The sequence below is a fragment of the Platalea leucorodia genome (genome assembly GCF_965183815.1).
Source record: "Platalea leucorodia genome assembly, chromosome: 1".
NCBI lineage: Eukaryota > Metazoa > Chordata > Aves > Pelecaniformes > Threskiornithidae > Platalea > Platalea leucorodia.
In genome coordinates this window covers 107,868,787-108,012,965 of record NC_138823.1, presented here as the reverse complement: position 1 = coordinate 108,012,965, position 144,179 = coordinate 107,868,787, and the positions used below count along the sequence as shown (strand labels likewise).

At 39.9% G+C, this 144,179-nt stretch overlaps 2 protein-coding genes across 4 annotated transcripts; one reads left to right on the top strand and one right to left on the bottom strand.

The window, feature by feature from the left end:
• The first annotated feature begins 38,027 nt into the window (after positions 1–38,027).
• On the top strand, positions 38,028–94,250 carry CUL1 (cullin 1). 2 transcript variants are annotated; one of them, XM_082314932.1, is made up of 22 exons: positions 38,028–38,092; positions 54,179–54,457; positions 66,764–66,938; positions 68,158–68,325; positions 69,410–69,460; positions 70,437–70,527; positions 71,221–71,384; positions 75,452–75,614; positions 79,288–79,418; positions 82,411–82,518; positions 82,611–82,717; positions 83,896–83,944; positions 84,496–84,627; positions 85,195–85,312; positions 86,315–86,391; positions 87,165–87,296; positions 88,580–88,672; positions 89,993–90,040; positions 90,134–90,216; positions 91,722–91,827; positions 92,692–92,805; positions 93,703–94,250. In XM_082314932.1, exons 2-22 carry the CDS (start codon positions 54,318–54,320, stop codon positions 93,781–93,783), a joined length of 2,331 nt encoding a protein of 776 aa, XP_082171058.1. In that variant the 5' UTR covers positions 38,028–38,092; positions 54,179–54,317; the 3' UTR covers positions 93,784–94,250. The 2 variants fall into 2 exon arrangements, with proteins under 2 accessions (XP_082171058.1, XP_082171059.1); XM_082314933.1 differs by lacking the exons at positions 54,179–54,457; positions 66,764–66,938 and having other exon boundaries at positions 38,036–38,092.
• A 2,454-nt stretch (positions 94,251–96,704) lies between these two features.
• EZH2 (enhancer of zeste 2 polycomb repressive complex 2 subunit) lies at positions 96,705–125,541 on the bottom strand. 2 transcript variants are annotated; one of them, XM_082332886.1, is made up of 19 exons: positions 125,422–125,541; positions 124,773–124,901; positions 121,781–121,897; positions 120,280–120,400; positions 117,869–118,012; positions 117,209–117,311; positions 116,445–116,608; positions 109,934–110,025; positions 108,687–108,927; positions 108,098–108,267; positions 107,624–107,718; positions 102,271–102,311; positions 101,020–101,145; positions 100,450–100,628; positions 99,495–99,590; positions 98,793–98,874; positions 97,882–97,962; positions 97,682–97,766; positions 96,705–96,890 (listed from the first exon to the last, which is right to left on the bottom strand). In XM_082332886.1, exons 1-19 carry the CDS (start codon positions 125,536–125,538, stop codon positions 96,830–96,832), a joined length of 2,244 nt encoding a protein of 747 aa, XP_082189012.1. In that variant the 5' UTR covers positions 125,539–125,541; the 3' UTR covers positions 96,705–96,829. The 2 variants fall into 2 exon arrangements, with proteins under 2 accessions (XP_082189012.1, XP_082189011.1); XM_082332885.1 differs by having other exon boundaries at positions 124,800–124,901; positions 125,422–125,540.
• Positions 125,542–144,179: the final 18,638 nt, after the last annotated feature.

Sequence of the window (144,179 nt, the reverse complement as noted above, 5' to 3'; positions counted from 1 at the left end):
TTCAAATCTAATTTGTGCTCTGCACAGTCCCAATTACATCTTGGTAAAGATCACTGCATTTTATAACGATACACTGCGGACAAACTGCATACTCCTGATATACCCAGATATAAATTTGCAGCCCTGTGCGAATGGACTTCTGACTGATACTTCCCGTCATCACCTAACAAGATTTGTAACTTGATCCCACGCTGCGTGTGCACTAAAGAATTATTTCTTATCTGTGACTTCCTCCTCTATCGGTGTCCATGGATAGTCATGTTTCTTGTATGTGAGACAGGCAGATGCTTTGCTTTTGGAGCTGACCGCTGTTACCCCTGTTTAAAAGCAGGCCCCCAGCAGCATGGCTGCTGGCAGCTTCAGTCTGAATGGCCATGGCTTTTGGGGGAGAGGGGCAGGTCCCCCTGCCCCGACAGCTGTGCAGCGTGAGCTGCCGGGGTGCCGGGTGGGTGCCAAGTGGGGGGAGGCAGCACAGATAGGGGCCGGGACACTTCCTAGAGGAAGAGCAAGACAATAGGCTTCAGGGATGGCAGAAAGAAAGATTTTTTCCTAAGGCCCTGAAAGAGGCTTTGTTAAGTTTGCTGCAGCCCAGGAGGGCCTGGGAAGTTGTTGAACTGAGGGCAAGGTGAAGGAAAGGGGCTGGCCTGGGAAGGCAATGCAGGCAAGGGAAAGATCTGCTTTACTTCTGTTCTGAATCACCCATCAAAGGTGAGAGGTTGTTTTGTTTTGCTGTGCTTGGCTTTCAGAGGTTCCCTTGTGCTAGTTTGGTTTTAAACGAAACCCAACTGTGTGGTTGAAAAGCACCTTTGCTATATTCACCTCGAGGCAGAACTATAGGCAGCGCTACCTCAGAGTCCTGGCTGACTATCGTCCTGCTCCTGTGTAAACCAAGAAAAGCCAGAGGTGCCTGATCTCTCCAAACCCCTCCATTCCTGTTTACCTTGAATTACCTCTGTGGTGTTTCATGATGTACTCCTGCAGAAATCTCGTCCCAGGAGAGGGCTGTACCTTGCTTTGATGACCGGTCTTGTCTGAATCCCGCAAGTGTGGCAGTATCCTACAGGGGTTCGTGCCTGGCAGAGCTCCTGGCAGAGCTGCTGTCCCCATAGACTCGAAAGCCACCAGAGGAGAGCAAAAGATAGCAACTCTTATGGCTTCAGTTCTCCCACCAGCCTTTGTGCTACTCCCCCACACCACACACGGCTTTTCGTACGTCTCCATTTTGTTAGTATCCTTAAGCGCACAGCAGATTAAACACTGGTTGTCCCCGAACTGTGGCCAACACACCTCCCCTTCTGTCTTCAGAGGACACGGTTGAAAACCCTCAAGGTCCTGAAGAGTTTTAGCTACTCCTCTCCCTTCCAACAGGTGTGAAGTTCATCGATGCTGAAAATGCATCCTTGTGGTGCCTGCTCATCTAATGAGGCCGGGTCTTTCGGACACCTTTTTCCCAGGAGTGCTAGGAGGGGAACCTTCACTAGCTGGAAAAAGGGTACCCGCACCCTCTCCTTACTGATGGTTGGGTCATTAAGATGAGGCAAAGAACCGCATAGATACAGCAGTTTCAAATTGTTAAGTATATTAGCAGGATACAGTGAAGGTAAGGGTAGAAGCCAGGGGTTTAGCTGCTTGGCCTGATTTATAGGGGCTATGGCAAAGTTGCATTTTAAATTCTATCAAACACTAAGCCTCAGAAGTCAATGAGACAGGATTTCCCTTTGCAGAGTAGTGCTGGGTAAGCCTGCTAATCTCCAAATCCTTCAGTTGTTTCATGACGGGATGCGGTAGGCAGGTTAGCGTTACTGGCGTTTCTCCATTTGCGGATGCCTGCGCATATTTAGCTGGATAAGAAATGACGTGAAAGTGCTACTTTTGTGTATAAGGGATTTGTGGGGGAATACTTACTACTGTTTGGATAGAGGGGTTAAAGGACAGGGATTCAAACTGTAAGGCTTATTTATTAAGTCAGATTTTTTTTGAAAGAGGGAGAGAGAAGTCCTTTAGACAGTTGAGGGAGGAAGGAGCAGGAGAGAGCATGGTTTCTGGAAGCCTCCTCACATGCCCTAGTCTGACTGCCAGCTTCCTTCGCCGGGCAAGCATTTCTCAGGTTAAGGCACACTCCTGGTTTGTTGGTGATTATTCAGGTGGTCCAAGACCAGCTGTAAGAAACTTCCCGCAGGTGCTTGCAGTGCTGTGGTTGGCCATCTGCCCTGTCCCAGCCACCAGTCTTCACGCCAAGCAACGTGGTGTGTGAGAGCTGCTCTGTGGTAGTCCCCTGTGTGCAGGGAGCTGTGAAAAAGGTGAAGCTGTGTGTCACGATGTAGAACCCTGGACGTGGGGAGTAAGGTGCCCTGAGAGTTACCATCAGGCATGAACTCACGGTTCCCACCGCGGCAGGAGCACCACGGCAACTTTAAACGGGGCTGTCCCTGCAGGCAGGCAACCAAATAGGAGCAAACAGGCCAAACCTTGCTGACACCTGCTGCCGCCCAGACGGAGGGTTTGCAGGTGTGCAGTGATAACGGTGACGAGCAAAAGGACCGTGAAGCAGGTGCGCTCAGGACCTGCAAGGCGTGCCCAGCCTGCAGACACACTCCCTCGTTCAGTCGATGCTGATTTTAACTCAGCCCTGGTGAGGCTGCCAGCTCTCTAGGACTGCTTTTCCACACAGCAGGTATGCCTCGGAGAACAGGATTGAAGTTTTAACTGCAAGCTTCCCACGACCCATTTGGTGATGGATGAACTACTGTGGCTGCAAACACGCCTCTGTGCAGCTGAGGGTGCAAAGAGATCCCCTCCCAGAGCAGCTAAGGCTAGAGCCGCTTTAGTGCTGGTTAACCAGGCACCAGCCCAGGCCACTGCCAGGGCACTGCACCCTCTCTGTAACAGGCAGAAGGGCAACGGGTTTCACAAGCCCCCAATAAAGCAAATTTTTTGACTGGTGTTAGGGCTTGCAGACCTAACAAGGTGCTTTGCTATAGCCCAGAACAAATTTCTAGACTGCTCTCCTTCCACCTTCCCAGTTTTCTCCCATTTGTAAAGTCCACAAGGACTCTTTCACGCTGGCAGAAAGAAGAATTACTCTGATGCATTGCAGTAATTTGCAATAAATTGCACAGATTTTTTTTTTCTCTTTTTTTCGCCCTTCTGCTTCTCGTACAATTGATTTCGGGACCAAGCATGCAATCACAATTCACTCACAGTGTCACAGCAGGGACCAAATTACCTAAGGGAAAAGGGTTGGGTAGAAAATTATGAATGATTTGATTGTACGCCAGGAGCACCCATCATTTTTCTGTCATCAGGGCTGCATCAGGCAAGAGTGAGTCTTGCCTGGGAACCATAAATCAGGTAGCACCATTTGGCTTTGGTCACGGGGGCATTCCAACCCTAGCTTCTTTCACACTTTCAGTCTGCTCTTCTGAAATTATTAAACGCTTACATTTGCCCATAATTTTGTATGGTTTTGTCCCTCACCCTAAGAGAGGATTCTGTGAAGGTCCATTACAGCTTCCTTCTTCCTCCAGACCTGAACTGCTTTTAGGGCCATTCAATCCTGGGTGCACCAAGGAGACACAGGCAGGAATTTGAGCTAAAAGAATGGGGAAAAGCATCGTGATGTTATCATGGCCTGTCACAAGTGTGACTAACGACGGCAGGCAGGCAGGCAGAGGCAGGGGAGAGAAGGGAAGGCAGCGCAGAGGACGGAAGAGTGGCACTCATCACGGGCAGCATGGCCGGCAGCTGATGGCCAGAGGTGGGACAGGGATGGAAGGCCAGGCAAGCCTGTGTACCACTCAAGATGTGAGCATCATTTCATTTTAAGGACAGTGAGGATGGGAGAACATAATGGCAACCGTTGTCCTGTGTAGAGGCCGCTGTGGATGGCAGTGTAAGGTATTCTCCAGTTTCAGGAGGAGCACTCAGTGCGATGCAACAAGCAATAAGAAAGGTTGAAAAAGGACAGGGAGGATAAAACAGAAATGCCAAAATTTCTGGAGTCAGTTTAGGAGCTTTTGGGTGTCACTGGAAACCACACACCCTCCCAACGGTAGCATTTCTAGTGCTAATGATAGATATTGTCACTAGGGACTCAGGCTCAATAAACATTATCAGCTTGCTCTCTCCATCTCACTTCTTCCATTAATACTTCCATTTGCTGCAGAGGATGCCCTTGAGATTTATGGCTGTACAGCAACGGCATTTTGGACTTCTGTCAGGAATTGCATTTCGTTACTGGAAGCTGAAGATATATTTTGGGATAAAAATAACTAATTAAAGCTGTTTTTTCAAAAAGTCTAAATTGAAAATAAATTTTAAAAGCTTCCGGTAACCAAACAACCATCAGAAATGAATATGCTAACAGCTACTATTACCTTTTGTGCACTGACTGACGATGATCTGGAGCAAAGTCCTCTTCCCCCCCCACCTCCTGCAAGAGTTGGTAAGGAGAAAAGAGGGAAATCTGGGTGTATAAAACCTACTGGCCAACTTCTGTTTTCAGTTGTTTTACCTCCTTGTAAATTCACACCGCAGCGTTAAAAGCAGTGGATTCAAACTGCCAGCAGAGCCTCGAAGCATACTCTCTGCTTCTAAACAAGCACCATGCATCATTTTCTTCCAGAATATTTCCTGCTATACAACAGAGCACCCGATTCTGAGAGTTTGCCACCGTAATCCCCAGTGCAGGTGTGAGTGAAACAAGATGCAGAGTTAGTTATTCTATGAACTCCTGTGACAGCCTTTGCCTCCCCAGCAAAGGCACGGTGTTGCTGGCATCCTGGTATCACCAACACCATCTGATGGGCATCAAGGATTTGCTGTAGCGTCAGATTATGGGATCAACAAGCTGTTGGTTTTCCTTAACCCTGACACACAAACATTCACTCGCTGTATTACTGTACAGCAGTTCCTAGAGAAGTTCCAGAGCTTCAACTACAGAAGAAAATTAATTGGGCTGGCCGTCTGCTCTCTGGATTTACTAGTAGCTGTCATAGCGCATCGACTAAGCATCCCAGCGTGGCAAGGACCTCAGCAGAGTCAAAAGGCAGGAGGTCCCACAGGTGGAGATGACAGCCCTTCCAGCTTGCTGTGAAGCCAGAAAAGCTCCTTGAAGAGAATTTCCCAAATGAAAACAAACAAACAAAAAACCCAACACAACAAAACCCAATAAAGCCAGGTGAAAGCAGCACATGCTTTACTTTCCCAGCCACGGTGTGAATTCTGACAAACACAGAGCTCCTGTATGAGTGCTGAGAGCAAGGACTGCATTTTGGAGTTTCCCTGGACCTGAGCAAAACAAAGCACAGCAGCAAGGCCTCCGTGGAGCTCATTGGAGAGGCCAGAGAAGGAAGATGGAACAGGAGATGGGAAAGCAGAGACCAAGCAGAAGGACAGGCTTGGTGCAGACAATCCTTGTGTGAGTTTGTGCTTTCTTACTTTAAAAAAAGATAGGAGAAAATTTATCATCCCATCCCATTATTATACTGGGAACATGTTAGGGAGAAGCTGTGAGAAAGGCTAGTTCTCGCATTGGCGCTGGATGTTCATCTGTGTAGGTCATTTAGCAGTCTTGAAAGGCGCTGTTGGAGGGCAAGATGGAGACAGCAGGCATCTATTTACACTAGAGAGTTAAAAAGAGGGATGGAAACATTGGAAATAAATAGTGCAGCGCAATCACAAAATCCTGGAAATTCTAGATTAGACTTTGTCTTCACTCTCTATTTCTTAGCTTTTTGGTTTTTTTTATGGTGCCTAAAGTAAAATTTCAGATAAAGAGATATTTCTGGTTTACATATTTTGCTGAGAACCAAATATTTGTCTGTGTATGTACGTGTGCCTGTTTCTATTAATGTAAAAATTACTTAGAGCAAGTTAATCTAAACAGTGCCATCTACTGCCCATAAGAACAAGTCGCATGTGTAAGCACAGCAAAGTTGGGTGCTGGATGTCGCTTCCTGCATGAAGCCGGTTTTATGATATGAGGCCTTCAAGTATCTCAGACCCTTCTGGTTCCTTCTTGGGACTAACCCGAAGCTGGGAGACCGGCTACAGGGGCCAGCAGTCCCTGCAGCACCACAGCTCTCCTCTCAACAACATGGAAAAGGATTTTTTTTTTATTCCCAGGTTAGTTCTGAGTTTATCACCTCAAGGCAAGCTTAAACTGGCACTGATGCATCTTGTACGACTGTACACCTAAACCATCCAACAGCTTGGCCGTCTGAAAGCATGGATGCACGAGGGAAGACTTCAGCATGGCTGTTTGGTATGCTGCTCGAAGAGCAGGCTGTAGTCAAGCAAAAAGACCATAAATTGCCTCTTGTGCCCCCATTATTCTTCCTTGGTCACTCACGGCTCTGAAGCTTGGCACAGGATCATTATGCCTCTTCTCAAATTCTCTTGGTTGGGAAAACAGCTACTGGGGTTTCCAGGGTGTTTCACTGAAGCTGGTGCTCCCTGCCTGCAAATAACAAATTGAAACATATATAAGTGCATCTTGTATAACATCAGTTTATATGTTAAAGCACTACAGGCTGAGTGGCTTTCTGTGGGCTTGGCTTTTTACAGAATAGTTCAAGCTGGGCCCTGAGTGACTTTTCAGCTGGCCCTAGGATGCTTTAAGTAGTTGTTAGACATCTCCTGTTGCAACTGTGATGGTACAACATCATGAGATACATGTGTGACATATTCTACATCCACATGTAAGCAGGGAGTTGCTGTCATACACCTCCAGCAAAGAAAAGGAAATCTTTGTATGCTGCCTGAGGAAAATACCCCAAAGTGGGATCTGAAAATGTTCACTATCCCCCTAACTGGAAAGCTTGGATCATCGTGTATTAAATCAGCACACGTGTCCTCTGTTCGATGAAATGGCTTCTTCTGCAGGCAAAATAGACTTCATATAGTTGCTCTTAGATTAGCAATTGTTGAAAACTAAACTAAATGCCAGTCATATTGGAAATGTCACATGGCGTTACTGAATCGTTATGACGCCAGCTTTATTAACCTACAGTTCCTGAAATATCATTGTCGAAACACTGATATTCAGATGTTGTCTTTCTTTCCATGATTTTGTAGAACATAAATAATGACCCTATCACAGTCCTGCCAGCCCAAAGAACATGGTACCGTAAGACAGATAGTATATTCATTCATGGTGGATAACTGGTCCATTCAGGCCCGAATACATTGTGTGTGCAGTGGGGCTGCTCCACTTTGGAAACTCATCGGCCTCTCTCCTACTCTTACACGTATCAACCCCTAGAAAACCTAGTGAGTATCCAGATCAAAGGTTATTGACTTGAGGAATAAACATGACATCGCGTGTGGCCCGGAGCCTCTTGTGTGTAGCAGCCTTCTCCAAAGCTGCTTTTCTGTGCAAGGAGTATCATCTGGTTTGGGAGCCAGAAAGAGCATAGGAAGCAGTACCTGAGTGGAGCTATTAGCCAGCGCTAGCGCTCACTAGCATGATTAGCTAGTAGCTAGAGCCGGCCTGATTTTTTTCACAGATCCTGAATAAATCAGATGAGATGCATGAACTGCCCCATCTACCTCAACAGATGTTAATTCAGGAGTTAATAGTATTTCAGATATTGATGTTAACTACATTCCTTACCAAAGAATGTCAGAAAGAAAACCTTTTTAGAGTTTGACGGACAGCATTTGGCATTCAAAATGTTTTCCAAGCAAACAGGCTTCATTCAAAACAGCATTTCCTTGAGAAGTCTCCATTTCCAAAAAATGTTTTGAGCTTTTGTCACTGAAAGTCCCTGGAAGAAAAATGTAACAAAAGACCACAGTCATCTGCACAGGAATACAAGCCCTCACCAGATTCAGCGTCATGCTAATGAAAACTTCATCAGGTGCTCAGCAGGGCAGGTCTCCCTGCACTTGTGACAACCAAGGCTGCTTCTCCGCTGGGAAGTGGCGCTTCTCCAACCCTAGGGACTCCAGCAGAGCAGCAGAACGCTGTGGGGAAGGCCCCTGAGACGGGCACAGAGACCACATGGGAAACAAGAGCATCTCTGCTGAGTGGCGGGCTCTCCTGGGGTACTGGAGGAAGGCATAGGAGGGGTGGCAGCAGGATGCAAGACCCTCCTTTCCCTTTCCTCTTGGTTTCTTGCATCAGTTCCCAGCATATATGTTCAGCTCCACGCCATGACAAGGTCACAGGCCATCACCCTGATGATTATCTGCTGCACACTGAGCGGACGTGGTCTATATTTTTTGAGCAATGTAATGGGCTTCAAGTTGTTTGCTTATTGCAGCTGCTGGCCGGCCAGCCAGCGGAGCATGCCAGGTTATCCTTTGGAGGAAATCAGTAACAGGCCCAGGAAGAGGATAAAAGGGAGCAAATGTAAAGTCAGGTAGGAAGGGGCATCCAAGCAGGTGAAATGGGTGGTTTTGGTCAAATGGTTGCCGCTAACTGAAGCGACATGCTAGCTAAAGAGACAAAAGACCTTTAGCCCCCTGCAAGTAGCCACCTGCAAGAAGTAGTAGTCAAGCCAGCAGATGGTGGGATGTAGGTGAGATAAGGACAGGAGGAGAGTGCAGCGAGGCTTGAACGTTGGCCTAAACAGAAGCTATTCCTGCAGCTTTTCCTGTAAAATAAAACACTTCAGCATTTCAGGAACACTAAAAATCCCTCTCTCGCCTGTTTTTTCAGGGACTAGGTGGCACTGTGTACCCAAAAAATGAGACTTTAGTGGGATGTTTCTCTATTGTTACAGGCTGAAGTGCATGGGAGAATGGGACGTCTGATGGAGTGGTCGTACATACAGAAGCCTTGTTTACGGGAAAAGAAGATGAAGGACCTGATTTCTGAGTCAAATATCCCCATCCCGGCTTCCAGACACGTTTGCAGTCCCTTGCCACCATGCCTGCCTGGTGTGTCGGGCTGGTTGTTGGTGTTGAGCGAGAGGACAGACAGACGCTTGCCCGCAGGGCCTTCCTGCTGAACCTACCCATAAGCTGCTTTCCTGCTAGAAGCACGTGGAAGCACCAACACAGCTTGTCCCCACCGACGAGCTGCCCTCCTCCCGCAGCACCTGCAGGGCTGCTGGACAAACCCTGGGGCTGGCAAGCAGCAGATTGCCCTGCTTCTTGTGGGGAAAGAAAATCTTTCACCGAAGCATGGGATAACTCATGATAAAACACAGCAAACTACACTAAACTCCAGGGGAATTGAAGACTTTGCTAGCAGGGAGAAGGTCTTTTTTTCCCTTCCTCATTAAAGCTGCCTGAGGAGGTCCTCTGAAGACAGACAATTCAGTTTTTCATAAAGCTACAAGAGCTTTTTGGGAAGTTGACAGTTTACAAAAACCTGGCATTTGTATACGCAGAAGTATGTGGAAGCTTCCGACAGTGGGTTCTTTGGGTTTTGGTTTTTTTCTGCTTGCACCCACAACACCCACAATTTGAAAAGGTGAAAACAGTTCCCCCAGGATTACCCCCGTGCTGATTTATTCTAGCAATTATCCCCTGCAGCACCAAGCATTGCCTTCTTGTTTATGGTACATTGGCACACAGTGGTGGGAAAGTAAGTGGCAGTTTAAGCGGTGAATTCTCTACAGGCTTGACTCTGAAGTCCTACAGCTGGTGGGAGCTGGCTTCAACAGGATGAAAAACAGCCTGGATAGGGAGAGGAATCCTGTGCCCCTCAGATATCTTCCGAGGGGATCATTTGGCATTTTGTATGCACTGTTTGCAGCAGCACAGAGCGGGCCAGGTGCCACCAGCATTTATGGATGAAGTTGCCACCATGTTATCTCCCAGTCCCAAAGGCATTGGATGTCTGAGTCACAGAAGGAAGCCTGCAATGCTTTCCTGCCAATTGCCATTTTAGATTTTTCTGAGAGACCAGGGAGTTAAGTTATGGTAAGCTTTAAGGGGATGAGTTCTGTTGCTCTAGAAAGCTAAATGAAAAGTGCATGAAAAGTAAAAATGTCCAAGGCAGTTGATATAAATTAGTGCAAGTGGAATATGAAGATTCAAGCCTTTTGGGAGCCTATGGGAAACAAAAATGCTCCCAGCAAGTGAGCAGGAGCAAACAGCAACAGCACAATGGGAAATATTCTCTCTCTCACATCATCAGCAAAGGTTTCTGAAACCACAAATCCACAAAAAGCCACCTCTTCTCAGTTGATTTTCTGCTACTTCCAGCTCTCCTCTCCTCTTCCAATCCCTATCCTTCCTATTCTCCTTTTTACCCTCAGGGCAGTATGTGCAGACACAGCCAAGTCAGCTATTAACATAGATAAACTGGTTAACAGCGGCAGTCAAGTCACAGGGCATATCTGCATGGTGTTTTGCAGGGAGTTATGAAATCACCCACTCTAAACTCCCAAGCTGTCCCGACACCAGCCGTCCCCAGCCTGGGCGATGTCCCCAGCACGACATGAAATATTTGCAGTCTTGAGTGTGCTTGTACAAACCACTGATGCCTGTGCTGCTGAGCCTTCATGTTCAAAGCATCAGCCACCATCAGGTCCAGCATGTGCCCAAGTTCCTTTCCTTTTTTTCCTTTTTTTTCATTCATCCCTACACCTTCTAAAATACTGCTATATTCAGAAGTTTTAAAGAAATACCAAGTTCAGCTTATCCTCCCCAGCCGTCACCTTCTCTTGCAGAAAGGAACGACATCAAGTATTTGCAGTGCTGCCTCAGCCCCCACCACGCCCTGCTCCCACCTCCGGCACAGGGAAGTTCGAGTTTCAAATCCGTCTCACCGAGCAGGTCACCAAACACAAAATATGCTTATTATCTCTTCTCTCCAATAATCAGAGAAACTTGGGCAAAATTAAACAGCAAGCAAGCAAATCCCCAAATATTCTGATGGCTGCAGAGAGGAGAGGTTATGTTTTATGTGCTTGGCTTGCATAGTACTACCAAGCGGCAGCCTAGGTTCAACTTTAAATGAACGTCATTTTAGCCTAGCAAGGTTGCAGAGCGAAGCAGCCGTGGTAGGTGAGCGCCATGGCAGGTGACTTGTGAGACTGACCGGAGCATTATTCAACTAAAAGTGATGTGGAAATGCACCGACAGCTCCTCGCTTCCGTATGTAAAGGGATTTCTCAGGGGACTGGTTGAACTGGTTGCAATGGCTGCTTTACATAAGCAGAGCGGTGAGAACCGATTATGGTAATGCCAAAAATTTATCTGAAAGTGTGGATTTATCCCGTGTTTGACCATGTAAAATGAGCCCCTTTCAGTAACTCTTCTGCTCCTAGAGCATATTCAAGCACATCTACTGCTTTTAATGGCAAAGTTAAGCCAAGCAGTAACTTTCTCCTGTGGCTCCTCAGAAAAATTGCAAGCAATTGCCCAAGTGCAGGTTCAGCCAGGGTGTGTGCAAACCTAACAAAGAGAGCAAAGGTGTCTGGGCGTAGCTGAGGGCTTATTTTGGTCCAGAGCATGACTATTAACAACAAAAAGCATGATAAGAATGCAGTCAGAGTTCAGCGTCCTTGGCTAAGTATACAGGACTGCAAGTTAATAAAAACACATCCTTACACATGGAGAAAGGTAACTACACATCAGCCTCCATACAAGCATTGTAATAATTTAATAACTATGATAATTTAATAAGAGTGTATCAAAGCTTTGCAGTCATCCCGAACTTACAGGTTGCGTTACAGGTAGCATCACCTCTGGTTAGCTGACCTGGGACTCAGGGGAACATACCTAGAAATGGGAAGGATTCAAGATTAAACTCAAAGCCTGCATCTGTACAGATACTTGTTGTTTTTTTTTTTAATCTGTAATGTAGTTATTCTGCAATACTAAATTTCCAAAGTCCATAAATTATTTCAAATTATGCAAGTTTAGACTGTATTTCTGCAAAGCTCATGAGATATTGTTGCCGTCTCATGAACTAAGTATTTTGCTGTGCTATGTGGATGGAGTCAAAGAGTGAGTTGTTGAGCAGTTATCATGGGTGAATGACCTTTTTGTGATTTACCACACATTAATTTAGGAACTGTAGCTCCTGTTAAATTCAATTCTTTCCCCTGCAGCCTTTAACTAAGAATGGCTTTTAAAGGTGCCGTGCTTCTCTTACATTCAAATGACTTTCCCTCTGCCCTGGAAGAATTAAGAGGATTTACAGGATGGAGGTTAAGTGCAAGATGGGGATAAAAATAAGCATTAAAAACATTGAAAGCAAGTAGCGTAAACTACAGACGAACAGCTAACAAGCTGAAGAAAAAATACCTGTTTTAGCTTTCACATATGCACCTGATCATCCCTGAATACTTCTGTCTTTGGGGTGGGTTTTCTTTTTCCAGTTATACCACTAATACAGACATGTGAGATTAGCATTAAAGTTTAATTAGAAATATTTTTTTATTATTACTGAAAGTATTAGCAACAGAATTTTTCCTGTTGTTCATTACAAATGCACAGCTGAATTCCTGCTTCTTGCTCCAAAAACTTTGAGCAGTCATTATGGAAACTTAGAAGCATTACTAGGAAAATATGGACTTGGACAGGGGTGATATGTCCACAGGGTAAATGAGGACCAATTCTGTCATTAAAAATTTTTTCAGATATATATAATAATATATATAGTATATGATATATATCAGGTATCATATATAGCATTTTATTATATACCATATATAATATATAACATATAGTACCATATATTATATGATATGATATGTATAATATGTGTATTATATAATATATATATTACATTCTATGCATTACATTACATTTGTAGATATATTTAATCTCTTTTAATATTTCCTTAACAGTTGCCTGTATTAGAAATGTTCAGAAATGTATAGAATCTACTTTTTTCATTGTGCTTCCTGCTAAACACCCCATCTTTTATGGGCCAGTCTTTCTAAGAACTCAAGTGCTTTTCTGTTCTGGCTGAATCGACTTCAGGAAAGGCACAGGAACCATAGGCACTGTCACAACAGACGCAGCGGGAGCCTTCGCACAAACCCCATCCCCTCAGTGCTTTCCTGTGGGAATGGGTTGTGAGTGAAAGGGAAATAAAAGATTTTGAAGACAAGATCTAAAGCACAAAAGTAACTTGCTTTCTGCCCTTCAGGAATTGCAAGGATATTGTGTCCTGATTGTATCAACTGGCTGGGAGCGCTTCTGCTCTATTCTGTAAAGATAACTTAAATGTAAATTGTTCCTTTGGGCCTGAAAACATGGGCTGGTGTAGAAGGAATCAGGCTGTTGTTACTGTTAAAACAATTCAAAGGAATTTCAGAAAAGGTTGTGAACAATGTGTATCTTCTCTGTGACTTTTATTTAAACTTCATAAACTTCATATGCCATGCATGAGAGAACCCCCGGAGCAAATACCACGGTATTTAAGCCATAATCTGATGGCTATTTGTCTAATGTGTGGTAGGCGTAACAAGTCACATTAGCCCATGGTTGACGATAAAGGGCTACTGAAAGCAAACAAGCAGTTGTGCAGTGTTTTTACAGAAGGGTTGCTAGTTTATACAGGAGGCACTCCTGGCACGTGGAAGACCTTGAGCTAATGTACAGCATGCCTAATCTCCATCAATGCCCAAGCTGCGACCCATGAGGTTCTCTCATCAGCTTGGCTTCTGCTCCTAAATTGTACAGCCGCTTATACTGTAACATCACGGAGTTGCTCGGCAGCATATTTGGGCCAAAATCCCACCAGAAGTCAAAGGGCCGTGCGTGCTGCTTGCAGGACTAGTTATGCTAGGCTTGCCTAGACACACCAAATCCTGCCAGCATAGAATAACTGAGAGAGGCATCGCACCATACGTATATTCCCTAGTTAATCCGTTAACCTGGGAAGCCAGGTAAGATGCTCTCTTGCTAGATGATGTCCTAACTACAGGGAGTTGAAGAGGGCAGGGTAGGGAGTGGGTGGAGATTATGCTAGGGATCTCAAAGAAAAAGTCACCATAACTCTGACATATGACCAAAGCAGAGGATTTCTCTCTATTTCCATTCTGTAAAATGTCTTAAATATTTCGGCTAAAATTAAAATTATCTCTCTCTCTAAATGCTTATGTATGTGTACATATTGTGTACTTGTGTGTGTCTGCATATATATGTATAGAACACACGTGTGTGTATACATGTGTGTGAACACGCATGCATGTGTGCCCATGCCTATATAAAAGTACACGTATACAAAACTTGGACAAAGAATGGACAATTTCAGCCAATTACTTATAAGAAGCTGATCTCCTACCCAAAAGCAATGCACCATCTTCACCAGCAATGCAAAAACCACTTTGTGGGACACCGTTCTGGAGACTGCAATAGTCCCATTACAGACCATCAAAACCAGTTTTTGCCCTGACAGAAGTTACAATGCAGGCAAGTCTTGCCCAGTTTAAAAAGATTACCCGTGGACTTTTGCTTTTTTTAGCACAGTCGAGTTTTATTTTTAAAGTTGTTAGGAATATCTTAAAAAAGTACTTTGCATTAGTCCTGTTGCTTCATTTACGCTACACTTGAACTGCTGCTGATCCAATCTGTTTCGCATTATACAGCCAGCTGTGTACTTAGCACGGCCCTGCGCTAAGGTAGCTGTAGGGATCATTGCTCTGTATGCAACTATAAACTACAGTTAAACCCCGTGTGGCGTGAAGAAGTGACAACGAGTTGCCAACACAAGCCAGAGACACTGGCAAAATGCCTCTGATGTCTCATCCAGCCCTGGATTCCTCCCAGAGAAGCTTCCTGTGGGTTTGGGAAAACCGTTTATTCCTTCCAGATGCCTGTAACACAAAAAGAGATCGCCTCGTATTTTGCAAGCAGGTATATTGGAAAGCCTCTAGCTCGTGTCAATGAAGACAGGAAAGGTGGAAGAGGGTTGTAGAATGGCCCGTGGGCTGGATTTTCTGCTTGTCCCCTGCAGCACACGATGAGCTGGAAATACCTGGCACTGATGCTGCTTCATTCCGAAGGCAAATATTTGCAGAGTACTTGCAGCAGGAGCAGGAGGTCTTGCTACCTGTTGCCAGACCAATGAATTAACCCAAGGAGAGGAAAAACTTCATTATTCCTTTTATTGCAGAAGAAGAAATTTGATAACATACTTCCAGGATATCCCCCTGCAATAAAATAGAATTTAAAAAAATTAAAATCTCATTTTACTCTGTACTTACCTAAGGTGGATTTAGGTGCACTGAGTAGATCTGCACGGAGATTATGCTCTGACGGACATAAGTCACAAAGTCTCCTACTTTCCTCTGTGGAAGTGTATATTGCAAAATACAGATACATTATTTCCATCTGATTGACAGCTTGCTATTAGAAGAAAGAGCTGGAAGTCAGCCCATGTTTGCTTTTCACTGCAGAGCATCTTTCTATTCATCTTCTGTTCTTCCGTGATATACAGACTGAAAAATACTCTGAAAAAATTTATAACAGATAAATACACATAGGCACACATCCATGTCTCTGTGTGAAAAATACCATAGTCTTGTCCTGCATCTAGAGTGGAAAAGAATTGTCCCATATGTAACTTTTAAATTTATTTTTTTAAATATTACTGATAATTTGTTTTTATCTTACACAGCATCCTCAGAAGTAATTTTTGTTTCAGGAGTGCTACTGAAAGTTACCTTTTTTTTTTTTTCCAACTTTACTTGAACGTATTGTTGAGAATTCATAATAACCAGGAAAAAAAGCCCACACCTTAGTTTGCACAAAATCAAAGATAGGTTTTTCCAGATAGGAAGGAACATGAACTTGGGGGGGGGGGGGGGGGGAAGACCTTTTATAGCTGCTTAACAGTTGTAGGGGACAGGTCTCCAGACAGAAGTGACTTCAGAAGAAGACGGTGAGGGGATATCTGCGGAGCCGGTCCTGCCCACAGCCAGCAGCTTTCAGAACAGAATATTCCCACCAAAGCAGCCAGTACCTTCTTCGTCCAGGGGCTGGCCGGACACATACCCGAACTAACTAGTTCCATTTCCTAGTGTTTGTATTTTAAATGATGACTGAAATGAAATGACAAGCAAACATGAAGTATGGAGACTGGAAATTATTCCTCCCCAAACTGTGCTGCTTTAATGGAGCACTGGCTCGTGATTTTTTAACGAGGTACACTTCTTGACAGCATTTTAAGTGTAGTGACTTTGATTCACTCCTATTTCCATGCCAACAGGAAGACTTTTAGTCTATTATTTTCACCAGAACATTTCTAGTTGCTTCCCTTCCTGCCTCAGTGTCTGGAAAGAGAGACAAAGAAAGAAGATTGCTGGTACCCGGTTGTGCACCACAGAGGATCTCCACCTGGTTTAAGTGTTGAACAGCTAACGATCTTCAGGTTGCACAAAAGCGTTCTCTTTAAAATAACGATACTGAGGATGACAGGTTTGGTTTTGTTTTAAAAGGTGTCAAAATTTTATGATGTTCCAAAATATTTCCCTAACAGTAAAATCAAGATATAAAAAGTGTTTGCATAGGTTTTTTAATTAATAACTGTGCAGGCACTCATGTTATATAAACTTAAGGAGCAGTGATTCTGGAACAAATTAACTGCACAAATTAAAACTAATAGTTTTGGTTTCTGTTCCCAAATGTAACTAAAATATGAACATAGCAATTTCTAGAGCACCTGGAAAGAAGCTTAAGGAGCTGGAGGCTCTGCAACACACAGTGTGACCAGCAAGAGATTTCATTGTACTCAAACTAGGCCATGTTCATTGCTTTTAGCACCTTTAGGCGCACTCACCATGTCAAGGACTGGACTTACCTGACTTGTGTAATAGATGGGATGAATAAGCTATATTATTTGCTAGGCAAATGTATTTCAAAGTCTTTGTGTGGTAAAGATAAAAATTTCTTTTTTTTATTGGAGAGCTTGGGAGTTGTGTAGGGTGGGTTTTTTTTTTTCTCTTTTTTGTTTTATTTCTTCTTTTTAGAAGTGTGGGGAGACATGCTTATGTCCAAAAGATTTTCTATACTGAGAAGAACAACTGAACTAAATTATTACTTGGTGAGATAACATTATAGTTTCATTGAATTCTTTAAAAAACATTTCTATGAAAACAATAGCTGAATTGCTTATTTAACCTGGCATTTATTTAAATTGTTTAAGCATTAATTTGTTCTCTGCTCTATGACTGTGTTTTCTTTTTTTTTTCTTCTTTAGGATCAGCTTCATAGCTAGTTATAACACACACCATTAGAATTGGGGAATTGGAAAGGCCAGTGTTAGATCTAGCAACAATGAGAATCATTTTGCCAAAAAATTTGGAATACCTCCCCTCTCCCTGGGCTCTTTCACTTGAGGAGCTCCCCAGATCTAATAAAATAGATGTGTATACCAGGTTGTTGCCTGTAATAGATCGCCACTCACCACGGATCACAGCGCAATCTCTTCGGCTTAGCTAGGCTTGAATTAGAAATACTACGTGCCTGAAAAAGCTGACACGTAGCTGGACCTAAGACACTGCCAATGTCTCAAGTACTGCTGCGGGGCACACAAGTTGGGAGATAGCCTAGGTTAATGCCTGTGGGTTGTTTCACCTCATTAAAAATGGTCACTTTGACTTCCCATTAGCAAGTGGGGACATCGCACCATGCCTGCTGTAAAGAGAAAGCAGCAGCCTGGCAGGGGAGGGCAGGGAAGGGGAGGGAAAAGGGTTGTTGGCAAACCTTTTAAAATGCGAGCTCATTGAAATGTTAGCATCTATGTGGAAACACCCAAGAACAGATCAGTCTGGGTTTGTGTCTTGAAGAAGCCAGCTGTGGCCTTCCCAGTAAGCGGTAGTGTGTCTTTGTGGGGACAAAAATGCTAATGAAAAATTGTATGAAACATGCATATATATATATATATACACACACAGACACACACATAAAATCTTTATGATCTTGGTATTTTTGTATGAACTTTTATTTGTATTTGTAACATTACTTTTATTTCTACTCGTAACATTCCAAAGAGAGGGAGCAAAACCAAACCCCCCGACGTCTAACACATGGACTAAATCCTACCAAGGCTTAGAGCAGCAATGAAATCGCTCTTCCCTGAGCTGGTCTTGCTGGAGCTGTAGTTCGCTGGAGCTGAGCACCAGCCGGAGGAGTTCAGGTTTGATTTATCCCTTGCCAGCACAGTATTTGTCGCTGCGGTGCAAGGCCGGCAATCACAGCCCGCCCCGCGCTGCCTAGGCATGATAGCATCCCTGGCATCTGCCCTGCTTGGGATACTTGGGTCATTACAAAACACTCCTGCCAGAAAAAACACGCACCCCATAACAGGTATCAGGTTTATCCTCATAGCTGATGGTTCACATATAGCTTATTCTAATAATTTTCCATTACTAAATCACAGCAAATCCAGCGATCACTGTAAAAGATAAAACCAGGCCAGTATCTTGCAAGTGAATAATTCAGTTTCTTTGAGCATCTTTTGTAGTACTTTCTAAGCATTACTTGAATTGATTTAAGGTAATCCCAAGCAGTAAATTTAAATTTGTTCTTCCTGCTCTACAGTGAGCCTGATTAGAAAGGTGGTTCAAATTAAGAGGGCGCTATTCTGACAGGTTAGTCTTTTTTTTTTTCACTCTCACCTCTTGCAGTCCCAATCCTCCCAAACAGCCTAATCAGCTCAGGTTGTACCTGCTTCTGCCGTCCACTCCATCTCTGCTACGGCCTAACAAACACGTCATCGCTGAGCAGCAAGACTGCAACCTTGGAGGTGAACTCCCCTGCCTCTCACCCTCCTCATCCTCCTCCTCCTCAGGTAGGCTTCACACAGGTCCCTGCTGAACCCTGGAAAGGCAACACCTCTTCTCCTGAGGCTGCAACATCAAAGGTAGGTAGGTCCTCAGTGAGCCTTCCTGCTTCCATACTGGTCTCTTTGCTGCTGCTGCCACTCGCCCTTATCCAGGCAGCCATCCTGCTGACGGCAGGCACCACGGCCCAAAGGGCTGCCCAGCAGCAGGAGAGAGAGAAGAGTCAGCATCTGCTTTTGGCTACAGCCCAAGCCAACCACCCCACTTCTCTGGACCTCGCTTCTGCCATTCATAAATAGACATAGTCTTTTCACTGTATTTTTGAGATCTGGAAAGGAATTCGAAGGAGTTACTGGTGCCAGTTACAGGCAACGCCAGAAGAAGTCATTGCATATGCATAGATTTAATCTAGCTTTCAGATGATACAGAGCTAAACTGAAAACAGGCCCAGCCACACCCTTACTGGCCTCTGCCATGTTACTTTAGCTTCTGTAATGATACCTCTGCAGGGGTGCAAGCTGAAACAGAACTTATAACGGAGACACCCCATGAAAATTTGGGCATGCCACATGCAAAATTATTTGCCTGTTTGTATTTTGTAAAGCTATCCATAGTGCCACTGCTCTAGATGGGATTAAAAAAACAAAGACTGACCCATGATTAATGAACAGAGTTGAAGGCTGGAAATCCCAGATTTGAACGACTGCTCTCCCAGGTTTTCTACGCAACTTGTAGCAAGCTCTTGCAGATGAACATTTCAAAATTGATTGCCCAACTTTAGCTACTCTAATAAAGTCGGCCTGTTTGCCAGAGCCATTGAGTCTGGTTGCTGCATTTAAGCTGTGCAAAGGCTGTGGGATTCTCTGTATCTCTGAAAATCAGCCTGCTGTTTTTCCTTTAGGTTACTAGATTGAGATATAGCTGAGTACAACAAGAAATTCAGCTTTGTAAACCTTGTTCTGTTTGTTTCTATGAAATTTGCTGTGAAAAATCTTATATAAGCATATAGAGCCTAAATGAATACCAAGTCTGAGTCCAGGAATAGGATTTTTTTGTGTGTGTTTAACTGTAAAATGCAGTTATGGGTATTACCCTGATTCACCAAAGGCATCAATAAGCACGTCCATTACATTTTGTATAATGCTTATCTTCTCTCTGAGGTTCTCCAAGATCAAAGAATTTTTGATCAATTGAAACGATCCCCTGAGCCTAGCCTAGAAAAAGATATTTTCTCTTTTTCATATTCCAAGGATTGTCTTTCAGTCTTTGAAGTTGACGTGGACATTTTCTGTCATGTTCTGAGTGGTATCATTCATGATTCTCAAAGGTAAAGCTCATGGGATAAAACAGACAGAAGACAGAGTTAGAGGAAGTTTGGGAGGATAAGAGGCAGTAAAAAGACAGACACTGATAACTGGAAAAGAGAAATACGAGTGAGCAAAAGTGCAAAAGACTAATACTAAATTCCGTAAGACATAGAAAATATCAGAGAGGAAATGTTTGGGAATGAACAATATCCAGAAAATCAATGAGAAATGTCCAGCAACAATTTTGCTGTTGTTTTGGGTTTTGTTGTTTTCTTGTTGTTTTTTTTTTTTTTTAATAGGAAATGTTATTTGACCCTTTAAAAAGTTTTGGATTAAAAACTGTGAACACAACCCAACATTGGAGGACATGAAAAAGAAAGATTATTAAAGAAAGACAAAAGAAAATGGAGAGAAGGGAAAAAGAAAATTTGTATGGTGACTTTCATTGCTTTTTAGTGATAGAAATGAAAGGGCTGAGGAAGTTACAAAGAAAGACATCAGGCTTTATTTAAAAAGGGCATGATGACTACACAACTTAGCTGTAATGGCTTTTGGACTCCCCAGGTTTTCATAGCTAAAATCCTCACTACTCAATACCTATGAAGATTACGACATTATAAAGTAATTGCAGCAGAATTTGTGATTACTGTGTAACAATAATCGAGCAAATTTTTTAGATGTCTTTTAAAATGCAGAAACATAATATTGATATTTATTACTATTAATGCAACACTATTAGTATCTATTTATAATATTAATATTTAACATAATATTAATGCAGAAACTTAGTATTTTTCTGAGGTAAGAATATAATTTTTCAGCTGTTTCTGTTTCAAACAAAATTCCTTCCCTGGGCATATTTAACAGCTGTGCAGATGTCACTGTTTTCTTGTCTGACTGTGCTAGACCCAGCACTAGAGACAGAGTTCATAACCAAGTGGAGAAGGCTTCAAGCTGCTCATGAAAAGGAAAAGCAGGCGTAGCTTCACAGGCCAACAGTATCTACCCTGTTCTGCAGAGGAACTGCTCTTTCCATTCCTGGCTCTGATCCCATCTCCCGGAGATGGAATAGGGTAGGAGAGCTGTGGGGCTTGAGCAGGTTCATTGCTGGGCAGGGGCGGTGGGATTCACACCACTTCATTTTAGCAGCATGAAGGTAAGGTGCCTTGTACATCTACATTCAACTTTTGCAGGCAGTTGTTTCCCTTAAACTCCCAGTAACCGCTGGCTAAAACGGGGGTCAGAAAACATGGCCAGCTCACTGACAGCTGCAGAACGGAGAACAACCTCAATTCACAAAGGAATTGAGTCCCCCCTGAAATGCATTTCTGCATCTAGTAATCTCTGCACAGCCTGTGGTGTTTAAGTTCATAAATATTTGCTTTGCATCAACATTTAAACATAGAGGTAGTGAGCAGATCTACTGCTATATTCGGTATTAAAAGGCCTGTAATTTTAAATACCAGCTCCCTGCCTGTCTCTGTCCGGCTGGGAGTGTGCTACGGTTCAGGCGAGGAGACAATTATGTGTTACTTCCACATGTACCGTTCTCCGCGCTGCCTCCATCTACCCGTACATCGCTTGTTAATGAACGTCATACATTTCTCCTCTGACTCACTGTATTTTCTGTACTGAAGGTTTCTCTATTTATTTTTTTTCCCAGAGCAAATCCTGTAGAGCTACTAAGGAAATGAGCCAGAGGGAGGGAATCAGCTCGTGCAGGCTTTTGAAAAGGAATTTATCTATTTCAACTTGCAAAATGAATTCGGCTAGTATTTTTAACAGCACGTCCATACCTAACTTCTGTTTAAAGCAAGAGGGGCTAGGAACCCCTGCATTTTGGGAAATCTCCCTGTGTACTTGCCTTCATCTGTAGATATAAAATATAGGATACTTAAACTTTCAGGGCCTCTTGCAGTTTCACTTACAAAAATAGTACGTCCCTACAACACAGATGCACTTTAAAGAGAATTGCACAAAATTGTCACTGAAAGGCTCTTAGATTCTCTCTTGTGAGGGTCTTATAAAATAAACAGAAGTGATAATGTGCCTGGTTAGTTGTAACTGGTGTGGTGTTCCTGCTGTTGGTCTATTTTGGCTTTGGTCTGACCAGCTGATAGCTTTCTGTTAGACAACATCTTTGTAAAGACTTTTAGTATTTTATACTTTATAGAAATTCAGACTGCACCTGCTATCGGCACTATGCATTTGGCTCCTTCATTGATCAATTTTCTCTGGCACACACCCCTAAGAGAAGTCAAGTCTTTCCAATCCATCATGAGCTACTGTAAAAATTTGCTTCGTAAAAATTTGCTTCATATAAATTTGCACCTTCCACTCGTGACACTCAGAGCTGCAGAGAAAAGGCAACAGCTGTAAGGAGCACACTGCAACCAAAGACTGCGCTCGCCATAAATTCATGGAAGAATAATCTTACAAAGCTTCTGTGCTTTTTTTTTAAAAGGATCACATTTTCAAACTTGGAGCCATAAATATTAGGCACTTCAATAAAGCGCCTTCAGTGCTTACAGCATACTTACAGCACGCATGGAAACTTTTATTTTCTCAGCACCTCTAAAATTCAGTCTACCTGTAATTTGGCTGCATAAATACGGAGCGATACACCTAACCCGGCTCTGAAAAGTTGTGCCGTGCTATACAATATGTTTCCAGGTTAAAAGCGGGACATTTCTAAACCCTCAAGCTATACTGAAATAGAAGCTATGCTTGTTAAGATCCTGTTATTGAAAGATTCCTTTCCTCTTCCTCCTCCTCAACCAATCCACTGTCCCTGAAAGCACAGATGCCATCTGTTCTGGGCACCACCGAGTACCTATGGAGCAACACTGGTGCATTAATGACCGCTTCGATGAAAATAATACCCTGGAAACCAGCTTATGGGAGCGACAGAGAGGGCAGGAGCCCCAGTTCTTCCCCACGCCCCCCTACGCACATGCACAGCACTCGCTGCCTAACGGCGCACGTGGGCTATGCTATCTGCTGCAGCCAGAGCTCAGCACCTACCCATCACCTCCTCCCGTCCCAGCACCACCGCATTTACAGCACAGCTTTTCTTTAGCAAGAATTTAATGAGACTCATGGCTGATGCCTGGAATTTTGGAGGGTAGAAATGTCAAGGACAGCAAACAAACACAACAGCCACCGCACGTTCTTGAAGAGGATCACACAAGCCTTCTGACCAGCCGCCCCAGCGTAAAAGCAGGCGGGGCACTAGCGTTCAGTTCAGCTCATTTGTAATGATTTGTAAAAATGGCTGTCCAAACTTAACAGGGGAAAATCTATAGGGGTCTTTAACTCCTACTTTTAATTAAATTCTCAAAGGCTTAACAAGAAGGAATGAGGCTAAGATGGGACAGTTACAATAACAATAATTAGTTTCACAGAGCTCCTTAAATCCATAAAAATTGAGAGGTCATTACAAAATGGGAATCACTTGACTTTACATGACCTTTATAAGGGAGGTGAGTACTGTTCTGAAAAAAAAATGTAAAAACTGATATATGAATCACTCTGTTAGAGGTTAGGATATTTTTACCGTTTATTTAATCATAAGTAAACTGAGAACAGATCACAGTTCTGAACTAATGGAGGCTTTAATGACGGTGATTGAGTCACTTAAAGGGCAAATGAAAATTTCTGGCTCGTTAGATATCAGTTTAACAAATACTAACTTGTAGTTCCTCCTCACAGTGTTAGTTTCTGACTAAAAATGGTTTCATTTTGAAACTCAGAGCCATACATAACTGTAAGTCAGAAAAATAAGGTGTGAGAACATGGGTTCACAACCTAAAAATACCTCTGTGTGTACTTTCTTCATCTGGACAACAACAGCTTTCCTGGAAATTTCTGGAGTAGGGTGTACTCTACTTGTAAACAAAGAACAGTAGCGTTCCGCTACTGACAATAAATCTCAGTTGCATTTCCAATATTAAATAACAGTATTCAGGATGTTTTAAATCAAATAGGAAGTTTTTCACGTTTATGCCAAAAAGTAGCAGTATTTAGCCTCTTGAGCAAGAATGTTTGCACCAGCTGACCAGCTTGCGCATGTAGAACCTCTTTTGTGGTGGAGCTTGGCTACAGTGATGCATCAGTTATTGTCAGACATTGACCAACAAGGCTGACGTTAAATATTAGGCAAAACCAAGACTGTCCATGTGGAAAACTAAGTTGCACTTCGCCTTTTATTCACTTACGTGTTTAAAGTGTGGCAAATCTTCTGGTTTAGACAATCCATTGGACACGGGCTTTCATCTGCTTTATTTCAAGTGCTTTCCTGAACATGGCAAGGTCAAAAAAAAGCCTGAAGAGCAAGTCCAGCACACATTGTCTAGACCATCTTGGTAATCATTAGTCCCAGTTTTATCATGTCATCTTACACAGCAGGGAAACAAAAGGAACACTCAGCATCATATTTAGTGGTAAGAACAGATGAAAAATAAGATGTCTCCAGTCTAGCACCTGGTCTGTGTTCAGCCTACAACTTTACAGGTTGTGAATTAACCATTCACAGCACGTACTGTGAGGACGTACAATGCATCTGTGTGATTTACTGACTTTAATGTCATTAGAATTATTTCCAAATGTTTTCATATGTTACTCCTTAGGGATTAGTTGCCTTGAGAATCGCTCGTATTATTTAACATTATTTTCCCTACTGGCATAGCATGACCTTGACAGATAGCCTTAAATGGTGCAGAGGTGGGGGTAGTGTACTTTTTGACCACCAGTCTGATACTCTGATTTAACGAAATTGCCATGATATTAAACATAAGTAATCCTTCCCAAGCATACAGCCAAGTCTGTATCAAAGGATCAAAGTTTATGCCATTTTGTGTCTTCAGCAGAAAAAATAAAGCTAGCAGGAACTTACTTAAAACTGTTCTGCATGGTGCTGAGAGGTGCATACAGTGGCACAGCACTTAACCGGGATATGGCATCTGGGCCCAAACATTAGCTCTTGACAAATCATTTCGTTTCATCGTCTTGCTGTGTTGTATAACTGGAGTCCACGTGGTTCATACAGATAGGTGCACTAATAGTAATAATAGTTAAGTGGGAATACTTTGTTTCCAGAAACCAGTATATGAAAACAGAGCTTTTACAGATATCTTTCTGTGTTTATTTCTAAAGGGAGCAGACATGGTTTGGTAATATCTTTAAGTAGATGGCATTCTAAACTGTCCCAGATTTTAATCAAGTTTAGTGCTATCACAATTTCTATGACAAATTTCAAGGAGCAGAGCATTGTTGCCTGTAATTATTGTTCAAGTGTACTTCTAATGGCTTCTTGGAGCACTACATTTTTCACATACTAATATTACTATTATTCATTATATGCAGTCTTTTGTTTAGTGAAGAGATAAAAGTATTTGTTATCCAGCAAAGCAGGCTAATTTGCAATAATATGTGGGAGACCCACTGTAAATTGCTGAACAAAAAAAGCAAACCATAATAACAAATAACCAAAAGCATCAGTCACAAATAACTAAAAGCACCAGTCACAAATAACACAATGTACTTGGTTTATTTTAGCAACAGCAATTTTAATTCCTTCATAATTGACTTGTAAATTAGCTTCCTTTTTAAGAAAAAAACTTACATCATCTGTTACTATCTGGGTTTAGTAATTTGCTACGAAAAAACACCAGAGAATTAGGGTAAATCTGATTGATTATTTGCTCTACTGAGTGTAAGTCTACCAGTTCTCCCTCGCAATGGTGTGAAGGTAGTTGGTATTAGCCGACAGAATAGGTCTCCTAGCTATAAAAATTCACTAGGTTTTCTCAAACTTCTGGGACAGGAACATCAAGGCATTTTGGCAGACCTCTCATTATGCAAATTACTAAAACCTATCTGATCTAGAAAGAAATCAAACAAAATATCTTTTTACATTTACTGACTATTCTTTACACTACCTCAAAACAGCAAATTAACTCAAAATTTTGCCTGTACTACACCTTAAGAATCTAGAGACCAAGTATCATAATTTAAAGTACTTGGTTCCAGCTGTAATACTTTTTAACATTTAGTTTAGCAACCTCCTGCTTTCTGCTGATACCAAAGAAGCACTCTTGCTGCCATATTGCTCATACATAGTTCAGACTACTACTGAAATACTGCCTTGCCAGTCTCCACAACAGTCAAGAAACTATGCGATGGCACAGAGGAAGCTGTGAGCCACTTCTAGAAATGTCTGCCCCATGCCTGTCAGTGTTTAAGAGGCATTTGGACAATGCCCTTAATGCCAGGCTTTAACTTTTGGTCAGCCCTGAAGTGGTCGGGCAGTTGGACCAGGTGATCAGTGTAGTCTCCTTCCCCTTCCCCTTCCCCTTCCCCTTCCCCTTCCCTCCCCCTCCCTCTCCCTTCCCTTCCCTTCCCTTCCCTTCCCTTCCCTTCCCTTCCCTTCCCTTCCCTTCCCTTCCCTTCCCTTCCCTTCCCTTCCCTTCCCTTCCCTTCCCTTCCCTTCCCTTCCCTTCCCTTCCCTTCCCTTCCCTTCCCTTCCCTTCCCTTCCCTGAAATGCCAGGGGGTTTTCAGCTCCAAAAACACTTTCAAGGACACAAATCACAAAGGTTACAAGTGGAATCAGGATTTCATTTTATTTTATGCTATTTTATGCTATTTTATGTTATGTTATTTAATTTTATTTTATTTTATGTTATTTTGTTATTTTATGTCATTTTTCTGAATCCGTTTCAGAGCCATGCTCACAAGCATTAACACAACGCACATGTGCAGCCAGGAGCAGGCTGATGCATTCTTCAGTTTAGCTTGAAAAAACCTCCCTTGCAGCCTGGCAAAGGCAAGGCACAGAGCTGCAGAAAGCAGCAGCAGGAACACAGGCCAAGCAGGCCCTCTTTTCTGAAGAAGGAAAAATTGAAGAATGAGGATCACGACCAACCACACACAAAAGAAGACGAAGAAGAAGAAGAGGTGCGCGGTACCACGCGGTATTTTCCAAAGTAGGACACCTGTCGATGACAAGCCCACGTTTTGCCTTCCAAAACTTGCTCCGCTGTGCTTCTTGGGCAGTGATGCATGAAAAGCGCTCTCGTGCCTGCCCTGCGCTTGGGTTGCAGGCAGGGAGAGCTGCAAAGTGGCAGCTGCGGATGGTGCAGCGAGCCTGGAGCCCTTCCAAGCCCCGGCTGTTTGGCACAAGCAAGAAGAGCTCGGGAAACGGAGCCAAGGGAAGAGCAGAGCTCGCTCCTGCTCCACCCTTGCAATGGGCAAAAGAGCCAGGGAGAGCCAGGGCCCGAGCGGCGCCTCGGAGGTGAAAGAGCAGCAGGCGAGAAGTGAGCGGAAAGGGCCCAGAGGAGCCCTGAGAAGGGGCTGTGCTCAGTGCTACAGAGGACAAGAAGCAACCCCCGGGGGCCACCCTGGGCCCCCCTGGGAGCCTGGAAAGCTTCCTCCCCCCGGATGCGGGGCACGAGGGCCACCTTCGTGGAGCAGGAGCAGCAGGCACCTGGCCAAAATGGCCCAAAGGAGCCCTGGCAAGTGCCCGTGCTCAGTGCTGCAGAGGAAGGCAAAAACCCCCGGGGACACTTGCTAGCCCACCATGGGGGAAAAAAAGCCTTCCTCCCCCCAGCTGCAGGGCACGAGAGGCCATCTTCGTGGTGCACGAGCAGCAGGCAGGAACCCAGCCAAAAGGGACGAGAGGAGCCCTGACAAGTGGTCGTGCTCAATGCTGCAGAGGAAGGCAAAAAACCCCCGGGGAGCAGTGCCAATGTGCCCGGGGGAAAATTCCTTCCTGACCCCAGCGCTGGCGATCGGCTGTTCCCTGAGCATGTGAGCAAGACCTGCCTCCTCCTCCCACAGCCTGGTCACGCCTCCCAGGAGGTGCCCAAGCCCTCTTCTCCCTCCACCTGCTGCCACCTCAGGGGCTTCCCAGAGGGGCCAAAGGCCCCCGGCCTGATCGACCTTGGGGGCAAGGATCCTTCCCACGCCTGGCAGGGCACCGGTGGCTGCTCCAAAGCACCGGGACCCCTGGCGACACCTCTGCAATCCCATTCCTTACGGCTGCTGCCCCTGGCTCCGCTGGGGATGAGGACGGCGAGCTCTGCGGTGCTCCTCAAGAAGGCATTCCCTTGCTCTTGCCCCTGCTATCCAGCTGAAAAGGCCTGACGGCCTCGGGAAGCTCCAGGGGCTGGTGGTCCTCCTCATCTCCAGCAGCCTCGTCGAGCCTCCTCCAGCCTTCCTCCCTCAGCCCTCACCAAGTAATTCCACCGGCTCCTCAAGGACCTCCTCTGGGATGTCTTCGGGCTGCGCCCAGGCCAGCTATGGCAGCGGGACGCGGGACGATGCTGCCTTTTATCCTCCCCGGGGCATTGTGACTGCTGTGTTGCCGGGTGGTGGCCCTGTGACATGGGGGTGACGGGGCCCCCCCTGCGCAGCCCCGCCCGCCGCCACGCATCCTTGGGAGGAAGGCCTTTGGGGTGCTGGCCCCGAGGCAGTCCCTGTGCCCAGGAGGCCCAGGGGGCTGTCCCTGCCCTTGGTGGCCTTGCACTGGGCACAGCTGATGGGCGTCCCACTAAATACATCTGGACATTCAGACTATGTCAAGAGGGGCTTTTATACCATAGACATCCATTTGGTTGTGGGGATGCCAGAGGTGAAGGAAAGGCTTTTGGTTCCCTCTGCATGAACTCGGCAGAGACGTAGAGCACGTGCAGGATTTCCTCACCATTCCTTACCAATGCACCAAGGGACATTTGCTACTACCCTGCTTATGGTGAGGTCTTCTCCTTGGAAAGAAGTCCCACATCGCTTTCTGTTCTTGACCATCTTTTTCCTTGCACTTCAAGAGCTTTTCTCCTCCTTTGGGCTTCACCCTTGATACCTTTCTTGAAAGTGATGGCAGCCCTCTAAGCCTTTGTCTTGCTCCTGCTCATCGTCTTAACCTCAGCTAAGCTTTCCCTGAAGGAAAGGGTACTCTATAGAGGGCAGAGATTGAGAGATTGACAACAAATCACCCCAGCAAGTTTGTTCACATCCTTGAAATGCACATGGACTGTTGGTCTCTCTCCCATGAGGCTTATTTCTTGAGTGGTCTACCAGGGGAAAAGGGAAAGCCACCGAGGTTGTTATTGGCGATGTTGCTCAGAAGACAGCCCCAGCTGGGTTCCTCTCTGAAATGAGGAAATGTTTGTGCCTGTCTGAACAAACTGTTCTTTTAGGCAAAACACCATTATTCACATTGAAAACAACAGCAGAAAATGCTACTGCTTCTGCCCACTTCTGCTACAAAACGAGCATAATCACCTCTTAGAAACAACCAGGAAAAAATAATACATACACACACACACAAGCACACACATCTCTATGCCTATGCCTATAGCTGTATCTATACCTATATCTATGTCTATCTCTATACCTATCCCCTGGGTTAGTGCAAATAAACCCAGCTTTAAGCATATAAACTGAACTATCACGGCACTGAAGTAAAATCACCAGCTTGCCAGCATTTAAATCTATTATGACCAATCTCCTATGACGCTCCCTATTAGACCTTCCTCCTTGGAGGAATTCTGTGTACAGTGGCTAAACCCGATCCTGATCAGAGAGAAACTAATTCCCCTACAAGAAAATGCATCCCGTGAAGCATCTAAAAGGGATTAAACCAAGGAAAGACAGCCTTGGAAGGTCTGAAGTTTCAGCCTGAGTAAGCATGCAGGAAGGATAAACTCTTGTTTTGAATCTGCTGAGTGTGGAAAGCTGAGCTGTGACTTGCAGGAGAAGTGTGCTCCCGTGAGCCTTCTCGTCCTTGCTCTCCTCCCATCAGCTAGAAATATGGTGGGAAACAATTTCACAAGTTAAGCCCAAAAAGCAGTGTTGCAGTATGAAAAATGCCCATGCAGAACATCCATTTGCTTCAGCATACACGTTGTGTCTGTGAACAGCTGCCTCTATATACACCATCACAAAATATCAAACCACTGCAGAAAAAACCTAAAAGGAATACATCTTTTACTGAGCATCAACGAAGCTTATAATTCTGCTTCATGAGGAGCAGGTTCGCTGATACTCAACGGAAAAAGAGGAATAACGAGAAGCATAACCAAGGTTGTCTTCCAGTCTGTAATGATCGTTGTAGGTCCCTTCTAACTCCTCTCCTCTCCTCTCCTCTCCTCTCATGCTGGAATTCACTCTGCTGTAAACCTCTGAAGCAATCAGTCGTTCAGGTGAAGAGAAGAGCAGAGAAGAGCAAAATCAGAAGTCTTCAAGAGAGCTACTGTCCTGTGCCATTAATGGTGATAGAGCCAGCAAAAGTGCTTGACAGTGACTATAAAAAGAGTAGCAGATTAACCACTGGTTACCGCATTTGTGCAGTGTACTTAGACTGCCTTTTTATTCAATATATGGATCTGGCAGTGCCTGTATTCCACATGCAGAGGTTGGTCTTTGTGAAGACCAATGTGATCTCTGCAAAATGTGTTTTACCTTCCAGCAAACATCCACAGCACGAGAAGCAGTAGAGCACTGAGTTTTATTTGCCACTGATAGATTCTTTCAGGCACCTTTGAATTCTGAAGCACAGGTGATCTCTCTTCTCAGTTAGTTTACAGAAACATTCATGATACACAGTAAGCCCAAGACTAATTTACTAGAAATGACGCACAATGCTGAAACTCAAATTTTCCACTCAACAGAAAACCTGTAGAAATTGGTAACCTCTTCGCAGTATGTTCAAATACTGTAATCAATCATATCCCTTTCCCAAACACTTTGTTTTATATTTCCCGTATCTTAGGTTGCAACCCGCCCAAGAAGGAACAGTAAGGGCAAAAACATGCCTGCTGCCTCTTGCTAGTTCAAGCAACAGAGGTTCTCAGACCCAGGGAGCAAACCGTGCTCAGCTCAAAAGCAAGAACAAAACCTTAAAATGGGGAACCATCACTTCTTGACCGAAACATTGAGGAAAATGGATCCATCAGAAAAAGCAAGAGATGTTCAATACAGCTGCGCAACCTTTACCAAATATAAGTATTAGTACTGCAATACAGTATCATACAGGCATTACTAGCAGTGACTGTATTGCTTCCTTAAGTCTATGCTGTCAAAGTGACCACTAATTGACAGATTTGATGCTACTCATTAAGACCAACAAACCAGAACAGAAGTAGCTGATACCACTTAAGCACTTAATCTCAGTTTTGCTTTGTTTCGAGATTCTCTATCTGACATTAGGCACGGAAATCGAAAGACAAGAGGAGGATATTTTGTGGTTCTGGAGAGGTAATACATATGAATAACAAAGATCACAGCCAGTGTGTATTCCTTATGTCAGCCTTCATAACACTGCTTTCTCTTAGCACTCACAACAATCCTTGCTGGTTTTGGCAAATATATTATCTGGGGGAAAAAAAAAAAAGACAGATGTAGTTTAGTAATCTCAAACTATTGGCAAATTTGAACCTACGGGCAGGAGGTCCCACCTCCCAGCTGAATGGCATAATAGCTCCCCACTCTTTTTCACTTCTGCAAAGCATGGTAAGGCTCATGCTAGTGCAACCAAAGCCTAGTGCTACACGGGAAGAGCATTATCCTTCTAAGTGAGGCAAATTTATAGATCCCCTTAGAGAAAGAAAAAAAATGAGGACAATACTCTCACTCTGATAGAAAAGAAAACAGAACTCTGTTGCTAGTACTCATAGACAAACTTTCCTTTCAGGTCAAATGAAATGCGTTGTGTCACACAAACTGAAGATTTAGGAGAGGAAGAGGGACAGAAAAGGGAAGGAAAGGAGGACACAGAGAGTTCTTTCAGCTGGAAAACAAACTGTGAAAATTTGCATCTGCCATGATCTGTAACAATTTCTGAAAACAATTATCCACACAGACCTTCTCCCTGAAAAGAAAACAACTAGTAAGAATTTAATCAAAAAGAGGTAATTCAAAGCATTCTGCCTCAAACTGGTTAATGCCAGATTCAAATACAAAACCCTTGGAGGGCCTAGGGAGAATAAGACTTCTGAAAAAGCAGTTTGGTCAGGTAACGGGCAAATCTTTGTCCCGTTTCACAGGGAAAAGAGAATAGTTTTCATTGGCTTCTAATGGTAATACTTTTCATTGGCTTCTAGTGCTAAGTTTGATGACAACAGATACAAAAGAAAGCTTAGAAATACCTTTTTAAGGACAAAAACAGTAGGAAAATGTTTTAAGCTGCTTCCTGGAGGTAGAATAATATCATTGTGATAATCCAGTTTACAAGAATGTATAAGATGCATAGAAAATCTCTTCTGGTACATGCTCTTGATACACAAAAAGACTGAAATTTGGCCTCCGAATCTCCCAGATATTTGGAAACAGTATCTGCCATTGACTTGAGGATATATGACTGAGTACCCAGTATTCTGGCTATGAAGGAAGATGAAAAAAACCACGCATTAATGGGTCCTTATCCACTGTGTAAATGCAGAGTATCCAGAAAACTCTGTGCCTCTTTACCAGGTTGCAAGATAAATTTCAAACACGTTGTTCTGATTTGCAGTAAGAAAAATCTTTACTCAGGCATGCACCTAATATATATCACACAACCTCCCTAGAAGTTTGACTGATCACCTTTTGCTGTACCTCATTATTTTCACTCAGGCATTCTCACTTATGCTTAGGAATATATTTTTATGTGTGAGACAGGTGCACAACTTATATACAGTCACTTCAATTTAAATCCATCGTATTCATGTACAGCTTGCTTCCCAATACAAAAAATTCCAGAGCTGATGGCACCTCTCAGCTATAACCATACTTTGTAAAAATATTACCTGTGAAATTTTGGCTTTCAGGCTCCAAAAAAATGGATTTGAGAGTAAGTCTAATAGCATTTGGCTATATCAAATTCCTGAGGAGCCTTCAGCAGTTCTCAAGGAAGAAGGACAGTGGAGAAAGTGTGTGCTCACCACAACTGGTTGGAAACAAGTGCAAAACAGGCTTCCAGACATCCACCCTTCCTCATGGCAGATTCAGGTGTGTGAGTCAGAGTTGTTGGTGCTGTCTGTCCCTGTGCAGAACTAAAATCGCTTTCGGACTATGAGAATTCTTTACCTAGGAGTCTGAGTATTTCAGTTACACAACTGATAGGGTCTCCCAGTCATGCATGTGATAACCTCCACCCTGGTGCTCAGGGAGTTCCTTTCCAAAAAGAAGGAAAATACTGTAACATGCTGGCATCAAATCTGATGAAAACCCATAGGCAGATGCTAGCAAGCCCACTTTCACATCATCAAATCCCTAACTCTATCAGGCTGTATCTATCCAGCACGTTGTTGTGGAAAAATACAACAAAACAAACCCTCTAACTGAGTCTAGGAAACACCACTCAAACTTTTTTTGCATGTTTATCAGGCTAGGGAGAAGAGTTGCAGTCCCCTACCCACTAGCACTGCCAAGTGCGATGGGAATGCTCTGCTTGCACATCTCCAACAAAGCCAACAGCAAAGTCTGCGCCATCAGCGTAGCGCTAAGTCTGCTCTCGAGTGATTTTTTTCAGACTGGTAACTTGCTAAATCTCCTCCGTCCCTTCTCCACCTAGCTTGTATATCCTGATAACCTCTTTCAGATTTAGCAGATCCTATTTAACAAATTCATTTTAGTTTCACAGGCCTTCCCCTCAGAGTTCCATTTTCCCAGATCTTTTAAGGAGCAAGATTATTAGTTAGTTAAACTGTACATAGCCAGCAATTTTTGGTATCTAGATGTATTCTGAAGGTCAAATTATCCATTAATAACTTATTTTTGCAGCTCTATTATATTATTGCCCGAAGCAAATCATATTAACATTTTCTTCGTCCTCACAGCATCCGAAGAATTTTCCTGGCAGAAAGTAAATAGCAGTGTCCCTTCATCTCTTTCACTGACTGGTTGCACACTTATAAATAAGAAGCATTGGACTAAGTAACCTAGATGAAAATAATACTAGTTAATGTTCTCGTACCTTTAAGAAAACTCAGATGCGCAAATCAGAGTTCTACTTCATATATAAATTCGTTAAACACATTGAGGACTGAAAACATTTGGTAGTTGCATTTAGTTACATTTTGTAATGTAACTTCAAAACTCTGCTATAATTCATCAAACAAATGTATTGGTTAGTGAAAAGCACATTGATCAGTGTAAGTACAACTCCAGTACTTTAACAGAAGTTGTACTGCAAAATTTTGTTATCTAGAATAGTTTTGGAAGAGGCCTTTGAGTGAGACTTTCAGAAGTCATTCTCATTTTGTGAGCCCACTGAGCATAACTGAAGGAGTTCAAAATACTAAGTACCTTACCACTGATTAAAAAGTATGAGTACGCTCAGGAATCTCTGTAGCATAGTCTACACTAACTGTTAGGACAGATACAAGTCTAGCACTGACCTCTCTGCTCTTATCTATCCTCCCATCATATATTCTCTGTGAACAGTAGTAACAATCTTGGTGTCTCGAAGAACTTTGCATCCAGGCTAGCTACTGTCATACAGGAATTTTCTTTAGCTAGTTCTTCAAAACTGTTATTTACAAGCTGGAGTCTTGTAAATACACATACAGTGGTGTGTTTGGGTTTTTTTTTTGGGGGGGGTCAGTATCATAATCAAAGAAATATTTGTTTATATTCAAGCTGGCTGTAGTTTATATAAGACATCATCATGTGGTGTGTTTGACCGCATTCACTACTTTTGCATATCTTACAGAGTCAGTAAATTCCAAAAAGCAGATTTGTCATGTTGTTTGATCAAACACTTTTGCAATATTGCCTCTCTATCTCTCTTTCTTTGTTTTGCCAGCCTGAGTCACTGGTGCACTGACAGCACAACCGAACTCATATTTGATAAGAATGTGGCAAAAAGTGTGGTTATCATCTACAATTAGCCTGTCCTCCTGGCCATATTGAGAGGGTGATACAATTACTGTTTTCAGACAATCACTGTAGATATAACTAGCAGGGAAAGTATCCCTCCCCATCCAGCCAGCCTCCTGACAGTAGTAATAAACTAGCAGCCACTGCACCTCTGTGTCTTTGAATGACTCAGGCTTTTCCTCTTTGCCAACGGAGCTTCCTACTCCCTACTCGGAGCTTCCTACTCCCATCAACAGCAAACATTGTCATGATAATTTTCTTGCTTGATGTGTGCTGATTCATTGCTGATGCAACAAGTGAGAAAGCTGCAAGTTACTTTCGAAACAGGCCCCTCTCAGCAGCACTGCAAACTCACTTCAGTAAAAACAGAGTGGATTTCTCTCACAAAGTTTGTCCTTGAAATTTTGGCGGCCTCAATCTCCAGGGGAAGCTTCTCTCCTTTCATGCGAAGTACATGAATTCCATTGGACAATTTAAAATGCATTAGCCATCCTGCTATGAGTAATTTGGTAACATTTATTTTGGCATTCAATTCACTTTTCTCTCTGTGACCACTTATCCTGCTACTGGAATTCTTTCAATGGATGTATGAATGAGTGGTGTTATACACCATGTCTAAATCATCTAGTGAGGATTTTTTCATGGCCTACCTTTTCAGAGTGCCAACCGAGCTACCAGCATCATGAATAAAATCAGAGAACCGTGCCTTGTCCTTTTTAAAGTGTATGCAAATCATAATGCAACTCTAGAGAAAAAAAAAAGAAACAAACCTTCAACACTACAAATTGTCAGATTTCAAGCTTGTATTGCAGTTAATCACAAAAGCAAAAAAACCTAGTCTAGTGCAAGATGGTGCTAATTCAGACCTTCCTTCTCCCCATATTTTCTTCCCTTCCTGTCATGTCTCTTCCACTTTCCTTGCTTATCCATGGCTCTATTGTCCCCTTTAGGATTTGAAAACAACGTTGGCGTTACCTCTGTGTAAAGACAACCGCTGTAAAATACGGCATTAAAACTTACTTTCCAAAACTGAAAAACCAGTCCTCATTTTTTATGATCAGTCCACCCTCCTTTGGATTTGGTTCCTATCTCCCACAGGCTATTTTGTTTGCCCTCACTCTCCCCAGTCTTTAACACACCATGCAGAACTGGCCATGCTGATGCAGCATCCAGCATGACTAACATGAACTCTCCTCTAGTACAGCTCACGTACATAAGCAAGACAGAAATTTAGTCATGCCTAGGAATGGTATTTGCAAAGTATGTCTACATGGGCAAAATTAATATAAGCGTTGCGATGCCACCCAGCCGACTGAGAGAGTGTTCCAGCTCCACATTAAACCAGTTCCTCAGACAGTGCTTCTCAGGTGCTTAGCCAGCACTATTTCATTAGAAGAGCTGTGTCAACAACTTTGCTTGTGTCCACTTCAGTAGGCTGTGCCGTAGTAAGGCATTATTATACAGGGAAATAATTTTTCAAGCACTTCGGTGACTAAGGACCATTAGCTTTGAGAAGGCCAGTTTTCAAAAATGGTCTACAGCTGGTGGAGCCAGGATGCAAGTGAAGCATTTTGCAGAGCAAAGAAATCTTCCGTGTCTTTCTATAGCTTCCCCATTTCTCCTTCCTTTCCTATGAAGATACTGCATTTTCTGGGTTGAACTCCTTACACTAAGGTAAAGGATAAGAACTTTTTATGACTTCGTTTGAGTTGCTTTAAATGTCTCCTGGTATAATTCAGACCAGAATCTAACTTCATCTCGGCAGGGAAAATCTGTGTGGTTTGTGAGAGTACAGTGCAGAGAACCTTGGCACAGCACAATACCAAGCATACGCAAACTCCATTCTTTCTCTTTGCAGCACCACTCCAGAAATATACTTCCACAGTCCTCAGGAATAAATAAGACAGGATCTACTCCAAAACATTACTTTTCTGAAACCCATCTAAATTTCAGTATGATTTTGCATCACCCATTTCATACTGTTAAAAATTAACCGCCCCACTCACAATCCACATAAAGGCGGTGCAAAGATGCTAGGAAGTTTAGATTTTTATCATCATAAATTAAAGTGACCTACACTAGGCATTTTTGCGCAAATTTGTTCATAGATTGCAAACAGGTTCATCTAACTACTTATCCCTAAATCAGTCAGACCAAATACCTTCACACATCTTCCAACCAGCTCACAGCTGAACAATAAAACTTCCTTTCTTTCAATTTCTAGCCTGTTCTCTTTGCAATGCTGTTTTCCAAGTTGTTTTCTTATTAATCTGAAATTTGCAGTTACAGGAAGATTTTTATGTTATGACAGCTGCACTTTAATCGCCATCAAAGTTTTCAACGCAGTGTTCACCTCGAGGTAATGACTCTTTACGTGAATAAGTCAGAGGCGAGCCTCGCAGCTTGGTTGAACACTTGCTCGACAAGGACAGACTGTTAATGCACAGCTGTACCATCCACTCGGGCTCCCAGACTGGGTATGGTGCAGCTCAGTATGTCCAGGACACGCCAGGAACCCGCGTTTCTCATAAATACAAAAGCGGCTGCTTAGTTATGGATGGAGGAAAGTCTTATCACGTCTAATGGTGTCATCCACATCCGACAGCTCTTCTGGCACCGGACTAACTTGGGGGATGGGGTGGGGTGTCGGAGCGATGACCTCGGGCAGGGCTGGGGCCTGGCGGCCGAGGAGATGGCGGCCGCCCGGCCACCGCTCGCCCCCGGCTGGCTCATGCCGGAGGGCAGGCTCCGCGAAGGGGCCGAGCCCGGCAGCACCGCTAACCCCAGCCGGCAGCCGGCGTCCAGGCCCCGCGGCAGCCCCAGCGCGGCTGCGCCAGGCCCCGACCTGCCCCAGCTCCTCTCCTGGCGGGAGGAGGGAGGGGGCGGCCGGGCTCAGGTCACCCCGAGCTCTCCCGGCCCCGCCGGCGGGGAAAGGCCCCGCGACGCTGCCGCCCCGGCCCCTTCCCTCCGCAGCGCCCCTCGCCCGCCTGCAGGGAAGGGGAGGGAGCGGGCGATCCCTCCCGGCGCGGGCAGCCGCGGGCCTAGGCCCCCCGCGGGCCGCGGGGCCTCCCCGCGTCCTGGGCCGGGGCGGGGCGGGCGGCGAGGGGCGGCGCCTCCGCGCTCTCCGGGCCGCGCTTGAGGGAGGTGGCGGCGGCGGCAGATCCGGGCCTGGCGGAGGCGGAAGGGGCGGGCGGACGCGGCCTGACTCTGCGGGACGCGCGATGCTGGTGAGTGCGGGGAGGCCGCGGCGTTGTGTCGCAGCGAGGCCGCGCCGGGCCCGGCCCGGGAGGAGGCGGCCCCGCCGGGCCGAGGCCGCGCGGGCCTGGCGGAGCGGGGCCCGGCACTGAGTCACTCCGCGGGGAGCGGGAGCGGGGGAAGGGGAGGCCGGGCCCGGCCCGCCCGCCCGCCCGCCTTTCTTCTCCCGGGCGCGCACCTGCCTGCGGAGCGAGGGGGGCGGCGGGAGCTGTTGTCCAGCCCGCTGGCAGATCGGCCCCAGCAGCCGCGGGCCGGGTGGGAGCGGGGAGGCCGCGAACTGCGCACTCAAAATGCATCGCCCCCGCTGGGGCGCGGGAGCCCGCCCCGCCGGCTGCCCGGCTGCCTCGGCCCCGCCGGATCTGCCCGCCGGCCGGCCGGCCTGCCCGCTCCCTCCCTCCCTCCCTCCCCGTGCCGGCCCGGGCCTCCCTTCCGCCTCCCTGCCCTCGCCCGTGACCGCGGCCCCCGCGTGGCCGGGGCCGCCTCGGTGGCTGCCCCTGCTTTTCCCTCCCGCTCCGCGGGCTCTTAGACCCCGGCCCCTCGGGCCCGTCCTCCCGCAGCCCCGCGCCCCCGCTCTGCCCCCCGGCCCCGGGACTGCCCCCCCCAGCCATCCCAGGCCCTGCTTGTCCCAGGCCTCTGCTTTCTTCTCCCCGTGAGCTTTTGTCCATAACCTCCCTGGGCACTGTTTTCGGGTGTTCACCTGCCTTCTCTCCTCCCTGTCCTTCTCTGTACTGCCTCCTTTCACCCTCTTGTATCCCAGCCTTCCCCGGAGCCCTAGTGACACTCAGGTCTGTTTAGGAGCTGTTTGGCTGTACCTAGAGAAATTCCCCTGTGTCCCCAGTGCCATCGTGGCTGCTGGGGGATGTTTCCCACAGCTCCTCCTTGTCACCTTCTCCAGGTTTCTCTCACTGTCAAGGACTGTGCACCAGGCTTCCCCTTGTTGCCCCCTGCTGTTGTGGCCTTACCGGAGAAGGTGCCCCCTGTAACCTTTTATCTGTCTGTTTGTTTGTGCATTTATTGCCTCCAACCAGATGATCAGTCCTGCGGTTTTTTGTTGTTGCAAATAATCACCTCATTTGTTTCCCAGTAACTTTGCCACTGAAAGCTAACTATGTCCTTACTGGGATCCTTTTCCCATCCTTCTTATTAACTCTTCAAGTTACATGCCATCACCATCATTATCCCCCTATTACCTTTCCCCTTTCAGTTTTCTCCCTCCCAGTAACTATTTCCTTCACCATGGTTTTTTTGCCCTTCTGATCTTATTTTCCTGTCATTAAAACCTTCCTTGTGATCTCACCTAATACTCTTTCCTTTCCACATACTCCTTTCCTTTGTAGACTCACATGTCGTCTCCCCCACGTTGTATTTAAATCCTCCAGCTGTGCCTTTGAGGAGAAAGGAATTTAACCCTAGGTTATCTGTATGCTTGTCGGTCAGCACTAAGAGGACCCAGATTACTTACTTGTTTTACCTTATTTTGGTTTAATTTGTTTTGTTATTGACTTACTCAACAACCTTTCCCCAAGTTCATATATAATCATATACCTCCCCCTTAATACACACATAGTCTGGGGAAAAAAAAAGTCTTGGAAATCCTTTTGGCAGGACTAGGAGGAATGGACCATGGAGACCAGAAATATCTAGTGGCCATGTAACTTAAATGAGACCAAATATTGTTTGTAATACCATATTGTGAATTGGTGCTTAGTTGATATGGAGTGTGTTTGGGATGCATCCTTTTTGGAGAAGTAATAAGATACTTCATAAGTACCGTGAGTACATAGTTTCTACTCCAAAGATGCTCACAGTGAAATGCTGCAATGTTGTGTATTGGTGTCTGTGTTGCATTGACACTTTGTGTCTCTGCTGGTGACTCTACTAGAAAGAAGTCTTTTCCCCCTGCTTTGCGACTTCTCTTGTTTCTCAGTATTTGTTGCCCAACTTCTTATTTTACGTCTTTCTTAGTTGCTTCGGTTCTTAAGATTGGTTACATTTCACAATCATATCATCACCATGTATTTGAGGTGCGATTGAAATACTGGACATAGTTGTCCCATGGAGGTGTGGGGAACACATTCAATCTTGGGAGTAATTTATACACCTAACTCTAGAATCTAGGCTCAGTGGCTAGCGTTAACAGCTTCTTGTTTTCTCAGCTGAGTACACGCAGATCCTAGTAACTCAACAACAGCTCAGAGCAGCTGAACTAGGCTTCTGAACTGAATTACCCCTCTGGAGAGAACTTCCATTGCCTATCCAGGGATCACGTAGAGAACAGTTTCTTAGTTTAGGCACCTAAATTACACATGCGCAACCCGCTCCTCGGCTGACAAAACAGTAGTACTGGTTTAACTAAATGATTTTTCTTCTACCTTAGTCCTTTTTACACTGGTTTGAACTTGCCTTATAACTTGAGCCTGTTATGTAGACTGTTGGCATGAGAAAATTGCATTGCTTTAATTTAAATAATTTAAATTAATTTAAACTAAATTGATGCACACCCTTATTTGGATACTGATTCTGGGGTGGCTTTTTTGAATTTAACTTAGTGTTGATGTAAGGTCTTACATTCTAGCTGTATTGTTATGAAAACAATACTGAGTCCTTTGAGAAAGTTCTCTCAGATACTGAGCTTAAAAAGTGTTTTCTTAGAATTTATATGTTAAGATCTCCAAGTACTGCTTTTTATCTGTTGCGTTTCTCAAGTAGTGCCTAGTTTTGTGTAGTCACAGTTATTTCAGCAGGGCCCACCTTAATGATGAGTCACATTCTGGGTGCCAGTGCTTGCGTGAATTGGGTATACCTGAAGTAGTCTCTCTTGGCATTGAAGTTTGGTTTTGTTTTGTTTTTTTTTTTTTTTTTTCCCCCAAATCCTAGCGGATGAAACAGCTTTAAAGATGTCCCACTTGCACTTATGCCACTCTCAACATCGAAAACTTGTATCATGAATGTGAAGTGAGGGAATTTTCCTAGTAAGACGTTGTCAGTGTGTTACAGGTGGATACTGATGTCGTGTACTACACTTTTCAACCAGGATTTTCTAACTTGTTGAGGGCAGAATCAAATTAAAGTTTAAGGTGGCTGGATCAGTGCTTCTGTTCAACAGCATGGCCATGCTGTTGTACTTCCCGTGCTGTCCAACAGGGTCTGTCTGTGTGCATCAGGAGGAAAACAGGGTAGGTGTCCCGCTTGGACAGGCACGCCAGGAGGACGTGCAGAGGCAGTCCCAGCAGCCTGCAGGTCAGTACAGTCTTCCTGCCGCGCAGAGCTTGGAGAAAAGGAGTGTGGAAAGCTTGGTCTTGGAATTTCTGCGTGTGCTTTAGGAATGCATGAACTTGCTTTAAACTGACTAGGTGCCAGCATTGTTCTTTGGCAAGAGTAAACTCAAAAACTCTTTAATTACTATGCTTTTCAGGATAATCTTCATGTAAAGAAATGGTTGTTGGAACCAACATTTAGAGGCCTAGGTAAAAGTTGTAACCTACATAGGGTGCAAACTTAAGCTACTATTTTTTTTAGTATGTTACAGAGACCATTGAGTTTCCCTTACTTGTTAAAGGAAAATTTTCAGTAAGGAAAAGGCAAGAAAATTTAATGGTTGGAAAACTATAGAAAGCTGTTGAGCTTGTCTACATAAGTAACTTGCTATTTTATTGTAAGAGTTGTAGGTTTATCAGTGAAAGAAAGACTACATGTTGACTATTGATGGCTCTACAACAATGCAGTTCAGACCTGTTACCGACATGACTAAATGACTTCGTAGTAAAATTGTCGTGAGCTGATGTGCCCTGCTGTGGTGCTGTAACTTGTAGCCTTTAACATAACTACAGAGGTGTAACATTGTCAGATTTAAACGCTCGCGTTATCAGCATGAGTATATGAGGTGTAATCAGGGAATGGTTGCAGTACAGCTGCTGGGAGGAACACTGTTTTAGGAAATAATGCGTGTCCCAATGGGTAATTTTCTGACAATTTTCTTTTTACCCATAGAACCTCTGATGCCACAGCAGTGAACTGCATCGTGTTGCTACATCACCTCTTCTTATAAATGATACAGGTCAAAATCAAATATATTTTTTTAAATAAACCAAGCATTTATTACATTCCACTTTATTTAACGTAACATTTCTTCAAATTCCTCTTCATCTGTGAACCTTGAAAACATTACTGAAGGCTGCTGTGAAAATAGGAAAATATTAATTCCATTTGGAGCTTCAGGAAACTGGCATGGAGTCATATGTAAATTTTTGCCAGACTTGGGATCTCTTGTACTTTATCCTCAAGATTGCCGTACCTTCTTTGCCAGTTGTATCCTGGACTTGTAAAAAGAAGTGTGGCCAGCAGGTTGAGGGAGGTGATTCTCGCCCTCTATTCTGCACTCGTGAGACCCCACCTGGAGCACTGCATCCAGCTCTGGGGTCCCCAGCACAAGACAGACACAGACTTGTTAGACTGGGCCCAGAGGAGGGCCATGAAAATGGTTAGAGGCTGAGGGAGTTGGAGTTGTTCAGCCTGGAGAAGAGAAGGCTCCAGGGAGACCTTATTGAGGCCTTTCAATTTATAAAGGGGGCTTACAAGAAAGATGAAGAGAGACCTTTTTACCAAGGCCTGTAGTGACAAAACAAGGGTCAATGGTTTGAAACTGAAAGAGGGTAGATTTAGATTGGACACAAGGAAGAAATTTTTTACAATAAAGGTTGTGAGACACTGGACCAGGTTGCCCAGAGAAGTTGTGGATGCCCCACTGCTGGAAGTGTTCGAGGTCAGGCTCGCTATGGCTTTGAGCAACCTGATCTAGTGAAAGATGTCCCTGCCTATGGCAGAGGGGTTGGACTAGGTGATCTTTAAAGGTCCCTTCCAGCCCAAACTGTTCTATGGTTCTGTGATTCTTGAATAAACAATATAACTTTGATATAATGGTCTAAAAACTCAGGAAAAATTAATGCCATCTCCTTTCCTTCCCTTCTTGATTAGTCTGGTTTTGAAGTCAGAAGGTTTCATTGCTGTAGCTTGGTCTAGCAGGTATGAAGCATTGCTTGACAACAGTACTAAGAATAAAGGATCAAATATGTTTTCTCTGAGGTCTTTGCAGTTATGCACTAGATTCAAATATTGGTTCAATAGCGTTGACTTCTGTTTTTCCATAAATTAGAAGTACCTGAAGGTGATATGAAAATGCTCCTTGTCTTTGGGTTTCATTAGATTTGCTCTAGTTAATGTTGCTTATGTCTCAAACTTGGTGTTACTATGAAGGGGAAATAGAAACTTTTTAGTCACACATATGATGGTGAGGATCATGATGATTGAAAGTTTTTTGCAGTGCGGGCAGCTTCCCACTCTGCTCTGGTAATGTACTGATCTTTTGAAGACACGGACATGCTTCTCATCTCCCATTTTCATGGAGATACTGGTGGTTTAGCTACTGGGACCCAGATGTGTTCATTAATATACAAGGTAGACAAAAGTTAATTTTTTTTAAATTTCAAGCAGGGAGCTACAAGAATTTGTTTTATTAGGAATGCAATTTCAGCCATAGCTGAACTCAGAAACTTCTTGTTTGTATTTTTAATTTGCATCTGATGTAACTTGGGTTTTTGTTGCTCTCTGTGTTGAAGGTTGGACCATATCTTAATGTAGATTAGAGTTCAGAAGTAAGGTTGCTGGTGTGAACTTAGTTCACCCTGTTTTGCTCTGTAATTTAAACTTAATTTCATATGCAAATTTGTAAGCTCCTCTAGTGTCAGAGCAGTGGAGACTGTCATCTGGAAGTTTTATCTAAAGTTTGGAGGACTGAATTGAGTGGAAGAAAGAGGGTTGTGGGAAATAGTTCTTGTTTTGTTAGCTGCTAGTCTTTCCATCTTCCTTTTCATGGTAATAGTGTCATGGGCAAGCATTCTGCTTGCTTCTGGGTAGCCAAAGGAGAAACTTTTCACTGTACAGTTGAAAACAGTTTTTTAAAAATGTCTGCTTTTTTTTTTTTTTTAAGAAAATAGGCTGTTCTCTTACTGTGCTTTTTTTCAGAGATAACTTTAGAAAAGTTTTGTTATCTCTGAAAGTGTACCTCTTCTAGCGTGCCATCGCTGATAGGAGTAGTATAAAATCAAAATGTATATGCTTAAGTAAATCAGTTAAATGGATTTTGTTAGGTTCTAATGCAGGCTTAGCTTTAAAACTTAATGGTGCAAGTTAAATCAACAAGAAGCAGGATTTACAACAACAGCAGTGGCTGTTAGGGATGTGCATCAATTTTAACTTTTACAAAATTAAGTTAAACCGTTTCACTCCTGTACCAAGCATGCCTGTTGCAGTCATTAGAGGTCAAAACCGATTAAAAATTTTCTGAAAATGATATTGAATTTATGTGGAACTAACTCTTTGTGAGGTATAAATTCTTTGCTGTGAGTTAGGGCTGTTACAGTTCAGATTTCATGGTTGAACCAGAAAAATCATGTATGAATCCCTTTCTAGGCTTTAATGAGAAACTTCCACAGGCAGCAAGAATGAGAACTGAGTAAGCGCGCCTTGTCAATATTTAGGCATCTGGAATGAAATATGTAGGAGCTGTGCTGTTCATTGCTAACAGTGTTTGCAGTGCTATACCACAGCAGAAATCTAGATCACTAGCAGATATATCTGTGCGCTTACTGTAGACCTGATTTAAAAAAAAAAAAAAAAAAAAAAAAAGATAGAGGGGGCAGCTTTTGCAGGGTAGTGATTTTGTCGCATGCAGGAAATGAATCCGAGTTAACTGCAGCAGTCCTTGATTTGTGGACTTTTTACTATATAATAGTTGCAATCCTTATTGCTTCTGAATGAAACATGAGCATGAAGGTGAATATAGGAGGAAGCTCTTCAGTATTTTAAGCTGTGCTCTTGTGGTATATTTGAACATCTAAAAATGTCAGACTGTTTGCAAGACAAATCTCCGTGACCATAATCTTTATTTATAAATTGAAGCGGCAAACTGATTTGCCTTGATCAGTTGAGCTCTTGCAAATGTAGCAAGATGGAAGATGCTGTAAAATTAGCAAGCATTTGGGAAGAGATTCCAGCCGGAATTGTTTTATGTACGTTAACATTAGTACTTTTTAAAGTTACTGATAAGAATCATCACCTTTCAAGAGCATGAGAAAACTTTGTATGGAAACATTATTACAGGTGAAAATTCCTGATTGCGTCTAACAGGTCAGTATGAAAGTGTATGTTCTGGTGCGCTGAGTGCCGTTATAATGGAGGGGGACTTGTGTCTGGGTTCAGAGGCTTGCCCTGTGGGTTCTGGCAGAGATCATGCTCTGTCTGAAGTGGACTCTAAGACCATACCAAGATTTTCTTGGTGGAGATCAGTAGGATCACGGTGTTTTAGCTTATTGAGTTGATTTTAGTTAAAGTTTTGATGGCTGGTAAGAGCTTTTAGGAAAGCAGTTATGTGTAAGAATTGTTCTCATAGGATCATTAGGGTCTCTATAAACTCGCCCAAGATATTTCAGAGTTTCCGGAGTCTTCTGTGTTTGTTCCCGCTAAATTGCATTTGATATGACTCTCCACTGCCACCTTTTTTTTTGTTTGTTTGGTTTTTTTTGTTTTCCCCTAAGAAAAACAAGGTGCATTGTTCTATCTTCTGCTTGGCATATTGGGTATCTAGCATTGTGTTTTCATGGCTTGTCCTCCCTCATTTTCCTTTTTTGCATCTTCCTGGCTGATTCAAGAAAGTGGGAATACTCAAGGCCCTTTGTATTGTGTAAACCTTTCTTCCTCCTCTTCAGTGTGCTCCTGTCTTCACTGGATTTTCTCTTCATGCAGCGTTGCTCTTTTCCTAGTCTGCAGTCTTCCTTCTTCCAAGATGTAAGAGCTGAGCATAATCAGCATTTTAAGAAGCTACGAAGCTTGTCACTGCAGGCTCAGTTAAAAAACACTGTAGGGTCTACATCTGTTTGTAGCACAGGAGAACCCGAGACCTCAGGTTAGAGAGGACATGTTCAGTTTAGGAGTAGTCTAAAAACTTCATATACAGGGATTACTTGAACAACAAAAAAGTGAACTCTCTTAAAGATGGCCAAAGAAAACCTGAAAAGTTTTAACCGTATAGTAGTGATAAGGATATGGTCCCTTACGTTATTTGCAAAGTTGATGTTGATGCAGGAAGTTTTCTTGTTGGTAGGATTGTTAATATTGACCAAAATTTACTTCAGCAGAAAGAGGAGTTTGCTTGTATAGATACATCAGCAAACCTTGTCTAGTCTAGACCTAGCCTCTGTTTATTAGGCAGCATGTATATGGGGTTTTTATGTTTTGTATAAGCTATTACATTACTGTAGTGAGACCTCTGTCAAAAGTTGCAGGAACTCTTTGCTCAAGGAAGACAAGGGTAAAGCTGAAATCAAGAAGTAAAGGAAGAATGTTAGAGAACTAATAAAAGAATAGACAAAGAGAAATGAAAAAGTGGCACGCTGAAACTTGCTTGGTGCTTTTCTGAGGAATAGTTATTTATGTTTTGGAAAAATCATTATCAGGCATCCAAATTAAAACCATGTCTGTTAAAAAGGCTTTTAGTGAACATGATCATGCATAATTTAAGTAAATAAGAAAGGTATAAAAACTGCAATTCCAAGTTACTTCCATATATTCTCTTTAAATTTGAAAATAAAGGTGAATTTAAGTGTCTTTCTAGCTGTGAAGAACACATCCAGGCTTTTGTTTTATTTTTATCAGCTGGGAACTGTATCACTGGTGCATAAAGTAATGTAGGGGTGTATTCCTTATAGTGCTTTAGGTACCGTTGATCAGAGCTGTAACACATAGAGGAGGGGGTGTGGGAAGGACACTGAAGCCCTGAATGAAGGCATTGTCAGGGAGGTAAAGTAGCAACTGCTCAAACTTTACACCACATTTACACAACTTAGTATTAAACTACTGACAAATTGAGCCTACTTGCTTATACTGTAAACTTCTATTTATTTATTTTTTTTAAAATGCTACACAGAATGCTTTTAGCACCCAAAGACAACTTTTGGAAGGGAAGAGTATACGCATGTATACGTCTGCCTTTTTCTCATAACGAGATGAACGGAATTTAACTCTCTTGAAAATAAGATGAGCTAAAGCTTTCACACCACATATAACTCAATATTTTGTAATAATACAGAGGAACTGAACATTGTAATTTGCATAATTTGTCTCAAATATCTTTATTGAAAAGGGAGAAGAGATTCTAATATTTCTCTTCTGGTACTGATATGATTTCTGGAATGACCATTTTTTACAGCAGTTGTGGTTTTATTTTGCTGGGGCACAGTGGAAATGTCTGCTCTAGGCAGATTGTCCAGATTTTGATTAATTACACATTTGTAGCATGTCAGGTGCTAAGGTCATTATGCTTGCTCCTAGACTTGCTTTAAGGATTGCGTCACTTTACATGCATAAACTGTCTGCCTAGTTTATAGTCTGTGTATTTAGTGACCTAAAATACTGCTGGATAGAAATGTCAGTGCTATAAAATGTTGCATTCAGGACCATGGCTCAGCTAAGCTATGTTACATTATAGTTTTGAGCTCATAATGGTAACCTCAACTGAATTCAAGTAAAGGCAAAATAATTAATTTGCAAGTAAATAGATATAAAAAGTGTCTTTGAAATCATAAATTGTGAGTGCAAGTGATTATAGGGACAAAATAGAATTATTTCTCTTGTCTCTTTCCACTCCATCAAACGTAAATGTGTGCTAGAATGGAGGTTGCATCCTTTAGGCTTCAAGAGACGTTTTTTAACCCGGAAAAAATTTTCCAAGAAATAGCTTATACATTGTAAAGGCAAAGAAGTAAAAGGTGAAAGCAAAGAGAATTTTTAAGTGTCTCCCCACCCTGCCCCAGTGCTTAATCTGATTAGTCATGTAGATTGTATCTTACAGGCTGACTAGCAGTGGAGGGAGGTATATTGTTCTCAGCTCTGTACTTTGCATTTACATGCCTTTTCAAAAGGTGTGTGTTTGCGTAACTTCAAGAGCAATCTTAAGCCTTGTTTGTAGGATGGATGTGTGAAACTGTCCATGTTTGGTAAGAGAGGATATATGCCTAATAAATTGACTTCTTTGGTTAGGAGAGGGGTTTGGTTTATTTTGTGGTACGTTTTGTATCAAGCCTAACACTGCAAACAATAAATGTGCCTTTGGATGCTTATTGTACGGCAAAAACTTGCCAAATGTTTTGATATGGTAATACTTGAGGGTCACTTCAACTTATAGCAATTTTGAAGTTTATGTAAGCTAGAGTATAAACCAGCATCCAATATCTCAAGTTGTTTTTAAAATAGTATGAGAACAAGAAAACAGCTTGCGTTAGAAGAAAGGTAGTGTTTAATGGGCTTCTGTTTTAGTTTTTTGAAAATACTTTTTGTGTGCTTGTGTTGTATGGCATTGGTTCAATCAGTATTGCATATCTTGGGTAAATAACCTTAATGGCTGCCTTGGTTCTGCATGGAGGTAGCAGAGACTTTGAGGGAATAAAACTGGTTGGGAACCTTTTTGAGTGTTGCTGTTTGCTGAATACAAGAGCATCTATTGAATTTCTGGATCAGACTTGCTGAAATACGGCAACAGGAGAGCAGGATAAAGTGAGTTAGAGGAGTCAAACTGGAAAAATGGGGAGGAAAGAGTTTGGCAAGAGGAATTTCATTTTGCATTTTTAAGTGTGTGGCTGTATTAAACTTACTCCTTTTTCTTGTCTTTTGAAGCCAAAGATTGAATGTTTATTATGCTTTATCCTTTCAGCGCAGAGGCTGATATTTTGCTTGTAGTGGCCATTTAAGTGAACATGCTCACTGCACCAATTTTTACAAAAGCTGTCAAACTGCAGCCAGTGGCCAAATGAACTTGTACTTTATTTTTGTTACTGGGAAACTTGCATTCAGTTCTAGAAAATGGATTTGAAGCAGTGTACAGAGGTGAAATTCTGACTTTTAATACACACTTGCAAACTTTGGAAACCTCATAACACTAAAGGTCTTTGAACTTATTTTTAATGTCATTCATTCCACTGTAGCTTATTAGTGAAACTTGCTTCTCTTCCCTAATGTGTCTGGTTTTAGTATGATTAAATCTGGTCACCTTAGCTCACACTATTAGGCGTGACAAGAGTGTTCTCCTCATGTTTGAAATTAGACAAGGGATAAAATACTTGGAAATGACTAAGTGTCGGTCCTGTGCCTCTCTACTATGTCTTTAAGAAAATGCTATCTGGGCTCTTGGGTCAGCTGGAAAACCTTGCTCTGGACCTATAAGGTCTTACTGGGCCAAGAAGCTGACAACTTCAAATTCTATCTGTAACTATTGAAGTAAGCTATCTTGAAATCTGTAGTTTAGAAGTGGTTGTGGGAGAACAACAGGGGATGCATAGGCCTTGGAGCTGTGAAGCTGAAAGTTACGTTGTATTAGGACATAAAAATGAGGTAGTCGCTCCAGCAGATTGCTTGAGATGCTGTAAATCCGGTGGGGTTTATTATGTTTTTTAGATAAAAGGAGGGTTAACTTTCAGATTTTCTTATAGGCCTCATTTGGCAAACACATCATTTTCCTCAGATGGGATATCTAAAAGAAATACTGTTTATTATTAGATGATCAGTAAAAACAACCCCACTGTTTCCCAATGAGATGTGTTTCCTTGCATACGAGGTGTGTCATGTCGTGGTCCCCCCACTAATGAAAAGGAGGGAATAGCGTTTCCCTCTGTCCTTCAAGACTGTTGGTCTAAAGTTTTGGCAGAAATATTACCTCCTTTGGACAATTGGCATGGGCAGAAATGACAGTTTTGTTTGACTGTTTTAGTTGCAGTGCTTGAATACAGGGTTGAAAGATAGAATGGCTTTGAACGCTGTCATACTGCTGCATCAAATTCTGTGTATATCAGCTGGAAACTGCAGGGGGAATTTTTTTTTTTCATATAAATATAGCTGGTCCTGAAGGTCTAATGAAGTCTGGGTTCTCTGATCCAGAGGTACAGAGCGGATGTTGCAACTTGGGCAGGTGGCCCTGTCCATGTAGCAGGTCACCAGTAAGTTTAATCTGTTTGGATGAGGAACCACAGTGATGGTCAGTTCACGACTGACTTGTGCGTAGTCTTACCAACAGCACTTCAGAAGGTGAGAGATCTCACTGATGTAAAGGTTATGACTTAATGTTGAGGTTTTAATTTACCTGTAGCAATTCATGGTTCTTGGAAGGGCACCTTGCTCTTGGCAGTTGCGCACAGCCTGGGCACTGAGAAGTGGTAAGACTTCTAAACTCTCTTTTCTCCTTCTTATAAGTTTAGCAGTTGGGACGTTGAGTAAAGAGATGCAGCGTAACTTCTGTGGACCAGATTTGACCTTCCAGAATTGTTTGCCTAGGAGAGGTTTTCTGTGCGTGCATCACAAAAATAATTTTGAAAGCTACACTTAAACTTTTCACATGAAATAAAACTTCATATTGTCACTCGGTGTTATATATGGTATAGTAACAACTGTGCCGAGTAACAAAGCTTTGTTTTACCCCTCCTCTCTCTATACATGTAACACCATAGCTTAGTTTAATCACTAAGTACAAATGGTTGCTTTCATAAATATGCTTTTGTAGTTAAAGTATTCTTATGTAGTGAAACTTTACTCCTGTTAAGGTAATATGTTAATAATTACCTTTCTGTTTTCCTGCACATGAATAAATCTGCAAAAAAGTTAGTAGTAGTTTATAGCATTATTCATCTATTGCGTTATTTCCCAGCTGTGTTAACAAGTAACTAACGGGAAGAAGTTAATTATTTGAGTCTAGGAAGTTAGTGACATGATGCTATCATTCCGTATTCATGTCTGTAATTGCAAAAGTCAAACTGGAAGCCAGCCAAGGGATAACGAGGTAATATTGTCAAATGCAGTGGAATTCATTGCTTATAAAAAAAAGATATTTCTGTGTAGTGGACTGCATGAGAAAATAAAAATAAAAGTTTAGTTCTTTCTCATGGCATTGTTTTTAATGGCTACATCCTGACTTAAATACAGAGGGTTACTTTAGCGGGAGAGGAGGGAAAATTAATACAGTGTGAATGAGGAACACCTTGAGTCTAAAAGATTGTGGGAAAAGCAGTATCTGTAGACGCACCAGGGTACCTAAAAACTAGGAGATGCTCAGAGAAGAAAGTTAAGTATTTCCATTGTCATAGAGGGGGAAACTCTATATCTGCTGGGCAGCCGGTGACCGCAGGCTGGCAATGGAAGGGTGGCTGCCTCTTACCGGCACCTGGAGGGATGTCCGAGTAAGAGCTCCGGCTGTCGCTCCTCTCCGTGGGCTGCCTGGGAAGGGTCCCTGGCCCAGTTGTGGACTAGTGTAACGGTTGTTAGGCTTTCTGCTAGCTAGCAAGGGGTTGGCCTTTCGTTACGAACTTTTGTACAGCAGTGAGATATTTTGTATTAGTTATGCCAAAATATTTGTACTAAAATGCACTCTAATTCTAGGCTGCTTGCTTTTTGCAGATTAAGAGTGTAATGGTCAGTTACTTTTTACACATATTGTAGTTGTAGTAGAGTTGTCGTAGTTTCGTAACAGTGTTTTCTCTTGCTTGTGTGGAGAGTTCAAATAGTACCCGATTTAAGGAACCAAAAAGTTTCTTCTGTCCTGGATTGTAGGCATTGAATTAATTTTCTTGCTTTGTATTGCAATGCCAACTTAGGATCATAGTCCAAGATCGTGGGTGTGTAACGTGCACAGAGTGTTTCCCGCACTAGAGGCGAATAGCCACTCATGGACCTTTGTTCTTTGTGGCTTTCGTTACTCAGTCGTGAAAGTCCATCATTATTAGTACTGCAGCAGGTTCGCTTTCCAGAAATTAAAGAAGTTAAATACAAACAAGGTACGATCTGTATTACACTTCAGGATGATGATGCATTATTCCCATGTGTCTTTAGTAACCAGTTTGCTGTAATTATAGAAACAGAATGGCAAGGTTAAAATTCAAGTGTATGTTTTATAAGATATATGTTGACTGAATTCTTGTTTTTCCACCTAATCTTCTAAGTAATTGTTGCTCATGTAAACAGAAAAATTAGCTACAGAAGCAGTTTATGTCTGATTGAAATAAGATGGTACTTGTTGCTCAGGTTGACATAATGAAAATACTTCTCTGTTTTTTACTTAGAGCTTCAGATTTACATGCTTATGGGTGATGGATTGTAAAAGACTATGAGGAGTGGTGACTTCTGTGTTACTGCAGTAAGACAGAGTCATTGACTAAAAAAACCGAAGAAATGTCTCGATCTTAACTGGTCTTTTTAGGGTCAAGGAGAAAAGGCAGAAGAGAAGTCGTACAAATAATTGGGCAGGGATCAGGGAGGGTATAACAGAATACTTAATCTTTAAAAAGCGTGAAACCTGGAGTGGAATGTGCAATAGCCTAGAAGTGGCTGTGACAAAGCACCTATGACATACTGTAGATCCTGAAGGAACATCTTTATTTTCCCCTGCTCAAAGGTCAAAACCAAATAATAGGATCTATTGGGTCTCGGCCTGTGTTATCCTTGAAATCATGAAAGAGTTCATATGAGCCTTGGCCAGCAGGCTCCGTTACAGAACAGGTTTATCATAAAGCTGTATTCTTGTCTGTAGAAACATGGCAAAAAGTCATCGTGTGTTTCACTGTTTGAGTATTTCAGTGCATGATGCAGTAGGCTACAGAATCACAGAAAGGTTTGGGCTGGCAGGGACCTTTAAAGATCATCTAGTTCCAACCTCCCTGCTATGGGCAGGGACATCTTTCACTAGATCAGGTTGCTCAGAGCCCCATCCAGCCTGGCCTTGAACACGTTCAGGGGTGGGGCACCCGCAACTTCTCTGGGCAACCTGTTCCAGTGTCTCATCACCCTCATTGTAAAAAATTTCTTCCTTATGTCCAATCTAAATCTACCCTCTTTCAGTTTCAAACCATTGACCCTTGTTCTGTTACTACAGGCCTTGGTAAAAAGTCTTTTTCTCTCTTTCTTATAAGCTTCCTTTTTATATTGAAAGGCTGTAGTAAGAGTAAGTTGGTTCTGACTTACTACAACTCTGTTATTTGTGGGTTTTTTAAATCATGTTACCTCCTTTGTAATTTTCTAGTATCATCTTAATTTTGTTGCTATGGTGGATGAGACATGTTAAAATAGCAAAATATTTTTAAGGACTTTTGTAAAAATGGATCTTCTCTGCTTGATGTTCTCAGTAGTCCTTCCCAGGTGACTGTTTTCCTACTCTGTCATTTCATGAAGCTGATGAATTGATAACCATCTTTTCATTGCCTCCCAAACTTTGTGTGCTTAAGCACTCGTGGGAGTAGTGCATTTTCTTAGTTTCTTATTCTTTCTTTCACAATTCAGGCAATCTTTATTTTGTGCACTCCATTAGTTGTTCTTTCTTTCCACCGTTGTTGGCTGCATATTCTCTTGCAGGTAGGATGACATTGAAGGAAGCGGTGTTCATTTACTTAGCAAAGAAATTGATGTAAGCACGCGTTTACCAGATAGAAAAACTCTCTGCTCCCAAAGTACCTTGGACTTTCAGGTTACCTGTAATAGAATCTCAAGTCTGGAGGAGTTACTGATAACCAAAGAAAAATAGTTGGTCTTAGTATCTTCTGGTTCATCTTGGATATCCCCACCAGTATTCTTGTTAAACAATGAGTTACCACAGAACCCTGAGTTGTTTGGAAATACTGGAGTTTTACTGTTGTATAGGGAGGAAACACTTCTTACTAGGATAGTGTCTGCTGCTTGGAAGGATTTTTTTTACTGTTACATTTTCTTATTAGCATTAGGGTTTTGTTGTCAGTACCACTGACCTAAGTACCTACAGGCTTTGGACAGATCTGGGCACTGACAGTCACGTTTTGTAGTGGATTGCTGAATTGCAAAATTATGTTCCTTGGTTCTGGTGTTTCATATCTCATCATGGATTTCTCATCTGTGTAAATGAAAATGTTTCCATTACATAATTAATTTTGGATCTTTTTCTCTAGTGTGAATGAATTTGGACTGTCATATAATATCTATCTTTTCTTTTCCTTTTGCAGATTATCTTCCTGGGAAACATCAGTCTTTGTATGTAAAGAATATCTCACTGAGTTTAGAATGTTACTTGACTTGTGATTCTGATGGAGGAATAACCAGATCTCAGGCTGCTACACTGGAAGACTTTACAGGAAATACAAAATGTCATCTAATAGGAGTCAGAACCCGCATGGACTTAAACAGATCGGTCTCGACCAGATATGGGATGACCTAAGAGCTGGAATTCAACAGGTTTACACCAGACAAAGTATGGCAAAATCCAGATACATGGAACTCTACACGTATCCTAATGCCTAAGCCAGTTAGTACTTCCACTGTTAGTAGATTAGAGGTAGCTTTTTAATTTTCTAAACTCAAAATTGCTTCATAACTATTTGACCTCGTGGCTTTTAAGAATATATTTTTATTTTGAAGGTTAGCCTTTTCTATTTAATCTTACTGGCAAATAAGCAGAAACATTCTGTTGTCTGGAAAACTGTATTCGTAATTACGGTTACCTCTGAATTTCAGGTTTGATTACTATTATCTTTGCCAGAGCAGGTGTTTAAAGTGATTTTATTAATTGGCCTAATTTTGAGTCCACAATACACCAAAAGAAAACAGAAGTTCTTTTCCCTTTATATGTTAGTATCTGGCATTATGCTGCAGGTCTTATTGGTAATAATGTCCGGTTACCTGGAAAATTTTTCTCTTGTCAACCTCAGAGTCGTACTTTACTCTTGAGTTGGTTTTGTAATTTTCCAGCTGCAGTGAGAATGCACACAGTGGATTTCTTTTGAATTCCTACCTTGCATCAGAGAGCTATCGAAGTTTTCCAGCATCTCTCCATTCTGGGAGTTGTTATAAGATACTAAAAGGGGGTTGTGTTCATCCTTGTATATGTGTGCTGCAGTACTATTTTGGAAGATAGCAGCGAACTTGTTTCTGTCAGGTAGCGCGTAAGGATGTTTTATAACTAATTTGAAGGAGAGATATGCCTCTTGCTGTATTATAGCTTCAGTGTTTGACTTCAGGACTTTGTTTGGAAAGTGAGAAATCCTTCTTTTAGGTTCCAGCTATAAAGTGGCATGTAAACGGATTTGATGAGGAGCCACCTCTGTTTTGCATCTGTTGTTCAATGTTCACTATTGTAACCTTGTGTTGCTCAGTAAGCACTGCTTAAGAAGATGGTGGTACAGCAAAGTGTGTAGACATATGATAGAAGAAATGATGACTTAATACATTTCCTGTCTTTAAGTAGTTCTGCTTTTTTTATCAATTTTTAGAGTTTTTTTTAATAAAGGTTATTGGCTTGGTACATAAATTAACATCTAAAGCTGTTGTTGGCACTGATTTGGGCTTGCATGTGAAATTTTAGTCCGTGTTCGTTTTTTGGAAGGACGGAGCTTTTATAAAAGAAATGGGAGCTTGAGGGCTATAAAGCAATTAATTCTGTAGGTCTCTGGACTTTCTAAGGAGACAGAAAAGTTTGTTTCCTGTACATGTAATCTCAGAGTCAATGTGTAATCTTATCTGTGCCTGCAGAATCCATGCTGCTAGGGGGTGTGGGAAAAACCCTGGGCAGTCTGATGGGTGTTTCTACGATACTTCTTTAATAGTGATGGGAAGATGAAATAACATTTGGTTTTGACTCAGAACTTTCCCTAAGACTTAAAATGACTATTTCTTGCAATGCTAGGTTCAGTATTGTTCTTGCCTGAATGAAACAAGTCTGCAAAAGTTGAATAGAACCTCTGAGAGAGGTTTTTCTTCTGAGTGCCTTCAATATATTCTTGTTTGTGAGTTCTGTCAAGCAGGGCAGTTGAAGACTAAGTACTTCTTATAATGGTAATGTTAAAACACTTGCTTTTTTCCCCTCTCCTTCTAATGTTCTCAAATATTCTTGGGACGAAGCTGTAAAAGGGGTATGTTGTCTACTAACTACTCATTTCCTTCTTGTTGCTGCTTCAAGGAGTTGTGGGGTCCGAAACTAAGGACGGGTTTTGTTGCTTTCATAAGTGAATTCATTTAGTGGATAATTTTGGTGGTTGACTTTCATTTGCGGATTAATTTAATAGCCTGATATCAAACTCAGAATATTTGACACTGGTTAGGCTAAGAGTTTTTAATCTGCTATAAAGATAACAATGCACTTTGCATCCTATGCCAAGTGCCTATGTTCAAAAGTTGTGCTTAAAAGATTACTCCCCTTTCAGATGCAGTATCTGTAACACATTTGCTCCATCTTTGCCTGCAGCAAGTCTAGTAGATTGACGAACTTCTATTTTGGGAGACTCAGCCTATCAAACAGCTTGGTTTGGAAAGCAAAACAGATGCAGATGAGTTTCAGCTGCAGCTGTAATTGGTCTGAAGATCAGCCCTACTTACAAGGTTGCTGGATGTGACAGCAGTTTGGAAATCTTGTGCGGTGGACAGTTTAGTCATTTCCTCATCCTCTATTGCCATTTTTCCATCCCTCCTTTTTTCTTTTTTTTTTTTTTTTGGTCATGGTATTGCTCCTGAGATGGATTCCATTTCAATTTCATCCCTCTAATTTATAAAAGGAGCAGGAGAACCACACATACAAGCAAAACTGCCTTTACTGTATCTGGTATCGAATTTTAAGTCGGAATTGATTGGAGGTGTGGAAGTTTTTGTTGTGCCTTGTTCAAGTTAATTCTGTGAAAGAATAGGAAGAGTTACACGGTTCAGATGGTTTGGACCTCCACCCTACCTCCACTCATTCTCTTTGTTCAGAGTGTCTCTTTTTGTGAGACATGAGATTCAGTCTCTGAATACAGGCCAGAGCTTGTACGTAAGGTGTTTTGTTTTTTTCCTTCATTCTGAGAATACTGAAGAGATGAATCAAGAAATCTTGTTTCTGAATGGTGGTTCTCAAGATCTTCATCCCTACTTTTTCTAATTTAGATTCATTTGTGCTTCTGATTGCAGGGTGTATTTTTGTCAGATCAGAGGATCACCAAATGTTTTTGGTACTGTGTATACGTTCGTGATTCCTTTTGCCCTGCCAGCTATGCCAAAGCACCTAACCAGAAGAGCAGTCCTTTATAGAAGTTGTGATATTTTTATTTGCCACTCCTTATGTGATTATGAAGATTAATGTTCTAATGTACTTTAATTACTTTCTGAGGTATGTTCTCTGTGTTTCCCATTGAGAATTTACAACTTCCATATAGAAATAGAATTCCATTAGCATGGTGCTTGATGTGGAAGATGAGACTGTGGTTGTTTTTGTTGGGGTTTTTTTTTGTGTGTGTGGTTTGTTGTGTCGTGTCGTCCCCCCCCCCCCCGATATTCTTGAAAATGAAATCCTTTATCCGGATGCTTTTCTGTCCCTTACCCAGATAATTAATTTATTTCTAGTACTGAAGAACCTGCAATAGTAACTAACATCTTGTGACAGGCTGTGTTGCAAGCTAGCATAGAATTACATGCCAAGCATTCACTTCATGCAGAAAAGAGAAATAGTCATTAAGGTTAACTAGACTTCTAGGAATGGTAAACCTAACAGGATCATTAACGTTTTGAGGGAAGGGCCTTATTACCCTCTTTTTCCTTTAGTGGCAATTAGTTTGGAGGCTGTTAGCAACAGGACTAGGTTGTAAAAGTCAAGGTTAGAGCAGTGATAAAGTCGCTCAGGAGTCGCTCCTGGAACGTAGGAGGACAACAGCAAGTTTTGGTACACTGCACCTGAGAGGGTGGTTCACTCGGAAGTAATTCTCTTTACTTTATGCAAAGGGAAAAAGTTTAAGCTGCTGTTCTGCAAAAACAAAGTAGGAACCCCATTTGCTGCAGTTAGTTGTGGAATAATGAAATTGTAATATCGATGTATACAGAGTATCTCTCTGTGGCATTTAGTCTATTTGGAGGAAACTGTGCTTGCGTGTAGCAAGTTGCGAGCTTCTGTTTTGAACTTTTGGTGGAAGACCTATTACTTTGTTTACTAGAATTAGTCTCACTCAACTTGCTCATAGTTATATTGCTATAAGTCACTTGTCTTTATGGCCAGCTCTTCTTAAACTCCATTTGGCAATAATAAAATATTCATACATCTTGTGCTAGTTTTCTTTCTTTTGGCAGAAGGTGATGCCCCTTTTTAAAGCTAATCATATGGTGAGTCTGCAATTTATTTTTCTCAGGCCTCATGGTGTGAGAAGATGAGTTGGGATTTATGTACATTTGGATTTAAACTCTGAAGTGGAGAGAATGATAGGATTTTGTTACTCTTCTTGTTTTATGTATCTTAAGCAGATTCTCAAACCAGGTATTAGACTATCAGAAAACTTTCTTGCACTGTATTAAACTGGCATAATTTTTCATAGTGGCTTACACAAAAAGCTGAATACCTTTGAGATTCTTATTTTCTTCCTCCAAGGACACATCAACTACTTCATTTCCAGATATGATTGGAGAATGGAAAGCTTAGTGGTGGGCTTTTATTTCATATGTGTGTACTTTTTATTTGAAATGTCAAAATGACTTTTTTTTGGCATAACCTCATGCTTTCACTGTCTTAATTTACAAAACATAATCTGAGAAGCATCTTTAAGGAAATTTTTTAGACAGCGTAGTTAATTTATGCCCATGAGGAACAGAGGAACCTTTTTGTCCAGTTTTAATATTTAAAGAAAATTCAATTGGGAAAAATAAGACTGTTTAAAGATTCCAAGTACCATTAATTTATAACAAATTAGGTTTTTATCTACATTTAGGTATCTTAAAATCTTTTTATTAATAATAAGAAGAGTATGCAGTACTATAGAAGGTGTGGTGGTTTTATTAAAAAGTGCATCTGCAATGTCCAAATTGGCTTTCAAGGTTTTTCTAATGTTGTGTGCATAAAACACACAGCATTCTTCTGGGGAAGCTGGCTGCTCACGGCTTGGATAAGTGCACTCTGCGCTGGGTTAAAAACTGGCTGGATGGCCGAGCCCAGAGAGCGGTGGTGAATGGAGTCACATCCAGTTGGCAGCCGGTCACGAGTGGTGTTCCCCAGGGCTCAGTGTTGGGGCCAGTCCTGTTCAACATCTTCACTGATGATCTGGATGAGGGGATTGACTGCACCCTCAGTAAGTTTGCAGATGACACCAAGTTGGGTGGAAGTGTTGGTCTGCTGGAGGACAGGAAGGCCCTGCAGAGGGACCTGGACAGGCTGGATCGTTCCGCCGGGGCCAACTGTATGAGGTTCAACAAGGCTGAGTGCCGGGTCCTGCACTTGGGTCACACCAACCCCATGCAACGCTACAGGCTGGGGGAGGAGTGGCTGGAGAGCTGTCTGGTGGAAAAGGACCTGGGGGTGCTGGTTGACAGCTGCCTGAACATGAGCCAGCGTGTGCCCAGGTGGCCAAGAGGGCCAATGGCATCCTGGCCTGTATCAGGAATAGTGTGGCCAGCAGGACCAGGGAGGTGAGAGTGCCCCTGTACTGGGCACTGGTGAGGCCGCACCTCGAGTCCTGTGTTCAGTTTTGGGCCCCTCGCTACAAGAAGGACATCGAGGTGCTGGAGCGTGTCCAGAGAAGGGCAGTGAAGCTGGTGAAGGGTCTGGAGCACAAGTCTTAGGAGGAGCGGCTGAGGGAGCTGGGGTTGTTTAGCCTGGAGAAGAGGAGGCTGAGGGGAGACCTCATTGCTCTCTACAACTCCCTGAAAGGAGGTTGTAGCAAGGTGGGGGTCGGTCTCTTCTCCCTAGTAACAAGCGACAGGACAAGAGGAAACGGCCTGAAGCTGCGCCAGGGGAAGTTTAGGTTGGATACTGGGAAAAATTTCTTCACTGAAAGGGCCGTCAGGCACTGGAACAGGCTGCCCAGGGAAGTGGTTGAGTCTCCATCCCTGGAGGTATTTAAAAGACGGGTAGCCGTGGTGCTTGAGGACATGGTTTAGTGGTGGACTTGGCAGTGCTAGGTTAATGGTTGGACTCAATGATCTTAAGGGTCTTTTCCATCCTTAACGATTCTATGATTCTAAGTCGTACTGTTGATTTCAGTGGTTCCGATAATACATTTGAGTAGTTGTGTTTGGCATAATTGTTGTGTAGCTCTTATGTGAAACTTAGAAGTAAAATGGCTGAATTTACTTTGACTTAAAATTTGCTCAAGTCTTACACCCGTAAATTGGATTTTACCAATGTGTTTCTTACATTGTTGTTCCATTATTAGCCACAGTAATTCTTTTCAAAAGTAATTGCTTTAAGTATTTTAAAGTAAGGTTAGTTTGTTCTGTCACATTTCATAATTTTATGAAAAATCTTTTCCTTGTTTCTGAATTTGCTTATTGTGTATCAATTTTGTTAACTTATTTTAACGAAGTGGTAGTTACCGATTATCCATTGGACCAAATGTAAGTAATTGTACATCACAAAAGGTTACTGTAATCTGTTTCATAAGCTGGGATTTTTTTTCTCAGATATTAGCAAGTGGTAAAGGAAAAGATTGTGTTACATATTAAAGAATTAAGTGTAGTATGCTTACATTTGAAAAATACCGGATGACTCAGGATAATCTGTCTGTTCATAAAATAGAATGTATAAGCACATGTAACATTTTTTTGCCTGTGGATAGATTCAGCACCAGTAGTACATGTTGCCCAAGCAAAACCATGGAGCTCTTCTCTTGGCATCCCTTCGCCAAGGTCTTTTGTAGCTGCTTCTATTGCCATCCTTGTCCTAGTGGCTTTCACTGGAATTCCTGTATTTTAGTAGGATTTTAGATCAGCAGATGTATATTAAAACTGTGAGAATCTTTTATTTTCTGATCATGTGAATCTGTTGTTACCAGGTAGCATGGTATATTGGTGTTTGTGGGGGTTTTTTTGGGTGTTGTTTGGTTGGTTGGTTGGTTGGTTTTTTTTCCTGAACAGATTATTATGGTTTTTTTGTACAGAAAAGATACTGGGGTGTTAGGGCATGCACTTTTTAAACCTCAGAAACTGTTCCACTTTCTCTTGAGATTCTCTCACTCTAAGCTATCCTTTCACTTTAATGTCAAATTGTTTAAGGTCGCTCTGGATACATCAAAGCAGTCTCCGCTGTCTGCTGGTATTAATCCTGCTTACATTCAATATGATATTTTGTAGCATTTCTCATGTACCAGTTAGTGCTTGTGTGGAATGTGAAGGTAGAAGTAAATGTATTTGTTTGTGTTCGATGGGTACATAATACACTTTTCCTTGTGTGGAAAAGTAGGTATGGTTGTATGTTTTTGTGTATATTTATAAAAATTGCTATTTAGGTTTGAAAGAAGTGCAAAATACATTTATATTAGTGCGATCAGTTCCTTTTTTTATGTTGTTCTCCACAATGATGGCTTGCTGTTCTACTCGCTTTTTATAGTAACCACGAATATTCTGTACAAAACCAACTTCTGTCAATGCAAAGAACTTTAAACTTAAAAGCAACTTCAGTTATGGTGGTTCTTACACTTCCTGGCATAAAGACTGCACGCTTCATACATGCATGTGGCTTCGCAAATTTGTGTTTTCCTTGTAACTCAGTACTTCTCTGATGACTTTGAGTTTATGCCATGAAGAGGGAAACAAGAAGTCATCTATTAGTCTTCAGATGGCTTTTGCTAGAAGTTTCTCAGATCTCAGACTTGCAGAAACTTGTCTGAGCTCGGTTATGCTTGGATTTTCACAGCAGCTGCGTGGCTGATGCTGTAATAGCTCCTTCAGTCTCTGCCTTAGTCCTTCCCCGACTAAAATGGGGATGGTTTAGCAGTGCAATGGTATCTGATCTAAAGACTGAAATGTGTAATTGATCTTAGGATAAAGTGTTTTGAAGCACAGATGGGGAATGTGTGGGGTTGGGGGCAGGGTCTTGATGGTTGTGTTTGTTTTCTTTGAACTGCTTTGTGGGGTATCTGTAACCCGTCCTTACTGAATGACAAACTGAACATACTTGAAATAGGCTCTTGCTGATACGTCCCTGAAAAGAATGAAGGTTTCTGGGCTTTTTTGTTTTACTGCTGCTTCTCACAAAGCTGAAGTGGGTGTTTAAAGCACTTGTTCTGAAAAGTGATTGATTTTTGGCAACCTCATCATTGCAAAAACTTGTGCAAAATTCCTTCATCTGTTTGACTTATGAAATGTTAAAGTCACACAGGCATGTCCGCTTCTCTTAGCAGGCTTACTTATGTGTGAGGTGGTTTTGTGAGGTTTGCACAGCCTAATCTTCTGGACACACAGGACTTGAAATGGCTTTAATAATTGTGAAGAAAATAGGTAAAGTTGTTCTCTAGTAAATGTAATAAGCTGTATTGCTTGTATTAGAAGAATAGAAAACTTCATAATCTTTCCCAGCAATTTTCCTATCAGTTTTTTCAGTAACTTTATGTTGTTTCTGCATGCCTTTGGTGTACTTGAGGAAAATACAAATTTGTGACAAAAGTGGAACTAATCTCAACTTGTTCCTGTAGGCCAGCTGTTGAGGTGGCCGAGCACTCAGCATAGAGTTAATTACCGCTTTAGATCTGTGAAATAGCGAATTTATGCCTAAAATTGCTCTTTATTATATCAAGAGACTAGAAGTAATAAGGGAGAAATTCTGGTTAGAGAGTTGTTCAGCTTTTGTTGTTGTTGTGTGCTTCCTCCTTTTCAAAAGCTTTGTTGTTGTTTCCCTCTGCCCTGTAGTTTTGTGCTATGTTGTATTAATTCTGCTTCCCTTTCAGTTCCTTTTAATTTTACATATCTGTTCCTCAAGCAGAGTTATTCCAGTTGTGTTAATTTTTCACAGCAAAACGGAAAAACTGTGGGGACCCTGTTGTGCTGCTGAAAGGGGAATCTGTTATTACCTCAGCAGAACTGTTCTCTTTATAAAAAAATTAAGATTAGGGAGTCATGCAAAACTGAGTAATTTGCACCCATCAGTGTAAAATCTGAGTGTTTTCCTGTTGTGCGTTGAATTACAAAACTGAGACTTGTCTCACATAATTTCTGTTTGCACTTACTCCTGGAGGAAAAAAAATGCTGTATGGAGCATTTTGGTACTTTTCTGGGGCAGAGAGTAGATTAGAGGTGACTGCGGCGCACTCGGCCTTGTGTTTTGATGGTGTACTTGCTGAAAAAGTACGTGCACTACTACTGAAAGAGTCTGTTTCACTTCCCCTGTGCGAACACAGAAGTTCAGATCTGCTCAGCAAAGGATCTAGGAACAGGGACAACAGCTAGTTGTAGCAGCAGTCACTTCCCCAGTCCAAATCACTGGTTGCCTGCATGAGCTCCCATGCTACTGGAAAAGCAGGTGGCAAGTAAGCCCTCCAGGTGGGTTGTGTGTCAGGATCGTTTCCTTCAGTGGAAATGATCTTCTACAAGGCCATAAATTCATTATGGTGTGGCAGCATGGGAATTTTTTTTCTTTGCACTGCCCAGCTTTAGAAACTGAGTCAAGGTTGTCAAAACTGCAGTGTAAATTATATTAAAGACAAAGGTGGTAAAATTAATTTGTATTCAGCTGCTTCTTGTATTCCATTTTGAAGAGTTTGAGAGAAGAATAAAGCTCTGAAGAAGATTTTTCATCTTAAACAGCGCAATGCTGAATCAATTTATAAACTTCCTTGCAGTCTTCTGACTCAAATTTTAGTTTAGATAAGTAAATGTAATTTCTCCTGTGCTGTAAGGAAGGTGTAGAAGTTAGAGGAGCTTGATCTCGGTCTGTTTCTCCTGTAGATGGGTTTGTCTGTTTGCTGGGCCAAATTTGAAGTTCAGCAGCCAGAAGCTTGGGGAGCAGCGCAGCTTCACTGTGGTGCAAACTGTTCTATTAATGCATTAACATCTCTGCTTCTTGTAGTATGCGAATTGCTGTGCAGAATTGTGCAAACACCCACAGAAATGTTTCCTAATAGCTGTTTAGATATGTGTATGGCTTCCAGCGTACGAAGCAGTTGAGGGGATTAGTTTGCTTTCTGCAACCAAGAATTCTTTTCATAGTGTTCCCCTTGTGATTCTCAGATGGAGTGTCATGTACTTTGTTGTAAGCAGCGCAAGTCTGATTTTGCTTTGGATATGTCAGTCTTTCTGTCAGTGGTTGGCTTTAGCAGGTGGGGACACAGATTGTAAACACAGTGTGAGAGAGCATTCATTTGTGTATAATATGTCAAAGAGTTATTTAGACTTACCAACTGCCTTCTGCACAGGCAAACTAACTTTGGTTTGACTTGCATAGAACAACTAAACTAGAGCATTTTAAAAGTGCTGTCTTGGACACGTTGGCTAGCAAGACTCAAGCCAGAATAACAAGTAAAGATGGGCTTTACTGGTATATTTTTACTCTAGCTCTGAGCTGATTACTGTCAGGCGTGGACAAAAGGTCTCGGTCTCTCTGTGTTTACAAGGAATCCTGGTTTTAATAGTAAAATGTATGGGGTTAGAAAAAGGCTTATGTCTTCTAACCTTGGTCTTTTATTTTTCTGAAGGCTGTTGTGATTGTTCTTGGAGAAGAACAGAATATTTTCATCAGGCAGGATTTGCAAAAACTGCAAGAATTACCTGTCGTCTGGCCAATCCTCATATTTTTAGGCTTGCTCAAAGCCACTTGGGTTAGGAGAGTTAGGGGAAGAAGGAGGCAAGACTGCCAACTGGGTATTTATGAATCAACCCTAAATTCCTTGTATCGTGATGGAGAGACTTTCCATACACAATTCAGAGGACCTTAAAGTAACTATTTTAAAGTTAAACTGTGAGGTAAGCCCTGTTTTTCTTGTTTGTGGAAAAGAAAGAAATTTTTGTATCTAAGAGAAAAATTGTTATGCTGTGTGGCGTTCCTCACTTGAACAGGGAATCCTGAAATCTAAGTAGATGGTAAAAGTAGCAACAGTGCCAGGAAAGTTGAACAAACAAATGACTAAGACCTGGAAGAAATCATTAATGTCCAGGAAATAAGTGGCTGATAGAGATAAGAGGCTGATAATAGTTCAGTTGCTAAGAACAAATGAAGGTTTTATGTTATTGGTTGATATCATGGGAAATCTAATTATTTGGTACCTGGATGAGGTAACAGGTGAAAAATAAATGTATGCTGTGTGTTTTCAAAACAGGTTAATCTTAGGCAAAGAACCTAAGAGCCTTACTCTTTCGGACAGAATGCAATGACTTTCTGAACAAGTACATGAGTATAGACCTGAAGCAGGCTTTCCTTCCAGTTTGACACAAAGACCATAAGCCTTGTTCATGGTGACATGCAGGATACTCTGATCCTTAAGCCCAGTTTAAGGATATCATTTGTCTGTGAAGCTTTTTTTATTTAAAGTAATTGCAAGGGAGTTACCTATTTTAAGGTGTTTTTCTACTTGAGCGTTACTGTTTAAATACTAGAAGCAAGTCTGTTCATAATGACTGTAATGCATCATATATTTGGGGCTTATAATTCCCTTGGTATTTAATTGTGCTGATGTCTTCCATTATATTGTGCTGGTCTTTCTGAAGAGAAAGATAAAAGGCAAATCTCAGCAACATATTAATTTCCTAACATGTGGCATACTGTGGAGGAAGCCCGTCTAGTGGTTAAAGCTTGGCCCATTAGTTAAAACACAAGTTAAACCAAATTAGACCTTCTGGATTGGTTAATACGATGTTCTCTAACAAGGGATGTGACTCAAAAGCCTGCCCTCAGACTGTCAGTAGCAGCGTGAGTACTCAGTAGCTTCGTTCCTCTTGGCTAATCATTTGCTGGGTGAGTCGTTAGGGTCATTTTTGTTGTCAGATCTGAGTTCTCATCAAGTTGAATTTGACTGCTACCAAGCTAGTTTATTTTCCTTGCTTGTGGAGTGCAGTTTATTTCAGGATGCTTTCTTATTTGAAGTGTCTCGAGCAATGTGACTTCCACTCATTATTTTGAAGAATTCTGAATATTTGAATGTTTGAGATCAGAAAACAGGATGTTTACTTGAAATGTTATGTAAACAGGTATAGCAAGTCTTCTGGGCTGTATTACTATGAGAGGAAAAATTATTGCTACCTCATACTTAAATGTTGGGATTATACTTGTAGCCTAAAATTGAGTTTCGGTGCATCTCATCGTGAAGTTCTCTTATAGTGTACATTTAAGAGAGTGTGTGTGTCTCACCATTACTGCTTTCTAGGTTTGTCCGCTGTCTGCCAGTGTTAAATGGCCAAATCTTTTATAAAGGGTTGTGTTTGAAAGAATGCAAAAAATATTATCCTCTGTGTTTTCAGCTAATGAATGTTGCTTGAGGCTAGTGTTGAAATTTCTTCCTATTCAAACGAAAGCTTATGTATTTGTAGAAGGCCAATATAATACATCGAATAAATGCCATTTAAACCTTGAAAATAATCTTATCAGCAAATTCCACTGCTTCGTTTTCTTGGTGGTCTTGTTAAGTGTTAGGTAAATTTGATGTTGGCGTCAGTATTTGCGGTGCACTTGGCAGTCTGACGTTTCTGCTGCAGATCATTCTGCTGAAAATTACTTCATTTTCTTAGCTTTGGTTTGATCTTATGTGGGCTAATGCATCTCGTAATGTATTATGGTTAAGTAATTCATGGTCATATAAAAATAGCTTATTGAAATTCACATTGTTTTTCATTGTATTTTTGAAGTCTTATGCTGGCACATATATATTCCTTAACTTTCCTGTCAGTCATGTTTATAACTACTGTACTAGTGTACACCAGTCTAATCAAGCACGGGGAGCTGGAGTACCTCCTTCTAAATCGAAAAAGGGCCAGACACCTGGAGGTGCTCAGTTTGTTGGCTTGGAATTGTACAAACGGCTAAAAGAATTTCTGAAGAACTACTTGACAAATCTCCTTAAGGTAAGATGGGACATTAGATCAATCTGCATTTGTAGTAGTAATATGGACTGGGTTGAGAATAGCTTGTATCAACAAACCTACAGGTGTATGCAGCCACTGGAAGTAAATTGAGTGATCTTGAAATTTGCTTTTGTCTCCATTAGCCATTAGAAAGTTTTGTAGGCTTTACCTCGGGCATAGATCAGTTGCTAAGTGTACCTGTGAGCTGCTTTTCCTCTTCAAGCCAAAGTGGTGTTCCTGTGTTTTATAGAAGTCATGTTATATGCCATCTTAAGCTGTCCTGTGTCTTGAACAAGAATAGCTAGACTTTCTAACCAATTAACCAGCATATTACTAATGCTGAAAAAATGGTTGCCTGTGATGTTGAAAATGCCTGATGGTAGCCGTTAATTAAATTAATAATTAATTATAATAATTAATAAACAAACTACTAATAGAGCAGGATGTTGGACTGCTTTGTAAGAGAATGGTTCCTAGTTACTTTTGAAAAGGAACCATGATTTTAACTTTTGGGATTTTAGTTTTGAGCAATAATAAAAGAATTCTTGGTGTCTTATCAAGTGTACTGTGTAATTAATTTATGAAGCTGCATAAAGGTATCTGAGGTCTTATATCCAGAATGCACTCCTGGTTTTATTCCCTTGTCCATTCAAGCTGTAGTCGCCCAGTTTGGAAAGATACTTGAACTTCCATGCGTTACAACTTTATCTTCTTTTTTTCCTGTAACGAGAACAAATATGATGGCGTACCCATTTCCAAGAATACTGGGTTCAGTTTACTACCTGACAGAGCCCTAGAGAAGACCCCATCCACGCTCACTTGTTTCAGCTGCCCAAGTAGCAGCCATGGGAGTGGGTGGTGTATTTTATGGAGATCATCATGTTGAACACATTACCATTGCACTGGCAAGTTTACATAGCGCACTTGTCATTGTCACTGTTTCTAATGTGGTGCCCTCTTGCTGTCCCTCACAGGAGGGACAGGAGTGTCTTCTGGAGCTTTGTCTGTGCTGTCCATTTTTTTTTTACCAGTGTTCTAATTTCTAAATCTCATACTGGCCTTTTGCTCTGTTAATGTAGAAGTGAACGTATTAGCACTATGTTTCCTATAAATACATTGCATGGTGTAGACTTATTACACGGTCAGTTTGTACACCCTTATATATCCTGGTTGTACCTTAAAATTACCCAACAGTACTGGCAAACTTTTGTTATTTCAGGATGGTGAAGATTTGATGGATGAGAGCGTGCTGAAATTCTACACTCAACAGTGGGAAGATTATAGGTTTTCAAGCAAAGTATTGAATGGGATATGTGCCTACCTCAATCGACATTGGGTTCGTCGTGAGTGTGATGAAGGTCGTAAAGGAATATATGAAATTTATTCGGTAAGTAGCTTTTTGGAGTGAGTGATTTATCCATTCCATCTGTCATGTTTGCATTATCATCCTGCAGATTGCTCCTTGAAACTTGTATGAAGTTCACAGAAGTTTTGAAGAAGTGGTCAAAGTGGGAATCTCCCACCTTTCCATACTCCCACTCCAATATATTTGTAAAAATTCCATTGGTCTTAAACTTTGAGGTGTTCAATCTGCCTTGTACGTTTTGGGACTACCAGACTGTCGAGGGTTGTCTCTTTCTGAATATTTGCTGCTTATACTGTTCTCTGTGTGCATCAGCGTGGCTTTGTCATTCCACTTAGAATTTAGTCAAGTGTTTCAAATATAAAATGGAGAAGTAAATTGCACTTTTTTCTGTTGACTTCAATACATCTCTACAAATTTTTTAGCATCCAAGCTGCTAAGATTCAGTCAACATTTGGTTTGTAATGTAAGTTATTTTGGTACAGTTCTGAAAGATTGATATGTGTTCTTGATAATTTTTTTGTAATGTAAAGTAATATAAACAAGGGAAGAACATAGCAGAAGTTCTGTATCTCAGATAACTAAAAGTACTTTTTTTTTTTTTTTTCATAAGGGATAATTATTGTCCTTGCTGGTGAAGCATTAGGGAAGTGATGTGTTATTTTACCGCTTCACTAAAATAACTTTGCATATGGTAGAAAAACAGTTGGTATCCTTCCTTCCCTCGCTCTTAACTTCACTAGCCTAATGCTAAGGGACTGTGTCAGCCTGAAAATCACCAACAAAGTGGTGACTTGTCAAAGTAACTTGCAAGGTTTGTTAGTTTTCAGAGTTGGCAGTGGATCACTGTCAGAAAATGGGACATCTTAGTAGAGTTAGTAATAAAGCAAATGATAATTTTATTGTGAAACGGTCTTGTTGCATGAGAAATGTGTGTGCCAAAATATAATCATTAAAAAAGTTCTGATTATTTAGCATACTATATCAGCTTTCCTTAAGGAGTTATCCTGCATATATATGTGTGTGTGTGTGTGTGTGTGTGTGTGTATATATATATAAAAGAATATTTTCTTTATTCCACCTTTCGTCTCCCATACTTTCCTTCTAGCTTGCCTTGGTGACCTGGAGAGACTGCTTATTCAGGCCATTAAATAAGCAGGTATATATATATATGTTAGAACTATGGTGTCATTTTATAGGGTTAATTATATGTATTATTAGTAACTGTTCCAAGGAGAAGTGGGGGTGGGGGTGGGGGTGGCAGACCCAGGAAATAAAAAGGAGCCTTCTGCTTCTCCTTTGTGATGTTAAAAAGATAAATATTTGTGGGGAATGGGCCTTTCTTTGCGTGTATGGTTGAACCTTGATACCAAGACTGTTCTGTTATCTCTTTGCTGAGAGGACCTTTGGCTTTTTTTTAAAAAAAAGCTAAGGGGGCTTGTCTTAAACGAAGTAACAACTTCAGCTGTTTCGAAGCCAGACAGGAGCACAAGCTGGGGTTTTGGTCTCTTCTAATGTTACTGTGAATCTTTAAATTTACACTGATGCCTGGGAGATTCAGGTCAACCAAATATTTTTAATTAGTGAACCAGCACAATATAAAACAAGATATTCCATCACAACAAAATAGTATATTTATATATGGTGATTTCACTCTTATTTACCAGTACTTCATGATGAAAAGACTGTATTATATTATGAAAATATTAACTAGATTTCAGTTTAGAGGAACAGTAGTTGCAACATGTTACTTATTGGCATAAGCCAATAGCTTTCTTTGTGTAAAGTACAGGTGGTTAGTTCAGCTCTTACTGCAAAATTTTCTTGTATTTCAGGTGTAAAACAAACAGAAGTTTGGTTTAGAAGGTGCTTTTTGAAATAAATAAATAAATAAACCCCAAGCATTTTCATACCCTGTTACAGCACACCACTAATTGGACTGTAATTACGTTGTAGAACTTAAAGGTGTAGCGTACTCTGTGATGTCTGTAGGAATTTTATATGTTTAGGTGTCCTTCAATTTTGTTCTCGAGAGGCTTGACTTGTCTTGCATATAGGAATAGACTCCTGATTAAATACTGTGCTTGACCTACCAGCTGCTTTCTCTGCTTGACTTCTAATCTCTGTTTTCAAAGGTAACAAATGCTGTGTTGAAATTGATTGAAAAGGAAAGGAATGGTGAAACTATCAATACAAGGCTGATCAGTGGAGTTGTACAATCTTATGGTAAATGAGATTTCTTTAAGGTTTTATTACTTTCTTAAAAATAAATAAATATATATCCCCTATCAGAGCCCAGAAGTAGCATCCCACCTTCTTGGATGTCCAGTACAGTTTTTTTACAGTAAAATAAAAGCAGTTATATATTGTTTAACTTCATGTTTGTAGAGACACTTGACACAACTACAATTGATTATACTGTATTTGTAAAGCTTGGAAGTGCAACTGATAGACAAGAGTGTTCATTGTTTACGAATCAGTTATTTAGGAGCTAAATCTGGAAGGGAGGAAGCATAGTGGCTTACAAAGTGGAGTGGGGTTGTTTTTCCTCATTTGCATGAAATTGAGTGTGCCATGCAGATTAATGACCAGTTTCATTAATAAAAAAAACATATATGCATATAACCTGGAACTTGTAAGAGGAAAAAAATAGAGGGGCAATTTGAACTAGCTTTTCAGGTAGTGAAGTTTTCCAGATCCTGTCATCCATTTTGTAATGTATCAAAAGTGCAGTTTACATGCGTAATGTCTTGTGCTGCTTGTTTTTTAAATGCAAAATAAATGTATACTTTTAAAAAGTGGTGCTGATACTGTTCCAATTGACTACCTTCATGCAAGTTAGAAAGAGGGTACATGTTTATTTGCAAGAGACCACTTCTTAAAAGACAATTTTGTCATTACTCGCTCTTTTTTTTGTAGTGGAGCTGGGGCTGAATGAAGATGATGCATTTGCAAAAGGACCTACACTAACTGTCTATAAAGAATCCTTTGAGTCTCAGTTTCTTGCTGATACAGAGAGATTTTATACACGAGAAAGTACTGAATTCTTGCAGCAAAACCCAGTCACAGAGTACATGAAGAAGGTAAGTTATTTAATAAGCTTTGTGATTATTTTCTGGATACAGATTTTTTTTTTTTAGAGGTAAAGTAATATATATTCTTGGCTTTTATTATGAGTTTCTTAAAATGCTGATTATTTTACAGAAACAGTTAGCTCTTTCCCTGTGGTGATTTGCTTCTATGTTTATCTGGTCTGAAGTTTGTCTCCTTAGTGTATTTCAGTAAGTACAGTGGAAGTTTGAAACTTTCTTAATGGGCAAAACAGAAGAGAATGTTAAAATAAATTCAGATTTTGTTAGACTTCAAGACACCAAAATAGTAATTCTGCTTTAGGCCTACAAGTTTACTATTCCTATACAAGGAACTGTGTGTTGCCACACTTATTGAAATCTTCCTGAGCAGGCTGTCCAAGGAAGTAAATCATTAATTAGCTTTAATTCTTTCAGAATATTTTAATGTAATGAACTCTACACAATACTTCTGATCAACAGAGGCCAGACTTAAATTCTTAGATAGTCTCTGGTTACAGGGATCTCAGAAATGGCAATTAAGAGCAAGCTGGATAAACATTGACTATTTCCAGCCTGGTTATTAGGTCAGTTTTACTGAATGTGATATAGATACGTCATCTTCCATCTTGGACAAGTGCTGCTTTATATATTTTTCTCAGCATGTTTCCTCACCTTTTTTTTTTTTGCTGCTTGTTTTTTCCCTTTCAGTTTAATTAAAAAAAGAGAGCTCTCTGAGTATGTAATATGCAGATACACATCCCTCCCTGCAGTGTCTTTGTGTTTCTTTTGTGTAACTCTTTTTGCCAGAGAAGGCTCCTGTCTGAGTCTAGGCATTAAAGTCAACGATTTACACCCCGCCCCACCCCAAAAAAAGGGGTGGGGGGAGAGTCCTGGAAATAACACAGTGAAATGAATCCTGCTTTTAGTGCATTGGGATAGTTGCCCAGTAGTTCCCAGACCTACCTATGTTTACTTTTATGTTGTTGTTCAATTCATTATTTTTGCTACTTCCCTTTCAATTTCTTGTCTTTACTTTCATCCTAAAATATATGTAAAAGCAGAGTAGGGAAATTTCAGTCATTCATAACCTGAATGACTGGCTCATCCAGGCTTCCTTGGTACAGGACAGTAAAAAGCTGTCTGAAGGTCATTGCTATTTCAAGAACTAGAGATTAGTGGCAAGTAGAAATAACTTATTAGTACCCCAAACAATCTTCAAGACTTCAAAAATCCACAAAAGAGCAACTTGCTTTGCTTGAAGCTGAAAACACATATAAAGCTAGCAGAAGGCAGGGGAAATTTTCAGCAAGAAAGTGTGTAGCCTTAAATTTCTGCTCAAATTCATATACTAGAGATGTAGACAAGCTATTTGGGCTGTCTTGGCATCTCCTTACAGGTAACGTGCATACCTTGAAATCAAACTGAACAAGAAACTGTTTTCATTACTCATTTCCTGGGATTTAACTGATGAAACTGAAAAAGATGTGTGTTACACTCTACAGTAAATATGATCAGAGCTTGCAAAATGATACAAACTGAAGGATGTGACATAACGGACAGGGGAGACTTAGGGATTGAAGCTAAAAGCTAGTTCACTGGAAAAAAATTGTCTCATCTCTGTAGCCTGCATGCTCTGCTGGAGAGATCAAGAGAGGTCATGCAAGTTTTCAGAACTATTAATTTAAAATTCAGATAGGTTTGTCCTTCAGTTTTATCTTACTTCATTATGTATAAGGAATTCTTAGACGTTTTTTACTTAAACATGACAAGGAAGTTTTGTAAACTTTTTTTTTTTTTTTTTTTTTTTTGGTTTAGGTATTGTAATCTTGCATGCCACTTAAATGTCTGCAACAGAGTAGTACTCCCCATAATTATTACTTGGGTATTGCTAGAATTAGGGTTATTTTCTATTATGTAACATTTTAAATGACACTGATGTGAAAAGCTGCAAGTTGTCCAGCAGTTGCACTGCATAATAGCAGTAAGAAGGTCTTAAAAGTCATCTCTTGGAAGTATGAACTATGAAGAAAGTAATCTGCTATTAGTACACTTACCTGACTTTCTCACTGAAGCACTGCGCATTGAATTCTAATGGGAGATAAAAACAAAAAGAAGGGTCCTGGAGTACCTTAGCGCACAAAAGCACAACATCAGCGTTACCATGATATAGTAGAATTCTGGTTGTTCCTTCCAGAATACTCAGTGAGATCTTAATTAGAATTAGGATATGTGTATGTAGTTATACAGGCAGACTTACTGAGTTTAGAAGAACTGTGAATTTTTCTTCTCAGGCCAGAACTCATGAGTAAAGCTGGCATGGCCTGATGTGCTGTAGGGAAAAAGGTCAGTATTTCTTAAGACTGTCCCTTGAAATGAAGTCTCAAACTGAACTTTTGATCTTTATAGTTAAAACAAGCCAAAGATACTGTTGTGTGAACTTACTATTTTTCCCTTGTTTCTGAAATATGACTTTAAAAGGAAAATGGAATTGTAACACAAAAAGTGAGAGAGTATAAGCAAATTTGAAGTCACAGTGAATGTCTGTTTTCATAAAGGAGCTCAAAGTGAGAACGGACTGTTAATATTAAAAGTGAAGGTCTAAGGATATTTTAAGAAGCAACATTAGAAGTGGCAGAATTTCCTGAACTACAGAAATACAGAATTGGTTAAATGTAAGATAAGTAGTCCTACTAGTCTGATTCCAGCTTCCAGCGTTCATCAGAAAGATTTGCTGCTATTTGCTGTCATTAAGGAAGTCGATTGTTATTCCTTACTGGTAAGAAACTGGCAAGTACTCTGAAGCATGAGCTTATATCCCTTCCCAAACTGCTGATTTTGTTTCCCATATTTTGGCCTGTACTGGTTTAACTCTAGGAGACAGTAACCCAGGTCCATTTCACAAAAGCTAAGTGCAAAATTATTGCAGAAATAAGTGAAGCTAACAGTGGCAGAGATTATTTAAAGCCACCTGTGTGTGATGCAGTATACTTGCAGTGAAATTGTTCTTTTGATATTTTTTTTTTTTGTTGTCCATAATATGATCTTTCGTGCTTAGTCAATATTCTAAAATACTAGGAAGATACATTAATTTCCTTTTCTTGAGGACATTATTAATTTAAATAATTTGGACTGATAAGGGGACATATGCACTTTATCCCTAATAATGTGCTGCGATTACAGATGGCTTGTAAAGTGAATCTTTAAATTCTTGCAAACAAAGTAGAGGTAATTGTTATATAAACAACTTCAGTTTTACATTTTGGCATAAGTACTGTTCCTCAAGTGACATTTAGAATTTTGGTTTGCTGGGAAGATAGGCATATGTAGCATTTCATATGCCAAATTAAATGCTAGGATAATTTCATAGAATCATAGAATCGTTTAGGTTGGAAAAGACCTTTAAGATCATCGAGTCCAACCGTTAACCTAGCACTGCCAAGTCCACCACTAAACCATGTCCCTAAGCACCACATCTACCCATCTTTTAAATACCTCCAGGGATGGGGACTCAACCACTTCCCTGGGCAGCCTCTTCCAGGGTCTGATTCAAATGGTTGTAGATTATTGGGAAGATTTTCTGTGAAAGAATGTAGATGAGAACATTCAAATAAATTTGTCATGGGCATACTGTTAAATTGTAGTTTTCTGCCTTTTAGTTTTGTGGAGGCATGAAATATATTCATGTTTGTCTTAAACAAAACTACCTCTGTAGCTGGAGAGCTTGCTGATGCTAAAGCTGCCAGCATCTCATGTCAGCAGCTTTCCCTTTTTCTGACAGCAGATTTCCATCTGTAAACTTCTTATTCAGAAGCAAGGGGAAAACAATCTTGCTGTGATTCTCCCCCCCATTTAAACAGTGTATAACATTATCATCAACATAAACATCACTTCCATATGTATATTATGATCCCCAGAAAAATAACCACTTAATTAGGTGGACCATAACACTGCATTAGGGAGAGGTTTGATTTTTTGATGTTGTTTTCTAGATGAATTTACTAAATAGTCATTTGTTTTCTGCTGTTGGATTTCTGTTCTACCTTCCGTACAGGTTTCATGTTTTTCTCTTTGTTCTGTAGGCTGAAGCTCGCCTTCTTGAGGAACAGCGTAGAGTTCAGGTATATCTCCATGAGAGCACACAAGATGAGTTAGCACGAAAATGTGAGCAAGTACTTATTGAAAAACACCTGGAGATATTTCATACAGAGTTTCAGAATTTGTTGGATGCTGACAAAAATGAAGGTAAGGAGATTCAAACATTGATTTTCGGCTTAGGGCTCCTCCCTGATGATTCGTGAATAATGTAAATTCTGGTGATAGCTAAATGTGATTTGTTCAGGAATTAGATTAAGAGAGAAGATAGACACTAACCTAATTGACGAGCAGCTCTTTATTAAATTGGGATGGCTGAGGATATTGCTTCAAGAAGCCTATTCCAATCCCAAATATTAAGGCAAAACAGCATTAATTTTGTTTTCTCTTAACATGGCTGGAAGAGCTTCAAGAGCACTTGAGCCATCCTTCCAGCAGGAGCTGAACCTCACATGAGAGAGATATGAGACAAAAAGCAGACCAGTAGTCTTACCAGCTCTGTCAGTTGAATCCATGGATCTTTCTGAGTCAGCAGTGAGAATTTTAAAATCCGAGTTGTCTAGAAGTATCTATAGGAAATGTTAAAAGAGGGATAGAAGCAAATAAGGAGCTTCTAAAGTATAGTATAGAAAGTATATAAAGCTGCATATAGAGCACAAGGAAGAGGTGGGAATTATTAATTGATGAGATAATTTTAGCTGCAAAAATGAGTCTTAAGTGCCACTAATGGATCAAGTTTGTACCTTCATAGAGAACACATAGAATAAAGATTTCTTCAGCAGTTCCTCTAAAATAAGTGAAGATTATCAAAGAGTTTTAGATATCTTTAAGGAATTGACAGTTGTATTGGTTTTTATGGGTTTCTCCAGGAGTTAATGCTTAGCATAAAATAACAGTCAAGACTAGGGCCAAATAATTCCTGCGCATCGTGCGTGCATCCAGTGCGTGGTGATAAGGATGAATGATGTTTCTGACTTTTTCCAGTTGGGTAGTTAATTAAATCTATATAGGAAGTCAAGGTAAGGCTCTATAGCTGAAATACTGCTTTTAAGAAAGTGACAGAATTTAAGAGCTATATGATTAAGTTACTGTTGATGATACTGTTTGAGTTGTGAATTGCAGCTATGACTGTCTCTTTATATACCAACCTTGAAAGAGCAACTATGAATAATTGCTGTAATCATCATGTTGATAACTAAGAGATGCTTCAAAATAGAAAAGGGCAATTCGGCATGATTAGTAGGTCAGAAGTTACCTGTTTCAAATGTAAATAGATTTTTATCCTGTATTAGTGTTTGAGAGTCAGATGTTGTTTATGTTTGTAAATAAATGTATTTACTCTGTAATTGGAAGAGATCTTGATTAACTAGTAAAATGACTTTATAAATGTCTTGTGACAATAGAAATAGTAGTAGCACAAACAAGAAAATTTTTCTGGACTCAGGAGGCCTTCCCAGGCTTTTCTTGCTTTTCTTTTTTTCCCCCTTGCTTCGTCAAGCTCATGGGTTATGTGAGCCTTTAATACAGTCACTTACCATAGTGATGCAATTTCATAAGTTTGTTGGGGTAAAAAAGGAAAAGAAGTACCTTGTTTCTTGGGCACCATCTTGTTATATGTCTTTGGTTTTACTTTCATTTGGGTGATTTCTAAGATTAATTAGGCATTTTAAAATGCCTGATTTTTTTTTTTTTTTCCAAAATATTTTCTTTTTTCTTATCAAGCTTCACTTGTGCAAATTACAGTAGTTCCCTGGCCCTTTTTAAGTTTCATGAAGTCTCAAGATTAGAAACGTATATTTTGAAAGATTTTTTGGGAATTCATTCTTTAATCACTATAATCAGTTCACTCTCAAATTTGTAATATGCTAAAATAGCCTATTGTAGACTGTCCTAAACTTATAATAAAATCTTGCTCTTGATTAAAATCTTGATTGCTTTGCTCTTGAAAGTACACTGGTTTTGAGGTCCTCCCATGCGAGGTATGTTAAGCATATCGTGTTACAGGCCACTCCTGTTGGTGCTCTGTAATGTTTCAATCTCATTGTACAACTAGTTATAAAAGTTGTGGGGCATATTTGTCATGTGTTACCTGTTCACATCAGTACGATACCTATAGGAAATAATTATGTTTATTGGGAGCAGGCTGTAATGATTTAGGTGGAGTTACCATTTAAATCTTCTTTGAGGATTTGTAGCATCTCTTCCATATTTCACCAAATACAGACATCCTGATAGACCAACCTGTGAACCCTTATTCGTGGGTAGGTGTAGCAGCAGCTTACTGTATCTATGCATGGCATTACTTTCCTACTTTTTTCCTAAAATTCTGTAGGTAAAAAAACCAGCGTTCTTATTTTGTTATGAACGTTTAACATCGAGTTGCAAATGTGGTTTTCAGAGAGAAAAAAATGTTTGCTTTTCAAATCCAAAAGTTTAAGCTTGCCGAAGGTCTAAGGAATGGAAAGCATTATATGGAAACAGGTCTGAATAGAGGTGCCATCGCTTCAGTATTAAAGGCATCAAGTTCTGTGTGTTGTATTTCAGACTTCAGTAGCATTACGGCTGCTTGATTGCTCTGTTTTATTTCATCTGATAATCCTCAGGTGGTAATAAATTGCTCGTAAGCCCTTCAGAGAAGTCCTTAAACTTTAGAAGTGCTAGATGCAGTTGACAAAAGCTTGAGATGGATTCAACCAGGTGAAATATCCTTATTAGTTCCAGTAACTAATTTGGTGGTTTCCTGTTTCACTTGAGTGCCTGTTCAGTGAGGGCAAGATTGCAAGAGGTAACTATTGGGTTTGTGTACCTGGTTTATGGCCATGTTAAAGTTTTTGTTTTTGTTTTTGTTTTTTTTTTTCTTAAAGAGTTTTGCACTCAGAAAGTACAAAGCATCTGCCCTGTTGAAAATGAATAATAAAACCAAAACCCACTTCAGTATTAGACCTTCCAAAATTACTAATTGATGAGATTTTAATATGTAACTTTAACATATGTGAGATGACTTCCAATTTATTTTTACCTTTGTTAGTTTTGTTCCATGGTAATGCTTTTCAGAACCTTTTCTTTCCTTGAGATAAAATTATTTCTACTGATAATCAGTTACTTAAACATTTTTTTAAGAGATGGCTTTATTGACAGTGCTTTATTGGAGGAAATTTGGTTTATAATGTTTCAGTTTGTCTGTAAGGTGGTATCACTAAGTCACATTTTGCCTTAAATCTGCAACCATTACCACTGATGCTGCCCCAAGTAGAAGTGTTAATGTACAAAAGGCTACAGGTGGTGTTGGATCTCTGAGAACTGTCCAAATAGAAGCAGAATAAGATTTACAGGACAGCGGTCAGCTGGAGAATGTTGTACACTTAGCACAGCCAGCAGTAACACTAATGACAGTCCTAAGTCATGGTCACACTTCAAGACTTCATCTAAATAAGAGGGTTCTAACTCCATTTTCAAGTCATTGCGCTTATTTAATTTTATGAAAACTAGAAATCGGAAGTAAATATAGTTCTATAATTTAAGTCAGTATTTTTCTTGAGATTTATGTAGTGTTGTGAGGGTAAAACAGATCTTAAAGACAAAACAACCTGTTAAATATTAACTAGTCTTAGCTTTCCAGGTAAGTGCAAAGATTTGCTATACTATATACTTTTTTGCTGTAGTTTTTTCTGGCTTTTTACAGGAGCAATTACCTGTATATTTTTTTTGTTGATGACAGATGTTTAACTCCTATTGGCAGCTTGTAAATGAGAAATTGGAGTCATAGCTAGTACAAATGGGAGATGGTGGCTTTCCTTTTTTTTTTTTTTTTTTTTTTTTCCAGACTTGGGACGCATGTATAACCTTGTATCTCGAATCCAGGATGGCCTTGGAGAGCTGAAAAAACTTTTAGAAACCCACATTCATAATCAAGGTCTAGCTGCAATTGAGAAATGTGGAGAAGCTGCTCTAAATGCAAGTATCCATCAAAATAAGTCTGTGTGTGGTTCCTGCCAGTTTTACATTGGAGGAGGGTGAATGCTTCCTCATATAATTTCCAGTTTGCTTATGTTTTCTCTCTCACTGATTTAATTTGTGAAGACTAGGCAATTCTCAAATGTTGACAGTAGGTTTAGAACAACAGTCACATCACTGTGTTACTACTCTTTGAGCTTTGGAGGCTTTTTTGTTTGTTTGTTGATTTGGGGTTTTTTTCCTTCTGAGTTTTTACTCTTTGTCAGGATTTCATGCTGCTTGGAAAGCTGGCTGTGCAAGTACAACATCCTACAGTTACAATTACACGTCAAAGTCCACTATATCAAGAAGCGTTATCCTCCAGTGGACTGTATTTTATTTCGTCTTATAGACTTCTGACTTGGATGGGACTGTGTGGAGAAGTCTCTGTTGGTTTTAGTTTTTTGGTGAATGTCTTTATTCTATTTGGAAAAGCATGAGAAATGTAAGAGGAAGAGATAACCAAAATGGTTGGAGAGGTCACAATATAAGGAGCAGGTCAGGTCTTCTGCAACACTGTGGTGGTTTAGCCATATAATTGGCTTTCTTGATTTTATCCCATAATTGTAATTTCAGACTTCATTTTGTATTGATTAGGGTTGAATCTCAGCAACATGAAGTTGTTAAAGCCTTTGCTGACCTTTTTGTCTATAGACAATATGAGATTTTTCTAGCAAAAAAAAAAAAAATAGAATGAAACATTGCACAAAGCAAAATTAGGATAGAATATGGATTCTGGTAAATTTTATTTAATTTATTTAATTTTATTTATTATTATTGATGGGCTTTAACTTTGATTTTTGACAGAGTTCATTTTAACTTGTTATTGGCCTCAGATATTCCTGAAATAGCTTTGTACTAGTAATCATTAAAGCAGTAATCTGTAATGACTGCATGGACAACAGTAAAAATTTTATTTTTAGCACAGATTGAAATGTTTTACATGTGTGTAGTGTCTGTTGTTCACTTACTATAGTTTTAAGTGCGTAGCTTTTCAGCAGTGTTGATCTTTTGTGAATCGTGAAGTTCAGGAATCTTCAGCTTCATTTGTAGACGTAACCTTAAATTTTGAAATCAGATGTGCTCTGTGGTTGACACACCCCCCTAGTGGTCATCACTCTTGAGTTTCTTTGTACTTAGGCCTTGAAGAAGTTCTTTCTCCAGGAATTAGTTCAGCTTTGAGAGAGGGGAAGCCTGAGATTTGTATGTATTAGTTCTTTTGACTCCAAGCATTTACAAAACTCTTCCTGATCACAACGCTTTTTCCTGTTTCTTCATCTTTCTCTTTTGTTCCTTTTCTTTTTCCATGTGTTTGTTCTTCATTTTCATAACAGTATCTCTGTCTGTCTCCCTTGGGAACCATCTTGCCTCTTCTTCTGGCATCCTTCACACCACTCTCTTGCTTTTCATCATTGTGTTATTAGCCCTCTATCACACTTAGGTAGGATTGATTCTGCCTAACTTCATTTATCTGTACTGTGTCTAAACAGGTAGTCAGCTGAGCAAATGCTTCTCAGTTTCTCTGTAGTCAGTGGAGAGAAATAGTCATACCAGCTTGACTCATCTGACCTATTTTAGATTTTTACTGCACTATGAGTTGTGCTCTAGACTCCATTAACTATATTAACGAGACTGCTCTTCAGTCAGAAGATTACTGCTTTTTGTGCCTTTGGTTATTTTTTTTGAGTCCTTGTAATCAGTAGATGCTTTTCTGAATGTCTTTCAAGTCCACTTGAATTTCTTGTCTGGGAGGTTCTCAATAATCTCATTTCTTTATCTCAAGCATGGCATTAGATCGGTGGTCCATGTAGTCTATATCTGTCTGCAGCGGCAACAAGAAATGTTTTTCACGATCCTGATACGACCCTGCCCATCTTTTGCTGTTTGTTGCCAGCATCTAGAACTCTTACAATAGGAATGTTAACAGGAGTACCTCCATGCCCAGTCCTTTTAGTTTTTATTTATGGACCTGTTGTCCGTGAGTTTGTCTAATCTGTTCTTGAACCTACTGATATCTACTTCCAACAACCTCCTGTGGCAGCAGGCTCCAGAAGTCCACTACCTTATATATAAAGATGTTTTTTGCTTTATCTGTCTTAAACTTGTTTCTTATCACTTTCCTCAAGTGCCCCATAGTTATAAAATGTGGCTTTTATTGATCATTCATCTTTTCAGTCATCCTCCTGATTTTGTAAACCTTAGTCGTATGCCCTTTCAAACTTCTCATCTCCAAATTGAAGACTTCTAGCCTTTTTAGTCTGTTGTATAGTAGCTGCCCTATCTGCTTGGTGTTGTAGTTGCCCTTCGCTGTTCCTACTCTGACTCCATTCCATCTTTATTGAGATGCAGAGATCAGTAATTACATATAGGACTCGGTCTGTGAGTGCCTTAAACTTGATGTTTATTGGCATTTGGCTGTCACGGGATGTTGAGCAGGTAATTTTTAAGAACTGTCAGTAATGACTGAGGTCTCTGTACTGACTTGTACCTGTTGGGGATACACCTGTTACGTTCTTACTACAGGTTTATTATGAGGGTTTCTTCTGCCTGTTGAAAACCTGAGGGTTTTCTTCTGTTTGGCAGTTCTTCTTGAACCGCCATTTTATGATTGTCCAGCTCTTGCAGCTCTGATTCGAATTAAGCTTCGGTCTTTGAAAATGCCCTTCTTGGAAATGTTTGCAATGATTGAGTAAATGGTTTTGTCTTCAGTACTATATAATGTAGTACACTCTGCACTCTGGTTGTTGTAAATGAAAGCTTGTGCTAATGTCAGTCGGTCCTGGGCATAGGACCTAAACTAGTCTGGATACTATTTTACCTTTAAAAGATTTTTAATACTTTGTGGACTTTCCCCGTAAAAATTTGCTTAGGCCAGTGAATAGCTCCATTTTGGAGGAAGTAGAAAGCAGAAAGTCAACAGGTTGCAAAAATCAATCATCTCTCTTTATTGCAGGATCCAAAAATGTATGTACAGACAGTGTTGGATGTCCATAAGAAATATAATGCTTTAGTCATGTCTGCATTCAACAATGATGCTGGCTTTGTGGCTGCACTAGACAAAGTAAGTCTATGTAGTGGCATACAGCGAACGCTTTTTGTTTTTCTATTCAGTGTTTTGTTTCCCAAAATTTCACTGTCTTTTGTGATTTATAGGCTTGTGGTCGATTTATAAATAATAATGCAGTGACAAAAATGGCTCAATCATCCAGTAAATCTCCAGAGCTACTGGCACGATACTGTGACTCTTTACTAAAGAAAAGGTACGTCTTCAAAGACAAATTATTATTCCAGGTTGGCTTTTGTTTTAAAAGGTTTTAGCATATGAAGTTTTATATTGTGTCTTCACAAACAGAACTTAATGGTTCAAGAAAAATTAATTATACCAAATTCTGAATACAAAAATTTCAATAGGGCCCTTCCTAAAAATTAAATGGAGTTTACTTTTCTTTTTAAAGAAGAGGGGGGAAATAATAGAAGATCTAAGACCTTTCTTTCCTTATAGGAAACTTAAGTTCTATTTTTTTTAATAAAACAGAAGGGTTTTTTAAGTAAGTTTGTTTGTTTGTTTGTTTGTTTTTCCCCCAAATTTGAGCTGTGTTATGTTGTAAAGAAAAGATGCACATTCCCTTTTTCTGTTAAAACTCTTGCTTGTTTCCTCCTGTTGTTTCCTCTGTATCTTCTTCCATCTGGGCAGAAATTGAGGAGGACAAAAATTGCTTTCTAACCTCTCATGGTTCATAATTTAATTAAGGTATTTGGCTTCAAATGATTCAGCAGCTCACACACTCAGTTGCTATCAGATCGGTTCATACTGGATTGGTGTCAGTTTTGTCACTGGCAACTTTTCTAGCTGTTTTGGGGGAGGAAAAAACCACCACCAAACAACCCAAAACCAGAAGAACTTGCTCACTTTTTCCGTCCCCATCCCCTCCTGCCTTCAGCAAAGGATGTATTTTCCCCCTTTATAAATACTAGCTTTCTGATTTGGGGTACGCCTGATGGACAAGCACGATATGGCAGAAGACAACGTGGTGCTACCTGAGCTCTCACCCAGTCAAGACCCAGCTCTCTGAGCTGTTTTCTTTTCACTGTACTAAGATAAGAAATTAAGATAGCATTTAGCAGCAGAAAAAAAGGTAGGAAGAGAGAGATCTATGTTTAAGCCCACAAATCCTGAGAAATATCAAGCTATCGGGAAGTCCTGAGCAATTCATGGTCCAGGACTTCAACATATTGTTTAAAAATCATGTACTTCAGAATTGCTTACATGTGGAGTAGTGAAGTGTTCGTTTCATTACACTGTTTCCTCTCTAAAGAGTCTTTGATCCCAGAACTACTCAATCTGTGTTCCTTTATTTATGAAATTTCCATGTACATCCATATGTTGTTTTAATTCAGCAGTTTTGGGACTCCTTAAAAATAAACTTTTTAATTGCAGCTCAAAGAATCCAGAAGAAGCAGAATTGGAAGATACACTCAATCAAGTGGTAAGATGTCTATAAATACAGTTCTGTGTAAGCTTTGACGAGTTAGTAATATTCAATTGTCACACAAGTCAGATGAGAGAAAATATTTTATTTTGTACGTTTGATTTCATTACTTAATATTTCAGCTTTTCAGTAATAATTTTCATCTGTGTGGCTTGTTGGTTGTATTTTTTTTTAATTTAAAAAACAAAAAAACCCAACCCTTTACAGCAGATTTAAAGTGGCTAAATGGAATTTATGCTTTTACTTCATTTTTATATACACATATAATATAAATAATTTCTACAATATATTTTTGTGTAATTACATATATGTACTACATATTTATTCATATATAAGGCTGTACATGTGGAATATACAGTTAACGTGTTTAAAATAGTATCCACATTTAAAACAAACGAACACAACCACCCCCCAAACAAAAAAAACCCCTGCCCTTAAAAACTTAAGTGCAAATGAAGTAGCTACTGCTACAGCTTTTTCAAGACAAATGCTTAAATAGTTTTTTTTTTTTTTTTTTTTTCCCTTAAAAATTATCCTGGCTTTTCCAGATGGTTGTCTTCAAGTACATTGAGGATAAGGATGTGTTTCAAAAATTCTATGCTAAAATGCTGGCAAAAAGACTTGTACATCAGAACAGTGCTAGTGATGATGCTGAGGCAAGCATGATCTCTAAACTAAAAGTAAGTATTCCATGACTGTCCCATGATCTACCGTATTGCAGATCTTTAGACTGCCTTGGAAAGCATTGATGTATGTCCTTTCATTTAATTGTTTTAAGTACAATAGAAAAATACACAACCTAGGTCTTTTTTTGTCTTTTTTTTTTTTTTTTTTATTTTAAACCTCCTAGGAGCTTGTAGAGCATGTCTGTCTAATGGAGTTAAGATGGATTTAAGCTTAATTATTCTTACCCAAATGAATGACATGGATGTAATTATCCAAGGGAATGACTGCTGAAAAGTTGCTTAATTTCATTAACCCTTGTTCATTCAGGGTCAAGCAAAATATGATCTAATAACTCTTAGTAGTCTGTTTCTTTGTGTGTTTTGTTTCATTTTTAAACAAAATTTTCTTCAGTTTTTGATGACAGTTAAAGAGCACATCTAGTTGGGATCAATACTTTGAGTAAGGGAAATACTGAACTTTATACATCTTCTTTTAAGAAAATAGGCTCTGATACTCTTTCGTTCTCATTCTCCAATGTCAAAAACGTGTCTTGCTGACCTATTTGTGCTTTTAAAATACAGCAAGCTTGTGGTTTTGAGTATACCTCCAAGCTGCAGCGGATGTTCCAAGATATTGGTGTAAGCAAGGACTTGAATGAGCAATTTAAAAAGCACCTGACCAATTCAGAACCGTTAGATTGTAAGTAATACATTTACCTAAGTTACTGTTCAGTAGTTTAGCTTCCTCTTATTTCTACAGAGATAACTATATGAGGGAAATATTTGATTTAGACATCATACCCCCCGAAGTTAGAGTTAGATTTATTTTGACCAAGATAGCTAAGATTTTTTTAATTAGTCTTTTAGATCTGTACTTTGTCTTCTAATGGGACTTTATGTCTTCTGTCATGGGTAGCCTCCTCCTGATTTTGCAGATCGTGTTTTTAGGTATGTAATTAAATTAAGCTGAATCCTGTCGTTTTGGGTTTTTTTTTTGTTTTGGTTTTTGCCTTTTTTTTTATTGGAAAGATGTTTTTCTTTAAACAATTTTGATTTTGAGCACAACATGGCTTCAGCTTATACTTGTGTAAAAGTATTAAGGAAAAAAGGACGTTGTGTTTTAGGTTGTTAGACAGCCCTATCACTGTTTTATAAAGAAATATTTTTTTTCGTTGAAGCACATTGAAACAAATTCTTTTAAGAATTGATAATTAGTTGTTGGGTTACATTTAGAGTTGTTTACTGTCAGGCTTAAATTTCACTTAGTTTTTGTATTATTCTTACTAACTTGTCCAAAATGCCTGACAAGTATAAATGTGAAATGTTGGAGTTGTGTACTGTGGAGCGATGAGTTTTAGTTACACATAAAAATGAATGCTTACGACTTTTACATTTGCATGTTGAAAGAGAAATCTGTTGTGGGGGTAGAAACAGGGTAATAACTTCTACAAATGAGAGAAAACTGAGTGACTGTACCAGTAAATGTAAAGCTCTCCAACTGCAGCAACACCGTAGATGAATTCCTTTGTTTTATGGTCTGAATAAAAAACCAAAATATTTATTGCTTAATGTTTTTTCACCATGTTAGTTTGAGCAAAAGGCAGAACCATTTCTTGTCGGTGTTAGAACTGGGACCGCGTGTTTGACGAGGGGGTGGGAGCAGGGAGGATAAAGCCGCTCAGCCTCTTCACCTCTCTTCCAGTGGATTTCAGCATCCAGGTGCTGAGTTCTGGATCGTGGCCGTTCCAGCAGTCCTGCACGTTTGCTCTGCCCTCTGAGGTGAGGCGCTTGCGCTTGCTTCATCCAAACGTGGAATGATCACGCCAGAAATTTGTTTTGCAAGGCTGGTGTCTCCTCCTGTTTTGTTGTGTGTCGGAGAGGACTGGAGGTGTTTCTGGTGTTCGCTTATTTGGCTGGAGGATATTTGGAACAGGATAAGTGAGTAAGGTAGTAGGAGGGAACTGTGTGAAAAATAGAACTGTTGGAGAAAACAGTTCTGGAAAGACCCAGGTTAATGAATCTTTCTTCAAAACATTCAATAGTAACTAAAGCAAATCTTTGTTAGTGTATTTTTCTGTGTATACTTTTATTTAAGAAAGTTTTTCTTGCCGTTGCTTCGGCTCCATCCAGTAAAATCTTTAGATATTATAATCATTCATTTTCTGTTGAGTGCTTATCCAGAATAGACAAGACATGAATGCTTAACGTGAGAAATAAGTTTAGCTGCTGTTACCTGGAGGATGAAGGTGGTTAAAAGAAATCACCTTTCTAGCATTGCTTAATGTATCATAAAAGGAAGAATGGAACTTAAATGCATGTTCAGGTTTGTATTGTTAATGGTACTTTAAAGGGGAAACTCATAACAAAGGGAAATTTTCATCCAGTCTGACAAATTTGAATACCTTGGATTTCTGTTTGTCTTATTCGGACAACATGGCAGTCAAGGGTGATCAGATCTGATTCTCCTTTGTTGGTTCCAGAGCGTGTTCTAGTAATGGTAAATGAAGGTAAATAATATTCTTAATTTATTTATTGTTGTTGTTTTTATACAGTTAGAACGGAGCTATCAGAGATTTACTGCGTTTTATGCCAGTCGCCATAGCGGAAGAAAACTAACGTGGTTGTATCAGCTGTCCAAAGGGGAGTTGGTTACGAACTGTTTCAAAAATAGATACACGTTACAGGTAAGGATAACGTCATGCCAATAGCATCACGTGGTGATGCTTGCATTCAGAGGACTGGATGCAGCTGCTCATTTAAAAGGCATGCATTCACACTCTGCTCCACTGCTCTTACATTATCTGGATGAGCTGCTCAGCCTCTTTACTCCTCATCTGGAGATAATTGCTTTTCCTTACTTTAAAGGACCATTGCGCAGATAAATGTGTTTAAAACGGTGAAGTGTGTAGATGCTGAAGTAGTGAAGTTCATGTGAACACCTGTGCCCGCACACAAACTAATTTTAATAGATAATACAGTGAATTGAGCTGTATTTTATTTGTATGTCAAAATAGTCATTAACAGTATGTAATGTTGTATCACAACATTAAGTGTTTTAAATCATTTAATTCCTTAATTGGGGGTGGGGGTCTATGTTCATATGTATACACACACATATATGTTTAGCTACTATTTACGATGCTTACATGCATTCGTTAGCTTTATTCCTGTGAATAATGCTACTGTCTTTATTTAAAGCAAAGCACAGGTGCAAGACCTGATGGCTACAGATCTGTGTATTAATGAACTGAACATAGATGTTAACCCTCCCCAGATGGTGGCTGGTGTTACGATTAATAGAACCTTTATTATATGTTTATTTACTGTACTGATACTTAAGATCTCTGCTTAAAAGAAAATTGACTTAGAAAAGGGACTACATTACTTGTGGTTTAAACAGGTGTTGAACTGCATTGTGTGAGACAACTTCAACCTCTTTGCCTAAGGTCTCCTGCTGCTTATGCTTTCCTGTCTGCTTTCTCTCGAAAAGTAGACAGAGGAGGGGAATTCACAACAGTGAGAAGAAACAAGATAATCTCGGACTTTGAACATGTCATCAACATACGTTAACCCTGCGGTGATAGACGTGAATAAGCTGCTGATAGCTGCCTTGTTTATAAATTTGGTTTCAATATTTTGCTGGAGTTGGGAGGATGAATTCGGTAGTCTGTGTAGGTTTTAATGAAGATTAAATGGGTAAGCGTCAGGGAGCGACACAGGAAAATAAAATTATATTAGCAAGTAGAAAGATAGGGCTTTGACACCATAATAGAAGATTTGATGAAGTGCCTGCAGCTAGTTAAATGGTCATAATCTTGGGGTTGATGTTTAGATAATGCTGGAAGGTAGAGGTCTGGTTGTATAAGTAACATCAGATTTTTCTGTATTGTGTAATGATTAGCGCTAGTTGGCTAATTTTCTGATTTTTCCCCCTCTCCCCTTCATTCTCTTTTTTTGGATCTGTTAGGCATCCACATTCCAGATGGCGATTTTACTGCAGTACAACACAGAAGATGCCTATACTGTGCAGCAGCTGACAGACAGTACTCAAATAAAAATGGTAGTGACTTTGCACGTTTTACCACACTCTTGTGAACAAGTCTTTTGGTCTTCAGGGCTCTTCCTGCTATCGTAAGAAATTAGGATTAGGCATGCTTGAAGCCAGAGTCGGTTTCTGTGCTAAAGGAGACAGATGTGCTCTATTCTTGGTCAATTTAATTTCCTGGTTTACTTTCCTGTCATCATAACTGCCTAGTATTCTGATGAATCTGAGTGTGTATATACTCCTGTTCATGACTAGAGTGAATCGTCTAGCTTCCTGCTGATACTAAGTTTTCAGTGTTTCACTACGTACATTTTAATATTAAAAGACAACGTTCTAGGAAAAAACAGCACTTTCCCTAAATCCCTGAACGGATCTGCGCGTCCGTTCTTTACATCTCAAGGCTTATATACGTGAACATAGTAAAATCTGCCGTTTCATTGGCTTACTCTCTCTTGTGGAAAAAGTTCCCGCCTTTTCTTTCCAAGTAGACTTTATGGCCTATAGTTTATATGGCATCTGTGTCCTTTACTGGTAGGTTTGAATCAAGCCTGCTGGGACTTCTGGAAAGTTAGGCAATTCCTAGTCAGTGAGATCTTTACTTTTAGAAATGCATCTCTAGAAAGTTACTGCTGATGATGGTTGACAGTAAACCCAGAAGTCTTAGGGGGCTGCCGTTGATTGTTGATGCTTGTTTGCCGATATAGATATATATTTATTTATGTAAAATAAATATTTGGCCCAAATTATGGTTGGACCAGAATAAAACTCTTTATACAGCTGAAAACTAACTGCATGAAACCCAGATTTCCACTGTGGTGGAATAGCAGCTTTGCAAACCTGCACAGAACATTGACAGTAGTGTAGCCATCTGGTGACTGACCAGCGACAGTAACCAGAACAGATCCCTGGTGTAAGCGAGAAAAGAAAAAATACGTTAATCGGAAAGCAGAGGGTACTTGCTTTCTGCAGTTTAAGCTTGCCATGGTATCTATATTTGCATGGTTTGGGAAAAATTAGTTCTTACGCTTACAAATCTGCTTGCAAAATAGCTCCTAAAACAGCAACTGGAAAGATCTGTTGTTTGGAATTAGTCTTTCTAAAAAATTTGATGTTATTTGACTGACCGCAAGGGGAATATGTCCTAACACCCAAAAAGGGCCGTATTAGGTTTTATTTCTGTGAACTACATTTTTACTGCTTTCCCCCCCCCCCTCATTTTGCAGTGTTCTGCACTCACTAGTTGTTAGTCTAAATATGTGTATTCCTGTTGAAGTATTTTAAGTTAGAGAAAGGTGCTGTCTGTCTGCGCTGATAATATTTTCTGTAATTTTGTAGGATATCTTGGCACAAGTTCTACAGATACTGTTGAAATCAAAATTGCTCGTAAGTACTCTTGCTCTTTTATGACCTGCTTAACATTCAGCAAAATGTGTTAATGAATATTGAGTTATTTGTTTATTTTATTTATTCTTGCAGGTTTTGGAAGATGAAAATGCAAATGTTGATGAGGTGGAGTTAAAACCGGATACCTTAATAAAACTGTATCTTGGTTATAAAAAGTAAGGAAAAACTTCAGCAGCGTATATCACTTGTGTATAATGGGTAGCATCCTCCTTCTTTGCTTTCAAAATACGGGTAAAACCTAATACACCTGGGATGAAAGCTCCAGAGTTCAAGTGCCAATTCAAATATAGATCCAACGTGCACCAGCTTGAAAGGAGAGGGTTGGCTAGTAAGGGGGGTGGGTACGATTTCATCTGTCTGACTTGGACTTTGTCATAAAGTCTGTCAAGGCCTGGACATATTTTCAGATGTCCTTTTTGTTCCTTGATTCTTGCCTAATTCTTGTATAATTTATTTCTGGTAAGAAATCGTGCTGGTTTTTACCGAGGTGCATGACTTGCGTGCACTCAGCAAAATACACTATATTTTATAAGGTTCCAGTAGTGTACAGTGACCAGCAAAGGTCAAAGTCTTAAATGTTCATCCACGAAAGATAACATGAGAAGATCAGCAGGCTCGTTTTAGAACTTCAGAGCGTACAGTGATTTGAAAACTTAATAAACATGACTTTCAGTAGTTTTTATTACCTACTTTACCCAGCGTTGCTTCCAACGTTCGTATATTTTAAGCTGTTCGCAGTACTGTGGTGACTTTTTATCATGCTTACTAGAGCATAGACGTAAACACACACAAATTCAGTGAGGAGTTCAGTACTTCCTGAAGATAAGATCTCAAGCGAGAGAAACATTTTAAAACCTTCCCTTGTACCTCACTCTTTATCTGCTTTCTTCCCTCCTTGACCAATAATTAAAGGTTTGGGAATTCAGTTACATTAATGCAGTGTTGGGAACAGCTCAGCGTTGCTGCGCTGTGCGGCTCGGTGGTTCCCAATTTATGCTGCACAAGACTATGCTAAATCACTAACAGCTCCCCTCTGAGCTGAGCGCTGCCCTGCGCTCCCCGCTGCCCTGGCGCCGAGGCTCCTTCCCCGCTTGGGGCGCAGCGCCTTGTGCCGTGGGCTCACCCTGGCACGACCGCGGCCACTGAGGAGCACGTAAAAGCAGAATTCAGTTTTACAGAACAGATGGATTTTTCCCACATAATGGTCAGACTCCAACCTGTAAATCTAAGTGGTGAATCTGTTTCCCCTGACTTTCGTTGTCCCCTTCACTGACTGGAACCTTCTTGCTAAACATAGAAATCTTTCAAATGTAGTGTGACATATTGAGCTAATTTGACCTAACAGATCACTAGGTTGGATTCAGTACACTGTGAAATACACGAACAACCACCAAAACGGTATTTTGGGTTTTTTTGGTTGGTTGTAGTTTTTTGGGTTTTATTTACTTCTTTAAACTTGAATAAGATTGTCTAAAATTTCAGACAGAAGTGCCCAAGTCCCCTTTTGTTGTAAAGTAATTGTGGTGGTGTGGCTGTTATTTTAGAGCTGGGTTTTGTTTGGGTTTTTTGGGTTTGATTTTTTTTGTTTGTTTGTTTGTTTGTTTGATTGGGTTTTTTTAAACGGGCTAATTGTTTTATTAACTTCTGTTTTTCTTCACAGCAAAAAATTAAGGGTAAACATTAATGTGCCAATGAAGACTGAACAGAAGCAGGAGCAAGAAACTACACACAAAAATATAGAGGAAGATAGGAAACTACTGATTCAGGTGACTTGTATTGCGGATTGCTGCCATGCTATGAACTTCAAATTACACCTTTGTAATCCTTTATTGAAGCTTACTGTGGTTTTTTTGGTTTTGTTTGTCTTTTTAAAATTTTTATTAAAAGACAATGTGCCATTGCAGTGCGTTGTGTTGGAGCTGAAAGTAAATTTTCAATACTCTTAAAGGCGATATAAGTCTGTAATAGGAAATGTAGAAGGGCGTGATAGGACACCGTTCTTCACATTTATTCTAACATGACGTTGACGAGCGTTCGGGTTCCACGGATGCAGGCGCTCATGAGACCTCTGTCCTTGGTGAAAACCAGTAATAATAGGTAGTATGAACTTCACAGTGTTTTTGTATCAGATCATTTGGAATCCACTTGAGAAGCAAAGGGCAGGGGAAGGAAATATAAATGTACTACTAAGAGAGTGTCACAGTAAGGTTAATTTATTTATATATATATTTATATTTATTAATTTAATTTATGTATATTTATTTTATTAATTTTTATATATATATATATATATATATATATATAAAAGAAGGCTTTCTCTTACATAAGTAGTTTCTTGTTGCTCTTGGTACCAGTTGGTACTATTGTTACGGCTGATTGTAAGCAGAGTAGTTCTTAAAATTTATGTGTCAAAACCACTTCTGATGACTGTATGCTATGTAGAATCTGAGTTCTTAAAGTCTGCGTGAGTAGGTGACATTTGTAGGCATGCTTCTCCTCATCTGGTACTCAGGTTCGCTGTGATGATGCTTCTGTGCTAGCAGCCGTGATCTGCTAGGGCAGTAAAATGGCTTTATCCAGAAGGACAAGTAGTTTGCTCCTAAGCACACCTTTCCGATTTTGCTGCGCAGGCTGCTATTGTGAGAATCATGAAAATGAGGAAGGTTCTAAAACACCAGCAACTTCTTGGAGAAGTGCTAACACAGCTGTCCTCAAGGTTCAAGCCACGAGTTCCAGTAATTAAGGTATGTGAGAACCGCATCTCCGCGCCTCTGTTCCAGGAGGCGAGGAGGAGATATATATATAGACAGCATACACGCTTCTGAATTAAAAAGGGAAGCTAAGGAGATGGGAGTGGGTAAGGACAGATTTTTGGAGTTGTAAATAAGTAGGAAGTATTTTAACCAGAAATACCGTATTTCTTTTATGGTAACATGCATGTTTCGTACTGTGGGCAGTGGTAAAACAGTAGCTTGATTGCATCTTTTCACATCAGTGCCGGCTGACGGCAGCCTCCGCTGCGGGCTTGCCTCTTGTTCCTGCTCTCCCGGTGGTGGGAGTACCGCTGCCTGTGGGCCGCCTCAGCAGGGCAGCTTCCTGGGCTCTTCCAGAATGAGAGTGGTGGGGAGGGGGGCGTTAGAGTTGTTTGTTGCCCTCAGTTTGTTCAGTTGTCCCACCGATGGTTTTTACACCCACAACCAAGGGGCGGTGGGGCAAAAAACAGGCAGGGGAGAGCGGTTGCGTGAACTGGCACCGATGCTGCGAGAGACGCAGCGGGTCAAGTCGTGCGACAGGCAGCTGGGTACTGCAGCTGCCGCCTGTAGTCGCGTTACAGTAAGCGCTCCGCATCGTGGTTTAACTCTGTATTTGCTGTCTCACTATGAAGTTGCTCAGCATACTGATGATCAGTTGATCTTCCAGTCACTACCCTGGAATGGCATCAAGTAAGCGTAATTCGGTTTAGTCCTCTACTTGGACGCGGGCAGAAACGGGAGAGCGAGTTGCCGCGGTTTGTGCCCTTTGCCTCCTCCCGTCCTCCACTTGGCATGAAACGCAACGGCCAAAAGTGTTGGAAGTTTGTAGCGACCACAGAGAGGGCTTTTCTGCCAACGTCCCACCGCTCACATTTGTTTCTCCCACAGAAATGCATCGACATTCTGATTGAGAAGGAGTACTTGGAACGCGTAGATGGTGAGAAGGACACCTACAGCTACTTGGCTTAACATTTTTATTAGCAATTCCTTGACTGTGTGGCACTCGGCAAATAGGTATGTGATGGAAAGAATGAAAGCAACGGAACTTCATAGCAGCCACCCTGCTGCCATTTGGACCTCCCTTTTTAATAACTCCCAGACCAGGACTCCCATCAGCCAGTCTCAGATTTACATCAGAACTGCTCAGGATTGATACATTTCAAGTATGTAAATATGGACACCAATGCCATTTAACCTAATTTAAGAACAGAAAGGAATCAAACCCTTCTCCTTTAAGGGTTGCATGCTACTGCATTTAAATCAATACATTGGCTATATGATAAACAGCTGCCATCACGGGCAGCACTTATAAATGTTGGCAGCACTTTGAGAGCGAGTCTGAATGGACCCACGTGTAATCTGCTATGAAAAACCATTTGTATAGTGTGTTTCATTTTTTAATGTGTGATAAATAAAAAAAAAAAAAATTAAAAGATTTCTGTACAAGTTGCATTTGGTTTTATTGTTTTAAGTTTCATGACTTATCTTTCTAAATGTAAATAAAAGGTATAATGGTTATGAAAGCTACAGAAACTCGTTTTGCTTTTCCTCCTTTTCCCCGTTTTCTGGTGATGTAAGCACGTTTTGTTCTCTGAAGAAATTAATTGTCATCTACCATCAAATGTGCATGTTACTTCCTTTTTTTAAGAGGAAACGGCTGTGCTTTGAGAAGAAAGTTGTGACGATTTCACAAGATAGGCAGAGTAGAAAATACTTAGCATAGATGTGGCAATACTCGGCCATCTGAAATTGGGAGCTGTTTTTAACATTGTTCAGTATGCTATAAAACGCATCGCACTTGCCTAAATACTGCCCTGAATAAATAAGGTTTGGGCTGCCCATTTCTTTGACTAAACCAGAAAAGTGAGTGTGTTCCTAAAGATTAGTTCCCATTAAATGCAACCTGTGATGGTAATTAAAATATTTTTAAGTGTTACTACACGTAGACTGATTGACCAGGCTTCATTCCCTTCTTCTCACAACGGTTTGTGTTCATTATATACATGTGAAACGTTAGCTTTGCACGTGTTACAAGCTAAATGCTACCAGCCTCGCAGGTCTCGGTTTTGGCAATTCATATTTTCTGTTCTTGATGGTGAAAAGCACTCGGCTTCTGCAGCCAAACCCATTTTTTCCCCTTAGAATGTGCGATTTGCTCAGTGTTTGTTCTGGCATGAAGAAAAGGTTTTGTGTTGATACTGTTTTTCTCTGAGGGAAACTAATTTTTTATGGTTACAATTGGGCTTTGACCTACAAAAATGTCAGGGTTTTTTTGGTTTTTTTTTTTAAAAAAGACTCAGCTTGAGTTACGGAGCGATATCAGATTTTTGTAGCAGGATGCAAGAATGGTGGGGTGACAGAGGAGCGGGCTGAGTGACGCTCGCATGCGGAAGGCCAGAAATAACCTGCTCTGAGCTGCCCCTCAAAGCCTAGCCTTAACCCAGCGCTGCTTAAAGCAGCGTTGCTCTGTATACTTTGCGTGCTCTCTCTTGCAGAGCTCTATTTTTAAAACCCATCTGCTGTCGATCCAGCTTCAGGCAAGCCATGCTTTACCCAAGCAGGGAGAGAATAAGTTTTGACTTTGGGGCTTTTTTATTTTTTCCCCTGCGGCGAAGATGAGGGGTCGAAATTCTTAGTTCCGACTCGGGCTGCCACAGAGCGAGGTGGCATCTGCTGCGCTGCAGAGCGCGGAAGCTGGCAGCGCTGCTCTGACCAGGGCCCGAGCCTTGGAGCCGCCTCGGCGCAGAACGTACGGAGGCCTTGACGGGGTTGCTTTTGCAACAGCGCGGCCCTGGGCCTGCCCGCCCACCCCGGCTGGCAGTGTGTTCCGGCTGGCAGTGGGCCGCTGGCAAGGCGGAAATAAACACGGTAGCCCTGACAACTCCGTGCCATCTAAACAATTTTGGATAAAAACATATCTATAAAAAACTTGTAGTAAGAGAGAGCGTAACCGTGCCGCTCAGCAAAATAGTGGTTGCTTAGAGATAAACAAGAGCTGCAGCATAAATGGTCTTGGGCTGGTGGATGCGGAAGAGAAATGTACGTGTAATTACTGTTGCATTCATTTTTCAGTTTGCTGCTTCAGAGAAGCTGCAGTTGAGGGTTCCAGTTTAGTGGAGTACCGCTGCCAGTTCCCTTATCAAATGATGCAAATGTGTCCTCCTCAGTGATATTTCCACAGCGAGTGATCAGAGTGAAGAGATTCATGGCACCTGCTCGGGCAGCTACGTTCCCATTAAACAAACCCCGTACCACAAATTTGTCCCAGAAATCACAGCTCTTCTGTTGTTGGTTTTTTTCTCCTCCCATTAAATGCATCCGCTGCTACTGGACAGATGCTTTGTTAGGACTAAAGAGCGATGAGACTTAGCAACAGCAGAGAGAAGCTTTAAAAGCCTGAAGTGCAGTTGCTATTGGGACAAGAGGTTAGCTGTAGCAGCAACCCTAGGAGTTTCTAAACGGCAACCGTCACTTCAGAGAACGTGGCTGCAGCGTCAAGCCAAGGGCACGTGAGAACTGCAAGACCGTGGCTATCTTACGTAGGTGCTATAAGGTGCAGCTCCCGCACTCGGCCTGACTGCTGTCTCCTACGCTGTTCACATCTTCACGTTAATCTTAAACGTGACCTGAAGTAACAGTACAGAAGTAGACAAGCGTGGAGGTGCCTTTGCTCGGAAGCTGAAAGTAAGTAAGTGGTCACGTTGCTGACACAAAATTCCGACTCGGTTCCAATAAAAATGAAGAAGTTCAAGTATCCTTTATTCAAGGTTGAAAAAAATGTACCACACCACATTATTGCAAAAGTTCATAGGTACAAAACACTTTGCAGCTGGTGAGAAGGCAATAAAAAGTTGGGTTTTTTTTTTTTTAAATTTGTTACTATAAATTACTGTTACAGTACTTTGCAAATACAGAATTTCAAATTGCATCATTTTTATTTTTCTAAAATTGCCCACAGTACTAGAAATTCCTGAAGATAAGGCAGCTGTTTGTTTAAAAGAAGAGGTAGCTGGTGTCAAGGGATTTCCATTTCTCTTTCAATGCCCACATACTTCAGGGCATCAGCTTGGCTATATCTGAAATTAAAAAAATAATAAGAACAAAAAGAAAGCCCAGTAACACTGCACGCTTCAGCTTTGCTGTTCTGACACACCCGCACAGCCCCGCAGCCTGGAATACCCTCCTACTTCCCATAGTTTCCTCACCAGCTGGGGCCTTTAGTCCTTGTGTGAATTTGCAGGTGCAGAACAGTGCTGGCCACTCAAGAAACTGCTTTTAGAGGAGTTTGACCGAGAGGACACAAAACACTAAAATTCCACACTTCTTCTTCCCCTTGAATGTCACAATGCCAAAGTTCATTTTAGCCAGTGGAAAGCAACTGCATGTCTCAAGGTTGACTGACAGGGTATCATCACTGGACAGCTTAGTTTTCTTCAGCTGAGATGATTTTAGAGGCAAGTACGAACACAGTCTCGGCAAGCGCTTCTCTTGCCCGTTTCCAAACGATACCATAGTAAGACGGACCGAGTGGCACAACTGCCTATTGAACTCTACCCGGCAGGGTTCCCTAGGTAGCAGTATGGGTTGTCTCTCCTGTCGTTCAGAAAGTTGTGCCACTCCGCCCGTCTTTGTCACCAAACTTTTCTGTATACAAGCTGGTTTTGCACAGTTCTTAACCAGCTGCTTTGCTCAACTCAGTCTTACTCTGGTATCTGGCTTTTAAAAAAAAAGCAGGGGGACTGCTGCTCAGCTGCTGAGACCTGAGGTGGCAAGGGGGCAGGCACAGTAATTAATTAGGAGCTGGGCAGAAATACGGAAAGCTAAAGCAGTCTGTGATCGAAAGGAATTGCAAAACCCATCTACCAACCTGTAGTCAAAGAACAGTTCTTCACCAGTCTGAATGGCTCTTTTAGCAAATATTCCTATTCTGTGATCACCATTAACCATCATAACTGTTTAAGAGAAATTTAAACTTATGTTAACACAAATACTGATAAAACGTGTATTCTCAATAAGTATCCCACAACATTGCCTACATTGCTAAAAGCAAGTAAATTTACAACGTACCTTTTGCATAGCAGTTGGGATTTACTGAATGGTTTGCAAATCTAATTTTGTTGCCCTTGCGTGTTGCATCGACCACAAAATCTAGGGGGAGGGGAAAAAAAAAAACAACAAAACCCACAAATGATGGATAGGTCACCTACAAACACATTTTTGTGTTTTAATACCTAGTGTGCTTGGATTTAACAGCTGGAAAAGATAACTGCTCAGCTTCCCACATGAAAGAGCTGGCACGTCATCCTACGATAGCTTTATTGTTCCGCAAGACACAAAACATTCCTGCTACCCCACACTGTGCATTCCATTTATCTCTGCCACAGCGGCACTACCTTAGTTTCTCATTTGACGCTTCTCTACTTTTATTCCAGAAGGACAAGCTCCATAAATATGCTAAGGTAACACTGACATAAAGCAGCTTTTTTTCCCCTTTCAAATATTTTTTAGTATTTCACGCTTGACGCAGCGCAGCCTGTATTTTTCTTTTCAAGTGGCAGTAGCCCCATGTCTCTCTATGGCTGGCTTTCCCCCAACACAAAATTACCATCATAACTTACTGCTAAGTTAAGCCACAGTCAAATTATTTCAGGCAGTACTTAGCAAGCCTTTGAAATTCTGTAGGCTACCTTACTAATGCTTGCATGTAATTTTACTCCATGAAATTCTACTTCTACTCAACTCTACTTGTATATTTGGCTTGTGTAATAGGCTCCATCGCTACTATCTAGTTGAGTAGCACTTAGGGGAAAAAAAAAAGCGGACTAGCTATCAATATTAGGAATCTACACATTGCTAGGAAAAGACGTGCAGAAGAAAAAATTTCTCTGTATGTTACCTGCTGCCTGCAAAAGAACAGGGCTGAACAAAACAGCGAGCACACGTATTTTATTTATGCTGCAAGGGTAGTGCATACATACCGTTGTTCAAGTTAAACAGAAAGCTGCACATGTATTTGTCGTATACTTTTCCTCTTCTGTCTGCCTCATCCTGCGAAATAATCTGAAAGAAACAGTAATTGTAAGAGAGACTGCCTCTCCCCTTTTGTAACCGTAGCAGCTTAAGGTCAAAAACCCCGGGCATTCTGAAAGAAAAGGTGGGGGTTTTTATTCTCTGGGACTGAAAATATTCCCAAACATAAAGTACTGTTTTCAGCAAGCATTCTGCGCTTATCAAACAGCCATGGTTTGCCCTTAGCATAAGTAAGTTCTTTCAGAGCAGAAGGAAAGCAAGAATTGCTTCTCATCTCAAAATCGAGACCGCATACCTGATTCAGGGTTTTCTTATTACTGGAGGACATCATTTAGTGAAAGTGCCTACTGAATCTTAGTGCTATACTAAATGATTTTGCACAACATTCCAGGCACGTCCGAATTGAAATTACACCTAAGATAAAAATGACGCTCCAGCCTCTCATTCTCACAAGAACGTATGTCAAATTTTTGGTGACATTTCAACCATCTAGCTCCCGGGTTTGGAGCCTCTGACAGCAGTAGCTGTATACTTAGTCAATCACATCTCTGTCTGAATGTGATACCAAGTTAGAGACAATCTCGTGGTCCCTAGGCAACACACAACTTCACCAATTAAGCTCCTACATAACCAGTGTTCTCCATCCTTACCTCACCACAGTATTCAGAGATGAATTCATTCTTCTGGACAGGATCTTTGATGAAAATTCCCCAGCCTGCCACATCTGAAGGTGCCAATAGCAAGTGCTGTGGGAGAGGAAAAAAAGTTTAGACGTGCCTGGCTTGGATTTGGTTTTTGTTTTGTTTTGTTTTGCTTTTCATTGTATCACTTAATGAAATGTATGCTGGGGCTCCAGAAGAGAGGGCAAACATGGATTCTTCTAACTATCAACTGCACACCAAAATTACAGCTTGTGGATCAGAAGTTGTATGTGCAAGAAAAACCACATGAAGTACTTGAAAACGAATAAAAATTTTAGTTTAACCTTGAAATGAGGGTGTTACATAAAAACATATACACTAAGGACTTCAAACTAGAAAGGCCTGCAGACAGGAGCCCACTACTGATTAGCTCAGCATTTGACTGAACTAGTTTGTGAGATGTTCCAGGGCAGAAATAAACCTTGGTTTATTTATTTATTTAACAGAGCTGAACAGGCTTTCGAGGTATCTTCAGTACACTGCATACAAGTTTGTGCGTTAAAATCAACAACTGAAGAAAGAAATAGCCGGTATCTAGGTCTGAGCGAAACTTCCTTACGCTGATCTAGGGAAAGACTGACAATCTATCACTCTAAAACAGCAGCCTATTTGCAAATTACAAGCAAAGCCTGAATGGGGAAAAGGAGATATTCTACTTTGGCGTTATACAGAAAACACTAATTGGTACATGACGAAATGTACACAGAGCTTAACAGCAGCACATAAGCAAGCTAACATAAGCGACAGCTCCTTTCCTTTTCGTTGGGGTTTTTTTTTGTTTGCTTTGTTTTTCTTTTCCTGTTTGACAACATGAGGGCAAAGAAATCCCATTCTCTGGCATGAAAATCCAAAAACACCTCAAAACCAAGGCAACAGGCATGTAGCTGTATAACTCGCTACATACTTTTTTGGATCCTCTCTGAATGCTGCAGTTCTTGCAAGAAACATTTTTGCTGTCCCAGTGGTCGGCTGCTCCACATGTTAAACAGAGGTCAGGGTCACATTCGCGTACAGCTAGGTAACACGGACACTGCTTAGTGTTGCATTGTGCTTTACAACGACATCCAGGAAACCTGTTTTGGCCTACAAGGGAGTATATGGAAAACAAAAAGGGCAAGTATGAAAAAAGTACATTGTAAAATGAAGACAGTGCAGATTATAGCATATCAGAATATTAAAAAAAAAGCATAGCCATTGATAGCTGTATAGGACATTCGGGAGTACTGTAAATTCTTTACTCCCCTCATTTTACTTTAGTCTTCCTCAACGTTAAGTCTGAAGACTCTTTCTGACTTCGTTCAATGGCTAATGAAGAGGGCCAAATCAAACTGAACACGTGTTCCTTTCTCACACTATTTGACACAATCTGCTGCTCCTGCAAACACTGTCTGCAGTACAGACTGCCTGCTAGTACAGAGTTAGATGTTGGGACAGTAAAAGAAATTTATAGATAGCTTTTAAATGTTTTACTTACATTCTGAGCTGCACTGACAAAACTTCTCACAGAAGTTTTGAGCAATTACACATGGGCATGAGCTATCACAAGGCTGACGTGGATGATCACATGGCTGATAGTTGTAAACATGATTGGATGACCCATCTGAATAAAAATATCAACATTTTGTAAAGTTGAAAGGTGCAAACAAGCAATATGCAGTTCCCTTCACTCTTTAAAGCAGAAATTCCCTTTTAGTCATTTAACTAAGAAACCCGCCCCCCCCAAAATCCCAAACCTACGATCAGTGGGATTAAAAAACCAAAAGACACCAAACCAGAACTGTAACGTTAGTTAGGTGTTTGTCACCATTAGTTGCCTGCTTCTTAGTGCACTTCATTCTTCCCATTAACTCAGCTGCTTCAAGTATTCAGAGCTGAAAACTTTACTGTGGAAAACTGAAAAACGAAACTACAATGGTATAATTTCCTGTGTGAACATGTTCTAGAGTAACATTGATATTACTGAGCAAAGTAAATTTGCTCAAATACCCAAAGTCATTTTTACTCTGGAGCAACAGTCAACTTTCAAACAGATACACTGGCAAAATAATACCTGGTCATTATACCACTGTGCTTTCCCAAGTCAATTTTCCAATACAGACAACGCTAACATCTTATAGGCAAGGAGGGACTACCGGGGACAAAGTCTAGAGCTTTAACTATAGAGCAGCGAGGAGAATTTGGTGCTATATAAACTATACTTGCTGTTAATACTTCTGAGCTTGTGTTGGGTTTGCATGTATTCATAAAAATGCTCAAGTTAGCAATCAGCAACGAAAAAGGAGAGAGACACAAACTGATCAATTATTTATGTTGCTAGAAGTCCCAACCACTCTCAACAATTTTCAGAAAACTATTTCTAAAATAAGCTGTTTTTAAAAAAATAAATGCCGCTTTTTACTGCAGCTGCTATTGTTAACATCATTTTTACCTGTACTTCAATAAGGCCATACTGAAAAGATTGTAAATTCAGCCTCCTTCCCCTTTTACTGAATTATACAGAGCTCTTCCAGTTATGTAAACCAAGCAGTACCTTTTGTCCCTACAATATCTGTACTGAGAGCTTACGTTTTTTTCTTTTTATTCCCCCTATAATCTCTAGCTCCCCATGGAATGTATATAACGGCCTAATATTAAAAAACCCCCAAGCCCCCAAAAAAACAAAACCAAAAAAGCAATAGTAGGATCTTAAAAGTTCAGGACATAAATTGAATGGAAAGATGCTAACCCTTTTTCAGCTGTATCTTTCTGCAATGAGCAGCCCACAACCTGCAAAAACACAAAACAAACACAAGAAGGTTGACAGGAACTCCTCCTGCAGTGGGCTGGGAAAGGTAGCTGCACCTTGCACCCACAAGACTTAAAATGGGAACGTTTCTGGTAACACGAACATCTGCTAACTGCGCACAAGTCGGAAGTGGTTGCAGCAGAACCACCCTGTCCCAGTCTCTTGGAGCTGACAAGTTCAGCGCTCTGCAGGCTGCTCCCTCCCCCTCCCCGCACCATTCCTCTAGTCCCAGGACCGTACCAGCGCGCAGCCCCCGCCCAGGCTACAGAGATGCTTGAATTCAGATGGCCTTTAAGGAAAACTTGCAAAGAGGCGGCTACTGGAGCTGCTTCTAACAGGCAGAAGCAGCAGCAGAAGGAAGCATAGGGAATGCAGATATTCAGGGACATGCCTGAATAGGGGAGTGAAGGTCTGTCAGCTGCTTGCTTCACAGGACTTGGCCCCAGCACCACACCAGTAGCCTCCCACAGAGGACGGCCAGGTAATACCCTTCATCCGCTGAGCTCCAAGTATACGACAACAGGAGATCGCATCTCCCTGGCACAGCCACGCTGATGCGACCTCGGGATTTCTTCTGGTTGGACAGACTTTTCCCCAGTTTGTTCTGACGGGTGGTACTGTGCTAAACCTTTTCCCCCTCTACTTCAAACTCTATACGCCTTTCTCTTACATCCTTACAGTCTTCTTTCAGTGTCCTCCATTAGCTTAGCTAAGCGCTCCCTTTGCACGAAGTGGTGTTTTCATTGTGTGGTGGGTTTTTTTTTTAACAAATTTAGATTAAGGATTTTCAAAGTTTATACTTCTCGGAGTTTATTAGTATGTCATATAGCAACATTAAAAGAATATGGGAGAAGCCTCATTCCCTGGCCAAATAATACACTGCTAGCTGCACCTAGCAACCTCACTTTCTGTGCAGATTTACTTAGCAGTCCAAGATACCCTTGAACACACGTACTGAAAAATCCCCAGCACACACTTAAAAAGCTATTCTGCCTTTCAGTGGATGAAACACTCGGAATTTTGCACTCTGAAAAAATATCATCTCCTGCTGTATCTACTTAAATAGGACTTTTTAGCTGCTATTTCTTTCATAAAAGCATTATGTCATTTTCTACTTTAACAGTGTGCCCCCCCAACAGCTTTAGGTAAACAACATTCTCTGTGCAATTGCCCTTTCAAAGCTTTACTGTTAGACTTAATGTTAAGTGCTTGACGGCCGACTTTCTTATAAGCATTTGAAGGAACCCATACAAGTGAGAAACCCACAGAGGCAGACTTGTCCAAGTATCTGAGGTTGAGGGGAGGGAACAGACCCAAAGACTATCAGCATTACAGAGCACTGTAATAAATAGATGACATTCCTATTAAGAGTGACTCACTCTAGAAAAAAAGGCTACCAACATGTATTTATGAATTAGGAGTTGTTGACTCTTTGTAAGAAGACAGTTCCCATTAATTGAAAGGAGTGCAATTTTGACTTAAATTACTCTAATGCACATCAAACTACTTTTCTTTTCTGTCTGGCTGCTATTCAGCAAATATAACATATACCATATTTTTGAACACCTGTCTCTCAGCCCAAAATAATAAGGACCTGGTAGCATACCAAACCCTTAAAAGCTTTCTGTGGATAGACTCCTTAACACACCATTTCATTAGCAATTAGTATATACTTTTTTTTTTTTAATTTAGGTAAGCACTATCCTAATACTTTAACAGTAAAATGTCACTTGCTGACTAGTTGCCACCTGACACTTTGTGGTTTCTATGGGAAAGTATAGACTGTATGGACAACGCCACCTGAATATGACAGATTGCCACCATCAACAAAGCATTAATACTAACAACGCAAAAAGGATAGAAAATTAAATATGGCAGTCACAATGGCAAAGGCATCAGCTTAGCCACTCTTGTAACAGAGATTAGTGTCACAGGAGGAAGAGACCCTAGCAAGAAAGGAGCTGGAGACATACAGCGTGAGCGTGAATTGTGGGGAATGAGAGAAGACAACATGAAGTAAGCTGCCAGCACTGACCCATTCGACAGGAGGTTTAGCATAATCCAACAGTACATTCATGGGCTCATAACTTTCAAAAACTGCCAGGAAGCACTGCAAGTTCCCCTGAGTAGTGCACAAAGCTGAAGTCCGAATGAGTACCACGCTAAAGGTGGACTAATGTATCTATCTGCCCTATAATCTGCTGTCTCAACCAGAAACAAAAGGCAAGATCTGGTCTCATGCACCAGGAAGCAAAGGCAAGGAAAAGACAGAAAGTTGAGAAAGCACTCGCGACTCGAAGCTCCATGAAAAAAGGCAAATTGGAAGCTCAGTGGCAGATTTCCAAGCAAGCAGGTGGATTTGTACATCTGGTTACTGACATCTGCAGGATAGCCAGCTTAGAAAACAAGTGTTTCCAGAAGCATTATGACAGAAGCTGTCAAAAATATTGTTCTTCTCTGCTAACAACCTACTAGATGTTGCCAGTGTTTTCAGGAGGCACTGGTATCAGCTAATCAGGCAGTAGAAACGCATTCTTTGGAAGAAGCTACACTAACATTTCTTTCTCTGCACATGGATACTCTGCTACCTGAAATAGCACTGAAAATTCAAAATACATGCCAATTATGTCAATATAGGTAGTTAAGTCTTTGCAGTGTTTGATTTTCTGGCATCACCCAAAGACTTCTTTTCAGCCTCCTAAATCATGTCTTATCCACGGCCTCCCCGCCACTCTAAGACTCAGCCTTCCAAACAGGCGCCACATAAGAATATCTGTGCCAGTGCCTCAGCTGCACCTTTTGCTGGATAACAGTGAGACTTTAAATCCCTATAAAAAAGCACCCTGAACTCTAGGCAGAACCACATAAGCTATTCAAACATACACAGTGAACAGTAGTCCAGTGGAAGGTAGGGACAGGAGGAGGAAAATGAGAAAACGGGAAAAAAGAAAATACTTTCAAATAAAGGTTACTAAGTGAACTCGCATCTGAACAGGGGTGAGGGAGGGGAGGAAAACAAAAATAATCAAGAAGCAGCATTACATGGCCCTGCAATCAATAACAGATTCTTAACCAATCCAGAGGAAGGAGTCTTGATTAATTAAAACAAATACAATTCAGCTTCCAGCAATGGAAGAAAATATACACGCAAGAGAATGAACAGTACTGAAGTGCCCTCCCTCCAGCTTAGGCTTTTCTGAATCCTTTCTTGGTTCAGATTTTTCTATTGGCTTCTATGCAAAGTACTTACTCCCCCAGCAAAGCAGAGTTTTCACAAACTGCCAGGTTAGTCTCTGATACAGAGGACAGGCTTCTACACTTACTGGCTCTCCAAAAAACAACTATATAACAAGTCGTCTCCTCTCATTGATCAGCCTTATTATGGCTATGTAACAAAAATGACATTGGAAGGAGGGAGAGAATATCTTTTACTATCCAAGAGGCATGTAGTCTTGCCAGCTAGGTGCTCAGTATGCCTATATGGGCACCAAGATCACATGGGAAATAGGCAAAGTCTCGTAAGAAAATCTGCTATCAAATCAGTTACAAGAGGCCATTAAAAGCAGCCTTCTGCTGCTGCTTTTATCTCTGGTGAATGCTGCTGTTGCTCAAAGGCTGTCTACCACACGTACACGTGGAAAACCTGCAGGCCAGTAAGCCCCTTGCAATGGAAAAGTGCAACAGGACAGAAGGGCCTTCCTGGCTCTAGGACTGGATTTACTCTAGGAGCGAGTAAACTCAAACTCAAATAAACGTTAAGGGACAAAGACTTCCAGATGGTTTTCCCAATTGCTAGTTGTATGACATCTTTAGAGAGTGCTCAGATTACAGTAGTATGTACGTGGGCTAAAAGGTTTTCCTTTTTTAAAAAAGACTACTGCACACAGAAGAATGGAGACAGCTGATTGCCACATATTCCGTGAAATCAAATTTAAAAAAATTTATCTCCTTCCTTCAGTGAGAGTTAAAAGAATTAAAAAGCATTTCAAAACTAAATTGCTAGCATAAAAGTTTTTATATTGGCAACTAATAAGAACAAAATAATATCAAGAAACCCCACATAATGGTATGTGCTTTTATTTATTGGGAGGGGAGCAAACCAAAAAGTCTCAAAACTCCTCCAGAACAATGTCAACCTGGTAACCACACAATCCATTTCAGCTTGAAAATACATTTGAGCCTTTTAGTTGCTCTGTTCAAACAGATGTAGTGGCACCATTTTTATATTAATTTGTGTGAATCTGAAAGCAAGCTAATTCCCAACTGCATATTCCAAACTTGCACTATGGCTAATAACTCCAGATTTAAACAGCCAATCCCACCAAATGCCCAAAAACTTGACAACTGTGCCAAGAGCATTAAATCAATAGTTTTTGCTGAGAACAGAATCGCTTCCAGATGCTCACTGAATCTTTTCCTAGCTTACATAGGCTGCCTCTATGCTACAAAGCAGAAACATTCTACTCCACGTCAACATCATCTTTGAGCCAGTATCAGGAAAGCCTGGAAATAATAACTATACTTGGACAAGCTAAGACAGAAGCAAGAAGAATTGATGGGAGAAGAACTGGAAGAACAAATTTGGAGGAAAATAAGGAAAGTTAAGGAGACAAATAGGAAACTTTATGGAAAAAAAGTGTACTTATTGCTTGCAGAAAGAAATGTTCTTGCTAATTTTCAGTCAGCTTTTTATCTCCTATGTTGTTATCCCTGGGAATAAAAACAGTCAATGCAGAGTCGCATTTTTCAAACCTCAGGATTCTCAAAGAAAAATGCATTTCACTGACAGACAGTAGCCACCAAGTTACAATTTCAACAGAAATTGTTTCAGATGGTCTTTATGGCTCCAGCAAAAGCTTGATTTTTGTTCTTCATTGCAGCTTCGCTTTAAATAATAACTTGTTAACCTGGTTCTTTAGTTGAAGTTCTAGTTAATAATGAAACTGGGGTGCTACAAAGGAATAGTCTTTCAAAGAAAAAAAGGCAGTTCTACTAGTTTGCTACAACATCTTTGATACTGATTATCTGAATCTTAATGGAACACACTTCACCATAAAAGAACCATGAGTTTTAATTTACAAAATACCATATGATCATTATTGAATCCCGTTATTGCCAATGCGGTAAGACTTTTTTCTGAAACCAAAACACCATTTTGTTCTATCGCTGCCAATTTTGGTTTTGGAAGCAAAAGGAAAAGAGTTGCATGACTTTTCCTCCAAAATACTTTCTGTTCTGATTCCCTGTATCTCCAATTTATTGTTATGCTAAGGTTATTTAGTAACAGATTTACCTGTGTTTCCTTTTCTTCTTTCTGGGAGGAGTATCAACATCTTCAGCAGGGACTGGAGCAATAATACTAGATTCCTTTACTCTAAACTCATACACCTAACAAGAGATACCATAATACATCCACGATAAATCTCTCACTAGTAGAAAGTTGCTCATTTTCTAAGTTAGTATGATTTCCTCCAACCAACAACTTACAGATTATATCCAGTCATAGTCTCTTTTCAATACATTTAAAGTTGATTATTTTTGTCATTTAAGAACAGATAGTCTAATTTAAACCTCCTGTAAATTTAATTTTAAAACAGTATTAAAACTAACTTTTATATATTTGTGGCATGAATTCTAGATCATAGCATTCTTGGAAAAACCAAGAAAAGTAATTAATTTTCTCTTTTAGTAATCAGTACTAGTATTTCAATACTTCGGTTTTAAAACTAAAATGCTATCGTCCTTAGTAAGTAGCTTCCCTTCTTACCTGCCTGCACGTTTTGGTCCCAATCAGTCTGGCAATTGCACAGAAGTTGTCATAGTAGGTGCCAATGAGAACTCTAAACATTGAGGCTTCTGCACCACTCCATTCCACATTCTCCGGAGGCTCAATATTTGGCTTCATCTTTATCGGTGTTTGACACCTAGAATTTGCTTCTGTAACAAATAATTGAGAGTATGCATCAATGTAAGGTTATGTTTCAAATATGTTTCACAGCCCTTAAAAATGTCAAATTATTAACTGTAGTTAAAAATATCCCAGGTTGTTGCTGTTTCTTAATCTAAGTGCCACAACAAAACAGCACTTTTCACATACCTCGTAAAGAGGTTAAAAATTAGGTAACAGTAGCTATTGAAATTACACAATCTCACCTCAATACATAAATCGAGACAATCTGGAAATTTTCTTACAGGGTTCTATTTGATTAAACTCATATTATTACTCTGTCTTTTCACTCAGCTCCATACCTTCCAAATACATGGTTTCTAGGATTGTGTGGCTCACCTTGGGTTTTTTTTTTTAATCTTCTCAAGCACTGCAGCTAATTGAATAAAGAAGCATTGACTAGCCTTACCAGAGGAACTGGATGTTTCATCTTTCTTTTCTTCTTCTTCTTTATCATTGTTTTCTCCTCCAGTTTCAGTTCCAGCTTCTCTATCACTATCTGTGTCTTTTGATTCCAATACATTTATTGTCGGCGTGCTGGGTCTGCTGGTGTTGTTTGGAAGTCTTCCCCTTCGACGGCCACCTGGGCGCTTTGGTGGTGTCTTTATACGCTCAGCAGTCAAGGCAGCTGCAAACTCCTTTGCACCTTCCTAAACACAAAACATTGCAATTTTCAGTAAAAGAATTAAAAAGTATTTTCACCTGTGGTCAGGGATTGCAGGAGAACATACTCTACTTGCATACTGTATAACTTTGCATTATTCTACAAATTAATCATGTACACACAAATTCCAGTTAAAGGTACTCTAACCATGAACATAAATGCTTTTGATGCTATCATTTAAAAAGAAAAAAAAAAAAAAATCTACATTTACATAGTACTTATGTCAGCATTTCAATTCCACTTTCGTTTTGGCTGCCACGTGAAAAATAATTCGGTAGTAAATTTCTGTTTTCCTAGATGACAGAAAAAATGATAATTTCCCACAGAGAATACCCTTCAAAATACAAGAACTCTACAAGAACTCTTCTTGCGCATGGCACTTAAACAATATGTGTTCTGCATTTTTTAAAATGTAATCACTGGTAATTTGTTCTCGAGTGGAAAGGGGCATGATAATGCATAGCAAGTTTTTAGATTGGAAAATTACATGGTTTCTCATACTAAAAAATTTAGGGGAAGCATGAGAGAGATTTCAAATTATATTACTAAGGATTTCCCCTCATTAATTTCCACCCTGTTGTTTCTTAAGAGCACAAATACTGGATGGAATCTGCCTTCAGCAAACTAAAAAACCTTTATAATTTTTAGTTGTGATATAACTTACGAGAAAGCTAAGTCTGTAAGACCCAGTTCTTTGACTAGATTGGACACAATAGCAGCAATACATTGTTAGGAGGTAATAATCTTTCTTCCCTACAAATATCTCAGGCTGCATCTAATAGAGCTAAAAATTACTCCTACTTAGACTTTCATTTGATGATTGGAAATTAACTCTTTTCTTTCACACAAACTGAAGATAACATACTTGACTGCAAGTGGCCCACAAGTATATGTGCTGTCATAGATCCAGCATGTCCTTACACCAAGTGTAGCTTGCTATACTGCAGCTAGCACTAGCACTCAGTGAATTCTAACATAGGAAATGATCTTACCAGGTGTTGATAACAGTGGGGTCCACAAGGCTTATTATCTAATGCTGTTTCTGTATTCTTTCGTTTATAAGTATTAGGAGTTGCGTGGAATGCTGTTGAATCAAAACATCACATTTTTAAGTTTTAATATAAAAAATACATTTAATATCTAACCTCAAACAGTATCCAAAACACACGGTTTACCAAGACTTTACTAAAACCAGAATAAAAATGATAACAAATGGAAAAAAACCCACAAAATAAACCCCATCTATAGTGACATTTGACTTACCACTTAAATACACAGAAACAGCACGTGGGTAAGTTTCACACATGCCTGTTTACATCAGTGAAGACAATCATCACATTTGTTTCATGTATCAAGGAAGACTTGCTATATCTCCCTTCCCAACAAAGAGAACAGACTTCACTTCCATCACTATGTTAAACAGAATTATTCTGGGCTTCTATTAACGCGTGATCATCTCTTGATCCGTAACATTCAGGTGTCCAATTGCTATTTTGTCAAAATATCCAATCCCACACACTTTCCAGAGGTCATGGACTCACTTTTCATTTTTGTTAGCAAGAAGGACACATAAGCATTTTTATTCTATTAGTTTATCAGCACTCCAACTAAGCCGACTGGTGATAAGAGTTCAGTTCCTATATCCCAGCTGCAGGGTAAAAATAAGTTAGCATTGCACAGTCACTATGGATCAGAACAACCACAGTTAAGTCTGCAACTTGCAGAGAAGTGTCTGCTCACGTATCTGCCGGGCTCTGTATAGCTCTATAAGTTGCAGAACAATGACTCAGAATGGAGCAGAACTGGGTAGGTTACAGGTGCAGCATAAGCACCTTTGTAACAGGATGGCAGTTTCCTACCCATCCCCTTTGACAGAGCGCAGCTCTACCAGCTCTCCCCTTGTGCAATCCTTGCCTCCCAGCAGGACGTTTTCAGAGAAACTGACTTTTCTGGTTTTGCTGGAAGTCTTGGGAACTCTTCCATATCCCTTACTTAACTGAAGCCTGGAAAACCTGCAGCTAGACTCTCACCAGAACTCATACACTCACGTTCCCAAATTATATTAGGAGCTTTTTGAAACACCATCCTTAGTTTTCTGCAATTCTCTTCTTTTAAAAAATTCCTCCATGCTCAAGGAACAAATTTTCTGGTTTAGGTGATATATCAATAAACACTTTTGCCCCCTAAATGTGCTAACAGTGGCATACACAACTGCAAGGAAGAAAAACGGAGAATTCACTCAAGTTTAAAACCAAACCAAACCAAAACAAAGACTACTCAGTGCTAGCTGTCTGTTTCCTAATGCTCCATGAAGGCCTACAAAAGACATGATTCTCAAGCACTGTAAAAGCACTTATGCTGCAGTTTTACCAAGTTGCAGTTTGGCGACTGTAACTTACAGTTAAGTTTTCAACACTCAGTGACTAAAAAGTGCTAATGTTCAAACCGAAAGAAGAAATCCCTCCCCTCTTACCCACGTTAATCCTTAAGAAGGGCCATTCCGTATCAACACCACACACATCCTTCTCCTTCAATAAGCCAGCACCGTAGGCTTTCCTACTCATCTTATTTCTAGATTGTACACAAGACTTCTCTTTGTAATAGTCCACTACGCTTTCAAGACTGAACTTTTTAAATGCAGTTCCTTCCCTTTCAAAGAATGTGGGCAGAGCTCACATATGTCTTCACAGACAACGTTTTTAAAAGCAAATCTCATTTCAGTGATCTGGTTTGCAGCGTAGCTCCACAAACACTTGTTTTGGCACCAGTGGAGAGGGTGACCAGTGGTGGTGAGCACTTCTTAAAGGCGCTTCTCTGATGAAACCACTCCGTCTTGGAACCATCACTTCATGCTCCCCTCCCATAAGGGAAGGTGTGCTGGAAATCAAATCATAAATTCTATAATGTTATGCCTGTATTAATGACAGCAGCACATGGGAACCTCAGGGAAGCAATGTATTCTTCCTAGGCTTTCTTAAAAAGGTATAAACAATATAAAAGTATCACTAATTAAATATTGCATCACTTTCTCCAGAGAAATATATTACATTTTATAAATCTGGAAACACAAAAAAGCTTCAATTTTCCACATGTGAACATATAGATATGTAAAAATCATTTACAAGCAAGTACAAGAATGTAATTTGGGCGTATTGTTGCTATTAACACTCTTTCTTCCCCCACATTCCACTTAAAAGCTTTTATGTGGTATGTCACTTCTCATATGTTTCACATATCCTTGAAGTATTCATGCATTCTGTAGGTAAAATATGTTAAATAACAAAGAAACCTTGCAATTTAATGCCAAGTTATTCCACCTTTTTCCAGCTTTTAAGAAACAATGAGCTGATGGGAACCCCCCCACCCAGAAGCGGAGGGGAAAAAACCCCACATTTTTCAGCACTGCATCTTTAGATTTGCACAGTAAACCATTTCATTCATTCAAGGTTTGGGGTTTTTTTTTCCCCACATAACTGTTTTACTGTCTCTTCCTACCACAAGGAAAATAATTTTGCAACAATGCAGAAGAACAGTAAAACATTTGCAAGCCATGATCCATATCAGACTGCTGCAACGTGCAGAAATCAAAACTATTCTTTTTACGTCACATGCAGATGCAAACATTTCTCTCAAGTTCATTTGTGAGAGGTCCTAAAATGAGAGTTTTTTTTTTAAATTGTCTTCCTTTAGACAATGAAGAAATATTTAGTTTGTAGTGCAGTGAAACAAATCAATGTTTGACTTTTTAAACCAGCGAGACCTCAAAAATACGCTATATCTTATATTAATTATTAGAATCATACCTTGTATTCCGCTATTTCAAAAACACCCAACACAGTATAGTACTGACAACTATAGTCAGCATCTACCACCACTGTTGCGAGGTATTGTTTTGGGAGGCTTCTTAACACAGAAACGAGCCAGAACAAGAATAAAACTTTGTTAAGTTTTATTATTATGTATTATGAATCTTGCAAATATCAGTAGTAATTTTTTTTTTCAAAATCAAAAGAAGACTTTGCAGAATTTCCTAAATAACTAAACTCCGTATTTCTTCAATAATTTCCTTAAGGAAGTAATTCTAAAACTGCTTCACTAAGCATGTTTTCTGTCTTTGAGATTTGTTACCTGTCTCATCCCCAATGGGCTCAATTTTCATATTTTTCATAATGTGAAAGTACACAGGCAACAGTTTAGCCTGAAATGTACATTTGCTTCACAGTCAAGCTATTTGGGAAATTCTCCCTACCTGATATTTTTCCTTCTTCTAAATTCTTTGTTAGTCCAGACATTTAGGCATAATTCCTTGCTGTCAGCAAATGAAGTCGGTACACAAGTTTTTTCAGTAATGTCATCACCTGCATATAAAGGGATTGCCAGGTCGTCAAGGGGACTTGACACGTTAAAAATCTAATGATAACTTTTCCAATATTTAACTCAAATGTTCTAGAATAAAGATTTGAAACTACATAAAATAAGGCTAATCTTAACAAAAATGGAATCTAAGGGGGGGAATTACAAAAATCAAAACCAGACCTAACAGAATTCCTGTATTTTTTTAATTCTCTATGCCTTCTCCAGAGACTTGTGCCTTTCAAAGTACAAATCTGATCACTGTAGCCCACCACGTTACCAAAGTAATTCATCAAAAATGCTATCTGCAGAAGCCAGGACATCATCCTGTAGTGCTTGGTAATTGCATGAAGTAGAACATAGGGGCAACTGATTAGGGTGCTAGCAGAAACATTATCAACTTTTTAAAAAAGTTAAATTGTTGCAGTGACACTGAAAATTGCTAGTGCAGCCTTCCAATAACCAGAGTAGTCTTTTTTTGATGAGTTACTTATTCCCAGCAATGAATCTGGTGGATTTTGACCAATAGTCTTAAAACTTCACAGAAAGTGAAGGTCATACAAGTGACTCTCTCAGTTTTTAACAGATAAATTCCTAGCTCTAGGCAGACAAGCAGACAGACAGACACACAGACAGAAAACAATCCTCTTTCTTTGGTGTTACTACAGACAAAAGCAGAAGGAAGCAATGCATCCAAAGCAGTGACCAGTCATTGTAGAGGTGGGATTTGAGTACGTCTTCAAGGAATGGTGACTGAAGCATCAGTTTACTACATTCAGTGTCCAGTCTGGAGGCTACATAGTGAATGTGTAAATCAAGCTTCAAGAGATCTCTTTGCAAAGATCAAGTATCAAATATATGTTTATCAGTGACAATGCACGTGCTGCATAAGCTGTCACGGAGAGCATTATCACAACCAGTAATTTCACACTCCATCTTGACACAAAGGTACATCCTGAGTGCCTCCACAGTGGAAGTGTGTGTTACTTTTCCTTCTCTCTGCTATGGCCCCGAAAATGTGAAGAGGTGACTTAAAGTTTGAGCCTTTTTAAGTGCGAGGCATGGTTTAAAATGAAGCCTTGGACATACACCACTTTGGAAAGAATACTCACTTGTTTAAGGGACTTATCAAAAATCACCAGCAACAAGAACTTAGGCAATCTTTTAGCATCAACACTTTGTCTTCCATCGGAAGTTTATGAACACAGAGAAAGGGGGCACAACGCTTTCAGTTTAAAGGATGCTGCTAGTGTGACAATTGAGGTCCTACAGCCGATCAGTGACATGACTCTGGACTTTGTCATTGGCTGAACCTGGTGCTTAAGAACATGTTAAAATGCACACTATAAACCCATCCTTCACAGCGCTAAAAGAAAAGAAGTCTCACACACTTGGTGCCTCAAAACTGTGGGCTGCTAATACCGGGCGCCCCAGAGTAGCAGGTACCAAAATGTGGTCTGTGGATCCTTTCAGTTCTACTTCTAACAACCTGCAGAAGTGACTATGAAAGACAAATCTATATAAGCTATGTAAGTCATCAAACATATGTGTATTTTAAAGGAGCCCACATCTTCACTGGAAAACTCCTACAAGTTTATAACATTAGTGAGAAAAATGGCCTAAAACCACTGTTGCAGAAGTACCTAAAATCTTCTGGGGTGCTACTGGAAAAAGTTTGTTCTCACTATGTCTGGACAATGCTTTCTTCTTGACTTAAAAGTAAAAATAGACTGGCACTCAATCGCCCTGCTAGACTATTGAGAGTGTCAAGAACTCATAAAACCACTGCCAGACGAATGGATTTGCCAAGAGGTAGCACACAGCTTCACTTCCCTGTCCTACAGACTAAGGCTGCGCACAGCACTTCTTGGAATGAGTCATCCAGGCAACTAAGATACTTCTAAACAAAACCTACAGCTTCACAGAACACACAGTGTTGAAGCTGGCTGGACAAGACAGCAGCTATACCTCTGGAAACTTATTGTTCTTAAACATGACTCACAAGTAAGAGCTTCTTTCTTTGTATTTTCAAGCAAGGCCTGCCGACAGAATGCAAGGAGAAAGTGAAACTAACAGACCTAACTCCAAAAGCCACAAACACTAAAGAAACTAGGAACAGGAAAAGCCTCCCCACCACCACCCCCACCATCTGAGAACAACTCCAGTTCCTCCTCAAACTGAAAGGCAACTAACAGGTACTAAAAAGCAACAGCACTGTGTAAAGCCTTCACTGTGAAGTACAAATACAGGCACAATGCACGTGTGCTAGATGAGGAGCTGCTGACAAAGCACAAAGATTTCCAAATGAACATGCATGCACACTCACAGTGGAACATGCAAATGAACAGTTAAGTCAAAGGAGAAAATTAATTTGAAATAGAGGGCATCACAGTGTTCAACTACAAGTCGAAACCACTTCATATTCGACTGTTAGGTTCCCCTTTACATTTGACTCCGTTCTCAGAGAAAGAATTGTCTCAAGTAGCACTTCGGAGTCCCTCTTACTCTACACACTTTGCAAATGGAAATGAACACCATTGCTAATGCTCTTGTTAAATCCTTCCCCCAAAAGAATGGGGCAACATGAAAGCAATTCAATGGAAAGGATATCACAATTTCTAAAACTGTCAGAAATAATTCTTCTTCAAATCACCAGGTACAAGTAAAGCGGCTAGAAAGACCTGAGACAATAAAAGATAAAACTGTTCATGGATGTTCATTCTCCCTGCTGGAAAATGAAGCAAGTCTGATGAATAACCAGATATTTTTATGGAGAAATATATTCCACTCTCCATGCACAAACTGAGAAAACATAACACAGAAACAGTGGTAGAAAACAATGTAGTTTTCTTGAACACTATAAAAAGAGAAGTAGTATTACAGGTTGGTCCAAGCCAGGAATTCTATATGAACTCCTAAATGCAAAAAGGATAACAAACCACCCCAGAGAGGTGCATTCATTTTTTTCAGGTATAGTTTTCACTGCAAAATGATGTCAACATGGACAAGTTGCTTTCGTAAACTTTAGTGATGTTACTGCTTTTATTTTTTCTTCTCTTTCCTTCCTTCTGTATTGCATCTTAAGGTACTTCTAAGTTTCCTGACTTGCAAAAAATAAGAGATATACAAGCACACTATAATTGTACTTACGATGTAAGAAGCAATCATATTTAAAACAGCGCCTACAGAAGAGTGTGTGAAAAGAGTGCAGGCTTTGCTCCCTCTGAACAGATTTAGCATTTGGTCCATCTATGTTTGGTGTGCATTCAGGAGGAAGAGCTCCGGGAAGCTGCTGCTCAGTGAGTTCTTTGTATCTTAAAAGAAAGAAATAGAAGTTACTTTTTTTTTTTATTATACTGAATAAATAATTTTTGATTCCAGTACCACTCTGCATTTTCACTGACAAATTAAAAAAAAAAAAAAAAACAAAACCAAAAACTAAGAAATATGTGCCAGCTAGAAAGGTCAATCTGTCAGTGACATGACAAGTTATTAATTCCATACTCATTAATACAAATATAAAATTGGCTAGGAAAGAATGCATCTATTTTCTGGACTGTCATCTCGTCGTATATATTACTCGCTGTTACTCACTAACTCCAGAAAGGAGAATTTTTTATTTTTTTTTTTAATAGAAGCTTTTATTTTACCACCTAAAAAACCCCATAGATTATTAAACACATGCAAGCACCCACTCTTCAATAGTTGGAAAGGAAGGCTAATAGACACCTCTGTATTGTTTGACTTGGTGGGAACAGCCAATTCCCTTCAAGCATCACTTGCAGAAGTTACACAACTGCCACAGAACGTAGCTGCAAGGGGGGCCATTCTTAATCACCAAATATTTAACAAAGTCAAGGAATCTTTGTTTCATAATGCAGCACAGCCATATAACCTAAGAAATGCTTTCTTACTTCTCTTTCAATTCTTCTGCTGTACCCTTGTCTGGAAACATTGAGGAAATGGCTTCAAATATCTTGTCAGAAGGAAATCTCCGAGGTGGGTGGCTTTCTTTCTCTGTCAAAGAAGCAAAAAATTTGGAAAACAAAAAAAATTATATTTCTGCTCCTTTGCTACTTCAAAGAGGTGTTCAGAGAAAGGGGGACTTCGCCAAAATCCTAATAAAAAAAAAAAGAAGCAAAAGGTTTTTATTTCTAAATTACAGACGACTTAAACTGCATTAAGTGATCTTTCCTGCTGAGAGAACTCTACTAGTAAAATTTGGAGAAACCATTATTTCACCAGCAGATGGAGATGGCAATTCAGAACTCTGTCTACTTTAGAATAATGAAATATCATTTTCTGAGGAGTACCAAAGTATTTATTAGACAGATACCCAACTGATTTTTGGTGAATTTGACTGTCTCAGTATGCAGATAAACAAAAATTGGCAAAAGCATGTTTTGTAGTATTCTCCGTATAACTCTTGAACTAAGTGGCAAAGGAAATGATGAAGAAAATGATGCTACTTTAGACCTGAAAACTATCAAGTAGAAGGGTTTGAACAAATTTATTGAGTGATTAAAGAAAAGGGTTTTTTGCTTTTAATTTTTAAAGTCTGCAGACAGACATACCCATCCTGTTACCTTCCCGATCTTTTTGCTTGTCATCTCTTTCATCAGGATTGTCATCTCCATCATCATCATCTTCATCATCACTATATTGACCAAGTGCATTGACCAGCTCAACAAATATTTCATCATTGATAAATCCACATTCTGAAATTCAGCAAAATTGGGAGTGAACAGAAAAGCGCAAGCTGTATATGAAGTATTTTTAATCCTCCCTACACTTTAATTAAATTATGGCAAATGCTGTAATTTATGAAAAACAATTTTGTATTTTTTCCCCTCTTAGTTTCAATGTATGAACTGAGAAGAGTTAAAAATACTCAATATTTATTTCTTAGACTGACAACTGGGAAGGGGAGAAGGAAGCTTGTTGAAATTTTTATTTTCCTGGCTCCCCGTGCTTCATACCAGTAGGCACAAATAAATCTCTCTTCCTTGGAAGATAAAAAAAAATTACTTACTAGCTAGACTATTTAAGAGATTTTATGCCAGAATCCCAGTTCCAACATGGTTGGGTTAAGCCAGCCTGGCAATGCATGCAAACAGTCTATGAAGCTATCCTTGGACAGCTAGGGAATCTCCAGAGAGATTTTTGGTTGGTAGTTCCATAGCATCCACTTTCCCACAACAGACCCCACTGCCAACGTGATAAAAAAAGAATACAGTTATATACAAAAAAAAATATCAAAATAAACTGAATGATATAATGCTGCATATATCTGCTTATTAGCTTATATTCTGCTGTGAAATTCAGAGGGCAGCACAAATAGACAATAAAGCATTTCTGCAGAGAGGAAAATTGTAGTTAGTGTTAACAGAGACTGCTATTATTTTTCAAATAATAACCATGAACTGTGTGCTTATCACCATCCTTTTGAACCTAGACTGGGGTTGGATGTCAAACTACAACTTGAAGGAAGCTAATAGTTTTATTTCTATCTAGACAATGAAAACAGGCAGGTACTTCATTTGGATGTTTTAAACAGAACTCTTAATACACACACACAGGTTAGCATGAATTTCTCTCCCAAAAGCGTAATTACAGAGCTAGTTTACAATTCTGACTCCTACATGGGAATGCTTCTAGATTATAGATTCCCACAGCATTTACATTCAATTACAGTCACTCAAGAATACTAGTTATTGGGAGACTGAAAAACCATCTTTCTGCTTTCAATATATAGTTTTGAAGGACCCATAATAACAGTAGGTGCCATCATAAACTTGGGACTCGAGACAGTGAAATGAGATTAATTTTAAAGCTAGACTCATATAATAATAAATTAAATCAATAATAGAAGACATTTACTAGTAATGTCATCATTTTGACATAACCAATTCTCTGACAAGGATGTCAGCAATCAGTAAATCTGTAAAAATATCCAAAGGCAAAACCCCATGAAAAATTTCACGTTCCTCATGAAATATAAAGGCACCAGCTATTCTGAGGACATTAACAAGACTGGTGTAGGACTGAGTAGCATTTAGTATTGAATCGCAGGCTTAACCTTCATGAGGGGCACACAACGTACTCAAAAATGTAGTTCTCTTTCTCAGTCACTCCAGCATTAACAGGAATATAATCAATTTTAAGAAACTATTCCCCATTTGGCAGGGAGGGGGGCACGGGTAATGTTTCTGTGAAGGGGGAAGCAGTGTAGTTAGAGAAACCTTTACAACTGTAAAGTTTGGGCTTGTATAAGCCTGTTCTGAGTGGGCACACAGAGCAAGTGAAAGGTTGCTACTTCATTGAGACTTCACCAAACTAAGAGACAGATGACATTGCATGTAGTCCAGCTCCCACACAGAATAAGAGGTAAACTACACCTAAGAATACATATATATAGTGTACCAACAGAAGGATACAACTTTGCTCTATAAGCTGACTTATAGAAAGGAGGTTTTTAAATAGCTAATGATTTCCTTAAAGGGAAGAAAAAAAAAAAAAAAAAACAAAACCCACAAACAAACCAAAACCCACAAGAGGTTATTCTATCGAATTGCATTCGCAAGTGTTGTCATTATCCAAGTTTTGCATACTTCTCCTGCCACTTTCTGCTAGGCAGGACATACATAGGGACATTACACTTTTATATTCCAAAGCTCTGAGCATAAAATTGAAGACCAAGATCTTCTCCAAGTTGCACCTAGGCATTATGATGAATCACTGTATGGTCTAGGGAAAAAGTTAATGCGTTTAATTTCTCCGTACCTCTACTTTAACAGTTTGCAGCCTTATGAAAATGCAAAGCAATATATTTAAATAAAGAAGTTTGTTATACCCAACATTTACACAATGTAGGGATTCTAGAGATACTACTGTAACAATCAAGCATCAGGCCTTAACAATCAACACTGACAACAATTATTTATGTAGGAAGAAGTGATTAGTATACCTGAGTGTTTGGGCTCACCTCTGTCTCCATGCACTTTCCCATCATAGTTCTTGATCAGTTCTTCAATAAAGGTACCATCCTGGTCAAGCACTTCATCTCCCATATATGGAATGTTATGTAAAACAGTTTCATCCTCTACCTATTAACAACAGTTATAATTGAACAATTTTAAACTGTGTTTTCAATTGACCATTTCTGCCTTGCTATTTTCACAGTCTACAAGTGTCTAGCTATCACAGTTTACTAACTGGCTTCACTGCTTTAGCACATTTACCATTAACTAGATAAATAAAACAAAACCCTCATCTTCGTTCAACGGTTTTTTGCACTAGTGGAGACTGGCTCAAGATACTAGCTCCTAACATTAAGGTTAGCAGGGTGTTTCCACAAAGCTTCTACTACTGAAAGCAAGCTACCTGGCTTTGGGAAGCTTGCATTTGATAAGTTCATTCTCCCTTCCTTGGTTCTCTTCCACAGCAACGTGCAATGGAAACCACCCCTTCATTGCTTTGCCAGAGATAAGAAAATATGATACAAAAAACCCTCTAAATTCAAGTTGTCTAAACAGCAAGCACAGAAACATGCCTCACAATTTAATCTGAACTACACTGTAATTTTTTTTGCCTGCATATAGACTAAATGCATTAATACTCCAGTTTTGTCAGTAGAATTTACAGACCTTGATACTCAGCTGTATCTTCCAATACTACAGAAGAACCTTCTATTGTTAAGAAAATAAATGTAAAATTTCCTGCTGATCATGGTTCTGTAGCAGTGCAAAATATCCAAACTGATTAATTGAAAGCAAGTAGAAAAATGTGTTGAAGAATTCTGTACATATACTGATAAAACTGGTTATTTAAATCACTTTGCTATGGTTATTATCATAATAGCCAATCAGCAAAGGTGATCATATACAAAATGATGTGACAAAGATTTGAAATAAGCTAAGCTTTTCAAATAAGTCAAACACCTACATCAGAAATCTAACATTATGGCTTCGGCACACAGTGAAGCTAATCAGAAAAAAAGGTTATAGTCAGTTGCTATATAAGAATAACCATTCTATGGGGAGACTATTTCAGGATTAAGTTCTCTTTATTCTATAAGAATTACTATTCCACTATAGGTGCATTGGTCGATTGTCTTAAAGACATATGAATGTCCCTCAGAAAACATTTCTCTTAAACGAATTATATGCTTTCAAATAAATCTACATTTGTTAAATGCCATACAAGACAATTGGTCACCTGAATTAAACAAACTTAGGGCCTCTTTACAGCAAGGTTTTAGAGATACTTAGGTTCACGGAGGACAGAGGTTTAGTTTGCAATCAAAGTTTATTTTTTTATTATATATTTTATTTGTGGAAGCCTATTTCTGAATATTACCGCCTTATTACCAATACCAAAAAGATAGGGAGGGTAAGTGGCAACAGATTTTTGCTGGTTTATTTCTAAAATTAACCCCTCCCTTTTCCCCATACATTTCTCCTCCCAGCACTTTTTTTTAAACTTACCATAAAATTCTGTTGAAGGGGAGACCAAGAATACATTATAGGCACAGAAGCAACAGCATTGAGAGTCTTCAGTGGGATGACTTGTTTTGGAAAATCTATGTCACTGGTAACAGAGCACTGAAATAAGAGGTTGAAGTTACACTTACGTAGCAACATCAGAAACAAAAAAGGGGGGGGGGGGAATCACAGAAGAACACTCTACAACGTACAAACTTCGAAGTGTTTGTCAAAATTAGCCATATCAACCTTTGAAAAAATGCATCAGATATTTAGGGCATAATAGTAAGAATAGGTTTAGCAGGAAAAAAAGACGCAAGAATTATTTCTCTGTCAATACCTTTGCTAACAGATCATGATGGTTTTTTCCACTTAATAATAAGTGGCTGTGATAGTATTTTACTCAGACTATTCAACCTACAATACAAATTATGTTTGGTATCTCAAAACAGATTTAGTACCTGTTGCTGCTACACTGATGTTAGAGTATTTACTCAAGCCATCAGAGAGGCAACTGAATTCCCCTGGCTTCAGATCAATACACTGCAGAAATCACGTATTATTTATGTTTAAAAAAAAAAAATTAATGCCAGCAAGACATCTTATGAAAATAAATCTTCTGTATGTCTTGTTAATTCCTGCCCTGTTTCCCCATTATTGTCTGCTTCTCTCTATCTTATCCTCAAACCTTTGATTATGCTCACTGCTTACAATGGAGAAATGAAAATTAACTCTTAATATGCAACTCTGGACAGGTCAATGAGTTTTTCAGCTACAGGACTTTTTTTTGGAGATTCAGAGGTTTATGTAGTCTCCAAAAGATAAACATGCCATAGAAATACAGACAACTTCTAGGTTATTCTTGCATCTATTCAACAGTTAACAGACACAGATCAACTTTTCTCAAATACTTGGACAGCAGTATGAAGAACTCTGAAAAAAAGTTATAAACAAAAGCAGACAGGAACATACAAAGCTAGGGAAAGTACAACAAAGAGGATTTGGAGGTAGGTAAAACAAAGTTTAGAACAGCCAGCATAGCTACCTGAAAGGAAAAAAGGAAGTGGAGACAAAAGATCTTTCTCCTTTCCAGAAGGGAAAGATGAACAGAGCTTCACATTTCTAAAGAAATACACAAAGTAATGTAACAAACAGTATACAGAGACAGTACCCCGGTAGAATGACACAAGCCAGGTTTATTTATTTTCGTTTTAATCTGCAGCAAATGAAATTAGATTTCTGCTGTGTATATCAATAGTCAAGACATTGTCCTATGCTAGTGCTTTATTCCCACTTCAGGTTAATGTTTAATTTTCTAGCTAGCAGCCATCCAGTATATTTTTCATGTATTTTTAAAGAAAAATACAAAAGTAAAAAAATAATTACTTTTATCTTTGGAACTAGAAGTCTCAGGCTGACAAATGAGCTGCGTCAAAATGACTCAGAGTATTTGGTACCGAATCTCAGTTATGTTGCCCTGTTGTTTTGGTATGGAACTCAGCTTAATATTTATTAGGCTAGCACAGGACATGTTATGGTCTCTGGTTGATGCTGATGGGACTACTCATTGGAGAAAACCTGTGTCACCAGTGATGCCCTGCAGTCTTCACCAAACACATGAAGGCTCTCACAAAACCTTTCCATCAGGTCACTAAACTTCTAGCCAGTGTCCTATGCAACTCTGAAGAAATTCAGCATATTAAGAAAAAAAGATTTTAAAGTGATTTTTTAAAACCCCCACCATTTCTTTGTCTCACTTCTCTCACTAGAAATTATGGCAATCTTAAATCAAGCATCAGAGGTCTGATTCATGAGACAGAGACTGGATTTGAATGCAGTAATTAGTGTGCTCTATCAATTCAGGCAGGAAATCAATTCAGGCAGGAAATTAACATAAAAAAATAGTGAATCAAGCTACAAAAAAAAAAAAGAAGAAAAAAGAAAGGAATGGTGAGGAAGTGATCTTTTACTATCCAAAAAAAGTGAAAATTGAATGTGTACCTGTGTCAATTATTATCAGAATTTCTGATCCTACAGTGCCATATAATAGGTATAGAGCCGTACATGAGTAATTGCATATTCAAACATGTTTAAAAGAAGACACTTAGGGAAAGGTCCTTGCCTGGTTGCATTTGAACATGCATGCACACAAATGCACCTCTGTGACACACATGCCCCCAGTTTCCCACGAAAATTTTAGGAAAAGGAACATCTGACAAATTTCCTTGAAGAGAAAGTGGTTTGGTTTGGGTCTTTTAACCCGTTCACAGTAAAGCCTTTTCATTCTCATCCTACTGAAAAGAGTTAGCTTTTCAGATTATTACATATGAAACATCCTCAAACTGGCTTAGTCTGGAGAAGTGCCTAAAGAGCAACTGAGAAAGAAGATAAATTAACCTCGGCTGAATAGGGAATGTTGGAGTAGGCTTAAACCACTGCTTGAGCTACCAGCATGAAAGCCAGTTTGGGTGCTCAAATTGCATCACAATCGAGGAAGTGTTTTTCACAAATTTGGTGTCCAGTCTACTTGTGCCACACAAGGGTGCATAACTCAACTAATTCCTAAGATGACTTTGTCAAGTGGGTATGGTCACAGCTTTCATCTGCTTTAACTCAGTAAGAACTGAAGTAACTACCCCTGTGTACCACTGGGGGTCAACTCGAATAGGAGCAAGATTAAACTTGCCAGTGAGACAACACAATTTGATTAAAGGATGCTGAGGTATGATCCAAGTATTATAAGAAATAAAGAAGTTTCACTTTATGTGTCATTCAAAGCTAGGTAGACTGCTACGTATTTATTGCTTTCCAGAACTCATATGATCCAAGTAAATAATAAATAAATTCTTTAAGAGACTCGTACGGAAAATATTTAGCTGCCAAGTCATGTCATGCTGGAAAAAAAAAAAATACAGAACAGGCAACTTTCCAGTAATAAAACAAAAACGTGCTAACAACCTTGTAAGCGGAATTACCACAACACATGTTAACCAACCTCCCTGGTCCCGCGCAATGAGCTCACAGAAGTCATGATGTGAACAGGCTGTATCCTACGTTGTTTCCATTCTTGGTTTAAGATTTCTGTTCTTTCCAGTATCTTCTGACGATTAGAATTAAACATACTCTAAAAATTAATCACAATTGGAAACATTACAAATAGATCAAAGACTCTAAATTCACCTGCTAGCATCTTAAAGCATTATAACATTTAGTAAAAAAAAATTAAAAAGACAGGATAAAATAAAGTGCTCAAAGCTCAACTGTCCAAATTTTGTTTAAATGTCAGTGAGCCTCAATACAGTTCATTATCCCTTTCTTTGACTCAAACCATGTTCTCATGTTTAGAGACTTAGAGGTTTAGCATGGAATTAAGTTCTGAATGGAATTAGAAAGAGCGTGTGGCTAAAGAAGCTGCCATACTTGCTCTCCACAGTCTCTTCTGATACTTAGCATGCCTGATTCAGTCACATGTAAATGTATCATACCTGTTTATAAGATCACATAATTAAGACAAGTTTTCAGTATGTTAACAAAGTATTTAATTAAATTGTAATTGCAGGTGTTAACTGCAGGCCAACTCATACTTCAGAAAAAAATAAATTTTTGTATCATTTTTTAAGCAATAGAACCAAAAGATGACATACCTTTACTTCATCCGCACGTCGGAACCTCTTGAGCTGCCTCAGTCTCATATATTCCGATTTCACACGTTTTCGCCAACAAATTGGTCCCTTCTCAGATTTTTTTCCGGTTTGACCCATGATTATCCTACAAGAGACGATGTCATGTTAATATCACCAAATCCGATCCTGCTGCTTACAGAGGAAGTTAGAGTGAAGTTAGGCAGAATAGAGACATTCCTTTAATACCTCATATCTAATTCCTTTAATTCCTTTCAATCAGACACTTGCAATACCATCCCAATCCAACAAAAAAAATGAAAGGGTACTTAAGTGATAGACACCGAATCAGTGGAACCATTCACATTTGCTTTAAGCACTCCTAACGCCTCCGTACAGAAAGGTACCTAATGGATTTAAAGGGGTGAAGCAGAACAAATCAAGATTCCCACTGCAAAGATACACACTGGAATCCTTGCAGGCAGTCTTGTAAATTCACTTCTGGACAGCTATGTTCATGGCAGACAAACCTTCCCCTCCTCACAGGAGTGGTCCTCTTCAGTAAGAAACCAACTCCTAGACCAGGATTCTGGAGTTGATTTCAAGTGCAGAGAGGTACGCCAAGTACAATCCTCCTACCCAGCCACTCAAGTGTCAAAAAGTTCTAGAAATTCAGACATAAAGAGTTTTGAAACAGGCAGAATAAGAGACCTTGCTCTTTTCTCAAGTATTCTACAAAAGCCCAAACTGTCCAGCTGATTGCAAACAGGACACTGATTCCACTTTTACTTATCACCCTCCTAGTATCAAGTGCTTCATTTTTATGTTACAGGACTGTTGGCAATGAAGCTGTATTTTTACATTATAATCCAAATGCATTGCTAAAATATGCCAATCTGCTCAGCATTTTTCAAAATCAAGGACCGTATGCTGCGACTATGCTGACAACGACTATTTTGACAGCACCCTGAAACAAAACCACTACATTGAAGACTGTCTTCCTCTCAAGAGCTGCGCTGTAATAACCTACAGTATTCCACTGAATAGTTCAAAATAGCATTCGCAATAGCCATCATGGAATGAAAGGCGGAAATGTCCAGTTGCCCAAGAGTAATACATTCTCAAACAAGCATAATCAATTTGAGCAGAAACAATTCTAGCCCTTCTAATTATCAAGGTAGGTAAACATGAGCAGAGGTGTCTTCTTCAGGCTGCAGTCGAATGCCAAGTGCTGCTTCCCCTGCCCCGCACCACAGCTCCCGACAGTCGTGAGTACAACTTTATCCAAGTTATGGAAAGCTCTTTGCTGCTGTAGGCAGAGCTCTATTCGCAGCAGTTTTGTACAGGTCGGATTTGAGTTCTATCGGACTTTATGACGATTGGGGAGGGTGGGAAGTCAATATAGAATCTCTTTATTCTCAATACTATGCCTTCATTTACACTGAACACATTTACACTAAACAAACGGTAAGAGTCTATGAGAGCCTGACACACATTTTTATGCAAGACATTAAATCATATTTTGTAAGAAAAATTGTTGGGTTTTTAGATTTAGAATGAAAATGAATCAACAAACTAATGGCAGAATTGCCGACCCAAAACATGAGAAGTATCCTTTGAGGAAAAAAGGCAATGCATATAAATAAGTTTCACATAATGCCCAAAGCACCTGACTAGACAGAGGGGGAGGATGGAGAACCAGCAAGGGGAGGTAAATCTAAAGCAAAGCCTCAAACACAGTTGCTCTGCTTCCATTCCTCAAGGCAGCAAGTAGAATCCACCTGTATCATTTACCACACCACCAGTGGTTACAAGAGAAAGAGATTAAAAAGAAAAAAAAAAAAAAATCCCAGACCATTCATGTTAGAGCACAGTAAAGAGAATCAGTGGTTCAAAGTGCACTACGATATTGATTAGAGGACAGCATAAAAGCATTATGAAGTACAGAAAATGCATTGTATTATATGCTAAACTACGCAAAGCAAAAATGTGGGAAAACATCCTATTAACCAGAAATAAATTACACATAGAATAAGTATCATTAAATAACAGAACGACAGAATCTCAGTTTGTAAGTAATACAGAACATCAAAATCACCTCTGTTAAGGTTCAGCCAAAAGACATGGAAAAAGTACCAATGAATTCAAAAGATTATTGTCAGCTGAGCTTTCATTTCTGAAGTAGCATATCCCATAAAAACAAAACAAAACACAGATTATGTTTACTTACTCTAATATTGCATCAACCACAGCCCTTTTTATTCTAGTTTCCTGGAGAATAACAAATTACTCAGGCTTAAAAAAAAAAAAAAAAAAAAAAAAAGCTTTCTTAACTAAAATCAAATTGCCAGTTAAGCCCTTCTCATCAAAAGCAGATCTATATGGAAATCATATATAATTAGATTAACAACAACAACAACAACACAAACCAAACAAAACCCAACAGAACTCCCATCTTTCTTTCACACAACTGAAATACAGCCCCCAGAAGACCCCACAAACAAGGATTTAAGACCTGAGAGAAATATATTCTCATCAAATAAACAAATCCAATCTATTCAATTTTTCAGTAATGAACATCACTGTTACCTGTTCTATTAAAATGGTAAGAAAAATAATACTTCACAAGAAGATAAATACTTCCTTTTAAAATAACTTAAGCACACTCAGGTCATTCACCTGAAAACAAATGGGACTTACAAGAGCACTCTCCTCTTGCACTAGTTTCAAGCTGCTATCTGGGACACAACATAGACAGCAATTTAATGTCCGAGACACCAAATAACAAATCATAGAAAATTAGAAAAGGCACCATTGCTTATGTCAAGTTATAGCAAGAAAAAGTTCTTCTACATAAAGTAATAATGTTAATGTGTAACAGTCAGTGGGACACACGGAGTGCATTAAGTCAAATATGTATAAACAAATTAGAAATTGCATCCTAAATGGCAAGTCCATATTAAGAGAAAAAACATTGAGTGAAAAGGAAGAATATGCTTGTATAGGATATAGAAAAAATATAGCTGAGAAAAAAGCAAAGTGTCCTGGACGCACGTTTCTAAATATTAATTTTTAAAATCCGTGAGAATTTATTAATGAATTCTGATTTTGAGCAGCAGGTTTTCAAACCAAGTGAACCGTATTTGTGTGTTTCTGGGCAGCTGAACAACACCAAAGTAGAAATACAGTGTTGTTAACACATCGTAAGAGGTAATTGTTTTTCTGTCCCTAATCTCAGAAGAAAGTACGGGGGGTGGGGGTGTGGGGGGTGGGGGTGGGAAATCCAAGGTAGGAGCAGGGAGGGAAAAGCATATTCATAGCAGACAGAGTTAATTCTCACAGTGCAATTGATCCATCATCTTCATATTAGTACTATAGCCAAATGCCACTGACAATTTCTAATGTCAATTCAAAGGTTGCCCCAAAAACTATACATTTAAGAAACTAAACCTGAGAAACCAGGATAAGAAGTTTTGCAGACAGGGACAGCCCGTGCTGGGTCAGGGCTGGGGGAGCAAAAAATGAGACAGAAAGATGAACTCTTACAGAAGGGTGCTGGCAATACCGCCATCCCTGAAAGGAAAAAGTAATTTGGAGCATTAAAAGACTTCAGGGAAACATCAACACAAACTCAGTCTCTGGGGCAAATTCAGGATTGTAGATGCTGTCTCAGGCCTACTGGTCCACTTGCACTAGTACCTATGTGTACGAAAAACCTTTCCCAAATCACTTTCTTCCACCATTTGTGCTGTTCACATTCATAAGTACTCTGAGCTGTTAACAAACTACACAGTTTTCACTTTACTAAACAAGAAAAAAAGCCTATACATTTTCATTAAATTATGTTGTATGGGATTTGCAGCTAGGATTGTAGAGCAGAAAAGCTAGTGAATTTTAAGATCAATTTGTCAGAACTAGTCAACTTTTCATATAGAGTTTCAGAGTGTTCCCTACAGTAGCACAAGTGGCACAAGCTAAATCCCATCTGTCTAAGAATAGTTAAGCCTGTCTTAAGAAGACAGCATAATGTTAAACAGTTTCCACTTAATAAATAAAACTATGATACTGGATTGTCTTAGTGCAACGGTCTGATTCCAAAAGCCCCCAGGCCACGTCCCTCTTCTCTGTCCCCATTTCCCCTTCTGAATCCTGCTAGCTGTTTCTATTGTTTTAAAATCTTTCCCATTTTTTCATCTTCTTCATTTGAAGGGCTTGCAGAACCAGCTGAAGATCCCAGTCCTGAGAACTTTTATCCAAAAGAAAGAAACTATGTAGCAGTCAACTCAGTTATTTAGGGGCAGATTACCTCACCTCCAAAATAGATACAAAAAAGCAAGCACCACTCTAAAGCAGTTATACTGTTTCTAGAGAAAGCTCATCTGCCAAAGCACAGAATGACTGCCGTGCAGAACCTGAGCTAACCTTGCCCGATCTTACCTGGCATCACACTAGGGAGGGAAACCTTCCCATAACTCCCTGCACCCTCTTTGCAGAAGAGGGAGCACTGGGAAATATGGTGAGACATCCCAAGCGATGCTAGTGTCAAGCCGCTACAGCCACAGACCGACGGACTGCCTCATTCCAGACTGGGCAATCACCCCGATGCCACGGCAAGCAAGGAGACGCAGGTGCCACGCTTAAATGCAAAGGCTTAATACCTTGGGTCCAAAGCCGCACGCAACCCGGCCAGCCCTCCCGGAGCGCAGCCCTGCAGAACTGAAGCGGCCCCACGCTGCCTGTCCCACACGTACAGCTGAGCATTGCTACGCTCCGCTCGCCAGCTCTCACACCACCCGTGTTTTTCCATTACTTGTAATATTACAGCTACCTAATTCCCTGAGCTATAGAGTACACCCATGCACAGTATACCTAAGTGCATGGGTAGAACTGGACATTAGATAATTATACTAATGAGAAGACCACTATCAAATACAAGAAAAAGAACAAAACTAACACCTCTTTGATCAATAAGTAGTTTGAACTATGGTATTAGGAATGAGACATACTGAATCCACCTAAACACCGCCATTAAAAAAAAGCCCTATAAGAAACCAAAACCAAACACCTGGCTATTCTTTTCCATTTCTACTCATGCTTGCATAGCTGGAAATGAAAAACAAAAACCAGCAGTGTCCTAGAGCGTCTAGGTTTGCGTTTTAAATAAACTGCTGAGCATTTCATAACAAAGTTATGTACGAGATCCGCATTCTTTACACTAAGTTTTAAAGAAACTTCACGCCCGTCAACTTAAATCAGCCAATACTTACTTTCAGCAGCCAAAGTGTGTACAATACATCTAGAATTCACAACGAGAGACAAAGAAGTGTAGAAAAATTTCAGCTCAAATTGCTCTTGTTTTGCCTACAGAACATAGAAATAGCCTTATTTAAAGACAACGTCCTATTTTGCTTTGATCATTTTGGCAATATCCATCAGTGACAGACAAGCACGCAGATAATTCTCTAAATTAGGCAGTCTATTCAAGCAGTCATACTGCTGTCAAAGACTATATTTAAGCTCCTCTGGCTACCCTGCCAAATTTCAGGAAAAAGAAATTTCATGAAAATTTTCAAACTGGAAAGTATGGGAGAACAAATGAGGGCGTCTGCCCTTTTAAAAGAATGCTGTTAGCTTGTAATTGTGCTTAATATTACACAATATTTTAAACTGTAACAATATTACATTATCTTCCCTCTACTCAGGATTTCTGTTTGGAGATATTTATGAATTAAAGCGTACTGTGTACAGTATAACTTCCCAGTTCTTTTTTGTGAATTAATCTACACTCAACAGGTTATTTATATACTTTAAATATACGCATACACTGATACAATACTGCACTTAAGAGCACTCTTAACTAACAGTTTCAATGTGGGGGGGAGGGATAGTGGGGGGAGCGAGGATGGGGGAGAATATAAAACCCAACAGAGAAATGGCATATGCAACCTGATGCAAACTGAAATGCAAAATGAAACGATAAAATAAGTCACCATGTATTTTGTTGCCTAAAGTAATGAAAGAGTACTGAAGGAATAAAATAATTCAGATGGGGCAGGGGCAGGTAGGGGGGAAGTACTACTTCTACCTCCCACAAAGCCAAATGCGAACGCTTTCATGTTTGCTTCTCAGAAGCTCGAGCTCTAAAGGAATGTTTTTAACTGCACGGCCCTGGTCAATGAACTACACCACACTGCTTCTCGACCTCTTCTACCTCACCGTTAGCACACCCACAGCCCTGTGAACAGCGACGTACTTCCACTAAGTTCTCTGGACTGGATGCACTGGTAAGCTCAAAGCATGCATCTGAGCTGGCTTCACGAACTGTCACTTCAGATACCATAAACGTATTCATTTAGATTCAACACCGCATAAGGAAGGTACTCACCCAAGTAATTTCTTCAGCAGCGATGGCATCTTACAATCATCCCACCCTCCCCAACTCTTTATTCTCACTCCAATACTGCCCACTGAGCTGCAGCCACTCTTCTCAAAGGGATGCATGGTAAACTGGATTAAACTGACCAACAATAAATAAAAGCTCACTTTTGTGATTGACTGTTTTCTGAAACACAGATCAGTTTGATGATCCCATCCACAACTGTGGCTTCCTGTACACAACTATAAAGCAGGAAGGAATTGTTAGGAACTCAGACCAACACTGAAGAAAAACTAGTGCAGGCAATTACACCACAAACAGGCACTGGTTTTATACATTAGTTTGCCCTGGAGTGGCAGGCATGCTCTTTAACTGTAAGCTGTTACCAGATCCAGACAACATACAGGTCTCTCAGCCTGAGCATACACAATCATACTAAAGGAAAAATTATTGTATATTAAATCCTATCTCAAGTCATCATTGATCTTCTTTTCTTCAAGCATCTACAAAACTTGGGGTTTAGTTTAAAAAACAAACAAACAACCCACAACAAACAGAAAAAAACAACCACACCACACCTTCTATGCTTTTCCTCAAAAAAAAAAAAAAAAAAAGTTTCCTTAGCAAAAACTAAAAAAGTTTTTACTCAGGCAGCAGAATTTAGGACAACTCTCATGTTCAACTCAAAAAGCAGAATTTTAGCAACAGAAGGGGTTAACAAGATTTTTTCTTAAGCCCACAAAAAATGCAATACTTGCTAGAAAACAAAAACAAAACAAAAAAGATAATACATTTCAAGTATCAAAAATCAATGCATTAAGCTTAGACCTAAAGTTGTTAACTTTCTAAAATCACCTCATAAAAAACTCAAATGATCTTTTACATTACAGGATTTTACACAGCACAATACAACAAAATGATTGTTCAACTGCAGCTAAATACTTTTCGGCTATTTTTCAGCTATGTTAAACTAAACTTTATTACCTAGAAACTCTTGGAAATTTACTTTTAGTATTTTACTTCATGCACCCTAAATGCAGAACAAGACAATACTCTCTACGAACCTATCCTAAACCTTTCCAGAGCAAGCAGTTTCCAGTAGACTCTTACTACAATTATCAAGCACCCGAAAACAAACTATCGATAAAACACATATATATTGCCAGACTTCAAAAAAACTGACTTGAAAGTTAATTATAAATTAATGCTGTAATCTGCCAGATCTGTTGCCTTCATTTATACCAAACTTTTGTTAACAGCACAGAGAGATTAATGAAAAAACTACGGTCAAGAAACAATATCGCTCTCTTGGGTTAAGTAAGAAAAATTGTTCACTGCTTTAATTTCAGAGCTGCTAACTATTTCCACATGAAGTTATGGAAGCTGCAGAGGCCGGGGGAAGAATAACACTCCCAGCACCTCAAAGGGCTTTTTACCTGTGCTATCAGCAGACACAAAAAAAATATGCCTAGAAGTTTTGTAGTTTCTTGCTACTCTACTTTCTGGATTTTCTAAAGCAAACCAAAACATGGTTTTCTTTCAAACTTATCTATGTAAAATAACACATTCTCATTTCCATGGGAAGAAAAACATTCCCAAGGCCACTGTCAGCTTGGGTATTTCAGATACCAAATCAGACCCACTAACAAAAATCTTTAGTTTTGAAATACAACAACATAGGAAAGATTAACATAGTTTATTAATAATATTTCACTACAAGAACAACTATAGTACATTTACTCTTTTACAGGATTAGTCACAGAGAAATAGATGGGAGTAAACTGTAGTGTGTTTTTTACTATTCTATACTATTATAGAAATGTGTTATTTTAAGTTTACAGTGCAGTTCAACCTATTTTTTAATCCAGAAATACCTAAAAATACTTATCTATGCTTTAAAATTGACATCATGTTGTTATTCCATATGCTGAAGCTCTGTATCGTTAAAGGACGCTTAAATTTAGAGAGAGAACTTACATCAAATGCTACCATCAGTTCAATTACCTTCCTCAAATGCTATTTGGTATCAGTTTTACCTGGAAAAGACATCATCTGTCCGCTGTATCAGAGGCCCCTGGTCACTCATTTCCACCTCTACTCAGCCTTCTCTACTGTGAGAGCTTAAGTGCTTATGATTCTCTTAATCAAACTAGGTCAGGAAAAAAAAAAAAAAAAAAATCTGTCTGAACAGCCCAGAAAATAAACACACTTAGTTTTTAAATACAATTTTTCAACAAAATCAGCTCCACAAGCTGGTTTGTTCAGCAGCCACATGAATTCGTGAATCAACACAAGTGAAGGGGGGGCAACGCTGGGGCAGAAACAAGAGGCAAAGAACTGAAATTGGAGAGGGCAGTAGTTTAGGTTTCAACAGAAGCGTTTGTCAAGCCACATCGTCTCTCTGCCACTCGGTTTTACCAGTACAGAAAAATTCTTAACAACGAGAAACAGGATACATTTACTACGCCATCCATGCCAGCTGTGCCACTCTTTGGGCAGATAAATGCCAACAGGCTCGTACTGGCCTACAAAGGCTTAACCTCTCTTGGGCTCTGTTTGGCACTATCTAAAAGAAATTGATAAGTTCATGAACTGATCTAAGCAGGTGACTCGAAACAGCTCATCTGTCCTTCCTCACTCTGACAGGCTTCAGCGATTGTGCATGATGTAGGTTAATAAAACACTCATGATCAACTCTAATGAGATTCCATGTTCCGCAAGAATGTTCTTGATTACTCAAGAGATGGAAACTGTTATACAAGCTATTGTCAAAGACAAAACTATTAATTTTAACAAACTTGATGTAAGGAGGAGAACCATCGACAGCCTCAGATGTACCAATGCCATAACCCCAAACTGAGGAGTAATGTCTGTGTGTGAAAGCAAATGTCCAAATCTCAGAATACTTCCTCTTCCTCCCCCTCGCGTTAGCAGAAAAACCCTGGCTTGCAAGTAGAAATAAAAGCCCGTGTTTCAATTGCAGCGTGGGTAACAACCACATCCAAGACATTTTACCGTCAGCCCTAACACCAATACAGACTGATGACGGCTGTAGGCTTTACAGGTAATATGGCAGCGCCAAAAGCAGAAGGTCTGCTGCTATAAACAGGCATGCTTTTATTATGAGCAGTCTCATCACAATTAAGCTCCTATTATTATGATGCAGTTAGTTACTTGCAGTTACTATTCGCAACACTAAAATAGATCTCAGTTAGTGGAATCCCTTCAAAAGTAGCAGTCTGTCACTACAATATTGTGGGGTTTTTTTATGTACCAACAACTTAAAATTTTTGCCTCCACTGGAACAGAGTCGTCAAATTCAAGGCCAGTGCACGCTCTCCTCCCTCACATAATCAATGGTTACTAGACTATTAACAGTTACCCAATAGAATTTAACTCTGAAGGACATTTCAACTCAACCAAAACTAAGCAGCACATTCACTTACCTATGTGCTTTTAGAAGCTGATGACAAATACATCCTAATGTACTTCTCAGCTAGGACTGGGAAAGGAAGTGGGATCTTAAAATGACATCCATTTCCTCTCTTCATTGTCTGTCTACGCTACTTCAGCATCTCAGATAGAATTTACAGGGCAAATATGACAAATTCGATTGAGGTGATCAGTTACATCAAACTAGATCTTTTCTGCACTCAAAAGAAGCAGTTTCCTAACTGGACCAAAATTGCTCATGCTGGCCTGATAAGCACCCAAACTGGCAGGGAAGAAGAGGAACCATGCAACCCGGGTCAAGGGAGAGGAGCAAAGCCTCTCCCTGTCAATGTCAGCAAACTGTTAGAGCATATCATCCACTTGCCTTGCACCAGAACACTTATCTGCCATACCATGTAAAACATACTATTCACACCGTGTAATTTTTTTTCCTTACAAGACTTTGCAGTTAAGACAAAGCAGTTAATGTGGCAAACTACTTCTGCGCAAGTAGCTTTCAAGAAGTGTTGTTTCCTGCTATCTCTAGATCAACTAAAGATTGCTCTGAAAAGGTGTAGTGTGTGGCTAAACAACAGCAGCAACCATTTGTAACTTGTCTACATCAGTTGCCAGCGCAAGACAAACATAGAAGACGCCTATAACAAACACAAAGCTAGTGTAGATTTGTTCAATTCAGCTCTGCCTCATACATCCCACTACAGCCATTCACAACTGCATATATTCAAATCAATGGTTAACAACGGTTATTTTCCATTTCCTATTATTAGTACAAGTCTAAGGCTTCAAAGCATGTTCTATGTATCCTTAACAAAATTATTTAAGAATACTATATGTAGGTTCCCAAACTCCTAAACAGACTCTTTAAAACATGTTTCATGTTTTTGCCTGTTTCTGGGCCTCATCAAAATTGGACGAGTCACTTCAAGAATTTCAACCAATACATAAAAGCATTAATTCCCTGAACAGCATGCTTTCTTACACAAATCAGAGCTAAACCCAGATGATCACAGAAGTTGAGCACTATTCTAGCCCTTCTTCTGAGACATGCTAATATATGCTAAATCAAAGTACAAGAGGCAACAGACAAGACTCAGCAAGGGATTTCATTTCAATATAGGGAGAAAATTCTTCACAGTGAGTGTGGTCCAGCATAGGAATGCATTAACCAGAGAGGTGCTGGAATCTCCATTCTTGAAAACATTTTAAAAGTACTCTGGAAAAGGCAATTTCAGTGTTGGCCTTGCCTGAGCGGGAGACTGGATCAGATGACCTCTAGATGTACCTGCCAACCTAAGCTATTCTACAAGTCAATACAACTCTGAACTGGGCCTGCCATATCAAAACCAAGGAGCACGCTATTTTTGAAGCTGATGTTATGGAATTTGCTTGCCTTTTAAATTCCAGTTTAATATTTCAGAAGATGAAAGCAATCATTACTGCATTCCAAAATTCTTGGTATTTCAATCAGCTACAGGTACAATTTGGAAAACACTACTACTATTAAGGGAAGAATAATTTGTGAATTAAAATGCTTAAGAGCTTAATCAGACTGAACTCTCTAGTTTGGTGTGTAATCACTGATTGTTCTAATCAGTAGAAAACATTTGTTATGTTACAGTCTCCTTTAACAACTCCATCAACTAGTTAGTTCAAACACTCCTTCCCACTACTACGCAGTGTGTGTGTTCATTTGAAAGAAGCCTTCTCTGCTTAACAGTACAGTTGGAGCCTTTGGTTCTACCTCTTAGAAATCATAATTAAAAAAGACAGATCGGAAAGCTCTTCACTAATTAGGAATGTAGTCTAACTAGAGTGCTACATACGCTCCATAAACTTATCATTATGTTTAAAATAAAAAAAAAAACCAAACATAAAAGGGCTGCTTTTTCAAATTAGTTGTCTTCTTATCCTAATAGGGTTCTGCTTCTCTTATAGCCCAACCTTCGTGCCTTTGAAGTGTCACTCTTTTCAGACCTTTTACTTTCTGTCGTTTAATCGACTACAGCTTTACTTTGCACTTGGTGTACTTAAGATCAGGAGCCTGATCTCTACCCTAGAACATTAAATGGTTGGTTGTTTGGGGTTTTTTTTCAGACTTCAATTTCACTTTTTTTCATTATTAAGTAAACTTAAACACATTCTAGAAGATATCAATAAGCAAGTCAAGCAGTACACATGTTCACAATAAGCAACTACTTTATGACCTGCTTCCCCGCAACTCAAAAAATGTGCCTCCTCAATTATTTCTTCCCAAGCGCAATGTTATTTGGGCCTTGTTACTGCCCCAGCAGCTCCTGAAGTTAATAGCTCCCAACTGACATTTCAAGATATTCAAGATTACTGAGATGCTTTTCTGCGTCTTTTGAGTAAAAATTTCAGCTTCTTTCAAAAGAGGTTCAAAATCACCATTTTGTGGCAAATACACGCTCGGTCATCACAGGTTACCTTGATCAAGATGTCTAACATAAACAAAATAACTGTACACACGCTTTTCTCTTACAGCTGTATGAACGGCTATCAGTGAACTAAGAGTACAGTTGCATGACATACTTAATCCAATCAAACTACTTACTCGTAGTAGTACTACTACCAAACTAACTTATTAACTGTAATGACTATATTTTTATCTGCAGTATTACTCCCTAAACTAAAACAAGTTGGAGTGGTTACTAAATTATTATAACATAGGCAATACCTTGTATCTGAGCTAATCAGTGTAATCAGAATTTCCTCCAAATGGCTGATTTTTAGCTTTCCTGTGATAACAAGGCTGATGCATCCTTCTGCATACACCCTCTCCAGTAACTTCTGATGCAAAAGGCAAACATAAATCAGATGTGACATGGCTTACAGATAACTAAGTTATGTATGTTTTCTGCAACAGATTCATGAATGACTGCAAGTGCCCTGGCATTATGAAAAGCTGCAGCGTGAACTCACATTTTGTAAAAAAATAAAAGAAATAAGGGAAGTTATGAAAAACAAAAACAATTACTAGGGAGAAACACCACTTAGGGCTGCAGACACTGATGTATCAACAGATAGCAGCAGATCCCTACCCAAGCAATGCCATTGCAGCTAACCACAATTCAGAAGACTCTCTGCCATACCTGCTCTTTGCTCCAGTACGTAACATAATTACATACACTACTTTACAGTAGCTACAATCCTGCACTGTACCCCTAGATGTTGCTAGGGAATGCTCCTATCTTAGATATCAGGAATTCTAACCTTCAGTCCAATTCCCAGATTTAGTAGGAGTCCCTGTTTTCCCTCCCCACACTTAACTCCTGTCTTCTGCTTGCCTTGATCTCATCTACCTTCCTTCATCAGTTTTTGTTTCTAGTCTGTTCTTAACAGTTAAATGAATCTCTTCAAACACAGTTTCTCATTACCGCCCAAACATACCAGAAAAAACTGTATGGAGGACCAGACGGCTTTGACTTTCAAGCGTCACCCCTACTTCATGCTGGCATTGCTACAAAAAGAACTTTTACCTGCCTCTTGTTCTTGCACTTGTGCTATCATTTCCCTCCTGACAGCATGAGCATTTTCGCAGCCAGACACTGACAGAAGCGAGGAAGTCCTCTGGCTGAAAATACCTTGCTACTTTTGACTGAAGAAAAGTGAGCATCCAGCCACTCTGTCCCCACCTAAAGACACTGTCATGGCCTTAGACATTCAATTTTCAGCTCCTTGTGAGAGTACTAAATGTCTAAGCCTGCAGATGAGTTTCTGGATGTGCTCAATTCATACTGAAACTCATAGCACTTATTATTTGAAATGCTCACCTCACATAGTAAATCAGAGCACTTCAGTTACTGACATACAAGTCAGGAGGGAAACAAGTCAACTCTAGGGCTCACAGAACTCATGTTTTCTTCAATCATGCTCCCCATCTGATTTAAAAAAAAAAAAAAAAAAATTTGCCTCCCACAGTATTTTACTGCTTGCTTTCTCCCCTAACAGTTCATTTACATAGATAGTTTAACACTATGTTGCTTGAATATTCTTTTCAGGAGTTTCTACCACCATTATAAACTGACCAGGCAAACATTAGAAACTCCAACTCTTTACCAAGGACAAGGAGGAAAGAAAGGGAAGAATGAGGAGTGAAGCAGCTCTTTGATATTAAAGAGAAGGAAATGTTCGTCCACTCCCTTTTCCTTCCTGGAAAAACATGAGGAATCTTAATTTATCTTTTTGCTGTTTTTACATTAGAATTTTTTATTTTTCTGAGTTAGAAAACTCAAAGCAAAGCAACTACCAGGTATTCAACATCCCTTACCCTATCTGCTGGCACATTAAAAACTTTGCAACTCAGAGTTGATAAATAACTCGGACCTTGCAAAGGTACTTCAGAAAATAGAGCCAAAATTGTCTGTGGTTCTTAATATCTAAAGTAATTTTAATCAATCTGCTTCAAAAAATTAAATAATAAAAAAGAAGGAAAAAAAAAAGCAAGAACTCACTTGACAAAATCCCGTAATAATTTTAGAAGTTTTTGGCACTGACTATGCGTTGATTAAACATGAAGTACCTGAGTAAGATCCAACAACAGAACTCTTCTAGAAAACAAGCTTATTTCAAATTTTCTACCAGCCACAAAGAAGAAGGAGGGCATCAGTTTGATGACTTCTTTTTCCCTAATAGTACACTGCCTTTGGATTTATTTTGACATTATCTCATTTTGTGGGAGTCTTTAGTTTAGAACATTTACTTGTCAAGAAACAATGGTATGGGTACTTCTCAGAGTTTCATTCTCTTCAGTAGAGAAAAATCAAAAAATTATGTCTGTTAATAACAAAATAAGATTTCAATACAAATAATTAGATTTCCAATACATTTCCTTAAACAAATACAAGAGTAGAACAAAAAAAGTAAATGTAGTATAATGTTTTCAGACAGGCCTTAAAAGAAAAAGATAAATCCTTACTAGAGTGTTCAATAAGTCTGTATATGCAAGCCTGCAACTTTCAAAGGTATTCTTTCCTTCAAAAATTAAGTTCTTTCTCTGTATCCCTACAGCTTTAGGATTTAGAGAAACAAAACCAGACATGAAATAATTACCGAGTACCATGTAAGGAGCAAGAGTAACCATTTAAAAGAAAAATTTTCTAAATTCCCTATATTATTGCTTTCTTCCAGAACATTTCGACATTTGATATTTTTAAAAAAATACTGTTTTGGAAATAAAAATAACAAGTTCAAGTACTCATCCACTTGGGTGGGGGAAGGAGAAAAGAGAATGAAGAGATGATAACCAAGTATTTTATATTAAAGATCAAACCAAAATTGGCACTAACTGAAATCAACTGACATCTCACTTCAGTTTGGGCAACATCAGTAAAACACTGTGCAGCAGGTAATGCAACTATTTACTTTTTACTTGCATATCTGCATGTATAAATACTTTTAATTATATTTGTATACATAAGTAAGACTATTCGGATCGAAAAACAAATAAAACATTTTAAAACTCCAAACAGCTGAATAGCAACAAAAAGTTTCAAGCCCAATTTTGATCACGCTTTTTACAAGTCACCATTAAAACTATCCCACATCTCTAACATAAGACCAAGCCTGGCTATTTGTCGGGAGAAAGTAAAGTTTTTAATGCATAAAACTTGAACTTCACCTTTGAGTTGTTCAAATGCGTACCTCCGAATTTCTCCCTTCACGGTCATTCACAGACGCCCAGAGGAGTTCGATCACTCCCACACACATTCCAAATAACCTCTGTTGCCTAACACCTCCATCTCCTAAAATTTAGCTTTTTGATATCCTGGATAAACCTGGCAGAAAAAGTAACACTTGCTGGGAACACTTAAGGCATGTCTCCACAGGCAAAATAATTTAGGGTGTGAATTTGAAGTTCACTGACTATTCCACCCAAACTTGTTTTGTGGACACACCTTTTTTACTCTAAAAACTCTAAAATAGCCATAGGTTCTTCAGCTCAATCCACACACACAAAGCAGCCTACACTCCATACTGGAAAAACCCTGCCACACAACAATTAAGCAGTTCAATAGCTATTCCATACTTCTCTCCCTGCATAGGCAAAAAGTCTAAGCTCTGAAAAACATTACGCTTCCACGTATGCAGAATTTATCATAGAACAGTCTGACATATTTTGGAGCTGAACTGGTATTTGCCAATTGTCTGAAAAATTCCAAAATGAGCTTCAAATGATGAAAGCAACCATAAGAGTTAGTTACACAACTCTCATGTTAAAGCCCTCAAAATAACTGGGTCTAATGTATGGCATTCTTATTCTATAAGGTATATGGGGATTAATCTATCAGCACATTAGATTAAATGTTGCTTATAAAGGGGAAAAAAAAAAAAAAAAACAGAGACACTACTTTTCCAGAAGTTTGATTTAATGGAGAAAATTAACAAGAAACAGCTTATCCTACAAAACAAAGTAAAAAGCCAAGCCAAAACAAAACCCCAACAAACAAACCCCAAAACACCCACTACCCTCCAGTAAAAAACTCAGCTCCCTTAGGCTGTGGAAGAGAATTACAAATAGTAAGGCTTTGGGACCAATTATGTCTCCCAGTTTCAAAGCAATGATGGATTGAACACCGGTAATGGTTAAACTATTTTAAGAATAAAACAACATATGTCAATCTCTTCTTCCAATAGTTAAACAGTGGATTTAACTTTGCACTAAACATATCGGTAACAAATACTCACTAGAAACATGGCACGAACTAGTGGACATATAGCTGGAAGAAATTATCACAAAGGACAGATTTTATGCTGTCTCTGGTTACAAATTGTATCATTAAAAAAAGACACGATAATAACCTAATGACTTTAATCCTTTTGCCATGGTATAGTTTCACAGGTAAATCAAGTGTCTGTAACACACATCTGCCTGATTTCTGACACGAGCAGCAAACTGAATTCCATCTCTAGAATTTTTTATCTTACTAGTAAAAAATGAAATCGGACAACTACACACCAAAAATATAAAGCTTGCCAGATCCACTCACGCTAAGAAATATGGAAAGGAAACCAGCTCACATTAAAAAAAAAAAAAAAAATATATATATATATATATATGAGTCGTAAAATTTGAGTTTCCTTCCTTTCAAATACTTTGTTTCTTTAAATTACATCTGATGGCTTTGGGATTTAAACCGAACATACAAGCTGTGAAAAAGAGAATGCATGGCAGGCAAAACTGAACCAACCACGTAAAAGGCAGAATGGGAAGGAGCCAGATACAACAAAAATCGACAAGGGAAATAGGCCTGGTTCTAGATTAAAAAATAATTTAAAAGTATAAAGAAATCATACCCTCCCGTAAAGATTTCTTTTCAGTTCACACCTTAGAAATCCCACGATGTGGACTGCAATTTGTACTACTTTGCTTGCATAATTACACATACAATGTCATTTAAGCAGGCACCATACGCATATATAAAAAAAGAAAACTAATAGCAAATCCTGAAGTTCTGCAATTGCGTATCAAGGAAGTCTTTATTTGCACACAGTTTTACCTCATTTGTTAATGAAATCGTATATACCCAAATTAGAAGTTTTGGAAGTACTACATCACATTTTCAAGCAAATGACAACACTGCACTGATCCACTCACAGCATTACATTGTTATTTTTATCCACAGCATTCAGAACATGCACAGTATCTATCTAGATTTCCAAATGGCCTTCTCACCTTAAAAGTACTACTGATTTTACCGTTAGTAAGGAAGCATAGCATACATTACAAACCTTTCCAAGACAACAGTAATTTTCACAAATTGAGCAGAGGCACAATTACTGAAAAATCCTATATGCAGACTTCAGCCAGGTAGCCAAAAGATTCCTAAAATAAGGGCCTGACCCACATTAATCGGGGCGGGGGGGGGGAAGTTTGTTTGTTTACATTTTTTTCTGGACACAGCAGGGATATTAACAGACATCCTCTTCTCTCCCAGTATTTTTTTAAATGACAACCAATTTACAAGTCTGTGGTTAAATAATTAGCTATATATTTGAGAATTCCTTTCTTTTTTACTATTTTTAAAAGAACCTTAATTTGTCAATATTATATGCAAATTATACTTTTCACTCTTCTTCCCAAGAGTTGCCTCTACCCAGGTTTACTAGTGTTACTTTACCTTTTTAATTCAGAATACATTTTCTGACTATAACACTGGAGGTAGTTTTCTCACTTTCACTGAGGATCCAGACCTCAAGTCCACAGTCTGACACATCTTCGTGGAAATCTAGGTGTACAACTAGAAAAAGCCTGTACCAATCAAACTACCTCCTATTATCAGTTACAGAAAGCAGCATTGTCACTACCGTGTTTTAGAAAACTTCACTGTTTCTTGCTTGGAGCTCAGTAGAACTACTCCCTCCTCCTCCAAACTTCACTCTTTAGTTTCACCTCATCCATAAAAAGACATACACAGCATCATCCCAAAGTCTTTAACTGATCTCTGTGAGAACAGATAGAATACCTATTTAGTAATTCTGTAGATTGTTTTCCTTTTAATCTTTAGCTCAACAAAACTCTCAGGCATATACTCAGAGCTAAAAAACAAACCTAAACACTCTGCTAACTTGTAACCAATGTTTTTGTCGTTCCCCTGTGAAACACCTCTCCCTGATTTCCATCCATTTTATACAAGGTTTTTCTTTGTCTCACCTTTCTTCCTCCCAGACATAGCCGCTTAACTGAAGTTATTACATATACTATGTCAGTACTGGAATACTCACCCATTTAGAGATTGACTTAGCCATTCTAGAACAGTTGTACAAGTCATATACGTAGATGCTAAATGTATAGATACATTTATAGATACATGTACAGATAAATTTATAGATACATGTATAGATAAATTTATAGATACAGACAGCATAGATGCTGTCTTCAATCAGACACCGTTTCAATGAGCCCAGCACTCACAGACCTTGCTGACAGTATGAA

Excerpts from the sequence above, each read along its gene's own strand:
- CUL1 (XM_082314932.1), top strand. The coding sequence starts at position 54,318 with ATGTCATCTAATAGGAGTCAGAACCCGCATGGACTTAAACAGATCGGT. Across the intron at positions 54,458-66,763 it reads AGATACATGGAACTCTACAC|TCATGTTTATAACTACTGTA; the intron begins GTATCCTAATGC and ends CTTTCCTGTCAG. Across the intron at positions 91,828-92,691 it reads ATAGGAAACTACTGATTCAG|GCTGCTATTGTGAGAATCAT; the intron begins GTGACTTGTATT and ends TTTGCTGCGCAG.
- EZH2 (XM_082332886.1), bottom strand. The coding sequence starts at position 125,538 with ATGGGTCAAACCGGAAAAAAATCTGAGAAGGGACCAATTTGTTGGCGA. Across the intron at positions 110,026-116,444 it reads ATATGATTGCTTCTTACATC|CATTCCACGCAACTCCTAAT; the intron begins GTAAGTACAATT and ends TTGATTCAACAG. Across the intron at positions 96,891-97,681 it reads GAACTGTTCTTTGACTACAG|ATATAGCCAAGCTGATGCCC; the intron begins GTTGGTAGATGG and ends TTTTAATTTCAG.